Source organism: Schistocerca cancellata, chromosome 5 (assembly GCF_023864275.1).
Source record: "Schistocerca cancellata isolate TAMUIC-IGC-003103 chromosome 5, iqSchCanc2.1, whole genome shotgun sequence".
NCBI lineage: Eukaryota > Metazoa > Arthropoda > Insecta > Orthoptera > Acrididae > Schistocerca > Schistocerca cancellata.
The window spans coordinates 575,343,373-575,487,551 of NC_064630.1; the positions used below are offsets into that span (position 1 = coordinate 575,343,373).

At 43.9% G+C, this 144,179-nt stretch overlaps 1 protein-coding gene across 1 annotated transcript; it reads right to left on the reverse strand.

The window, feature by feature from the left end:
- Positions 1 to 5,967: 5,967 nt before the first annotated feature.
- LOC126188018 (facilitated trehalose transporter Tret1-like) lies at positions 5,968 to 118,083 on the reverse strand. Its single transcript, XM_049929434.1, has 6 exons — positions 117,882 to 118,083; positions 58,249 to 58,305; positions 35,679 to 35,917; positions 19,216 to 19,624; positions 16,385 to 16,779; positions 5,968 to 7,113 (listed from the first exon to the last, which is right to left on the reverse strand). Exons 2-6 carry the CDS (start codon positions 58,298 to 58,300, stop codon positions 6,808 to 6,810), a joined length of 1,401 nt encoding a protein of 466 aa, XP_049785391.1. The 5' UTR covers positions 58,301 to 58,305; positions 117,882 to 118,083; the 3' UTR covers positions 5,968 to 6,807.
- Between the last annotated feature and the right edge of the window lie 26,096 nt (positions 118,084 to 144,179).

Here is a 144,179-nt window from a genome sequence, read left to right on the forward strand (position 1 = left end):
ACTATTTGCTGTCATTGCACGCACACCATCCATTTCCGGACACATGTTCATAGGACCTTTTTTCCTCAAATTCCAGTCAAGAATCCGTCCATGCAGTTTGTCAGTTTTATCCATGTTTATCCTGTAGAAAGCAAATACTCAAATATGCAATGCCTGACTCATTCTTCTCCTGTAATTCTCTGTCACATTTCATACATGACATTTCATGGTGTAGAGCTAGAACTCGTCCACTGCCTCCGTGTTGGTTGGTTTTAATGAAACTCGTTGCAGCGTAAGAGCACTATGCAAAGCAAAAACTCTGCCGGGCAAGAGCACGCTAAAGTAATTCTTGAATAATGTTATCGGTTGTATTTCTCTTGTGTCGAGTGCTGACTGACTTGCAGATCTGCGATACATTGGACAGATAACCGAGTTTTTAACACAACATTTCGTCGCATATGAGAACTGAACAACATACATCACACACAAGGTGGTCATAAACAGTCTGAAAACCGTGAAGAGTGTTGCGAGGTGGTTTGTGCTGAAAAGTAATTCGATACGTAATTTGATTCGTTGCGCCAAGTTAGCATTGAAGTTAGCCATTCACGCCGTTGTGCTAGCAAATTCAAGGGACCCGCCAGATTTGATTGATTGATTGATTTTAACAGGAGAGTTAAAACACCTTAGGTCTAACCCGCCACTGCCCGCTCCGAAACTAGGTTTATTGTGCGGTATCGCTCCCTGTATATCTAGTAAAGCCAACCAGTGCCCTTAAATAGTGCAAGGTGTCACTCTACCAGTTGTTTGTTAGACACAATTTATTCAGGTCTAGTTGTCCCGAAGATTCTGTATCTTTTACTCTCCAATGCCATGCATTCAAAGATTAGGTGTGATGCAGTTTCTTCACCCTCATCACAGATCCTACATTTAGGGTCCTTTTCCATTATACCCATTGTGTGTAAGTGTTTTTTGAAGTTCCTATCATAAAAGAAGGTTGTATACCTGGAAGAATCCTGGAGATACTAAAAGGTATCAGATAGATTATATAATGGTAAGACAGAGATTTAGGAACCAGGTTTTAAATTGTAAGACATTTCCTGGGGCAGATGTGGATTCTGACCACAATCTATTGGTTATGAACTGCAGATTGAAACTGAAGAAACTGCAAAAAGGTGGGAATTTAAGGAGATGGGACCTGGATAAACTGAAAGAACCAGAGGTTGTAGAGAGTTTCAGGGAGAGCATAAGGGAACAATTGACAGGAATGGGGGAAAGAAATACAGTAGAAGAAGAATGGGTAGCTCTGAGGGATGAAGTAGTGAAGGCAGCAGAGGATCAAGTAGGTAAAAAGACGAGGGCTAATAGAAATCCTTGGGTAACAGAAGAAATATTGAATTTAATTGATGAAAGGAGAAAATATAAAAATGCAGTAAATGAAGCAGGCAAAAAGGAATACAAACGTCTCAAAAATGATATCGACAGGAAGTGCAAAATGGCTAAGCAGGGATGGCTAGAGGACAAATGTAAGGATGTAGAGGCTTGTCTCACTAGGGGTAAGATAGATACTGCCTACAGGAAAATTAAAGAGACCTTTGGAGAGAAGAGAACCACTTGTATGAATGTCAAGAGCTCAGATGGCAACCCAGTTCTAAGCAAAGAAGGGAAGGCAGAAAGGTGGAAGGAGTATATAGAGGGTTTATACAAGGGCGATGTACTTGAGGAATATTATGGAAATGGAAGAGGATGTAGATGAAGACGAAATGGGAGATACGATACTGCGTGAAGAGTTTGACAGAGCACTGAAAGGCCTGAGTCGAAACAAGGCCCCGGGAGTAGACAACATTCCATTTGAACTACTGATGGCCTCGGGAGAGCCAGTCATGACAAAACTCTACCATCTGGTGAGCACGATGTATGAGACAGGCGAAATACCCTCAGACTTCAAGAAGAATATAATAATTCCAATCCCAAAGAAAGCAGGTGTTGACAGATGTGAAAATTACCGAACTATCAGTTTAATAAGTCACAGCTGCAAAATACTAACGCGAATTCTTTACAGACGAATGGAAAAACTGGTAGAAGCCGACCTCGGGGAAGATCAGTTTGGATTCCGTAGAAATGTTGGAACACGTGAGGCAATACTGACCTTACGACTTATCTTAGAAGAAAGATTAAGGAAAGGCAAACCTACGTTTCTAGCATTTGTAGACTTAGAGAAAGCTTTTGACAATGTTAACTGGAATAATCTCTTTCAAATTCTGAAGGTGGCAGGGGTAAAATACAGGGAGCGAAAGGCTATTTACAGTTTGTACAGAAACCAGATGGCAGTTATAAGAGTCGAGGGGCATGAAAGGGAAGCAGTGGTTGGGAAGGGAGTGAGACAGGGTTGTAGCCTCTCCCCGATGTTATTCAATCTGTATATTGAGCAAGCAGTAAAGGAAACAAAAGAAAAATTCGGAGTAGGTATTAAAATTCATGGAGAAGAAGTAAAAACTTTGAGGTTTGCCGATGACATTGTAATTCTGTCAGAGACAGCAAAGGACTTGGAAGAGCAGTTGAACGGAATCGACAGTGTCTTGAAAGGAGGATATAAGATGAACATCAACAAAAGCAAAACGAGGATAATGGAATGTAGTCAAATTAAGTCGGGTGATGCTGAGGGAATTAGATTAGGAAATGAGAAACTTAAAGTAGTAAAGGAGTTTTGCTATTTAGGGAGTAAAATAACCGATGATGGTCGAAGTAGAGAGGATATAAAATGTAGACTGGCAATGGCAAGGAAAGCGTTTCTCAAGAAGAGGAATTTGTTAACATCGAGTATAGATTTAAGTGTCAGGAAGTCGTTTCTGAAAGTATTTGTATGGAGTGTAGCCATGTATGGAAGTGAAACATGGACGATAACTAGTTTGGACAAGAAGAGAATAGAAGCTTTCGAAATGTGGTGCTACAGAAGAATGCTGAAGATAAGGTGGGTAGATCATGTAACTAATGAGGAGGTATTGAATAGGATTACCCCTGCCACCTTCAGAATTTGAAAGAGATTATTCCAGTTAACATTGTCAAAAGCTTTCTCTAAGTCTACAAATGCTAGAAACGTAGGTTTGCCTTTCCTTAATCTTTCTTCTAAGATAAGTCGTAAGGTCAGTATTGCCTCACGTGTTCCAACATTTCTACGGAATCCAAACTGATCTTCCCCGAGGTCGGCTTCTACCAGTTTTTCCATTCGTCTGTAAAGAATTCGCGTTAGTATTTTGCAGCTGTGACTTATTAAACTGATAGTTCGGTAATTTTCACAACTTGACTAGAAGAAGGGATCGGTTGGTAGGACATGTTTTGAGGCATCAAGGGATCACAAATTTAGCATTGGAGGGCAGTGTGGAGGGTAAAAATCGTAGGGGGAGACCAAGAGATGAATACACTAAGCAGATTCAGAAGGATGTAGGTTGCAGTAGATACTGGGAGATGAAGAAGCTTGCACAGGATAGAGTAGCATGGAGAGCTGCACCAAACCAGTCTCAGGATTGAAGACCACAACAACAACATGGGCGGTCATCAATCCAGTCATGAGTTCGATCTCTTTCCTGTTCAATCCCAGGATTACAGAGCTTCTTTTAAAACATGGCTTTAGCATCATTACCATACCATGTTTTTGTTTATAGACCTTGGTCCCATATCCTACGTGCTGTTTCCTAAGCCAGTTCCGTAGTTCTAATTTGATCATAGCCTTGGTGATTGTCAAGACATGTTCCGGTCCAATAAATGGAGTTGTTGCTCCCATCCTTGTTCATTGCCACAGATCCCTGAGTGGCCAGGGACCCACACTAGGTACACCCTATTGCTTGCCCCTAGCTCCACCAGAGCCTTGAGGCAATCTGCGACAATCTTAGATGTTGTTGCAGGACCCGCCGGATACAAGAATTGAGTCAGTTGTTCTTATAGCGTAGAATGTAGATGATAGCGCACGAGAGGGCTCCATCTATGGCTCGGATTCGATCCCTACTACTTTCCCATGCCTAGTTTTTAGATCGTGTTGTTTGGTTTTAGGAAACCAACCGAAGACGAAGTTTGACGACACCGTCTCTGATGGGCCGTTTGAACTTGCTCGTGCAACGGCCTGAGCGGCTAGCTTCAATGCCAGTCAATTTGGAAACGGAGCAATGTATCGGGTTATTTTCTTAATAGTTATTTCTCAGGACAACCTGTCATGCAACACCCTTACAAGCTTTCTAGATTGCTTCTGACATTCCTGTATATGCACAGACCTACATTATGTACAAATATCAGATTCAGAAATTTTTTTGAAAGTTTATTAAATAAATTTAAACATGTTTTAAAAGTACATTAAGGCGGTAATAGATATAGAAAACGAAAGTGTTGTTATTGATTAAATGAAAACTTTTTATAAAATAAAATAGCAGAAAGGGTATTAACAAATTCATAAGCATATGTATGTTATTTCCAGACAAGTACGTGGAAGGAGCACTATATAATTTCTACAGGCAGTTTGCTAGACTACATCAAAGAACGGAAGAGCAACAGAACCGGATTCAAAAGGGGGACCAGAAGCATTGACAGAAATGTAACGAAGATTCACTGGTCCCATCCTCTGTGAAGTGAGATAGTTGTATAGGATCTGTTAAATTGGATGAAGAGTCGGCTGGGCATAGAAAACGGTTCGAAAGTAAACCAAAGCAAGATGAAAATGTTGAGGAGCAGAGTAAATGTGGTTAGGCAAAAACTTCCCAATGACCTCGTGATCGAAAGAAAGTTAAACCCTAATCTGTAATCTTTCTCGTGAGAAAGTCGACCTCAGAATTGGAGCCACTTAGCAGAGGAACTGAAAGAGTTCTCGTACCTTGGAAGCAAATAAACCTGTGGCAGACATAGCACGGAGGATGCAAGAAGTGTAGCTCCAGAAAAGAAAATATTAGTCGTCAGAAGAAAGCTGCTAGTATCACACACAGGTCTTAACCTGAAACGGTTACTATCATTTACTTAAGGAAACAGTGGAAGTGAATCGCAGATGTTAGAAAAATCGGAGGGTAACAGAAATGAAGCGTTTGAGGGAATGAAGATGTAGGGGACTGATAAATACTCCACTGTCGCCCACCTTCTGCTCAACTGTAAAGATAAGATTACACGTTTAGAACAGGAAGGAATTTATGGGATTTCCTGCAATCTGTATAGCAAATTATGTATCAGGTAGGGCTGTAACTACTAGACTGACTGACTGACTGAGTGTGAAAGGAGTTGGAGACTGAAAAAGAAAGATTTAACATTTGCTACACATGCTCTGAATTAATATCGTTCATGTGATACGACATGTGATGTTCACCATAGAGGAACTAAAGGCAGAAAACCAAAATTACTCGAAATTCTGGCGGTAAATAATGGAAATGCCGTGTGGCTAGGGCCTCCCGTCGGGTAGACGGTTCGCCTGGTGCAAGTCTTTCGAGTTGACGCCACTTCGGCGATTTGCGTGTCGATGATAAGGACAACACAACACCCAGTTCCTGAGCGGAGAAAACCTCCGACCCAGCCGGGAATCGAACCCGGGCCGTTAGGTATGACATTCCGTCACGCTGACCGCTCAGCTACCAGGGGCTGACATTCTGGTGGTTAATAAACGCAAATTAAGGAATCCTGATCTGGTCTGTAATGACCAAATACAGTTCCATTACTCACCCTCACTAAAGTAGCAGCAGCCACTTATTATTTCTCTCACAGTTAGATAATAAGCTTTTATAACTGTTTCACACCAATATACCATACATTTCTTCCCGCCACCCCCTTCCCCCTCTTTTTTCGGCCTGTTAATGACGTTTACCAGTTTGTCCATATGACATAGTAAGCTATGGTGTTACTGACTGGTACAACATATTATTTGGCTTATACATTCATATAGTTTTAATATTTGAACATACTGTAAAATAAGATTTATTTATCCAGAGTATCCTTGGGTATTACATTATACTTGTGTTTTGTATCAATATAGTCATACAATGTTACATATATTTGTACAACAATCTTTATACAGATGTTCAGTGCTAAGTTATCTGACGATGGCCTACAGTCCTGAAAACCGGTTCATAACGAACTATTAAATAAATATTTTTGTGGAACTTTAATACTGAGGATTCAAATTATTAATACGTCAGTAGTCCGCCAAGAAGTGACAGAATATTCCATAAATATTAATGATGAGGCACTGTAGAGAATAATCGGCAAGAAAAGAAATATATGGAAAACACTAACTGGGAGAAGGATAGAACGAAAGGACATGCAGAATACCCTTCTTGCATAAGTGGAACGGTATACGAGAAGAAAGAAGACTGGGGCGTAGCATTCTGTAGACGACGAAGCACAAGGTCGGAATGAAAAAGGACGGAGAAGGAAATTAGCTGTATTCTTTCAAAGAAAACCTCCCGGCATTCTCCTTAAGCAACGGGGTTTGAGCCGCCATCATCCCGAACCCGATTCCCGTGTCTTACCTTTGCGCCAAGCTCTGTAGTAGCAACAGAGAGCAAGAACTGCAGGGGAAGACAGGGATTGGAATATACCTAGCAAATAATTGAGGACGTTGCGGGTGGGTGCTACTCAAGGATGAAGAGGATGGTACAGAAAGGAAGTAAAGGTGGGTTGCATCAAACCAATCACAAGACATAAAAAGCTTCCACTTTATATCGATGTGGAGGTTAATGAACAACTTTTGTATGTTTGTTGATTCTTAATGCAAAGAATACCTTGCAGTTTAAATATTAAATTACAGTCACACTCGTACAAACTGGAGTGCTTTTCTGAGCCTTTCCCAGAGAGCCAAAAAAATGGCTACTTTGACTCTTCATGTTCTTCACCCTCGAAGTGCCGCGTGATCTCGACGAAGGTGCGGCCCTTTGTCTCTGGCAGAAAGAAGAAGGTGAAGACGAGGCCGACGAAGGCGCTGGCAGTGAAGAGGAAGAAGACAGAGTAGATGCCCGCGGCGTCGCTCATCACCTGGAAGAGCTTGCCCATCAGTGTGAAGGTGACCGCCTGCACCACCGACACGACCGCCGTGGCCACGCCCTTCACGTCCGAGGGGAACACCTCACCGACGATGGCCCACGGCAGCGGGCCCACCCCCAGGATGTTGAACACCTGTGCAAGCAAAGCCACCCGTCAGTCACAACCGTGCGGTACCGCAGAAATTTATGCAAGACGGAACAAGTTTCTAAAGTTGCCGTTTTTTATACAACTGATTTGGTGTGTTTGAGAACATGTCGTACCACAGGTAGTACAGAAAATGTATTGAATGACGAAAAATAGCTAAAACTCAGTATTTTTTGTTGCATAAAAGATACGAGGGGGGACCCAAAAATAACCGGAATTTCTTTCTAGAAAGCATATACTTTATTGGTTTCAAATACAACCTTAATCTCCTTCAAAGTACTCTCTGTAAGCATTAATACACTTGCCCAAACGAGTTCACTGCATTAGGCTGCTGTTTGGAGGAACCATCTCCACTTACTGTTTTTCGTTGAGCTCCCAAAACGGTAAAAGCAATACATTGGTCAGCACAACCTCCCCAAGAGAATGTTTGTGTATAATTTAAAAAGTAGCCAATGAGGCGGTTCACTGCAGCTGTCGTAGTCAGTGTGTGACGTGCCTAATGAACGAGCTCCTGTTCTGCTTGCACTGGCCAGAGGACGTGGGATGTAGCTTTGCAATGCGCTTCCCTCTCATGTCTCTTTTCATCCTCGGGAATAGGAAGAAGTCCGAGGGTGCTAAATCCGGCGAATAGGGCGCTTGGGTCAAGGTAGTCGTCTTCGTTGAGGCCAAAAACTGGCGAACGCTGAGAGCCGTGTGCGCGGGAGCGTTGTCGTGATGCAGGAACCACACGCCAGAATCCCACAAAGTCGGACATATTCGCGACAAACTTCTGCGAAGCCATTTCATAACCTCCAAATAGAATTGTTGGTTTACTGTCTGGCTTTCAGGAGCAAATTCAGAGTGTACAATCCCTTTGATGTCAAAAAAACAGATCAACATCGTTTTCACATTCGATTTCACTTGGCGAACTTTTCTTGGTCGAGGTGAGTCAGGTGACTTCCATTGTGATGACTGTTGTTTACTTTCTGGATCGTACCCATAGCACCATGACTCATCACCTGTAACGATTTTGTTGAAAAAAATGTGGATCATCTTTGAACGCGTCCTTCATTTCGAGACGGGCTTGAACGCGATGATCCCTTTGATCTCCGGTAAGAAGCTTCGGCACGAATTTTGCTGCCACTCTTTGCATCCCCAAATCCATGGTCAAGGTGCGCTGAATTGAGCTCCAGGACAATCCAGACAAATTCTCGAGGTGGTCGATTGTCCTGCGTCGATCTTCACTGGTGAGATCACGGATTTTGTCTATGTTATCTTTGCTTCGAGCAGTTGAAGGTCGACCGGAACGGCGCTGATCTTCAACCACCATTTCTCCCTTTCTAAACCCAGAAAACCTTTCGTACACTTGCGTTTTACTAAGAGCATGGTCTTTGTAGGCTGTCTGAATCATTGCAACAGTTTCTGCTGCGTTCTTGCCGAGCAAGAAACAAAACTTCACTGCCACACGTTGTTCGTAAGAACTAGCCATTTCCTCATGTCACGTGTGCACTGTATGCACACTCAAAGAACTGCCAACGAAACCACACTTCTCACTGTTGGGTGACGCCGATGGCAGAATGACTCAGCAGAGCTCCTACTACAACCCTCTGGCGGCGCAACCTGCTACTACAAGTACACGATGTGCAGCATTACGATTCCGGTTACTTTTGGGTCCCCCCTCATATACTTAATTAGTATATGCAGATATGTCTTTTTGTGACTTTCAGGCTTCCTTGGTGGATTTGTTCAGTATATGGCTATCAGGACTGCTACCAGAACTTGTCTTTTAAATCTCAGAATATTTATTGGAAACAGCATCGCCTCCTTCATTGCACAGTGCCAGAAAGAAAAAGAAAACCTAAGGATATATCTTCTCGCACATCATGCAGTGTCCTCTACTCAGGCAGCGTTCTGCTATTGCATGTTTCTGTGGTTGACCTGGACGTGTATGAAGATGTGTGTTCATCACATCAGTTGTGCATCGTATGACTTGTATGGCCCATATATGGCATTCCACGCTCACATGGAATCTCTTATACGCCTTTTCCCATGATGTCAAGGAAACTGCGATAAAGGGTGCCTCCGTTTCTTTCATTTTGACTCCTCAGCAGGTATTCTCGATGAATTTGTCCCTCAGAATAACCACTCTGGGCAAACTATCCGAACGTGTTGAGGCTCACCTGGTAGGCTTCCAGAACTGAACACGACGTTTGCTCTGTGGATCAGAGTGTGCAGTACACTTTCACATTGTACGGCGTGTTGCCGCCGGCCAGTCAAGGCAGATACTTGCCAAATGCTCCAGTTTGTGGCATAGGAAGTGACGTCGTTGACGCCTTGAGACGCAATCTGGACATAACTTGACCGCAATAATATTCCTAGGGCTCTTTGACAACGCTGTGGAGAAAACTTACATATGAGCATCCGCTCGCTTCCGGACACGCTGATTGGAAACAAAGCGCTTCTGCTTGTGTGGATTTACCAATGACGATGATGGTGGTGGACTGCTAACTACTGGTCTGACTACTGAATCCTAACTTGATGGACAACTGGACGATGAGTTGCTCGGAAAATCGGATAGTGACATATCTGATTGTCATCAGTTGATTGTAGAACACGATGACGTCTACTACTACTACTACTATGAAATGTGACACCAAAAGTACCTTGAAACTGAGCTTGCATTGAAGCTGTTACTTCGTGAGCTCTGGCAATTTCTAGCACATCGCTCAAGAGTTGGATCAGATGGCTCTAAAGCCTTCTCACTAACTTCTCGATCAGGAGCTAAGTTGCTTACTGGAAAAATCACACTCGTGTGCTAAGACTGGAAAGTCAGCAGCTCATACAGCATATATTTTTCTACATTGCTTAACACACTGATTAAGTCTGAGACTATATGCAACTACATAGCTTTGGCGACCGTAATAATCAGCCAACAAACCACAAACACCAGAAAAGCTTAGACTGCTGACGTCCGAAGGCGTCTGTAGTTTTTTTGCGCTAATTTCATACATTTCGTTACCGGAAGACAATAAGAGTGCAATGTGACATTCGTGATTAATAATTTGGCGTGCCTCGTAATAAGGTACAAAAAAACAGTAGTTCCTGCTGTTGCTGTTACTGTTGTGACCATTGGAATTCCCACTGCTTTTGTTACTATTGCTGTTTCTGCAGTTGTTGTTGTGATCCAGCTGCAATTGTGGCTGCCCTCAGAGTGAATAGGCGCCCGGTGAGGAAGTCCTTGTCGCCACTTTTCTATCCTACATAGGATGAACACAACTGGTGACACTCCCCCAGGTAGTGACGTAGAGACCAGGAACAAACAGGTGGTTCCTGTGGTCAATGACGGTGGAGTTCACGAAGTGAACAGCTAACCTGAAGCAAGGATAAGAGCGTAGAGTAGGTTATCGTTCAAGTGAGTGTTAACAGTTCAGGGAGTGATTTGCATCTGAAAACCTACACAATACGGGCGAGTTCAGTTATTTTACTATAAATGGCGCGTGTCGAAGGCTTCAGAGAACAGTGAGAACTGCTGTAGAAGTGTAGCGTCGCAATTATTATATAATCTGTCGCATCGGTGTACGCTCAAAAGTGACATGCCCGGGGCAACGGTGGTGCCCTCCACGGAAGCAAGTTGGGGCCGTTGTAAAAAAAAAAAATACATGTATATCTGATCTTTCTTCCATGTCAGTAGTTGGGCTGGTCAGGAAATCTGAGTCACCATCACATACTAAAACAAAACTATTTTAAAACATTGTACAGAGTGGGCAAAGGTTATCAAATGAATGTATTTAAAGAACTAGAAATATTCATAAATGGCTAAACGTATGGAAATATGTTACTGAATGACAAGCTAAAAACCAATAACGTAAGTTTTTTAAAAATTTTCCACAGTTGACGTCGGTTTCAGTAACTGCATAAACACCTATTGGTTCCCTGAGCCTTTCCTTAAAAAAAAAATAACTGTGTTGTAACATACACTGACGAACCAAACATTACCACCACCTGCTTAATGGCGTGTTGGATCATCTTTGTAACGCAATATATCACCGATTCTGCGTATCATCGGTTATAGAGGTCTTCGATAGGCTTGTGGAGCTATGTGGCATCAAGTGTCATGCAATTCCCGTAAATAAATGGCAGCTGATTTGTGTACGCGACGATGGTACTCGATAGCAACCCAGTTGGGAACCATCAGAATCACGTCAGGCGAATTTTGTGGATAATGATTTCACTATCATACTCCTCGAACCATTGTAGCACGATTCTGGCTTCGAGACACGGTCATTTGGGCTGCCGAAAGATGACATCGCGTTAGTGAAGACATCAAGCATGAAGGGATGCCGGCGGTCCGCAGCTGACAGTGTCTTCGATTACTACCACAGGCCCCATGGAAGAGCAGTAGAATGTATATCATAACATAATACTGCTCCCACCAGCCTATGTCTGTGGTGCGCAGCACGTTTCTAGCAGCCGTTCGCCTTGATGACAGCGTTTGAAGAAACGACCGTCAATCTGGTGTACCAAAAACGTGATTCATCCGACGAGTTGACACGTCTCCAGTGATACACGGTCCAATCTCGACGATTTCGAGCCCACTACAATCACAACTGACGATGTCGTTGGGCCAACATGTGAACACGCAGGGTCGTCCGCTGCGGAGCCCCTTGTTTAACAATGTGCGCTGAATGACGTGCTTCGAAACACATTTGCGTCCACCGGCATTGTGGTCTTTCACAAGAGGTGTCATAGATTACCATCTATCCTACTTTACAGAGCGGACAACCGTCCAAATCTCACGTTCTGTGAAGAGTCGTGAGAGTCCAACCGCTTTGAGCCTAGTGGTAGTGTCATTGCCCTCCTACCACTTTCTGTAGATGCTCCCGACAATATCAAATGAAGATTCGACCAGCTTCGCCGTTTTAGAGATAGTCGTTCATAGTTTCAGCTTAATAATAACCTGCCCTTTGACAAAATCTCTTACTGCAATGAATTTCTCCATTTGCAAGGAATATCTTCGCTAGGGTAAACCCCCATCCGTCTGTGCTCAGCTTACATACAGGGTGTTTCAAAAATGACCGGTATATTTGAAACGGCAATAAAAACTAAACGAGCAGCGATAGAAATACACCGTTTGTTGCAATATGCTTGCGACAACAGTACATTTTCAGGCAGACAAACTTTCGAAATTACAGTAGTTGCAATTTGCAACAACAGATGGCGCTGCGGTCTGGGAAACTCTATAGTACGATATTTTCCACATATCAACCATGCGTAGCAATAATATGGCGTAGTCTCTGAATGAAATTACCCGAAACCTTTGACAACGTGTCTGGCGGAATGGCTTCACATGCAGATGAGATGTACTGCTTCAGCTGTTCAATTGTTTCTGGATTCTGGCGGTACACCTGGTCTTTCAAGTGTCCCCACAGCAAGAAGTCACAGGGGTTCATGTCTGGCGAATAGGGAGGCCAATCCACGCCGCCTCCTGTATGTTTCGGATAGCCCAAAGCAATCACACGATCATCGAAATATTCATTCAGGAAATTAAAGACGTCGGCCGTGCGATGTGGCCGGGCACCATCTTGCATAAACCACGAGGTGTTCGCAGTGTCGTCTAAGGCAGTTTGTACCGCCACAAATTCACTAATAATGTCCAGATAGCGTGATGCAGTAATCGTTTCGGATCTGAAAAATGGGCCAATGATTCCTTTGGAAGAAATGGCGGCCCAGACCAGCACTTTTTGAGGATGCAGGGACGATGGGACTGCAACATGGGGCTTTTCGGTTCCCCATATGCGCCAGTTCTGTTTATTGACGAAGCCGTCCAGGTGAAAATAGGCTTCGTCAGTAAACCAAATACTGCCCACATGCATATCGCCGGCATCAATCCTGTGCACTATATCGTTAGCGAATGTCTCTCGTGCAGCAATGGTAGCGGCGCTGAGGGGTTGCCGCGTTTGAATTTTGTATGGATAGAGGTGTAAACTCTGGCGCATGAGACGATACGTGGACGTTGGCGTCATTTGGACCGCAGCTGCAACACGGTGAACGGAAACCCGAGGCCGCTGTTGGATCACCTGCAGCACTAGCTGTGCGTTGCCCTCTGTGGTTGCCGTACGCGGTCGCCCTGCCTTTCCAGCACGTTCATCCGTCACGTTCCCAGTCCATTGAAATTTTTCAAACAGATCCTTTATTGTATCGCTTTTCGGTCCTTTGGTTACATTAAACCTCCGTTGAAAACGTCGTCTTGTTGCAACAACACTGTGTTCTAGGCGGTGGAATTCCAACACCAGAAAAATCCTCTGTTCTAAGGAATAAACCATATTGTCTACAGCACACTTGCACGTTGTGAACAGCACACGCTTACAGCAGAAAGACGACGTACAGAATGGCGCACCCACAGACTGCGTTGTCTTCTATATCTTTCACATCACTTGCAGCGCCATCTGTTGTTGAAAATTGTAACTACTGTAATTTCGGAAGTTTGTACGCCTGAAAATGTACTGTTGTCCCAAGCATATTGCAACAAACGGTGTATTTCTATCGCTGCTCGTTTAGTTTTTATTGCCGTTTCAAATATACCGGTCATTTTTGAAACACCCTGTACTTTTCTCACTGTGTCACGTCCCCACAACGCCACCAGGAGGAATACAATCTTCCAGTGGGCAGTGGTCACAATGTTTTAGCTGATCAGTGTATGTACACTACTGGACATTAAAATTGCTACACCACGAAGATGGAGTGCTACACACGCGAAATTTAACCGACAGGAAGAAGATGCTGTGATATGCAAATGACTAGCGTTTCAGAGCATTCACACAAGGTTGGCGCCGGTGGCGACACCTACAACGTGCTGACATGAGTAAAGTTTCCAATCGATTTCTCATACACAAACAGCAGTTGACCGGCGTTGCCTGGTGAAACGTTGTTGTGATACCTCGTGTAAGGAGGAGGAATGCGAACCATCACGTTTCCGACTTTGATAAAGGTCGGATTGTAGCCTATCGCGATTGCGGTTTATCGTATCACGACATTGCTGCTCGTGTTGCTCGAGATCCAATGCCTGTTGGCAGAATATGGAATCGGTGGATTCAAGAGAGTAATACGGAACGCCGTGCTGGATCCCAACGGCCTCATATCACTAGCAGCGAGATGACAGGCATCTTATCCGCATGGCTGTAACGGATCGTGCAGCCACGTCTCGATCCCTGAGTCATCAGATGGGGACGTTTGCAAGACTACAACCATCTGCATGAACAGTTTGACGACGTTTGCAGCAGCATGGACTATCTGCTCAGAGACCGTGGCTGCGGTTACCCTTGACGCTGCATCACAGACAGGAGCGCCTGGGATGGTGTACTCAACGACGAACCTGGGTGCACGAATGGCAAAACGTCATTTTTTCGTATGAATCCAGGTTCTGTTTACAGCATCATGATGGTCGCATCCGTGTTTGGCGACATCTCGGTGAACGCACATTGGAAGCGTGTATTCGTCATCGCCATACTGGCGTATCACCTGGCCTGATGGTATGGGGTGCCATTGGCTACACGTCTCCGCCACCTCTTGTTTGCATTGACGGCACTTTGAACAGTGGACGTTACATTTCAGATGTGTTACGACCCGTGGCTCTACCCTTCGTTCGATCAATGCGAAACCCTACATTTCAGCAGGATAATGCACGACCGCATGTTGTAGGTCCTGTACGGGCCTTTCTGGATACAGAAAATGTTCGACTGCTGTCCTGGCCAGCACATTCTCCAGATCTCTCACCAATTGAAAACGTCTGGTGAACGGTGGCCGAGCAACTGGCTCGTCACAATACTCCAGTCACTACTCTTGATGAAGTGTGGTATCGTGTTGAAGCTGCATGGGCAGCTGTACCTGTACACGCCATCCAAGCTCTGTTAGACTCAATGCCCAGGCGTATCAAGGCCGTTATTAGGGCCAGAAGTGGTTGTTCTGGGTACTGATTTCTCAGGATCTATGTACCCAAATTGCGTGAAAATGTAATCACATGTCAGTTCTAGTATAATATATTTGTCCAATGAATACCCGTTTTTTATCTGCATCTCTTCTTGGTGTAGCAATTTTAATGGCCAGTCGTGTGTTACAGTCTGTGGTTGTCATTAAAAAACACTCAGTCTTTGATAATAGTTGTTTTATAGTTCAGATACTGTTTACAATGGCAATAGCGTACCATTCTAGTATAAACTGTGGAACTGTAAGCAATATTGTTGTTTTTGTTTACAGTAGATGGAATGTGTATTCACCACATACGCAAGTAACAGGCTATTTCTCTACATATTGCCATGTTAAATGTCCTAAATAGCAAAAATATATTAGAAATACAAATTTTCGATTAGGTCCCATCTAATTGGACTGAAATTTCACCTGTGGCCCACTTAACAAGAAATGCCAATGCCATATTACTTCAGCACATTACATGTAACTACTTTCTCTACTCTTTTATCTGTTAAAGAAGGGGTTCCATGTGTCAGTCACAGTTTTGGATGAAATGTTGCACTCATCTTTCCATTGAGTTGCGAATTACTTCAAACTTCTCTGGATCATTTCGTTAATCATGACTCACTAAATAATTCGATGTTATCAATGGGAGTGCTGTACATTTCGCTTCTGAGATGACTCCACGTAGAAAAATGCAGAGGATTGAAGTCTGGTGATCTTAGAGATATCGGTACAGACCCTTCTCAATCTGTCCGTCCTAAGACCACCCTGGAACATTGGGTGACTTCTTTCAGCAGCATTGATATATGTTTGTGCCTCATTATGCATGTACCGCATTTCCTCACCACGTGTAACCTAACGTTTTAAATTTGATGGGAATTTAATAAAAAATTTTACATTTCTAACACATGTGTACTAACTACAAAAATGTTGCATACTAAAATCCCTGGTGTCTCATAACCATACATTCACAAATACATCTTGCGAAAAGCTCATTGCACACCGATATTTACTGGAAAATTTTTTCTTCTTCTATCATATATTTTCACCCATTTTAGTTTTTCCTATGAATTATTATATACCCTGTAAACAACATGAAAAGCAAGAGTCCCGACACACTTTCCTGTCACATGCATGAAGTTTATTCTACAAGATGACATGGTGTATCTCCCTAAAGTCAATGAATGCAGTACTAAACTAGATCCCATTGTGTATGATCACCTTGATCTCATGGGTGAACAGAGGATGATTTTATCATTGCTCTAGTCTGGAATATTATGGCACATGAAGTACATACTGAGACGACACTCACAGGAAAAGCAATCATGGCGGCGAGTGGCAGCCACTGCACAGCAGTGAGATCTGTGTGCACCACATCCTTGAGGTAGAAGAGGATGCTGAGTGTAGCCATGGTGAGGACGCAGCCAGCAAACGAGAGTAGCATCAGTGGCCGGCGGCCAGCTCGGTCCGCCAACAGAGACGTGGCAACACTGCTTGCTGTTTGCACTGCTGCCACGATGATGGCGCACACATCTGCATCCAGTGCCACACCCGATTGTTGAAAGGTGTCAGTGGTGTAGCCCGTGAGCACGGAAAGCCCCGTGAACACCTGTGTCAGGATCAGCACCACACACACCACCAGCGCCCGCCGGCTGCCACGCCTTCGCACCAGCTGGCCCATTAGTTCCAGCTGTGACCGCTGGGCCTCTGTCATAACAATGCATAGTCAGCTTCTGTTCCTCTGCTGCTGCACTGCTGTATCACGTTATTTTAATCAACTCCTTAATACGACATCTAATGATCATCATTTCCATATCCCTCCACCTTACTGTGTAGGAACCCCAACGATCCCTCCCACTGCACATTAATCATGTTACATCTTGATATAACAAATGGTTCCTCAAGATAAACCCTTCAAATACTCCAGCAATACTTATGTAATGAAATGCACACAACTTCTGTCATTAAGTCACACACCTATCCAACTATGACACTAACACACTTCAATCTAGTACTTGACTGGCAACTAATATAGAATCCCTCATCTTATGATGATCCAACAGAAAGTCATCAGCAGGTTAAAACAACTAACTGACTGAATATGGAAATCACACCCTATGCTATTGTTGTCTGGATAGCTGTACCACCAAAGTTCTATCAGTTCCTCTAAAACGTTTAGCACAGTGTTGTCTGTCTTACATTCTTTATCCATTTATCTTTCCCCATTTTTATCCTTTACCATCCAATCAAATTTCCACTGGTCGTCACTCACATGAAAGGCATCAGAAAGTCTGACACTATCCACAAACTCGACTGGAACAATACCATTGTTTCCCTTTTAACAACTGATGCTGATTTCTTGCTGCTCCAGTAACAAAACATCTACACATACTATCTACACCCTGCCCCAACTTTAACTAAGTCTATTTCCTATACAATGAAACCTCTCCTAACATTTATTCATCTGCCACCTCTAACTCATCTCTCCCTATCGTATCCCATATCAGGTCTATCTCCATCTCTATCTTTCACTGCTCCTTTTCTCTTCATATCATAGACAGGCCCATAGCCCAGTTCCTTCTCCATTTCTGTCTCTTACCATCAGTTCCACAGTTACCGTCATTTCTACATTTATACCTACATACATCCTAAAACACCATATAACATGTAACCTTCCCTGTTTAACTAGCACTTCGCTGTGGAGGTCCTTGAGACATCAGTGAATATGTTGTGATTCTATTTAAGACCGTCATATTTCTGCACCAGCTTATTATTTTTATTGTATTTTATTATACATCTTTTAAATAATAAAATGAAAATGTGAACAATTTATTTTAATATCATACATGACAGTCATCTTTTAATAATTTTAAAAGCGTTTGTGAAATAACCTCATTTCAAATTATATCCTATCGAATTTATGTATTTTAATACTTCTTTTAACTAAAGAGAGAGTGGTTGTGCTGCAGGTCCCATCTCCTCCTCCCCTTCCACCCCCAACACATGTAAAGTAAGGGAGGTGAAATAACATTAAGAAACGTTTGTTGTCTATAACCATTAGTTAATGACATGTCACATGAGTGTTGGAAAACTACTTAGTTGCAAAAGAGATTATCATAGCTTCTTAATATAAGAGGATTCTATTTACAAAAGAACAAGTTTCAAAAATTGTTCACATGTCTCTGTAGCCAAAGTTTATCTTGAGCTGGAACGACTGTTCATCGCATGAATTCGAAACTCAAATATATCTCACTGACGTCGGTTTTCTGTAGATAATGGTACATATTTGTGTCTTGCTTATAATAACTTTTTTGGAGACTCATTTCTGGTGTCTCCAAAGTTTGCACTAGATTATAGACAGTGTTGGTGATAATTCTGAGGAAGTGAATCGGAAGAGTTAACTACAGATAATAAACAGCATATATCTGTGACTGCTGTCCTGGGATACAATATCATGCAGACAGCATAAAAGACACGAGTCACTGGATGGCAGCACATTAGCCTGGCACCATCTGGTAGTAATATGCGTTAAGGTATCTGAGGAAAAGTCAATTCATTTCAACATAGTGTGTCATACCCAACAAAGCAACCTTGAAGTTCTCATTAGCAAAATGGACATATTGTTGTAAAAACTTACTCTGTGATATAAATATATATTAGTACTTTTCATTTAAAGGCTTCAGAGGATGTTATTAATTACTTTTGTAAAGATTAATTACCATCAGCTCAGGTGTGGTCCAGAAGAGATAAATTTTGTAGAAATAAAAGCCGTTATGATGTACTTGCAGTTGAAATACCTAATGCCATATTGAATACTGATTTCAGATAGAGTACTTAAAACATCAGTTATAATTATCAATGTAAATTAATCTTAATAACCTGACAACAAGAACAAAATCCATCACTGAATAAAATAGCCTCTCAACATGGAGCTAAATCTTCATTGCAATTTTTCTCACCAGGTCATGCAGCATTCGTAATTTACAGTGTGCTATCTTTTGATGGGGCGGACTACTTGCTTTCTCTGTAATCTTCATTGCATATTTAATCAATGGTGCCACACAGTTTTGTAATAATATGAAAAACATCTGTAATAAATACAGCTGTCTGACGTGAGATCCAAAGTGAGGCAGGACCACTCACCTCGCTGCTCCTCGACGTATTTCTGTACAATGCCGAGCTCCTCCTGGATGGCTTCCTCAGACACGGCACCTCGCAGCCGCCTCAAGGCACTCTTGGCTTCCTCGTCCCTGCCGCGCAGCGCCAGGAAGTACGGCGACTCGGGCATCCAGAGGAAGCCCAGCATGAAGAGGACTGGCACGGCAGCCGACACGATGGCCACTGCCGAGTAGGACATGTAGGGGCCCATGCAGTAGGAGGCGAGCGAGCCCAGGCACATGGCGAACTGGAAGACGGTGGCCAGCGTGCCCCGCACTTTGGCCTCCGCCACTTCCCCCACGTACATCGGTACCAGGCACACGCTGGCGCCGATGCTCAGACCAGCCACCACTCGCGACGCTATCAGCATTCCCGCCGAGTCTGCAAACAGCACCTGTCAACCAAGAACACTGGTCACTATATTTCTGTTACCTCTTGTCAGATTCGCTCCTGTTTCCGGCAAGTCTGAAGAACGATCGCTGCCAGACGTTAGGTGGTCCAGATGATTGTTGCCTGATGAGTTCTTCCTGTTACAGATACAGAATTTCAGAGAGTATGTTTTATGATATTCCACAGTACTTTCAAGAACTTGTCTCCCACATGCTGTCTACTTTACAGTCGAGTCTAGTTACCAGGTATATTTTCCCTTCTTTGGACCAGTACGTGACCTTAACGATTAGTCATTTCGCTGAAGATTCAAGTAATGGCAATCACACTGATTACTAACTAATTTAACTACAACTTGCGCTACCCATGTATATCGCTGCTAGACTTTAACCTCAATGTTACTGAGGCACTCTTAGCAGTTGACGATCAATAATACTATGGTGGTGATTCCTCTTGCCATTTTATTTCCATCTGGAAATGCATATGCGAGGGCTATTCCGAAAGTAAGGAACAATCGGTCGTGAAATGGAAACCATGATGAAAAACCGATGAAACTTTGCATAGATGTGTCGGGAAGCATCTCTAGTAAGCCTGTGGATAGCATCACGTCGCTCTTCTTAGTTCTGAGCGCACAGAGAGCGTGTAAAGACCTCTAGAAAATAATCTATCCCGCCAAGTGTGAGTGTCCCCCGAGTAGCACTTTATAGGGATATGTAATGGAATGATCACATAGGTTCAGTCGCGGGTAAAGCAGGTGGTAGCCTTCGGTTTATTGGTAGAATACTTGGGAAATGCAGTCAGCCTACCAAAGAGATTGCTTACAAATCATTGGTGCGACCAGTTCTAGAATATTGCTCAAGTGTGTGGGACCTTCACTAGATAGTACTAACAGGGGATATTGAATGTATACAGAGAATGGTACCACGAATGGCCACAGATTTGTTTAATCTGTGGGAGAATGTCGCAGAAATGCATAAATTATCCCGAGAAAGTCTGTTAACAAAGTTTCAAGAACCGGAATGAGGTTTTCACTCTGCAGCGGAGTGTGCGCTGATATGAAACTTCCTGGGAGATTAAAACTGTGTGCCCGACCGAGACTCGAACTCGGGACCTTTGCCTTTCGCAGGCAAGTGCTCTACCAACTGAGCTACCCAAGCACGACTCACGCCCGGTACTCACAGATTTACTTCTGCCAGTACCTCGTCTCCTACCTTCCAAACTTTACAGAAGCTCTCCTGCGAACCTTGCAGAACTAGCACTCCTGAAAGAAAGGATATTGCGGAGACATGGCTTAGCCACAGCCTGGGGGATGTTTCCAGAATGAGGTTTTCACTCTGCAGCGGAGTGTGCGCTGATATGAAACTTCCTGGCAGATTAAAACTGTGTGCCCGACCGAGACTCGAACTCGGGACCTTTGCCTATCGCGGGCAAGTGCTCTACCAAGCAGTAGAGCACTTGCCCGCGAAAGGCAAAGGTCCCGAGTTCGAGTCTCGGTCGGGCACACAGTTTTAATCTGCCAGGAAGTTTCATTTCAAGAACCGGCTTTAAATGATTATTCTAGGAATATACTACAACCCCCTACGTACCCCTCACATATGAATCGTGAGGATAAGATCAGAAGAAATACTGCGCGAACAAAGGCATTCCAACAATCATTCTTCCCCGCGCTCTACACGAGAATGGAACATGAAGAAACCCTAATAATTGGTACAACGGGACGTACCCTCTGCCATGCACTTCACTGTGGTTTGCAGAGTATACAAATAGATGTAGATTTAGATTTCGCCTGATGTTATGCAACGTCACATAACTTATCTGTCATGCAGTTCCTTCTTCATGAAAGTTTTGGGCCGCACACTGCAGGGGGCAATGAAGACGTCCATGCAACGTTTTCGTTGGGAAATGTTTGGTCACCCATCATACAGCGCGGCCCCTGCTCTCTCCAAATTCCATCTCTGCTCAAACGGGCCGCTGGATATGAAGACAACATTTTGGCACGGAGAACGAGCTGCAGTACAGCGCAGAAATTTGCCGAAAAACACAGGAGGCTACCTTCTATGACAAGGGTGTTGAAAAGTTGGTAGAACGCCACGACAGATGTCTATGTGTGAGCGGCGACTATGCAGATAAGTAGCTGGAAAGTTTAGCTAACTGTGGGAGAAAAACAGTTTGGATTTTTACTGTAATTTCCATTTTGCTACCGATCGTTCCGTACTTTCCGAATAGCCCTCGTATGAAGGACGTTCAATGAGTAATACAACACTTTTTTTTCTGGAAGCAGGTTGGTTTTATTCAGGATTACAGTGCACCGTATTATTCCCCACTCTTTTGGCTACAAAACTCTAGTTTTCAACATATTCTCCTTTCATTGCAATGGGTCTTACGCCACCTTACTGGGAGGGCCTGTATGCCCGCATGGTACTACACTATTGGTCGACGTCAGAGTCTTGCTGCATCAGTAGCCTCCCCATCATCCAGATACTGCTTCCCATGGAGTGGATCCTTCATGGGGCCAAACAGATGGAAGGTTGAGATCCTAGCTGTGGGGTGGTTGAGGAAGACAAGTCCAGTGACGTTTTGTGAGCTCCTCTCAGGTGCGCAGACTTGAGTGAGGCCTTGAACTGTCACTGAGAAGGAAAAGTTCGTTTGCTTGTTTGTGGCGAAGAACACGCTGAAGTTGTTTCTTCATTTTAACAGCTGTGTGAGGCCAGATGGCACGTGGGAGATCGAAAAGGTTTGTGCGACCTTGTTGCGATGATGACAGAAGCCTCGCCCAACGACTCTCTGTGCTTTTGTTCATTGCCAGGTCTCCGTAGACCTTCTGCAAGCACCTATGAATATCTGAGATGCTCTAGTTTTCCACCAAAAGAAACAATAATGATTCTCTGCTTGTAGCGCAACTCCGTTACAGACGCCACTTTCAAGGCTACAAATAGCGCTGGAACTTACTAGAGGAGCTGAAGCAGGAATATTCCACGGTTCCCGCAACAAAGTCCTCATTTTTCAACCGAAATTGGCAGTGAATAAATGTGGTGCATTATTTATTAAACGCCCTTCGTATTATTCAACCACTCCGCAAATGTATATACACTCCTGGAAATGGAAAAAAGAACACATTGACACCGGTGTGTCAGACCCACCATACTTGCTCTGGACACTGCGAGAGGGCTGTACAAGCAATGATCACACGCACGGCACAGCGGACACACCAGGAACCGCGGTGTTGGCCGTCGAATGGCGCTAGCTGCGCAGCATTTGTGCACCGCCGCCGTCAGTGTCAGCCAGTTTGCCGTGGCATACGGAGCTCCATCGCAGTCTTTAACACTGGTAGCATGCCGCGACAGCGTGGACGTGAACCGTATGTGCAGTTGACGGACTTTGAGCGAGGGCGTATAGTGGGCATGCGGGAGGCCGGGTGGACGTACCGCCAAATTGCTCAACACGTGGGGCGTGAGGTCTCCACAGTACATCGATGTTGTCGCCAGTGGTCGGCGGAAGGTGCACGTGCCCGTCGACCTGGGACCGGACCGCAGCGACGCACGGATGCACGCCAAGACCGTAGGATCCTACGCAGTGCCGTAGGGGACCACACCGCCACTTCCCAGCAAATTAGGGACACTGTTGCTCCTGGGGTATCGGCGAGGACCATTCGCAACCGTCTCCATGAAGCTGGGCTACGGTCCCGCACACCGTTAGGCCGTCTTCCGCTCATGCCCCAACATCGTGCAGCCCGCCTCCAGTAGTGTCGCGACAGGCGTGAATGGAGGGACGAATGGAGACGTGTCGTCTTCAGCGGTGAGAGTCGCTTCTGCCTTGGTGCCAATGATGGTCGTATGCGTGTTTGGCGCCGTGCAGGTGAGCGCCACAATCAGGACTGCATACGACCGAGGCACACAGGACCAACACCCGGCATCATGGTGTGGGGAGCGATCTCCTACACTGGCCGTACACCACTGGTGATCGTCGAGGGGACACTGAATAGTGCACGGTACATCCAAAGTGTCATCGAACCCATCGTTCTACCATTCCTAGACCGGCAAGGGAACTTGCTGTTCCAACAGGACAATGCACGTCCGCATGTATCCCGTGCCACCCAACGTGCTCTAGAAGGTGTAAGTCAACTACCCTGGCCCAGCAAGATCTCCGGATCTGTCCCCCATTGAGCATGTTTGGGACTGGATGAAGCGTCGTCTCACGCGGTCTGCACGTCCAGCACGAACGCTGGTCCAACTGAGGCGCCAGTTGGAAATGGCATGGCAAGCCGTTCCACAGGACTACATCCAGCATCTCTACGATCGTCTCCATGGGAGAATAGCAGCCTGCATTGCTGCGAAAGGTGGATATACACTGTACTAGTGCCGACATTGTGCATGCTCTGTTGCCTGTGTCTATGTGCCTGTGGTTCTGTCAGTGTGATTATGTGATGTATCTGACCCCAGGAATGTGTCAATAAAGTTTCCCCTTCCTGGGACAATGAATTCACGGTGTTCTTATTTCAATTTCCAGGAGTGTATTTCAAACTAACGTCAGGCTCTGATACTAGTGATACAAAGAGTATGTAGTAGTGCTAAGAGAAAATTATCATTCTATTTCACCTGTAAATGAGACTTTCTTCTAATTTCCTGTGATTATTTCGAAAGGTACTTCATCATTTTTTAAATATTCCTTCTGTGCTACGATTATACAGATTTTAATCCATGAAAGAAAGGATATTTCTAAATTCTTTTATACTTAAGTATTTTTATAACTTGAATTAGCAGAACAGAAACATAAATTTGGAAGAAAGAATTTAATATTTTACTTTCCGATTTCGAAGATGCAAGCAAAAAAAACTGTGCTGTATTTATATTAAAGTAACTCCATATATTTTTACAGTATAGCAAAAAACAAATCTTGACATTTTCACACGCTAAATGGAATCTTTTCTAAAACAAATAATTCACTAGTCTACTACGTGAGACAGCTATTGAAAGTACACGCTTCTTGAACAGAAATTCATATCTCATACGAGCCCATAAATAATTTTAATATTTTAAAACGAAGGAACTGTTGTAGATGTTAACCACACATTGCCACTGCTTACTGTACTACAAGAGGTGGAGAAAAATATGGAAACACGAGAAGCCCAACACCTTACCATACCTAACTAATATGTTGTAGGAAACATTTACGGGGGCATTTGAAAGCTCTTGACTACGGAACCCCGGTACCAAATGTAGAGACTCTTCGTGCTCGTATTGCGGACGGCTGTGATACAATACGCCATTCTCCAGGGCTGCATCAGCGCAACAGGGATTTCATGCGACGGGGGGTGGATGCATGTATCCTCGCTAACGGAGGACATTTTGAACATTTCCTGTAACAAAGTGTTTGAAGTCATGCTGTTACATTCTGTTGCTGTGTGTTTCCATTCCATGATTAATGTGATTTGAAGAGAAGTAATAAAATGAGCTCTAACATGGAAAGTAAGCGTTTCCGAACACATGTCCACATAACATATTTTCTTTCTTTGTGTGTGAGGAATGTTTCCTGAAATTTTGCCCGTACCTTTTTGTAACACCCTGTATACATATTTTACGGTTTTTATTGGCACTTTATTTCTTCTGATCCATCAAGTTGAAATGTGTCAGGCTAGAGCCAACCCATCTGTTTCTTTTTTAATTATAATTACTAGTTACCTAATTATGTGCTAGCGATATTTTTAGTCTTTTCGTGTTCCGTGTAATGGAGGTTATAATGTTCAAATGAAACGTACAAAATAATTTCAGAAGTTAGTGCTTTCCTCTAGTATGATATTTTCCTTTGATTCATGTACTGGGTTTCCCTGTGGTATCTGGCTGGTGTACATGCTGACTGGCGGCGAAGACATCAGACTGAGCCTTTCCTGTTGTGGGTAGAAGTCCTGGGAAGCAGTTAGCTGGAATCTATCATCTCAGGGGTGATGTGCAGCCCCCGACTCACACCCCCTGTGGGGCACTCCCGTAGGTTACTGACCACCTGTGCAGTATCGCGCAAGGTGCCGCTTTGGCGAGTGAAGAGAATATTCCGGAGAATATGGGCAGTCATGTGGGCAGGTAAGATCATGCGTGCGACAGGGGAATGCAGTCACGCATGCATTAGGATCGTTCTGAGAGTTTCACCACATCTCACATGGCGCCGTTTTGGTGAGTGAAGAGGACGCTTATTGAAAATCGGGGCAGTCCTTTGGGCTGCAAATCTTGCGGATGACGTGGGTGCGCAATGACGCATAAATTAGGCCTGCTTTGGAATTTCACGACTATGCCACACTGTCGCCAAGATTGTTGACCCGAGCTATGGTGCAGGAAACAGAGTACATGTTTGATTGGATGGTGTCTAAAAAATAAGCCAGAATGGGAAAATAAATGTTGTCTTTCGTAGAGGAGGAAGCGCGAGTTTTCTCGCACTGGTCCGAGCTACCACTTGTTTCCAGCGTGAGGGCCTTCTACCAAATTGTTGCATATTTGTTTAAAGAGAAATTTAAGAGATTGGTTCAAGTAATAATAAACGTTTTGGAAAAGAGAGGGCAATGTTCGCTATGTGGCCTCTGTTTGCTGGTATTTCTAACTTTCCATTCGAGTGGACAACCAACAACTTTTGGCAGTTTCCCCACAGAGAAGCCAGAGGAACGTTATTCTTAACTTTAGTCCTCATCTGGATGGTGACTGATGCATATCAGATACTTTTCATACAGGCAAGGACTGGGGTGGAACAGAGTTGCATTGCTCTTCTGGTCGGGGACCGGCGTGCAAGAGATGCAACATCTGTGCAGGTCTGTAGGTGACACTTGCAGTCAGACCTTTCTGCAGCCACCGAGGTGGCAGCCCATTTCTTCGCAACTCAGTGTCTTAAGTTCAGGCAGCCCCACGAGGCGAGATGTTAGAAATGCTGCAGGAGTAGGCTTGTTTTCATTTTAAAGTACTCAGGGTTCTTGTCTGCACCTTCCCGTTGGCAGTTGATGTCTTACTCATGAGTCACTTACTTGCGTTTCCCACATGTAACTTCCTACACCTCACTAGATCGACGTAATCATCGTGACCGATGCAATACCACGGACTTGATTCATTTCAATACACCGCAAGTTAGTTAACCGGTTATTTTCTTTGCTTCCCCGCCGACTTTCTCGTTAGTCCCTGTTCATTGTGTTATTTATATGGATTTTGAAATTCCGACTAGCACTCATCGTTGTATGAGAGAGTCAACCATTACATTTGTTTATCGTGTGCTGTTTCCCCTGATGAATGTTTTATAGCAAACATCTTTAAGTTCAGTATATAGTGATGAACCCTTTATCTCCATTATCACTATCAATTTCAACAAGGTCCACACCCGCGACATACTTGTCAAGGCCAATACCTTACAGTCTGTTTCCATTACGTGCAATTTATCCAAAACGTCTTAGTCGGAGGGGGCCGACCTCCATATCGAGATGGTTCATTCGATTCAGATCAAAGACACTGTGTTTGTTTAGCCATAAACCACTGGCGCATTGCACCACATTGCCGAACCTACTAACTATTCTTTCCGACAGTAAATGTTCCGATCGAGTCCCAGTAGTTATAATCAGTTGTTATTCAGTTAGCAATTTCATCGTGCTGGTGGACCCTCAAAGATTTTTGGCCATGAAGTTAAATCCGATCGTGCTTAACAAATTGGTGTATAATTAATTTTCTGCTTTTATGATCTCTTTGTACTTTTGCCATCGCCAAATTGATGATTATATCTGCGATAAGTTTGTTTTTGGCGATGTCTTTTGCACCTATCATGCAAGGTAGGGAGAAATTTAGTGCCAAAGTTATTGTTAAAGGTTAAGTGTGAATGCTTAACGTTTTTGTATGGAGGTGAGAAATACTTTAAGTCGTTGCTCATTTTACTTAATTAGAAGCGTCTTCCTTTCAGCATTCGTCAATTTTTGGGGTTAATATGTGTCTGTTCCACATGATTTTATTCGCTGTTGATATAGCACTGCAAAATTTTGGAAGCTGTGGCATGCAATGTGTTTCTTAAATAGTGTTGAGAGGGCGTCCATATTGAACTGGGGATGTGAACGTCAGTTTAGTACATGATAAAAGAGTGAACTTATGCGAAATTGAAGTTACGAAGGAATAAAGATGTCTCAGCCTCAGGGATTGAATGTCAGATCTATCGACTAATGGCTTGCGCCAGATATATGCAAATCAGACATTTAGGGAAGCTTTTCGTTTATCAGCTTGAGTACTTTGTGTAGTCGACAGTTGGACCACGTGTAGTGACTGTACAAAGGAAGTAGACATTTGGGCAACGCCTATGGCAATGAACCGTTTCTCAGTTTGTAGGGATAATTATTCTGAGTGAACGCGCTTCGCGCGACTTCGCTATTTATAGCGGTTTTTGCATTAATAGAATTAAAAGTTCTGAATGTTGGTGTCTGTTTACTATTTTTGGGTAACGTGTATCACTGTTCAAACTATATTGCACGAGGGTAAAAATCATTACAAAAGTTTTTGGTTATCCAAATCATGTGTAGCATTCGAGTTATTGCACGTTCTGTATCAGGATTTTAATTGGTTTTCTTACTGATAGTGCACCGTCCGCCCCCCCCCCCCCCGCCCAGAAAATCCGCTAACATTCACAATACGAGTAGTGCAATAAGGTCCTCTTTCGAGGTCATTAATTGATCATATACAATAGCAGGAAGTGTCCAAACTCGCGGTTTTCGTGCACGTAAAATTTTTTCAGTAAACTAGAACTTTCTTCTTGTTGAAGTGGTAGTGCCCCTCTGCCCACGTGTTGTAGCATTGCACGTCGTAGCGTTACAATGTGGTATTTGTTCCGAATGACCCAATGAATGTTTTTGCGAATGCTCGACTTTTACACTGTCCAGTCACATTAATGTGGTCACCTTCACAGGCCTGAATAACCACGTTTTGCAGCGCTGATCGCTGCCAGATGTACAGGACGAGAGTCAGCGAGGTTCTGGAAGGAACCGACAGCGATGGGGAGCCATAACGACTCCAGTGCTGTGGACAGCTGCTCTAGGTTTAGGATCCAGGCGCGAAGAGCCCGATCGAAATGATCCCATAGACTTACGATTGGGTTTAAACCCGGCGATTCGCTGGCCGGGGAAGTACGTAAAGTCATCCTGGTGTTCTTAGAACGAAGCACGTTCACTGCGAGCTGTGTGGCACCTTGCACTGTCCTGCTAGCAGATGCCATCGTGCCGAGGAGAGCCTTCCCAAGTGGCCGTGCTGTTCTAGGCGCTGCAGTCTGGAACCGCGAGACCGCTACGGTCGCAGGTTCGAATCCTGCCTCTGGCATGGATGTGTGTGATGTCCTTAGGTTAGTTAGGTTTAAGTAGTTCTAAGGGACTAATGACCTCAGAAGTTAAGACCCATAGTGCTCAGAGCCATTTGAACCATTTTTTTGCCGAGGAGAAACAAAATGTATGTAGGGGTGGACACGTTCCCCAAGGGTAGACGCGTATTTGTGTTGATCCGTTGTTCCGAGATCAGCCAGGGAATGCCAGGGAATGCCACGAAAACATTCCGCAGACCACAAGGCATTCAGGTTCTTTGCTTCCAGACGTTTCACGACGTACACGCCAACAGCCATCTGTCCGATGGATCATAAAACGTGATTCTTCTGAAAAAAGCCACCTGTTGCCACTTAGAGGACACGTCCAGTTGCGGTACTGGCATGAAAATTCCAGGCTCCGTCGCCGTTAAGCAACAGTCAGAATGGCTGCCGCAATCAGGCGCCTGCTGCGGGGGCCCACGCGGATCAAAGTTCGCTGAACGGTCGTTGAGGAGACTCTGTTGGTAGGCCCCCGGTTAATCTGGGCTGTCAGTTGCTGAACAGCTGCACGTCTAATCGCCGGTACCCATCTCCGCAGCCGTCGTTCACCTGTTCCATCAACGGCCTGTGACGCACAACATCTCACTCGGCGCCTGTTTTGGATAGCGCCATTTTTGCCATCCACGGTATGCTTTCACCGCGGATAGTTTAAAAATTTAGTAGTTTCGGAAATGGTTCCACCCTTGGCCCGAAAGCGAACGATCACACTCTTTCTGACGTCAGATAAATCCGTTTACGATAGCGAAGGCACTGTTTTACTCTTCCCCCTCCCCCGCCCCCCACCTCCCACCCCTCGCGACACACTTTATAAACTCCCCACTGCTGCTATTGCCACGTCCCAACTATGAGTGGATATTGCACGTCGATCTCGAACATAGGCGGCGCTCACATTAATGTGATAGGATTGTGTATATTTGCTCCTCGTCCCAGACGCCCAGTAATTCTCATAGTATTCTCCATGCTTGTGTACAGAAACCATGGGCTGGTTCAAATGGCTCTGAGCACTATGGGACTTAACATCTGTGGTCATCAGTCCCCTAGAACTTAGAACTACTTAAACCTAACGAACCTAAGGACATCACACACATCCACGTCCGAGGCAGCATTCGAACCTGCGACCGTAACGGTCACGCGGTTCCAGACTGAAGCACCTAGAACCGCACGGCTACACCGGCCGGCTCAGAAGCCATTCAGTGGCAGTATGTTCCTCTCCGTTACACAAGTCGTGTTAGAGTAAATTAATAGCTAGAACTAGTCTTGTTTTCTTTCGTATGTGTTTTTAATCATTCTTTATATCGTGCCAGTTTAGGATTGAATAAACCACCTGTGTTTGTGTGAGATAACTTTTGAGCTTCAATTCACGATTCTCTAATCCAATAACGTTCCTAATAGGTTAATTTGAATATTGTATCGCATGTTATTTAAATATATGTGATACTGGTGTAGTGAAGTTGTTTTATGCAAATTGATGGTCTTACAGACAATCAGTCATTTTCGGAGGCTAAGAGGATTTAGAAACGTTGTTTCCCGGGCAGACCACTAAGCAAACCCACAGCCTCGATAGTTTTTACTAATATCGTGCATTTCTTATTTAGAAGTGTGTAATTTTGATGAAACTGAAATTAAAGTGTAGCCACGATGCATCCCCCTCTTATTCATGGCAATGTGTTCTGCCTGTCGACCCTTTTCTTTATAGTATAACTTACACAAAACGTTCCCTCCAACAACAGTACATATAGGTTGCACGTCATCTCACTGTACTATCACAACCTTCATCCCATCCCCAAATAAAGCAGGTAGTTTACACGTTGTGATCGTTTGTTGTATAAATCGTCAACAGTGTGTCAATAAAATTTCCCTCTGCTGGGTCGAGCAATTCATGTCGTTCTTTTTTCATTTTGTAGTTGGGTATCATCATAGCTTGTAACTAATTAACGTCTTTTGTTACATGTAGCTACACAGGAATGCCAATATCAAGCCACCGTCGGCTTCAACCACCCCCCTCCCCCTCTCGACGCATACACATACACATAGACACACACACACACACACACACACACACACACACACACACACACACACACACAAGCTACAAGATTCCTTCAAAACAGTGCCTGTATGTTGTTATTAGGTTGAAAAGGCTTCCTTCTTAAATGACGGCAAGGTGCCGGAATATGAAAGCAGTGAAACCTGTTTCTATTCATGTGACAAAAAATACTAATTGTTAAGAGGCGGCAAAGTACTGAAATAAAGTAATATCAGTAATTGACGAGAAACGTGGATGGCAAATAGTTGATACAGTTATGATTCTGTATTATGTGTAATTGTTAGAATTATAGTGGATAGCCCTTTCATTAAGAGTATGTCTACTGTCTGAAGTTGATTCAATTTCAAACTGGTTAAATAACTGATTATGTTCGAGAGTTGATGAGCAGAGGTTGAGAGATACTGACTGAGATAAAAATGAGAAATATATACATGCACGTTTTAGTTAATTTAGGAAAAATATTCCTGGATGCTAAAAAATATTTTTTTCTGATTTTTTCATGTTGGTATTTATGTAGAATCACCATAGTTTAATTTAGTTTTAAATGGGAAATATGATGAACCATCGGTCAATGTAAGCAGTTTTGAGTGAAGGCGTGCTACTGAAGTTTGACAATGGAGGTTCTGGCTTGGTTCATTCTTCTTCAAAAGTTTTCAGTTGTACCTGAGAATTTCCAGTCTTGAATAAAATTTAAGGGGAAGAATGTGTCGCGTTTATGGCTAACTGGCACGATGTGAACCTTGACGATGTGTAATATGCCTTAAGCCCTAATACTGCTTATCTTATTGTGTCACGGTAGTGAGCACGTGGAGGCAGCGACTCCGCATCTCACTGGTTGATTGAAGCTTGGCCTATATGATAGCGTTGCTTTTTCTGGTCGCTGACTGGTCAAAAGCAAAAGACAGTGATTTGTTTGCGCCTTGACAGCACAGTTGGGTGGCCTCTTTCGACGAAAGCGGTCGTGTGTGGGAAGTCACTGGTATCGGAAGCTCATAGTATGTAGTATGTTCACTGCTCAGAGTAAAATAAAGTGTTACTAAGCATTATTTGAATTACTATAAAAGACTTGGGTAGCGTTTGTAGCCGAGAATGGTCGTGAGTTAGATGTCACTACCTATTGCCTGAGCGAAAGTATATTTGTTGCTCAGGGCATTTATCAAATATGAGATATAATTAAAGTATAATCTGCGTTGCGATTAACGAGTTTAAGTTCGCGACATGCATTTCGATTATAGGGGCGAATGAAGCTGTCATTTGCAAGGATATATGACCTTGTGTAATCATTTGGATATGTGTAGCATGAGGTAATGGCGACTGTATTGTGACAAGTGTTGGGACACGAATGGCACTAGAGGAATAAATTTACGGCATCACTCAAAAAATTTTGTGTGTTCATTACTGGAAAGTGAACATGCATTTTTCCCAAACAATTTCGGGACAAAATTAAAAATGGAACAACGACTGTGCATAATCTTCTGCGACAGGGACTTCAGCTTCAGAAGACTCGAGGTGAGCAGTTAGAATGCTAGTGACGTTTGCCTGAGGTCAAGAGAAGCAACATTTCTAAATCCTCTTAGCTTCCGAAAATGACTCTCACGTGAACTGCCAGGCTGTTAATACTAGCCGTATTGTCACGTCAGTAATAGAGGTGCACATTTCAGCTTACAATAAAATGTCGCAGAAAGTTCATCGCTTTATAACATGGAATGATGTAAAATACGCTGAGGTGACAAGTCATGGAAGAGCGATAGGCGCATACACAGATGGCGGTGGTATCGCGTACGCAAGGTGTAACACGGCAATGCATTGTCGGAGCCGTCGTTTCTACTCACGTGATTCATGTGAAAAGGTTCCGAAGTGATTACGGTCGCACGAGGGGAATTAACAGGCTTTGAACGCGGATTGCTAGTTGGAGCTAGACTCGTGGGACATTGTCAAGAGTGTGCTGGGGGTACCATATTTCAGGCATTACGTCTCACTACGGACAACACAGTGGCCAACGGCCTTCGCTTAACGGCTGAAAACAGCGGAGTTTGCGCAGAGTTGTCAGTGCTAACAGACAACCAAGACTGAGTGAAATAACAGCGGAAATTAATGTGAGACGTATGATGAACGTATCCGTTAGGACGGGTAAATTGTAGTAAAGGGCTATGGCAGCAGACGACCGAAGCGAGTGCCTTCGCTAAGAGCACGACATCGCCTGCAGCGACTCTCCTGGGCTCGTGACCGTATCAGATTGACCCTAGACGACTGGAGAACGGTGACCTGGTCAGATGAGTTTCGATTTCAGTTGGTAAGAGCTGACGATGGCCGGCCGCGGTGGTCTAGCGGTTCTGGCGCTGCAGTCCGGAACCGCGGGACTGCTCCGGTCGCAGGTTCGAATCCTGCCTCGGGCATGGGAGTGTGTGATGTCCTTAGGTTAGTTAGGTTTAAGTAGTTCTAAGTTCTAGGGGACTTATGACCTAAGATGTTGAGTCCCATAGTGCTCAGAGCCATTTGAACCATTTTGAGCTGACGATGGGGTTCGAGTGTGGCGCAGAGCCCACGAACCCTAGGACCAAATTGTCAACAAGGCACTGTGCAAGCTGGCGTGATGGTTCCATAATGGTGTGGGCTGTGTTTACAGGGAATGGACTGGATCCTCTGGTTGAGCTTCACTGGAAATGGTTATGTTTGTTTACCCGAAGAACATGTACCCAACAAAATACAGAATTTTTATGTCTCCGGGCGACAATTGTTAGCTATTAGTTTGAAGAACATTCTGGATAGTATGAGCGAATGAGTTGGCACCCAGCTCGCCCGACGTAAGTCCCATCAAACACATGTGGCATACAATCGAGAGGTCAGTTCGTGCACAAAATCCTGCACCTCAACACTTTCGTATTTACTCGCTCTTACGAGGTGCATTCAAGTTCTAAGGCCTCCGATTTTTTTTTTTTCTCTAATTAACTACTCACCCGAAATCGATGAAACTGGCGTTACTTCTCGACGTAATCGCCCTGCAGACGTGCACATTTTCACAACGCTGACGCCATGATTGCATGGCAGCGGCGAAGGCTTCTTTAGGAGTCTGTTTTGACCACTGGAAAATCGCTGAGGCAATAGCAGCACGGCTGGTGAATGTGTGGCCACGGAGAGTGTCTTTCATTGTTGGAAAAAGCCAAAAGTCACTAGGAGCCAGGTCAGGTGAGTAGGGAGCATGAGGAATCACTTCAAAGTTGTTATCACGAAGAAACTGTTGCGTAACGTTAGCTCGATGTGCAGGTGCGTTGTCTTGGTGAAACAGCACACGCGCAGCCCTTCCCAGACGTTTTTGTTGCAGTGCAGGAAGGAATTTGTTCTTCAAAACATTTTCGTAGGATGCACCTGTTACCGTAGTGCCCTTTGGAACGCAATGGGTAAGGATTACGCCCTCACTGTCCCAGAACATGGACACCATCATTTTTTCAGCACTGGCGGTTACCCAAAATTTTTTTGGTGGCGGTGAATCTGTGTGCTTCCATTGAGCTGACTGGCGCTTTGTTTCTGGATTGAAAAATGGCATCCACGTCTCATCCATTGTCACAACCGACAAAAAGAAAGTCCCATTCATGCTGTCGTTGCGCGTCAATATTGCTTGGCAACATGCCACACTGGCAACCATGTGGTCGTCCGTCAGCATTCGTGGCACCCACCTGGATGACACTTTTCGCATTTTCAGGTCGTCATGCAGGATTGTGTGCACAGAACCCACAGAAATGCCAACTCTGGAGGCGATCTGTTCAACAGTCATTCGGCGATCCCCCAAAACAATTCTCTCCACTTTCTCGATCACGTCGTCAGACCGGCTTGTGCGAGCCCGAGGTTGTTTCGGTTTGTTGTCACACAATGTTCTGCCTTCATTGAACTGTCGCACCCACGAACGCACTTTCGACACATCCATAACTCCATCACCACATGTCTCCTTCAACTGTCCATGAATTTCAATTGGTTTCACACCACGCAAATTCAGAAAACGAATGATTGCACGCTGTTCAAGTAAGGAAAACGTCGCCATTTTAAGTATTTAAAACAGTTCTCATTCTCGCCGCTGGCGGTAAAATTCCATCTGTCATACGGTGCTGCCGTCTTTGGGACGTATTGACAATGAACGCGGCCATGCGCATCTCTTTCCGGTCCGGACAAAAAAAAATCGGAGGCCTTAGAACTTGAATGCACCTCGTATAGGCGGGCGCTTATACAGGCAGCATGGCCCAATATTCCTGCAGGGAACTTCCAACGACTTGTTGAGACCGGGTCTCGTCAATCTGCTGCATATGCCGGGCAAAAGGAGGTCCGACACGGTTTTAGGAGGAGCCCATGACTTCTGTCATCAGAGCGAATAACATGAAATGAAGGGAACTTCCAACGACTTGTTGAGACCGGGTCTCGTCAATCTGCTGCATATGCCGGGCAAAAGGAGGTCCGACAAGATTTTAGGAGGAGCCCATGACTTCTGTCATCAGAGCGAATAACATGAAATGATCCAAATTGAACTCTAAAATAATTAAGCAGTTTTTAAAATTGATCCCCCTACCCTACAATTTCACGTGCGGTTGAACTCAACAAAGAATATTTTTGTTAAAACATGAAACGCTGCTTGAGTCCAAGATAACTGAACGGAAGTTTTAAATGCAGTACAAACCATGAGCCAGGAAGCGAACGCCGGCAGCCCTGATGCGATGAGCAGCAGCTTGCGGCCGACGACGTCGACGATGAGGGGCATGGCTATGATGGGCAGCACGGACGAGATGGTGACGCACGACACGATCCAGGAGGCCTCGTCAGCCGTCAGCGGCAGCCAGGAGCCCGGCTGCTGCAGCTGTGGCAGGATGGGCGACGGCCAGCCATACACCATGCCGCTCGTCAGGCTCGTCAGCGCCGCTGTGGAAACACCCCACATTCACTCACCCACTGCTGTGTCGTAAAGTTACTTGTTTACTACAATGAGAGGTGAAACTCTGCGAGCAGGTGAATTTAACCAACGTCGGTATTCCGTAGTCAGAAGGAAGAGTAGTGTTCAGCTTGCTGCTACGACGACGCCGTTGTAGATGGAGCAAAAGCCTGATTTGGGGAAGATGGGAAGAAAATCAATCATACCCTTTCAAAGAAACCATCCCAAAATTTGGCTTGAGCGATTTAGTAGAATTGCGGGAAACTAAGTCTGGATGGCCAGATGGGGATTTTAACATGTGTCCTCCCTAATACAAATACAATGCCTTACGACGGCGCCACCTCGTCGGGTAAACTACGAGGGTTGTCCAGAAATTTAGTTTCATTACTTACTTTTAAGTAAACTTATGTAGCTAGAATCACACCACACGCGATACAGAGCGATGACGTAACAGTCGTACACTGAAGAGCCAAAGAAACTGGTACACCTTCCTAATATCGTATATTGTCCCGGACGCGAGCACGCAGAAGTGCCGCAACACGACGTGTGATGCACTCGACTAATGTCTGAAGTGCTGGAGGGAATTGACACCATGAATCCTGCAGGGCTGTCCATAAATCCGTAAGAGTACGAGGGGGTGGAGATCTCTTCTGAAAGTACGTTGCAATCATCCCAGATTTGCTCAATAATGTTCACGTCTGGGGAGTTTGGTGGCCAGCGGAAGTGTTTAAACTCAGAAGAGTGTTCCTGGAGCCACTCAGTAGCAGTTGTGTGCTGTCGCATTGTCCCGCTGTCATTGTCCAAGTCCGTCGGACTGCACAATGGTCATGAATGGATGCAGGTGGAAATTTGTGGCATGGTCTTAAGGGACCAAACTGCGAAGGTCATCGGTCCCTAAGCCTACACACTACTTAATCTAACTTACGCTATGGACAACACACACACCCAGGCCCGAGAGAGCACTCGAACTTCCGGTGGGGGGGGGGGGGGGGGGGGACCCGCACAGACCGTGACAAGACGCCTTAAACTGCGCGGCTAGAATACAGGTGATCAGACAGGATGCCTACGTACGTGTCACCTGTCAGAGTCGTATCTAGACGTATCAGGGGCCCATATTACTCCAACTGCACACGCCCCACACCATTGTGGGGCCTCCACCAGCTTCAACAATCCCCTGCTGACATGGAGGGTCCATGGATTCATGAGGTTGTCTCTCTACCCATACACGTCCACCCGCTCGATACAATTTGAAACGAGACTCGTCCGACCAGGCAACATGTTTCCAGTTATCAACAGTCCAATTTCAGTGTTGATGGGCTCAGGCGAAGGTAAGCTTTGTATCGTGCAGTCATCAAGGGTATACGAGTGGGTCTTCGGCTACGAAAGCCCATATCGATGATGTTTCGTTGAATTGTTCGCATGCTGACACTTGTTGATGGCCCAGCATTGAAATCTGCACTAATCTGTGTAAAGATTGCACTTCCGTTATGTTGAATGATTTTCTTCAGTCGTCGTTGGTCCCATTGTTGCAGGATCTTTTCCCGGCCACAGCGGTCGGAGATTTGATATTTTATCGAATTCCTCATACTCACAGTACACTCGTGAAATGTTCGTACGCGAAATCCCCACTTCATCCTTATCTCGGAGATGCTGTGCTCCATCCTCGTGCGGCGACTGTACCACCACTTAAATGTTGATAACCTACCACTGTATTAGCAGTAACCGATCTAACAACTGCGCCAGACACTTGTTATATTATATAGGCGTTGCCAACCTTAGCGCCGTATTCTGCCTGTTTACATATCTCTGTACTTGAATACGCATGCCTATTCCAGGTTCTTTGGCGCTTCAGTGTATGGTGGACGGACAAGTTTCGACTGTTGCCAGTAGCAACGCAGCACTGACCGAAAATGGTGGCTCGTTTTCTTTCTCCCATGTCTGTAAAGTTCAGTCTGTACTAAAATTTCCTAATGAACAAAACATAGCACCGATCGAAATTCTGTGTCAATGTACGAGCTGAAGACCATGAGCAAGTAGATGGTGGGTCAATGGTTTCGGCAATACTGAAGAGTGCCATGTGCGACAGCTTTCACTAATCACGATCTTGTGGAGCTGGCAGAGCCGCGCATTATGGGATCTTGGAAGATCGTCGCTCCATAGTTACAGATCTCAGCAGCCATTCTCCGCACATATTGCGATTCATGTTGCACGAAACTGTTACTAAGCACGTAGTGTTTAAGGAAACGGGTGCCATTCACTCATGATTGCTTCTACTTTTGTCTGCGAAGCTTAACCCTGTGGGAAAGTAAAGTCCGATTAAAATTACTTAATAGGTGATGTCTGCCAGTAGCCGCTACAGTGTTCCCTCATCAGCTGCCAGCTACCACTGTGTTATAGGTGAAACACAAACACGACGGTCACTTCGCAAATGCTGTTAATGTGTAACGCGTAACGACGTTGAAAGTGGCCGCCGCGAGGTCTGTCGGAAATGCGAGATGCTCTGTCGACAACTACTTTTAAAATGACCAATGACTGAACTGCGGCAGGCGACGCGTTTTGTAGTCCTAAATTTGAACTCATGTGTTAGGGTGACCACAACCTCGTGACGTGCAATGTATCCGAGAAAACGACGGTCAACAATCTATAGCGGAACTAAAATCACTCTCACTTTGTTCATGACGATTAAAGCTAATATTCACGAGCAAACTCAAGACAGAAAAAAATCAGATTCAGCGCTAAAAGCAACTGTAATTTCTCGCTATCATTGATTACCTGTCCCCTAGAACTTAGAACTACTTAAACCTAACTAACCTAAGGACATCACACAACACCCAGTCATCACGAGGCAGAGAAAATCCCTGACTCCGCCGGGAACGGAACCCGGGAACCCGGGCGTGGGAAGCGAGAACGCTACCGTACGACCACGAGCTGCGGACTATCCTCACACTGTCACACGAACTACCGCGTTACCAGCCGATGTGCAATTCTCGTTGGCACTTAGCTGCGGATTATAGGCGACGCAAGCAGATTCCAAACAAAAGAAGAGTGGTAGGAAGAAAAATAAGAGCAGATAGAAACGTCAATAATACTATGAAAACCATGCGGGAAAGAATCTGAAATAAAAGAAATTACATTTAAACCAATTAACTGAATAAAAATAGTAATACTTTTTTATTTACATTTATAAATAAAAAATTTCTATTAATTTGGCGACATTCGAACCGACGACCTTGTACATGTCAAGTTTATGCGTTAACTATTGCATTATGCCACTACACTGGGCTGAATAGTTATATTTATGACAGTGGTGGCCCAGTCTCAACAATGAAGCCTTCAAAAATTCGGCTTCAGACGGTGTCACACGAAACTTACCTAATGTAAGCCGATCCCTGTGATTATGATAACTGTTTATGAGACGCTGAATTGCGTCTTGTGCGGGAGACTCCAGTAGTGTTTGGTTGGTGCTGTTAATGAAACATGTGTACTTTGTTAGCATCGTTGTGTGTGTGTGTGTGTGTGTGTGTGTGTGTGTGTGTGTGTGTGTGTTGTTTTTGGTGAGGTCATCATATTTGCTTAAATACGAAATAAAAGTGCCACACCCATGATAAGGGTTCCAAATACACCAAGAAAGAATGCCAGACGAGGAACTGCAACTGAACTGAGCAATTTTTGTGACAGTTTGGCAAAGTCGAACGGTTCAGACGTGACCTTGAGTGCTATGATCGAAGGAAAACCGTGTGAATTATGAAGTAATTTTAATCGAACTAATAGATGCTTCAGAGCTGGAGAAGGATAAGTACTTACTCCTAAGCCATCTGATTCACTTGAGAATATGTATCAGACTGAATAGGGGGACGAAACGAAAGCACTCGCCCAACCGAAGATGTGAACTGATCTGTGCCAATAGGTGCATAGCATGTGCATGATGTGCCGTGGGCGGAGCATCAGGAATATCGGGCGACCTCTCTGAGCAATTAGCCTTACAATAGCCTGGGGCGCCACTGGTTTGGACGGATATATGAGTTACTAACGGGGGACCAAGAATGGATAACACAGAACTAAACAAAAAAACTGAGGGAATCGATGTTCAGTATACATAAATAGTCAAACAGTGGGCACTGAGCGAATGGAAGCTGTTTCTGCAACTGTATCATTGGAGGGACCAGTCCCCGGAGTTGAAAATGTTACTGAGAAGCTGGATGTGATTAGGATTAACGCCTTCTCTGAAGCACACAGGCGGACACATCATAGAGAACAAAGAGAAACAGAAGCTCAGGAACGTCCTCCTAAGAACAAACAGAGGGCACTAAAAGGTCTTGAACCTAAGACATCCAAGAAAAGAGTGGCTCATAGTGAGGGGGTAAACAAGCCCCTTCTACACTCCTGGAAATTGAAATAAGAACACCGTGAATTCATTGTCCCAGGAAGGGGAAACTTTATTGACACATTCCTGGGGTCAGATACATCACATGATCACATTGACAGAACCACAGGCACATAGACACAGGCAACAGAGCATGCACAATGTCGGCACTAGTACAGTGTATATCCACCTTTCGCAGCAATGCAGGCTGCTATTCTCCCATGGAGACGATCGTAGAGACGCTGGATGTAGTCCTGTGGAACGGCTTGCCATGCCATTTCCACCTTGCGCCTCTGTTGGACCAACGTTCGTGCTGGACGTGCAGACCGCGTGAGACGACGCTTCATCCAGTCCCAAACATGCTCAATGGGGGACAGATCCGGAGATCTTGCTGGCCAGGGTAGTTGACTTACACCTTCTAGAGCACGTTGGGTGGCACGGGATACATGCGGACGTGCATTGTCCTGTTGGAACAGCAAGTTCCCTTGCCGGTCTAGGAATGGTAGAACGGTGGGTTCGATGACGGTTTGGATGTACCGTGCACTATTCAGTGTCCCCTCGACGATCACCAGTGATGTACGGCCAGTGTAGGAGATCGCTCCCCACACCATGATGCCGGGTGTTGGCCCTGTGTGCCTCAGTCGTATGCAGTCCTGATTGTGGCGCTCACCTGCACGGCACCAAACACGCATACGACCATCATTGGCACCAAGGCAGAAGCGACTCTCATCGCTGAAGACGACACGTCTCCATTCGTCCCTCCATTCACGCCTGTCGCGACACCACTGGAGGCGGGCTGCACGATGTTGGGGCGTGAGCGGAAGACGGCCTAACGGTGTGCGGGACCGTAGCCCAGCTTCATGGAGACGGTTGCGAATGGTCCTCGCCGATACCCCAGGAGCAACAGTGTCCCTAATTTGCTGGGAAGTGGCGGTGCGGTCCCCTACGGCACTGCGTAGGATCCTACGGTCTTGGCGTGCATCCGTGCGTCGCTGCGGTCCGGTCCCAGGTCGACGGGCACGTGCACCTTCCGCCGACCACTGGCGACAACATCGATGTACTGTGGAGACCTCACGCCCCACGTGTTGAGCAATTCGGCGGTACGTCCACCCGGCCTCCCGCATGCCCACTATATGCCCTCGCTCAAAGTCCGTCAACTGCACATACGGTTCACGTCCACGCTGTCGTGGCATGCTACCAGTGTTTAAGACTGCGATGGAGCCCCGTATGCCACGGCAAACTGGCTGATACTGACGGCGGCGGTGCACAAATGCTGCGCAGCTAGCGCCATTCGACGGCCAACACCGCGGTTCCTGGTGTGTCCGCTGTGCCGTGCGTGTGATCATTGCTTGTACAGCCCTCTCGCAGTGTCCGGAGCAAGTATGGTGGGTCTGACACACCGGTGTCAATGTGTTCTTTTTTCCATTTCCAGGAGTGTATTTTTAAAGCAAGTAGTAAGAAAGGAGCGAGGAGTCTGTTACTCGCAGTTCACAGGCCAAACGCAGCCAGAAAAAGCCAAGGAAGGAAAAAGTGAAGCAGACCTGTAGTACTGAAGCCTCCTTTTTTAAAATATGAGTTCTCTAAAAGACTTTCATCTTATTAGAATCGCCTCACAGCAGGAGGAGCTAGTGGAGACGACCCCCTCTGGAAAAACTGGAGCGGACACAAATCAAGGCTCCAAATTCAGCAAGATCTTTCAGAATACAGGTGCTCTGATCTTTCTTTGTTAGGGGATGGGGACAGTGGGTCGACTGAAGGCGGTGGTGCCAAAATATTTTCATACAATGAAGCAAAGTTGGTCAGGAAAGCAGTGGTGTTATTCAAGACCGTTAAAATCTCAATCTGGGTTCCAAAACTACAGAAGGATTGTCCCCCAGAGACTCTGTTAGAGAAGAACCTCAAAGTCTCGGCAGAGAACTGGAGGATCATTGACCAAAAGGTAGGAACTGACAGCCAACGTCTTGTGAAGGAAGTTGGGGAAACATCCCTTAAGGCAACAACAATGCAAGACTTAAACCTGTATTTAGGGTTCTCGTTGGTTTCAGGGAAGAAAGGAAGTGAACGTGGCCTTGATCCAAGACTCCAACGTGTATAAAGGTGGCATATCAGGCCTTGGAGAGGGTGGAGGTGAGAAAATGCATTTATCTTAAAAATGGAATTTCGTTCATGCCGATCGCGAACTATTGTTTTATGAGTGTAGTGATCATCAAAATGAAGCAGTGTGAGGAAGGGAGAGCGAGGAAAGTGATATTGGCTTCAGTATGCCTTTATTACAAGGACGGTATTACTCCATCCTAGGACGAAAGCAGACTGATAGACAATTGCTTACAGCTGAACGAACAACTGCTCGCTAGTTGTGATACCAGTGCCCACAACCTGGCATGACGAATCAGTGACACCAACAACAGAGATGAGTACCTACTTGAATACCTGTTGGGGAGTAGCCTACAGATCTTGAATGTGGCTAATAAACCTACCTTCAGGAATAGAACAAATGAAGAAGTAATTCACATAACTTTCGGGAACATCTTCATGAGTCGTTATGCGAAACAATGGCATGTTGCAGAGGAACCCTCCTTGTCTGACCACAGTTATATTTAATTTATGGTAGAAATTGGTGTTAAAACAGACCATGGGTTATAATAATCCAAGGAAGACATCTACAAAAAATCTAAATCGTCTATATCTGAAGTTAAAACTTCGATATGAAGTGCAGTTGACTTACAGAAAATGGCAGATGAAGTAACGGATGGCATCATGACGTCATATTTAAAAAAAACTCTGCAGTCACCAAGAATTGCACGAAAGTGAACGATGGAATAATAGTCTTTAATTGCAAAGAAAGCAAGTAAGAAGGTTGTTTAACTTTGCAAGAAGAAAAGGACAATGATCACAATATCGGGAGTTCTTTTCTAAATACAACCTTGTAAGCGGAACACTCATTCTGGAAAACAGTTGCCAGAGGTAGATTTCACAAAACACTCACTACGATACCAACAAGTCCAGGAGGCCTACTAAGTAGGGCGGATCCTGAATATACTTGGTTAACACATGAAATGCAGGAAGTGCTCCTCAAGACTCACTTCCCCTAGTCCACATTGGCGGATGATTCAGATCAAGATTCAAGCCCTGTGAGGTACTTGTTTCACGGGTAACCAATGGAAGAGTTGGGAATCTACCAAGGAATGTGTAGAGTTCAGGAGCAACCATTCAAGTCACCACGTCCAGTTGGTATCTTTATGGCTCCGTTGCAACAAGCAGTAGAGGTGTTGATCAAACTCCTATGGCGACTCTTCAGAGTGAGTTTCAAATGGCTCTAGGCACTATGGGACTTAACATCTGAGGTCATCAGTCCCCTAGACTTAGAACTACTTAAACCTGATTAACATAAGGACATCACACACATCCATGCCCGAGGCAGGATTCGAACCTGCTACCGTAGCAGCAGCGCGGTTCCGGCTGAAGGGCCTAGAACCGCTCGGCCACACCGGCCGGCGATCTAGGGATCACACTGGATGCAAAACGAATGTGGACCTCTCATAGAAAGCACATTTCTTCCAAGGCAAAAGAAGTTTTACGTATGTGTACTAGGTGGGACGGCGGGCAAATTGGGATCTTAGTCCCAAGACTTCTGTAATTAGATGAATGATGGGGCTACAGTAAGGCGGAATAAAGCAGAACGGGAGGTGCTTGCAAAGGAGCTCGAGGTGGTGCATAGGCGGCAGCGGCAGGGGCATACAGGTTAAATACTGGAAACTACTGGAGATATTTAGTAAATCCAGAATACCACACTAATATAATTAAATACTGGAAACTACTGGAGATATTTAGTATATCCAGAATACCACACTAATATAATGGATGTGAAAAATATAGGGTTAGTCCAGGGAATGTCAGCTGACGGCTGACGGTACGATTATTTCCACCTACTTCAAAAAACCTTACTATGTAATTATAGGAAGTAGACAGCAGTTGCATACAATGATTCTGGTCATACTGCAACTAAGTTTGCACATTCCATTGAATGTAACGGGGTGTTTCCATCCCATTTGTCTGTATTATGATATATGGTTCAAATGGCTCTGAGCACTATGGGACTTAACTTCTAAGGTCATCAGTCCCCTAGAACTTAGAACTACTTAAACCTAACTAACCTAAGGACATCACACACATCCATGCCCGAGGCAGGATTCGAACCTGCGACCGTAGCGGCCGCGCGGTTCCAGACTGTAGCGCCTTTAACCGCTTGGCCACCACGGCCGGCTATTATGATATATTGGATTTTATATATACTCTTTCCTTGCTGACATTGCTACCTTGATTATTTGCTTAGTTGAGCCATTTCGTCAGTGTTCAGATGTCCTGCATTCTGGTATTGTTTTTTGTTCTTTAAGGTTATATCTTTCTCATCTTGTATCTCGATGCAATATGTATACTAGTTCACCATTGTATTTCACTGCCTGAACATACCCTCTTGTTTTATATGAGGCATTTGTACTTTATTTGCGCTCTGCACAGATATTGAAAATTTTCATTGGGAGTCACTATTAACTCTCATATTTGGTTATACCTTGGCTTGTGATTAGCCTGTACTTCACTTAAGACTGTATGTACTGTGGAGGTCTCGTGGATGCATGTTTGTAATGAGTAGTTAGGTTGTTGCTACAGTGTGGATGGACTATTTTTTTTTTTACACATTCTGAGCTTGCCACCTTCTCATTACTGCCAATATCAAATACTCCAGATGTTGGTGCCAGTGGGACTGCAAAATTGTTCTTCATTGGTCGATTGTACCGAGTGCTTCTAATGACAGTGCAACTGGTTGTGCAAGTTTGTCTCAGTGTGCTTTCCAAATAATATGTATACTGTCATTGACTGTGGGACTGCAAGACGTTCCCTCAATGTGTAATATAGTTCACCTATGCACTTATGGTTGGCAGTTATTTACAAGTTTTGCTGCTATTAGGACACTTTTTTGTGCCACAACCTCGAGTGATGATAAATACTTTCTTTGCACTTCGGACACTACTATGTGCAGTGCATATATTATTCTATCGGTTCTCTGTACTAAGAGTCGACTCATGTAATGTAGTGTGCACTACAGTGACTTGTAACAAAATGTTTATGTCAAGAAATGATTTGTACCTATTTTCAGTTATGCAACTGTTTATGCCAAGCAATGATTTGTACTTATTTTCAGTTACGCAACTGTTTATGTCCAGTAATAATTTGTACTTATTTTCTATCATGTATAGTTTTATCATTACTTGTGTACTCGTATTGTATCTTTAAACTTTTGTATTCACCTTTCTACATCTTTCTATCAGAATATTGTTTTTGTAAAGTAAAAATTCCCAGTCTCAGCAATGTCACTGACATCATCTCGGCTGTGAAATTTTGGTCCACCGGACTGCGGGGTAATGATACGTGTCATGTATTATTTTGTTATACGAATTTTTGGTACCTGAATCGATTGTGAGCAAGCAGCGATGTTGTAAGCTGCATCGCAGAAGTTAAGTATCTCTGAACTGCGCGAGGGCGCAAGGGAGCAGACAATGTCTATATAGCTTTGGCAGAGAGAGAGTCGAAGTTCAGGTGTATTACAGTTAGGTTGATAATGTTAACTAGCGTCAGTGACTAAGCTATGATTCATATTTAATGTCTGAGTTTACCATTTTGTTCAGTCAACATGATTGTGAAACTGATTTGTGAAGGAAGAAATCTAATAGAATGCCAGGTAAATACAATAATGATGTATCCAAGGTTCTCGGGTGTCCAGCCGGATCCGATCGTCGAAGTTCCACGATATTTCGGCGAATAACCGTTCCGCCATCATCAGGTGGTGCTGGAAGTTCGACGATCGGATACTGCTGGACACTCGAGAATCTTGGATACAGCACATTCGCCGGGAAAGCCTCAGATCATATACAATAATGACGTTATTTTTTTCACTATTGATGCGCCATCGAACGAACTTAGTTATTGTATTGAAATTTGTTAGATTTGAGAGATAGGAAAGTGTATTGTTTGGATGTTGAGAAGTTAATTAAATTTAAAGTCTGTCTTGAGCACATTTTCTCAGTATAAAAAAAAATTTTCCTAAAAACCTTTCTCTTGCCATTCTTTTTAATGGATGATCCAACCAAGTATGCTCGATTTGCAATCAACAGAGAACTCATTGCACCTCTCGAGTGTCTCTGAGTAGATACAGTAATCTCCAGCTTTGGCATAGCGGCGCGCAAGACAGAGCAGTACTACAACGGGTTATCCAGATTTGCGCAGAATAGAGGTGAGGAGAAAAGATTACGATTTTTTTGTTTATTCAATCAGGGCCAACTCAAGTTATTCAGAGACAGTTTTTGTGACAAATTTTGCAAAGCCAATTACTCTAGGTTTCATGTCCAAGTGAATTATTTAGGCAGCTTATACTGTTCAAAATTCTTGCAGTGAGATTGCTAACTTCTTCCCTTTTCATTGCGACAGTTAATTAGTATTACAGTACAGCTTTGCTTTCACGATACGTCAGTTGATTTATTATCACAGCTCAGGCGTAACAATCAGAAGCAGAGTACTTCAGGTTATATTTTTATTTATTTAGATAACTTTCACCCTGTAAGTGGATTTTAATATGTGGTGCGTCAGCCCTTTGTCTTTGAAATGCCTTGAAATATGATGATATCTGGATATCTTTAGACGAATAGCAGGCCATTCTCATGCAAGAGCCGAAACCAAAAAAAGTAGTGATGTTCAACGCTGGAAGCAAGCTTGCATTGTAATTCATCCCAAAGGTCTTCCACTGGATCCAGTTTGGGACCCTGGCAGGTAAATCCATTTCAGGAATTTTATTGTCCACAAACCATAGCCTCACAGATGCTGCTTTATGATAGTGTGGAATGTCAAGTTGATACAAATTATCTCCAAACTGTTTCTCTACTGTACGTAGTACACAAGCCTGTAAAATGTGTTCATACCCTTCCGCATTTAGCGGTTTCTTAAACTCAATAAGGCGACCACACCCGAACCTCGGAAAGCACCCCCATACCGTAACACCATCTCCTCTGTACTTCTCTGTTGGTACAACACATAATGGCAGGTAATGTTCTACAGGCATTCGCCAAACCCAAACTCTTCCATCGGATTGCCTCACAGCCTAGTGTGATTCGCCGCTTCAAATCACTCATTTCCAGCCATTTGTTGTGTGGTGATTGATTATGACACTCGACTTGATCATCCCCCAGAAACAAAGTACCATCATAAAGTAGCCTCAAATGCCGGCCAATCAAGAAATATAGAGAATACCATCATAAACTAGTTTAAAGTGCGTTTTTGCGTGATCATACTTTATGACAGAATGCTCATATAATTTTCCAAGACTTTTACCAGGTGCCTGTGCTGTTGATGGCTTGGTTTGGTCTCTTAAGATGGCATCAAAGTGGCGGACAAGAAGGCAAGATAAGTATTAGCGCGAGTGCGAAGATAATGCACTTCTTATAACTCAACGGTACAGGCATAGATATCCATTTGTGGTAATTACTAATGTAGGTTTTCCCCTGCAGGGGACCTTCTTGTATACGACAGAGATATGTTTGTATAAAATGCGAAAATGTGCAAGTTTCTTCGAACACTTACATCTTGTCACTCGGCAGAAAAAAAGTGTAATCTACGAAATACTCGCCCTGTCATTATCAAACGTAAAATATTGCCAATTCCTAAATATTCTAAAAGTAATAATAAATAAGGACGTGCATATGAACTGTAAACTTATATCTTCAGCAAACTCCGAAAGTAATGTTAGATACCTATCGGCGGCCTCTAAGTAACACAGCTACATTGAGGTGCCGGACACTTGAGCTTTGCCATTATCCGTCATACCAACGACGAGCGAAACACTGTCAGCCCTTTTCCCAGTAACATTGTCAGCCCTGTTCCCAAAGGTGACAGTTTCTAAATCAGTCGGGCTAGAATTACCATAGTTATCTGTTAGGCTATAAATAAGATTGGGGATTAGTTAAAACAAACGTACTCGAGAGAGCTTAGAAATACAGCTTTATATTACTTCTGTATATAATCACCATACATATAAATATTGATCATTTCTCTTAACGAGTTGAAAAAGTCCCGTTGCATAAAATTTTGACCCACAAAGTTGCAGATAGCCAGCGTCATGATTTCGAAGGAGTCAAAGGGTTAGGAATTAAGCGCAAAGTGTGGGCTGTAGAGTGAATGTTCAAAAGGTCCCATTTGAACCGACAAGATAATTCTTGTGTTTGCGGGGCAGAGCATGGCCAGGCATTGTTGTGCAGAAATGTAACACCAGTAGGCAAAGGATTGGATCGCTTGTTATGAATGGTTATTTTAGCTTTCTTAATGTCTCAGAGTGTAAGGGACAAGAAACGATCTTCTAGGCCCCGACATGTAGGCTGCCCTGCATGGCAGGCGAGTTGTGTTGGAATAGTATAGACGTGCTTTATATATCTGCTTTGCATACGGCCTGTGCATCAGAGGCAAATAAATCGTTTTCAAGTCACTGATGTGTTGCCTGCTCTACATGACAGGCATGTTGTGGGAGTAGTATCACCTTTTTTTCATTGAACTGTAAAGCAAGTGTTACAAATGCCACTGAGAATTGCGAACACATTGCGATAGGTAGAAGAGGGGATGGACAGAAAGAGGGAAGAGAAAATGGACAGAGAGATGGGAGGATGCAAGAGGCAGGTGGAAGGTGTAGAGGGGTAGTGAGCGGGTGGAAAAGGAACAGGGGATGGCAGAGACTGAAAGACAGAGGGTAGGAAGAAGGAAGATATGGTCCAGGAGAGAAGGCGGAGGAAATCGACCAAGAGAGGGCGAGGAGGAAACGAAGAGAGACAGAGAAGTGGGGAGGAGGATAGATACAGATATAGTGGGGAGGAAGAGGTGGACAAACAGAGTGGCAGGAGGAGGTGTGCTCATATGATGAACGCATACGTGGCTGAACCATGGGGAAAGGGCTGGTAACAATTTAACCTGCTGTACACCTAAGCTTGTTATTCTCACTGCGAAAATATTATCATTGTGCATGATGTGTTATTATTTAGAGAGGGTAACGAGCTATACACTTGGTCGTCTTGTGTGATTACAGATTTGCTTATTGTCTAGGGAGAGTTGTGTCGATTTCACCTAGAATTAAAAGTTTGCTGTGTGTTGTTTAACGAAAATTTGGCTAACGACATTGCACTATTCAGATATAATAAGCAACAGTATTTTGGTAGCAGTGTCGTATCATTATGCACGTATAGGACACACTGCCCACACAACAAATCGACACACAACTTTAAAGTTTTAATCAAATGACGCCATTGATTTACATCATCTTCATCCGTGAGATTCAGTCTGCATGTAGCAGAAATTTTTCGATTAATGTCAATAGTGGGGTTGCCTGCTCTCCCATATTTCACTGGGTCTCCAGTATTTTATCAGCATTTTTTGCTGTTTTCCGTATTTTCGACAAGTCTAGCTTATTTCAGCGGCTTTCCCATCTTTTACCTATCTCACGTATTTTGTAATGTTTTCTCTTGTGTTTCATAAAGATTTATTTATTTATTAATGCTCACATTTCCGTATCATTCGAAGATTGTCGTTTCCAAACCAAACACAGACCATTTTCCATGTAAGCAGGAGATCCTGGGTTCCAGTCCCGGTCGGGGCACACATTTCTAACTGTCCCCGTTGATTTATTTATTTATTAATGCTCACATTTCCGTATCATTCGAAGATTGTCGTTTCCAAACCAAACATAGAACGTTTTCCACGTAAGCAGGAGATCCTGGGATCCAGTCCCGGTCGGGGCACACATTTTCAACTGTCCCCGTTGATATTTATCAACGCCTGTAAGCAGCTAATGGTCTGGATTTCACTGTAATTTCATTCTTCGAGAGCTGCAAGGTCACCAATGGCATCTGTTCTTTCGGACATGTCTGAAAGAACAGATACTATCTTTATACAAATATTTCCAGTTTATCGTATCTGAATTCTCTATTTTTCATGTTAGTAAGCTTGAAGCTTTCGTTGCGTGCTTCGGTAGAGTGTAGACAAGCACCTCAATGTCAGTTCAGTGTGCAGTTTGTATTGTGATTAGTACCGGTACATCTGTTTCACCACGAGCAGGGAAAGTGAAGACGAGGATCACTCGAAGAGACTACCAAAGAAGAAGACTCACTACATGTCCTTGTATCTGCCCTACTAGCAGTAAAAAATGACTAAAGCTTTTTGTTCTTTGTGCAGAAGCGAATTCAGCATAGCCCTTGGAGGGGCAATAGATGGTTTGTAGCGTGCATTAACAAGAGGCAAAGTAATATTTATTACACTGTAGAGCGAAAGAAGACTGGTGCACGTGCCTAAAATCGTGTAGGGTCCCCCGCGAGCACGCAGAAGTGCCGCAACCGACGTGGCATGGACTCGACTAATGTCTGAAGTAGTGCGGGAGGGGACTAACACCATGAATTCTGCAGGTCTGTCCATAAATCCGTATGAAAACGAGGGGGTGGAGATCTCCTCCGAACAGCACGTTGCAAACATCCCAGATATGCTCAATAATGTTCATGACAGGGAAGTTTGGTGGCCAGCGGAAGTGTTTAAACGCAGAAGAATGTTTCTGGAACAGCTCTGTAGCAATTCTGGAGGTATAGGGTGTCGTCGCATTATCCTGATGGAATTGCCCAAGTCCAGCGGAATGCACAGTGGACAAGTAGGTAATCAGTCAGGATGTTCACGTACGGCCGGCCGCGGTGGTCTCGCGGTTCTAGGCGCTCAGTCCGGAACCGCGCAACTGCTACGGTCGCAGGTTCGAATCCTGCCTCGGACATGGATGTGTGTGATGTCCTTAGGTTAGTTAGGTTTAAGTAGTTCTAAGTTCTAGGGGACTTATGACCTCAGATGTTAAGTCCCATAGTGCTCAGAGCCATTTGAACCATTTGTTCACGTACTTGCAAACTGCCAGAGTCGTGTCTATACGTATCAGGAGTCCCATATCACTCCAACTGCACATACCCACACCATTACAGGGCCTCCACCAACTTGAACCGCCCTCTGCTTATTTGTTCATCCAATTTTTTATATATTTTTTTGCTTTAAAATTTTCGCATATTGGTACTATATTTTCTGTATATGTAAAGTGTGCTATACTGGAGGTTGAAGTTCTTTGTATGTAAGTAATACATGTAAAATGCTACATAAATTGTTTATTATGTTAAATAATTTTCTGATGACATTTTGTAGTTAAAAATATTTTTCTGCATAAACTGTTCATGTTGATGCAAATTTGACTATTGTAAGAAATGGTCACCCGTAGGAACAATGTAAGAAATAGGTGTTATGTAAAAGCCAGTGTGCTATTGTTCGAAACGAAAGTGGTTCAGGGGAGTGGAAAAGGCAGCAAGGGCGAATTGGCGCGCTACCTAAAGCAAGCGCAAGAAGTAAGTCACACAGTCTGTAGGCAGCAGTGATTGTGGCAACACCCTTGTGAAGCAGGAGGTGCCTCTCCCGCAAATGTGCACAAAAATGCCTCGGATGAACGCTGCAAATAGCTTATGGCATAGTTGCGAGTTGTTGGGCTACTGTATGTGAAATTGAACTACGCCAAGAAAAGAAACTGAGTCCATACAGCAAGATACTTGTAGACCATACTATGGATAGTGTAACTGCCACATCCAAGCCTGCAGCCAACAGATAAGATTTTTTTTTATTCTACTTTTGTACAGCGTTAACCGTTAATTTAAACTGTGTTTTATTAGTGAATAATCATTCTTGAACTTTAAAGAAACTGGTTTACCCTATTATTTCATCCTAATCATACACCTATATTGGGTTTCTTCCTGGTGTTTGATTAATCCGACTACCCTGTTTTACAGACTTATGAAGTGCCAAGTTAATATAAAGTGGCACCATTTAAATTGTTTTTGTGTAAAGAGTAATAGTTTTTTAAAGTAAATTCCAGTAAGAAAGAGGTTTCCTTGACGTGAAACGTTCAATATAAAAGGCATGTGCTTCAGTATCTAAGTATTTGAATATTTAAGTTTTTTGGTTATGAAAAGTGCTTTTCTATAGGTTCCCGCCCTGGCCAATTTTTTAGCTTGCTTGACGTTATCTACTTGGATTTTTCTCATTTAATAACGTAATGCATAATGGTGTAGTAGTCAAAAAAGAAATCCCAGTGTCTGCACCAACATTGTTTCCGTGGAGTAGTATTTACTTGAAGAAGCAACTTAAATACTAGCAAGAAAGTAGGCAAAATTCATACTTCTGCTTATCCAATACTTCACTGTTTCATTGCCTAGATAGGCTGGCGACCGTTAGTCCAGGCTTTAAACCACTATATGAACTTGGAACTGAGTTGTTCTAGCTTCAATATAATACTATTCATAAGGCATTTCTTTCTAACCGCTGGGTAAGATCTTAGGAAAAGAACTGAATAGTCTGATTTACTTACCTATTAGACAGAACAAACGGTCAAATCCAGTAAAAGGGGTAACTCTATTGATTAGCATTTTCCTATTAACAGGACTATCCCCCCCCCCCCCATAGTATACTTTATTTGCAAACTGAACTAAATTTGGTGAGAGGGTTATACGTGGCAACATAGAAACAGGTTTTCTGTTGTTTAGTTAAAAGCATACTAAATTACAATAGTAGTGGTAGGGGTATATGCTGACATGCAGAGTCCGTGAATTCATGAGGTTGTCTCCATACCCATACACATCCATCCGCTCGATACAACATGAAACGAGACTCGTCAGACCAAGCAGCATGTTTCCAGTCATCAACAGTCCAATGTCGGTGTTGGCGGGCCCAGGCAAGGTGTAAAGCTTTGTGTCGTACACTCAAAAAGTGTACACGATCCCATCTCAATACTGTTTCGTTGAATAGCTCGCATGCTGGCACTTGTTGATGGGCCAGCATTGAAATCTGCAGCAATTTACAAAAGGGTTGTCCTTCTATCACATTGAACAATTCTCTTCATTCGTTGTTGGTCCCGTTATTGCAAGATCTTTTTCCGGCAGCAACGATGTCGGAGATTTGATGTTTTAGCAGATTCCTTATATACACGGGACACACGTGAAATGGTCGTACGGGAAAATCCCCACTTCATCGCTGCCTCGGAGTTGCTGTATCCCATCGCTCGTGCGCCGACTGTAACACCACATTCAAACTCACTTAGATCTTGATAACCTACCATTGTAGTAGCAATAACCGATCTAACAACTGCATCAGACACTTGTTGTCTTATGTAGGCGTTGCCGGCCGCAGCGCCGTATTCTGCCTCTTCACACACCTATGTATTTCAATACACATGCACTTTAGTGTATATTGGTAGACTGGTAAAACACAACAATTATATTAATTTTTAGTTAAAGTTAAAGAATTTATGAAAGCCTGTAAGATAAAGCAAGTTAATAATATTAAGTCCTAAACTTTTGTGGTCATAGAAACTAAGACCGAGATTCAACGAGAAGCAGTAATGTCAACAAATTTTTGAATACTGGCAGCACGTCACCATTAAGTGTTAAAATCATGGCTGCTGAAGAAACTACAATTTATCATACTGTGAAGTATGATGTAAGCTATTACAGCACAGACTGTGAAAATAAACTGTTTAAAGAAGTACTCAACCGTTCTGATGTAGCTTGTGAAGTGGGATGTGGTCTTATGAAACCAAAGGATTTTGTAAACATTCTTAGAGGTCCATTTACGTTATAAGCATTCTTTTCCGTAGCATCAGATGCTTGAAATCGCAAAAACCGCATAATGTTCCCCATTGTGGTAAGATATTTTGAACCTTTGGAAGAAGTTCAAAATAAACTTTTGGATTTCTTTTAACAAAGGGATGAGACTGCAAATAGTATATATAATCTACTTAAGCGTTCAGTTCAAGGGAGTTTTGGTAAAGTATCCCCATTTTGTGCAGATAATGTCAATGTTGATTACAGTAAACATAATTCAGTAATGAAACTCTTTAGTAACAACAATGCTAGCATATTAAAAGCAAACTGCTAAAATAACATTTTAAATAAATACATACATCATACAGGTGCATTGGATGTGCATACTGGATTAAGAATTTTAAAGCAAAATAGTTACTTTGCATATTCAGCGGAAATACAGATGTAATACAGACTTTTTTTTACGTTTGTTGATTTAGAGTGGCCTGAAATATTGAGACATGTACCCCCAAGATAGGTCACTCCACATGAAGTAGATTGAGTTTCATCTGACTGAGAAGCCACTGAAAGTTATTTGAGAAGTGTTAAAGATTGTCCTAAGGGTCTACAGACATAATTCAATGGTGATGACCTTGAAAAAGATTTGAATCTTACAGTTTATTTCATCATTTTGTCTCATATTGATAAATAACATTCGCCTCCAGACTTCTAAGGTGATAGAAAACTCTGATTTATCATGGAAACTGTCAGCGCACTAATGGCTCTCCTTGATAAAATATGCTAAAGAATGGATGATAAATTTTGAAACTACAACATACATGGCTATGAATATGTTACGTAGTAACATTAAGAAAGTGACAGAAAATAATTTCATTTGAATTCTATAACACATTTGCACTCTTACTTAAATCAGAATTTCATAATTAAGCAAAATATGCCTATTAATAATTTTCCGCCTCTTTCCTTAACAAAGAAATTAAATTCAGTGACTTATAGGGTATTTTGAACATGTTTTAAGGTTAAGTGTATCAGAGAAATTTTGCATTATGAAGTTAATCTTGTTGGTAATGTTTGCCAGAAGTGTGTGTTTTTTGTGCACGTAAGAACAAAGGAATGGATGTGACAAATTTGAAAAAAGTATTGCGTGATGTAATAAGCACTCTGGGATCCAAATCCCAACTGAAATGGCGTTTTCAGTGACGAGTAACAAATGGACTGATGTAAGAAACAGAAGTTCTTTCGGAATTATTAAGACTGAATTTCTTATAGAGAATTTTTTAAACATGTATAGTGCTATAATTTTATGAAAGTAGTTTTAATTAAATATTTTTAAGCACCATGTACAGTGACGAATTCTGATTAATTTTCGTTTTGTTTTGTAAAAGAAGTTTCAATGCGTAAACGCTTCGGGAAAAACTCATTACTTCTGTATAGTTTGGATGTAAGAGTCTACTGAAGGTAAAACATGCCAATAATGCCACGATGGGATTATTTTTTCATCATTTCAAAAATTCCCGTCTTTTTCAGTTTGAGAACTTGGCAACCCTAGTCAACAGCCTTGAGATTTCACGTATTATGGAATATATTCCATAGTTGGCATTTTTAATTTTTTTTTATTTTCTATAGCAATGCCTTTTTGAACTGTTACTGTAGACGAACAAGAAGCAATGTCGTTCTCTCGCTACAGCATCTCTTAGCACATTGACCTACTGCGAGACTCAATGTGTCTGTTCCCCCAATCGTCCTCCAGCGTCTACTGCTTACCATCTACTGCCAACCCACCTTCTTCCCATGAATCATGAAAACAGAAGTTACTTACTGGATAGTACTATTCTGACTGCTTAGCTTGAGTTCTATTCCACTGAAATCACAAGCTTGATCTGGTGACTAAAATCGTGGAGCCGACACAAAGCGCCAGAGACGAGATAAGTGCATCTGTCCGCCCTACAGCAGTTGCCTTGGCAAATGTTGTTACACAGTGTTGTCTCTAACATCAGCAATGTCGTACGACTACCTCGGTAAACTGCATCGGTTACTGAGGTTTGAGGAATTACTTCAGCCTGTTAGGATGAACTAGACTATATTTTCACGGCGACTTATTTTTGTTGTTCACTACTGTTGGTAAAATGTGAAACTCTCAGAAGTAACGGTCTCAACAGCCCACGGTCAGGAAACGTGTAGACAGCGTAACCATAAAGGGTGATTTAAATGACAGAGAGGGGTGATGTGCATATAGACCCAACAACGTCCTCTTTTTTGTGACTGCACTTCAGTGTTACGCAACGCTCAGTCGGTGCGGGGCCGTCACACGAAGTGGAAACGTGTAACCAAGCGCCACTGGGGCAGAATGATTGGTCTGCAGGAGGGAGGTCTGTCGTTCCGTGTGTGTGTGTGTGTGTGTGTGTGTGTGTGTGTGTGTGTGTGTGTGTGTGTGAATTCCTAAGGGATCAAACTGAAACTGCTGAGGTCATCGGTCCCTAGTCGTTCCGTGACACTGATGCCTGTAGAGGGCACGCTGTTTTAACAGTGAGACGTATGGAGAACCAGTGGAGAGAGTAAGGCCGTACACAGCATCGACAGGGTACTGGACGACACAAGGTAACCACAGCGCGAGATGACCGCCATGTTGTTGCACCGAACAGCTTCGTACACGGTGTTAGCCCAACGTTGGAGCAATCTTACGTGTGTGGTCATGTCCGCGTTGATGGGTTTGATGCCGTCTTCTGCAGAAGCACGCATGCGATTGCGTCGTCTTCCACTAAATAGAATCCAACAACGTAGCAGACTGCAATGGCCACGTGAACGCCGACGCTGGCTTGCTGAGTGGCAAAATGTAGTGTTTTTGTTGTGGATTGGCAAGAGAGCCAACCCACTATGAGAGGAAGCCGAAAGGCACGCGTTTTAGCTCACGCAGGCTGGCGTGAGGTCTGGAACAGGACAAGGAAGTTAGACTTTAGCAAAAAAGGACGTAGCTGTTGGAATAAAAAATGGCTCTGAGCACTATGGGACTTAACATCTATGGTCATCAGTCCCCTAGAACTTAGAACTACTTAAACCTAACTAACCTAAGGACAGCACACAACACCCACCCATCACGAGGCAGAGAAAATCCCTGACCCCGCCGGGAATCGAACCCGGGAACCCGGGCGTGGGAAGCGAGAACGCTACCGCACGACCACGAGATGCGGGCGCTGTTGGAATACTTAACTTTAATCCATAAATGGTGAACATTGCTCTTGACGGTACATGTAACTGGTAATGGCGCCTTGCTAGGTCGTAGCAAATGACGTAGCTGAAGGCTATGCTAACTATCGTCTCGGCAAATGAGAGCGTAATTTGTCAGTGAACCATCGCTAGCGAAGTCGGCTGTGCAACTGAGGCGAGTGCTAGGAAGTCTCTCTAGACCTGCCGTGTGGCGGAGCTCGGTCTGCAATCACTGATAGTGGCGACACGCGGGTCCGACGTATGCTAACGGACCGCGGCCGATTTAAAGGCTACCACCTAGCAAGTGTGGTGTCTGGCGGTGACACCACAGTTTTCGCACGAGTCCCGCTTCAGCTTGTCCTACAGTGATCGCCGCATACTCGTTCGACGCCACCACAGTGTACTGTTGAGCAGCATAGCGGTCAAACGCCATGTGTGGTGTTTTGGGGCATCATTGCCCATAACATGCGATCTCGCCTCTTGAGAGCAATATGAACTGCTACCGCTACATCGGGGAGGTTTTGCAGCCTGAGGCAGTGCCCTCTTGCAGGCCGTGCCACATACCGTATTTCAGCAGGATAACGCTAAGCTGCTTGCGGCGAGGAAAGTGCGAGCCTTTTTCGGACAGCGGGAGCCACTGCTTCCCTGTTCTGCCCATTTGCCTGACAGATCACCTGTCGAACATGTCTGGGATACGGTCGGTGGGCAACTTGTACGGTAAGACGCGCCTACAACCGAGTGGCAGAGTAGTCTCCAGCAGCATATCCAGGCGCTCTTTGATTTCATGCCACGACGTCAGTGACTCTGGTAGCAGCACGTCGTAGCGCTACTCCGAACTGAATTTCCACAATTTCAGCGCCTTTACACGTCCGTAGTGCTAAAAAAAATCATTTGTGTAGTCTCATGTCCCTAATCGGTGGAATAAATTTCATTGCAATAACATCTCTCGGTCTTGGTGTTTCACTTGCTCCAAACAATAGTGTTGCTGTAACTTGCGATTATAAACTTAACATTCCGTGTAGCCATACTTGCAGAAGAAGATTAAAAGTGGTAAACTCACCCCAGAAGGCAGCGAGGTACTGCAGGTTTGTGGTGACGAACAGTATCCGCATCTTTCCTGTTGAGAAAAAGCGGAATTGAGACACAGTGCAAGAAGAAAGTAACAAGAACAAGCTTAACAACACTCTAAATGAGTTCCTCTGATCTTGCAGGATTCGTGGTGGGCGTTGTGAAGATTGTAGTTCTTCAAAACAATATGTTTTTGAAACTGTGACTGTAAACATTATTATTGCACATAACAAGACGGAAGCATTTTAGGTGCCCTCCTTAAATGAAGGGAGTGGAAGGAGACTTGACATTCACTACCAATTCAGCTGCGTAAAGATGTGTCACCGTTTGTTCAACATAATTACCACCAAAAGATTTTCGGTGTTGACTGAAATGTGGTATGTTTTCTTTTTGCTTTGGGGTGAAATAGTTCGATAAAAAGGAAGGATGTTCGTAGACCATGAAATACCAGATTATAGTAAAAACAACGCTAATGGCCGGTACGGAAAAGCGATTTGTTTTACTCTTTCTGGCGCTATACAGTTTACTTAACTCATGAGGCCCTGCGTTTGCTAATCTGTTAACTGTTCTGTGTACTTTCTTTTAACCTATTCACAATCAAGGAACAGCCTCTGCAACTGTCTTACAAATGCCCTTTGAAACACTGGAAATAATAAAGAAAATATGGCGTACCCTTAAACGACTTGTGAATCCCTTGCAGTGATCGACGGTGCGGGGTGAAAAGATTATATTTGAAGCTCTTAGAAGGATAAAGCAGAGTTAGTATGATATTTGTGACCTTATTTCGCTGTCAGGCAGTTAACGTGTAGATATACAGGGTGTTACAAAAAGGTAAGGCCAAACTTTCAGGAAACATTCCTCACACACAAATAAAGAAAAGATGTTGTGTGGACATGTGTCCGGAAACGCTTAATTTCCATGTTAGAGCTCATTTTAGTTTATTCTTCCACCTACGCTCAGTGGAGCACGTTATCATGATTTCATACGGGATACTCTACCTGTGCTGCTAGAACATGTGCCTTTACAAGTACGACACAACATGTGGTTCATGCACTATGGAGCTCCTGCACATTTCAGTCGAAGTGTTCGTACGCTTCTCAACAACAGATTCGCTGACCGATGGATTGGTCGAGGCGGACCAATTCCATGGCCTCCACGCTCTCCTGACCTCAACCCTCTTGACTATCATTTATGGGGGCATTTGAAAGCTCTTGTCTACGCAACCCCGGTACCAAATGTAAAGACTCTTCGTGCTCGTATTGTGGACGGCTGTGATACAATACCCCATTCTCCAGGGCTGCATCAGCGCATCGGGGATTCCATGCGACGGAGGGTGGATGCATGTATCCTCGCTAATGGAGGACATGTTGAACAAAGTGTTTGAAGTCACGCTGGTACGTTCTGTTGCTGTGTGTTTTCATTCCATGATTAATGTGATTTGAAGAGAAGTAATAAACTGAGCTCTAACATGGAAAGTTAGCGTTTCCGGATACATGTCCACATAACATATTTTCTTTCTTTGTGTGTGAGGAATGTTCCCTGAAAGTTTGGCCGTACCTTTTTGTAACACCCTGTATATGAATACCTTCTATATCATTTTAGAAGTTTTTATGTAATAAGGTTGTCGTTCTAGTCTTCAATCCAAAGACTGATTTGATGCAACTTCTCCATGCTACCTTATCCTGAACAAGGGTGTCCATCTCTGATTAACTACTGCAACCTATATCCATCTGAATCCGCTTACTGTATTCATCTTTTGGTCTCCCTCTACATTTTTAACCCTTACACTGCTTCCAAAACTAAATTGACGATGCCTTGATGTCTCAACATGTGGCCTATCAGCCGATATCGTCTCATAGTCAGGTTATACCACAAATTCCTTTTCTCCACAGTGGTATCCTGTGCCTCCTCGTTAGTTACATGATACACTCTTCTAATCTTCAGCATTCTTTTGTAGCACCACATTTCAAAAGTTTCTATTCTCTTCTTGTGTAAACTGTTTATCGTCCATGTTTCACTTTCATACATGGCTAAACTCCATACAAATACTTTCAGAGAAGACCTCCTGACACTTAAATCTACACTAGATGTTACCAAATTTATCTTCTTCGCAAATGCTTTTCTTGGCATTGCTCGTCTAAAATCTCTATATCCTCTCTACTTCGGCATCTTCAGTTATTTTGCTGCCCAAATAACAAATCTCGAACTACTTCTTTAAGTGTTTCATTTACTAGGCTAATTCCCTAAGAATCGTCTGATTTAATTAGACTACAGATCATTATCCTTGTTTTACTTTTGTTGATCTTCATCTTGTATCCTCCATACAAGACACTGTCCGTACAGTTCTACTGCTCTTCCAAGTCTGTTGCTGTCTCTGGGAGACTTACAATGTCATCGGCAAATTATTTCTTTTCCCGGAACTGTAATTCTTACCCCAATTTTTTTATCTTTACTACAAGCTCAGTGTATAGATTGAACAGCAACAGGGATAGGGTATAAACCGGTCTCACTCCCTTCTGAACCACTGTATACCTTTCATTCCTTTAGACTTATATAACTACCATGTGGTTTCTGTACAGTTTGTAGATTTTCTTTTGCTCCCTGTATTTTATCGCCGCCAACTTCATGACGCAAGAGAAAAAAATATCCTGAAGCGAAAGTACAACGCTGCTGACAGTTTCTGTAAACCAGAGTCATCCGGCATCATCAGTTACGAGGAGAACAGCGATAAACGATGAAATTGTAAAATTTTTTTGGTGACAAATGGCTTTGGCTACTGGTTCATATCTGTTACGTACTCTGGTTTTCTTCGAACAAATGCTGAATTTATACGTCTGTCTGTCTTGCGAGATGGGTTGTGTATTCAATTTGCGAAGATCATTATAGTTCTTTTTCAGGGAGAGGGTGTTCCCCCAATAAAAATGCAACGAGAACACATATCAACGTTAAGATCCGTAAACGACGTCATGCTCCTTCTGGCCAAAAATAAATATTATTCGGGAGCTCTACTCATTAAGAAGTAACGTGACGGAAGGGATCCTAATAGCTCATGACGTTTCTAAGAGCAAACAGTTCCAAAACGATCTTCTTCAAGAACAAACCTGCTCCCACCAATAATTCGACAGTTATAATCTCTAAATGAGGGACATTGACGGAAAAGGACGACAGAGGGAGAAAACTTTGATAGTTTGCACTGAAATGCACTGTCGTGGAGCTACAGCATAAAACGACGAGATCACAGAAGTTTGCAAGACAAGCGAACGTTTTTTGGTATATCTAGGAGCGATGTTTTCTCCAACTGAGCTGCTGTTGTGTGAATTTGTAGTTTTTTGTTGTGCACTATACTCGTTAGAATAAAAATTAATTCATGTTCTCTGCACATTAGTAAAAATCGATGTACGTGGCCTTTAGATTACATCATTACTTACGAGGGGAGTTCAGTAAAATAGTGGTTCAAATGGCTCTGAGCACTATGGGACTTAACTGCTGTGGTCATCAGTCCCCTAGAACTTAGAACTACTTAAACCTAACTAACCTAAGGACAGCACACACATCCATGCCGGAGGCAGGATTCGAACCTGCGACCGTAGCGGTCGCGCGGTTCCAGATTGCAGCGCCTAGAACCGCTTGGCCACTTCGGCCGGCGGAGTTCAGTAAGTAATGCGACGTAATGCGACACATTTTTTTCTGAAAGCAGGTTCGTTTTATTTAGAATTCCAATAGACCGTATTATTCCCCAGTATTCTGGTCACAAAACTCTATTTCTCAATACACATCCCGTTGATCGCGACAGGGCTTACGCCACCTTACTTGTAGGATCTCTATGCCCTCGTGGTACCACACTGCTGGTCGACGTCGGAGCTGACGTTTTCCTGAATCAATGAGCTCACCATCATCCATGTACCGCTTCCTACGGAGTGCATCCATCATTGGGCCAAGGTCACCAAGTCAGAAGGTGTGAGATCTGGGCTGTAGGGTGGATCAGGAAGAACATTCCAACAAATATTTGTGAGCTCATCTTCCGTGCTCCTAATTGTGTGACGTCTTGCGTTGTCATTGATAAGGGGAAGTTCGTTTGCATTTTTGTGGCAACGAACAGGCTGAAGTCATTTCATCAATTTCCTGAGGATAGAACAATGTTCTTCAGAGTTTGTCGTTGCACCGTGAGGGAGGACGGAACAGAACAACGCCTTCAGATTCCCAGAAGACTGTCGCCATGACTTTACCGTCTGAGGGCGCGGCTTTTACCTCTTTCTTCGGAGGAGAGGTGGTGTGGCACCACTGCATGGATTGCCCTTTTGTTTCCGATTCGAAGTGATGAACCCATGTTTCATCGCCTATGACGCTGTTTGACAAAAAATTGTCGCGATCGGCCTCGTAACGCGCAAGCAGTTTCGCACCGACGGTCCTTCGTTGATTCTTACGGCTAGGAACCCAGCAGCACACATCTTGGAGGACCCCAACTGGTGGACGGGTGTGTCAGCAGTACCAACAGAGACGTCCAGTTGTGTAGCGAGGTGTTTTATTGTGTAGCGAGGTGTTTTATTGTGATCCATGTATCACCTCGATTGTGGTGTCCGCACATTCTAATAATGCAGGTGCGACGATGACAGAGTCACTCAGACAGGTCATAAAGAGAGGTACTATGAGTGGGGAGCATTGTCCTACTGAAGAATGGCACCACAATGCTGTCGTACGAAAGGTAATACAAGGGACGCAGGATATGCCTGACATGCCGTTGTGCCGTCAGGGTGCCCGCAGTCGCTAGCAGCCATGACCAGAAGCCATAACCACGTGGTCCTCCATAACAATGGAAGAATGGGACTTCTCCCCAGGTCGCCTCCATACTCGCCGACGATTGTCTCCCGGAGTAGCGCAAAACCGCGAGTCACTGCCGAACAAAATGCGTTGCTATTCATCAGCAGATCATGTCCCCGGTCATGGCACCACTCCAGACACAGTCGGTAGTTTGAGGCTTTAACGGCAGCGTACGCATGGGACAGTAATTCTCTAGTCAGGCTGCTTCTAGTCTCCGATCAATGACGCGGGATGACGCAGTTTAATGGAGGGAGTCCGTCACTTGTTCTCGGGTTGCAGGTGCATAGGTGAAGGGGTACTATGTGCTTCTCGCGATCTCTCCTGATGGTAGTCAACCCTGGTCGACTGGAAGCTTGACAAAGAGTAAGCCTGCCCTCTAGCAGTCCAATATCGGGTCGCCGTCATATGAGAATGCCCCACAAATCTAGATACTACACGATTCGAATAACCAGCAGAGTGCAGACCCAGAATGAGGCTACTTTCAAACTAAGTCAGGTCCTAATAACGCTGTCTCCCACGAGCACGAGACATCTCCGTGTCCTTCACAGTGATCACTCAACATGTGACGCTGTGCAAGCCCCTCATATAGGCTGCCAGGCCTAGTAAGGGCACTAAAAGTGAACAACATAAATGCACTCTTGAGGCCGTTCTACCTGACACATAGAATTTCACTCTAATCATTTACATATCTGCGGGATGTATGTACGTGCACGAAGTACCATTGATATCCGAACATGTGGTCTGGGTGCTTTACTTTGTAAGGCAGTGTGATAATCAAGCTTTACATCACAGAAAATCCGAGTCTAACGTAACCAGCCACGGGTAGGATTTTGAAACTGGCCTAGTTTTGACTGTTGAGTTGAAACCATTATCTTCAGATGATTTAAATAGCAATACAGTCTTTAGCACAACATATTGTACATGGGGGCAGCATAGCTGAAACGCACACCTCCGCGCGCGCTCGCCAATGAATGGCTGTCGTTTGGTGGCCGTATATCAACAACGATGCGTTTTCGACGTGCTATGGTTATCTGATGGAAAATTTTGCACCGCCCTTTGCTCATTATCGGGCCCCGTATATTAGGTGTACAAATTTATAAACGAGAAAGGAACAGTTTACAAAAACACCTCTTGCTGGCTCTTCTGTTTAAAGAAAAATACCACATTTCTAAGTCTGATAAAAATCACGATTCTGCACAACACTGAGTATGGATGTAAAGGAAAACGTACAAATGTGTAACTACACTCTTCACAGCTAAGTGCTCTATCCTAAATGAACGACGTTAATTCAGAAACTAAATCTTCCAGCGAAGAAGATGGTTTGCAGATAACCCTTGTGCAAATACTTCTATCTGAGTCCCTGATTCCGAGAATTATATGTTATGCGAGGGGCTTTATTGGTGGCGGGGAGTGTTCACCCAGGAGGAACTTCGGCCACCGAGCTGCAAGGCTTTTCGGGTAAGTACTCGTAAGTGTCGTGTGACTAGGGCCTCCCGTCGGGTAGACCGTTCGCCTGGAGCTAGTCTTTCCATTTTACGCCACTTCGGCGACTTGCGCGTCGACGGGGATGAAATGATGATGATGAGAACAACACAACACCCAGTCCCTGAGCGGAGAAAACCTCCGACCCAGCCGGGAATCAAACCCGGGCTCTTAGGATTGACATTCTGTCGCGCTGACCACACAGCTACCGGGGACGGACGGCTCTCCAGGTGATGCCACATTGCGTGACTTGCGCGTCGATACGATGAAATCATGATGAGGACAATACAACGACCAGACCACAAACGGAGAAAATCTACGACCTTCCCGGGAGCCGGCCGGAGTGGCCGAGCAGTTCTAGGCACTGCTGTCTGGAACCGCGCGACCGCTACGGTCGCAGGTTCGAATCCTGCCTCGGGCATGGATGTGTGTGATGTCCTTAGGTTAGTTAGGTTTAAGTAGTTCTAAGTTCTAGGGGACTGATGGCCTGAGAAGTTAAGTCCCATAGTGCTCAGAGCCATTTGAACCATTTTGAACCTTCCCGGGAATCGCACCTGGGCCCACTGACTACTCAGTGCCAGCTGAGGGAGCGGACAATATTGTGGGTGTAGCACAACAATGAACGCCAGTGATGTCAACTTCGTTCATCATGCCACTGCTGACGGCAATCATCTGTCCCAAAAACAGGAGATTCTTGACCACACACCACAGTTATGAATATCTGTTGCTTTGACTCCTTGATTCCACAAAAACCATGTGCTCCATCTCTGTCCACGATAACCGTCTTTCTTTTTGTCCATAGCTTTCTCTACTTAACAAAAAACAAACTTTGCTTTTCCACTATAGACAGCCTTCACAGTTCCCATCTAGAGTCTGCGTAGTGTACCAGAAGCAGTTCATCGTCCTACGAGATCACGTGCCGTAGTTTCAGCGACTGTTAAGTCGTTTCCGAACGCCCTCCTACATTCTGAACTAAATTGCCTGTAATGCGCTACGACCTTCTTAAAGAAACGAAGGAACTTAAAGTCTAATTGTCGTCTCTGCAAAAATTTTGCACAAAATAATGTTTTCAGCTCTAATGTAATACCCTATTGTAGCTGGTATCTCTCGCCCAGCGCAAAGTCACAAGCGACTGGAAAATAGCGTAGATGACTCCTGTATACAAGAGGCGTAGAAGAGCGGACAATCAGAATTACTGACCAATATCCGTATCGTCGGTTTCCTGCAGAATACTTGAACACATTCTCAGTTAGAATATGATAAATTTCATTGAGACCTAAAAGCTTATGTCCACGAATCAGCACGGTTTAGGAAAGAATCGCTCGAGCGAAACTCAGCTTGCGTTTTTCTCACATGATGTATCGCGAACTATTGATAAAGGGCAAAAGGCAGATTCCATACTTCTAGATTTTGACACGGAGCCATGCTGCAGGTTGGCAAAGAATGTATGAGAACACACACACATCAAAAAAAGTTTTGCATCACCTCGCTTCCGAGAGTTCTGGAACCTGTACAGAAAACTGGAACAATATAAACATCATTTCCGCCCTTGTTACTGCTCATGGAAACCACATACTGCATGTTGTACACCATACAGCGATCCCTTCGGAGGTGGTTGTCCAGATACACACCGGCACCTCTAATACCTTGTAGCACGTCCTCTTGCATTGATACATGCCTGTATTCGTCGTGCGATGCTATCCACAAGTTCATTAAGGCACTGTTGGTCCAGATTGTCCCACTACTCGACGGCGATTCGGTGTAGATCCCTCACAGTGGTTCGTGGGTCACGTCGACCATAAACAGCTCTTTTCAACCTATACTAGGCATGTTCTATAGGGTTCGTGTCTGGAGAACATGCTGACGAGCGTTGTCATTATCCTGGAGGAAGTCATTCACAAGATGTGCACGATGGGAGGCGCATTGTCATCCATGAAGACGAATGCCTCGCCAATAGGCTGCCGATATGGTTGCACTATCGGAGGATGGCAATCACTTATCGCACAGCCGTTACGGCGCCTTCGATGACCACCAGCGGCGTACGTCGGCCCCACATAATGCCATCCCAAAATAGCAGGGAAGCTCCACCTTGCTGCACTCGCTGGACAGTGTGTCTAAGGCGTTCAGTCTGACCGGGTTGCCTCCAAACACGTCTCCGACGATTGTCTGGTTGAATGTATATGCGACACTCATCGGTGAAGAGAACGTGACGTCAGTCCTGAGCGGACCATTCGACATGTTGTTGGGCCCATTTGTACCGCGCTGCACGGTGTCGTGGTTGCAAATATGGACTCGCCATGGACATCGGGAGTAAAGTTGTGCATCATGCAGCCTATTGCGCACAGTTTGAGACGTAACATGACGTCATGCGGCTGCACGAAAAGAATTATTCAATGTGGTGGCGTTGCTGTCAGGGTTCCTCCGAGCCATAATCCGTAGGTAGCGCTCATCCACTGCAGTAGTAGCCCTTGGGCGGCCTGAGCGAGGCATGTCATCGACAGTTCCTGTCTCTCTGTATCTCCTGCATGTCCGAATAACATCGCTTTGGTTCACTCCGAGATGCCTGGACACTTCCCTTGTTGAGAGCCCTTCCTGGTACAAAGAAATAATACGGGTGTGGTTGAACAGCGGTATTTGCGGGTTAGGCGTAGTTGAACTACAGATAACACGAGCCGTGTACCTCCTTCCTGGAGGAATGACTGGAACTCATCGGCTGTCGGACCCCCTCCTGCTCATGCATGGTTGTTTACATCTTTGGGCGGGTTTAGTGACATCTCTGAACAGTCAAAAGGACTGTGTCTGTGGTAAAATTTCCACAGTGAACGTCTATCTTCAGGAGTTTTGGGAACCGGGGTGATTTCAGGTGTGCAGCAGGGGAGTGTCATAGGACCGTTGCTATTCACAATATACATAAATGACCTGGTGGATGACATCGGAAGTTCACTGAGGCTTTTTGCAGATGATGCTGTGGTGTATCGAGAGGTTGTAACAATGGAAAATTGTACTGAAATGCAGGAGGATCTGCAGCGAATTGACGCATGGTGCAGGGAATGGCAATTGAATCTCAATATAGACAAGTGTAATGTGCTGCGAATACACAGAAAGATAGATTCTTTATCATTTAGCTACAAAATAGCAGGTCAGCAACTGGAAGGGGTTAATACCATAAATTATCTGGGAGTACGCATTAGGAGTGATTTAAAATGGAATGATCATATAATGTTGATCGTCGGTAAAGCAGATGCCAGACTGAGATTCATTGGAAGAATCCTAAAGAAATGCAATCCGAAAACAAAGGAAGTAGGTTACAGTACGCTTGTTCGCCCACTGCTTGAATACTGCTCAGCAGTGTGGGATCCGTACCAGATAGGGTTGATAGAAGATATAGAGAAGATCCAACGGAGAGCAGCGCTCTTCGTTACAGGATCATTTAGTAATCGCGAAAGCGTTACGGAGATGATAGATAAACTCCAGTGGAACACTCTGCAGGAGAGACGCTCAGTAGCTCGGTACGGGCTTTTGTCAGAGTTTCGAGAACATACCTTCACCGAAGAGTCAAGCAATATATTGCTCCCTCCTACGTATATCTCGCGAAGAGACCATGAGGATAAAATCAGAGAGATTAGAGCCCACACAGAGGCATACCGACAATCCTTCTTTCCACGAACAATACGAGACTGGCATAGAAGGGAGAACCGATAGAGGTACTCAAGGTACCCTCCGCCACACACCGTCAGGTGGCTTGCGGAGTATGGATGTAGATGTAGATGTAGATGCAAAACTTTTTTTAAGTGTGTATAGTAGGTTCCCAGATATGTAAGTCACTCGAAGATCTCTGAAGTAATAGAACTAAGTATGTTGTCCTCGACGGCTAGTGTTCATCAGAAACGTGGATATCATTAGGTGTGCCCCAGAGAAGTGTGATAGGACCGCTCTTATTCTTATTTACATAAATGATCTGGTGGGCAGGGCAAGCAGCAATCTGCGGCTGTTCGCTGATGACTCTGTGGTGTACGGGAAAGTGTGGAATAAGTGACCTTAGGAGGACACAAGATGACTTAGACCAAATTTCTAGTTGATATGATGAATGGCAGCTAGTGCTAAATCTAGAAAAATGAAAGTTAATGCGCATTAGTAGGAAAAGCAAATCAGTAATGTCCTACTTGACACAGTCTTCTGCCGTGACACTGCAAAGCAGTAGGAGGTGGGACGAGCAAGTGAGGACTGTGGTAGGGAAGGCGAATGGGCGACATCAGTTTATTGGGAGAATTTTGGGAAAGGGTGGTTCATCTGTAAAAGAGACCGAATATGCGACACTAGTGCGACTTATACCGGGTGATCAAAAAGTGAGTATAAATTTGAAAACTTAATAAACCACGGAATAATGTAGATAGAGTGGTAAAAATTGACATACATGCTTGGAATGACATGGGGTTTTATTAGAACAAAAAAAAACAAAGTTCACAAAATGTCCGACAGATGGCGCTGGACAGCAAAACGTCAGTGACTGTGCATGAAAATCGTGTATAAAAGGAGCCGTAATGAGAGAGAGACTCAGATGCGCCAGCAGTCGCATCATGTTGACGTTACCTGAAAAGGCGCTTTTAGTGAAGCTGTATTATAAGAACGGGGAATGTGCTAGTTCAGCGTTACGACCCTATCACCATAGGAATGGGATTCGAACGGGTAAAGGTCCGTTACAAATGCAGCCATGGGTTGTTTAGACGATAGACCCCGTAGTGGCCGACCGAGCACAAGGCGTAATGCTGCTGAGACCAGGAAGAAATGGAGACTGTAGCGGGTTCGTCTATGCACGGGGAAGTCAGCGCTCGTGTAGTCGCACGTCGCACCGGCATTCCATACTCTACTGTTTGGATGGAACTTAGGCGTACCCTCCGATGCTATCCGTACAAAATCCATCGGTATCATGAACTGTTACCTGGCGATTTAGTGAAGCGGAAGGCATTAGCGGTGTGGGCGTTTCAAAAGATGGCGGAAGCTGACGATTGGTTGAGAAACGTGTTGTGGACCGACGAAGCTCATTTCACGCTCCGAGGGTCTGTCAACGCCCACAAGTGCAGACTTCGGGCTACCGAAAATCCTAGAACTGTTGTGGAAACTTCATTGCACAACGAGAAAGTCACGGAAAGGGTTGGCTTTACCACATCTACCGTTATCGGGCCATTTTTTCTTTTTTTTTTGAGGAAAGGCGTGATTCTGGTTTTGTAACTGCTACCGTGACGTGTGAGAGGTACGCCGATATGTTACAGAATCGCATCATCCCCAGCCTGGCTGATAAACACCTGCTGGAACGTACGATGTTTATGCACGATGGCGCTCCACCCCATTTTGCTAGACGCGTGAAAGATCTCTTGCGCGCGTCGTTTGGTGATGATCGTCTGCTCAGCCGTCACTTTCGTCATGCTTGGCCTCCCAGGTCCCCAGACCTCAGTCCGTGCGATTATTGGCTTTTGGGTTACCTCAAGTCGCAAGTGTATCGTGATCGACCGACATCTCTAGGGATGCTGAAAGACAACATCCGACGCCAATGCCTCACCATAACTCCAGACATGCTGTACAGTGCAGTTCACAACATTATTCCTCGACTAGAGCTATTGTTGAGGAATAATGGTGGACACACTGAGCATTTCCTGTAAAGAATATCATCTTTGCTTTGTCTTACTTTGTTATGCTAATTATTGCTATTCTGATCAGATGAAGCGCCATCTGTCGGACATTTTTTGAACTTTTGTATTTTTTTGGTTCTAATAAAACCCCATGTCATTCCACGCATGTGTGTCAATTTGTACCTCTATATCTACATTATTCCGTGATTTATTCAGTTTTCAAATTTATTTTTGATCACCCGGTATTTTAGTACCGCTCGAGTGTTTGGAACCCGCACCAGGTCGGATTAAAGGAAGACATCGAATCAATTCAGAGGCGGGCTGCTAGATTTGCTACCAGTAGGTTCATATAAGACGCAAGTATTATGGAGATGCTTTGGGAACTCAAATTGGAATCGAATGAAAGTATGGTTCCAGAGACATTTTCAAGTCTCAAACTTCTGTGATGTTCACATACAGGCTGAAGCGAAGGATAAAAATTTGCACCAAGGCCGGGATTCGCACCTGGTTCTCATGCTTGCTAGGCAGATTAGCTAATCACTGTGTCACCTTGGCACAGTGGCTTTTCATAACTGCACGGACTGCCCTTTTATGCCTACCTTCTCAGCCTTAATTCCCATTTTCGTCTCAGACCACTTGGTATTCTCCCTAAACACGAAGAGCATTGCAGAGGTTGCAGAGGTTCTCTATTGGAATAGCACCTCAGCATCGAACGAAGTGGGTGGAGGAGGGGGGACGCTGCCTAAAGCCCCAGCATAAGTGGTTCAATGCAATGAAAGAATGGTTTCAGAGGCCTTTTCAAGTCTTAAACGTCTATGATGTATATACGCAGACTGAACATACGAATGCAAATGCCTGGTGAGCAGAATATGTGGGTTTGAATCCCAGGCTTGGTAAAAATTTTCGTTCATTGCTGAAGTCTGCATATAAAAGTCACAGTTCGAGACTTGAAAAAGTCTCTGGAACCATAGTTTCATTTGATTGAAGCACCTATACCTGCATTTCAGGTAGGATCCACCGTCTCGTTTGACCCTGAGGTGCTTTTCCAATACAGTTGGTGAGCTCCTGGAAAGCTGTTCGAGTTTAGAGGTAATACCAAGTCGACTGAAGCGTGAATGTGACTTTGGATTGAGGAGGGAGACGTGCTAGGGTAGTCTGCGCAGTTGTGCAAAGCCACTGTGCCAGAGTGTCGTAGTGGTTAGCGCATCTACCTAGTGAGCAGGAGACGCAGTTCGAATCCCGGCCTTGGTACAAATTTTCATTCGTCCCTTCAGTCTGTGGAGAGAACGCGACTTTCTTTTTGAGGAACACTATTGAGAAAATTTAGAGAAGCGGCATTCGGGGCTGATGGCAGAAAGATTATACTGCAGCCAACATACATTTCGCGTAAGGACCATAAAGATAACATAGCAGAAATTAGGGTTCTTACAAAGGAATACAGATAGTCGTTTTACCGTCGCTCTATTTGCGATGGCACAGGGAAGTAAATAATAGAAGTGATACACGGTACCTTCCGCCATGCACCGTACGGTGGTTTGCGGAATAGGTACGTAGATGTAAACGTAGAACCATAATGCAAAGTTTATAGTCAACAGTACTTTGGGAGAAGAGATTGTATCAAGGGTTAGTGTCCAATGACAGTAACAAATACGCATGACATTCCTGTGGCTATGGTTTGTTACCAAGTGAAGTGTTTCAGTTTGTTCAAGTTATAAAAAAGTTATCTAATATTTTGGGTGTATTGTAGTATCAACTCGGCCTCCTCCAGAAGCAAATCTAATAACTAACCACAGTTATTCGTCCGGCACAATAATTGCTTCTCCGATAACATAGAAATTCTAAATTGTTCATATGTATGTACTTGCCACTTCCATTTCCATACCTTTGTTAGTAACTCTGAATGTTAATCGGAACTATTTTATTTCTAATATATGTCTTGGAAACTTCACAATGTCTAGTTCACTGTCTGGTAGTAGAGTATCGTACAGTCGGCACATTTGTTCAGTTACAATGATAACTATTACCAAGACTTCCTCAGTTCATCCTGAAATTGCTATCAGGCCATTCTAAGACAGAACTCAAAGAACATGCTCTTATCATATTAGAATGACACAATGAGATCAAAACCCTATGTTATCCATTAATTACTGTATAACACAATGCATTCCAAATAATTTGGTAGCCTTAATTCTACATACTATTGAAAATATGAAAACAATATTTCGGAAATCTTATAGCACCCAAGTGAGCGGATATTTTACTCCCTCATTACAACTAGTAGCTATTTTATGAAAGTACAGAGTGAAGGAAGGATTTTTTCGTGACATTCGGTAGTTTACTAAGCGAGGTTGTTTCTGCTACAGTGAAATGTTTCGCAAAAAGATAAGTGTAACATACGTACTGAATATGGCACCATAGTCTGCTGTCACGTAACAGATCCATTCTTAATACTTTATCTAATTACAAACTTCTGACAGACATTTCTGTACACAAAGATTTTAATAACCATCCGCCCAACAAACAGAAATAGTTTATTAATCCTACTCCGAACTCATCTATTTGATCTTCCAAAGGTCCGTGGATCTACAAATGCTTTCCCAAGTTGATAATTGCAACACTCCATCAGTTTGTACGAAACGTGTGAGAAAGTAATGAGACTGTTTTTCATTTACCAGAGTTTTTTTTTCAAATAATAATTTTGTCCCCTACAAAGCGGTTCCCTTCGGCAGCTATACGCTGGTGGGGTCGTTGTTCCCAGTCTTGGTAGCAGCGTTGAAAGGCTTCAACTGGTAGGGCCTTTAACAAGTAAGTCACATTCTTTTGAATGTTCTCCAGAGCCCCAAAATGACGCCTTTTTAAGACATTTTTCAATTTCGAAAAAAGAAAAAAGTCGAAAGTCCTCTGATAAGCTGAACAGAGGTGCTGTGGAATAACAGGAATGCCTTTTGAGGTCAAAAGCCGGCCGTGGTGGCCGAGCGGTTCTAGGCGCTTCAGTCCGGAACTGCGCGACTGCTACGGTCGCAGGTTCGAATCCTGCCTCGGGCGTGGATGTGTGTGATGCCCTTAGGTTAGTTAGGTTTGAGTAGTTCTAAGTCTAGAACCTTAGATGCTAAGTCCCGCATTTCATCCTTTTACTGAGCCTTTCAAGGACAGCTTTGTAAAACATTTGGCTGACAGTTTGTCCTGGAGTAACAAATTCTTTATGCACTATACCCCTACTGTCGAAAAAGAAAAGTCAGCATATTTTGATTTTTGATTTGCTCGTTCAAGCTTTTTTCGGCGGAAGAAATGTCTCAGTGTGCTACTCTTCACTTTGCTGCTTTTCCTCAGAATCGCACACAGAATTCCATGATTCATCACCTGTGATTACATGACTGTAACATTCGTGGTCATTGGCAGTTCTCTCAAGAATATCAATGCACACGTTTCTTCGAATGTCCACTTGCTCAGTTGTGAAGTTTTTCGGCGTCATTTTGTTATGAACCTTTTGCGTATGCAAATCTTCGGTCAAAATTTGATGTAAGGTGAAAGTGTTTAAGTTTAACAGGTCACCCATCATCCATATTGTTAGACATCGGTCTGATTTCACAAGAGCACGCACGCTTTCGGCGTTTCTGTCGGTTTTGAAAGTTGAAGGTCTCCCCAAGCGAGGTTATATTCAACGGGTTCTTGGCCTTCCAAAAATGATTTGTGCCAGAGAAAAACTGGTGCTCTTGATAAAGAATGTCCCCCTTAGCCAGTTTCAATCTTCCAAAGATCAAGTTCGTGGATTCCCAAGCTTAACACAAAACTTAACGGCATAACGTAGCTGTAAATTCCGCTGTTCCATTTTCAATACACACAACAAAAACACAAGTTCATTGATGGCGCAGTCAAAACTCACTTGATGGCTGTACGGAGATGGAACTCGGACTCAGCATCTGGAAGAGACAAAAAACACTGGTCTACAAAAGAAGAAAATCACAGTGTTGCCAGATCGCTCGCAGTGTTGTCAGTCTCATTACTTTTCTCAGACAATTCGTATATCAAAAAACTAAGCTCTTCCATTCTCCGCCAGCAGTACAAATAGACTGAAACTAAGCGCATTTGCCTAAACCACTGTGTCATAATGGTGAACACTTTTGGTGGTTACAGTGAAGAACAGCACTCAAATCCCATTCCAGACCAACATTGTTTAGGTTCTCTGTGGTTTCTTAAATTACTTCAGCCGAACACTGGTCTGATAATTCCACTCACTGCGGTACCTTTCGTGTCCCATCGTTTCCAGTGCCTATTTCTGATGATCTCGATGTCGACGCTAAACTTCAGAATTATTTCTTTCTTTCTTTCTTTCTTTTTTCGTGCCGCTCACGTTTCGCTCATACCAACGGCAGTTGTTTGCGCATTGCAATTCATACGCTTGTAAATGCATCCAGAGACTTCCGTCCGGAACGAGCTGACTTCAAATCCTGTGTAGGATTTTATTGTGCCTTCCCTGCATACAAGAACTTCAGCTGAATTCTGGAACCGTGTTTTTATAAGTCACTGACGATGTCCTCAGCCATGTTTATCCGCCTGAGCCTTCTGTAATTATTGCAACGTCGGCACCCTTCTTTCAGAGATTTCCGCAGTTCAGTCCATACCACACCACAGCTCTCGCACCGAGCGAGTTCTCTGAGTGGCAAGACACTGGCCTCGAATTCAGGAGGACAGTGATTTCAATTTCCGTTGTGCTACGCAGATTTGGTTTTCCCGTGATTTCCGTAAATACACTCCTGGAAATTGAAATAAGAACACCGTGAATTCATTGTTCCAGGAAGGGGAAACTTTATTGACACATTCCTGGGGTCAGATACATCACATTATCACACTGACAGAACCACAGGCACATAGACACAGGCAACAGAGCATGCACAATGTCGGCACTAGTACAGTGTATATCCACCTTTCGCAGCAATGCAGGCTGCTATTCTCCCATGGAGACGATCGTAGAGATGCTGGATGTAGTCCTGTGGAACGGCTTGCCATCCCATTTCCACCTGGCGCCTCAGTTGGACCAGCGTTCGTGCTGGACGTGCAGACCGCGTGAGACGACGCTTCATCCAGTCCCAAACATGCTCAATGGGGGACAGATCCGGAGATCTTGCTGGCCAGGGTAGTTGACTTACACCTTCTAGAGCACGTTCGGTGGCACGGGATACATGCGGACGTGCATTGTCCTGTTGGAACAGCAAGTTCCCTTGCCGGTCTAGGAATGGTAGAACGATGGGTTCGATGACGGTTTGGATGTACCGTGCACTATTCAGTGTCCCCTCGACGATCACCAGTGGTGTACGGCCAGTGTAGGAGATCGCTCCCCACACCATGATGCCGGGTGTTGGCCCTGTGTGCCTCGGTCGTATGCAGTCCTGATTGTGGCGCTCACCTGCACGGCGCCAAACACGCATACGACCATCATTGGCACCAAGGCAGAAGCGACTCTCATCGCTGAAGACGACACGTCTCCATTCGTCCCTCCATTCACGCCTGTCGCGACACCACTGGAGGCGGGCTGCACGATGTTGGGGCGTGAGCGGAAGACGGCCTAACGGTGTGCGGGACCGTAGCCCAGCTTCATGGAGACGGTTGCGAATGGTCCTCGCCGATACCCCAGGAGCAACAGTGTCCCTAATTTGCTGGGAAGTGGCGGTGCGGTCCCCTACGGCACTGCGTAGGATCCTACGGTCTTGGCGTGCATCCGTGCGTCGCTGCGGTCCGGTCCCAGGTCGACGGGCACGTGCACCTTCCGCCGACCACTGGCGACAACATCGATGTACTGTGGAGACCTCACGCCCCACGTGTTGAGCAATTCGGCGGTACGTCCACCCGGCCTCCCGCATGCCCACTATACGCCCTCGCTCAAAGTCCGTCAACTGCACATACGGTTCACGTCCACGCTGTCGCGGCATGCTACCAGTGTTAAAGACTGCGATGGAGCTCCGTATGCCACGGCAAACTGGCTGACACTGACGGCAGCGTGCACAAATGCTGCGCAGCTACCGCCATTCGACGGCCAACATCGCGGTTCCTGGTGTGTCCGCTGTGCCGTGCGTGTGATCATTGCTCGTACAGCCCTCTCGCAGTGTCCGGAGCAAGTATGGTGGGTCTGACACACCGGTGTCAATGTGTTCTTTTTTCCATTTCCAGGAGTGTAGCTTAAGGTGAATGGTGGGGTAGTTCCTCTGGAAGGGCACAGGCGATTGTATTCCCTATCCTTACCCAATCTGAGGCTGGACTCATCTCTAAGGACATTGCAATCGACAGGAAGTTAGAGTGTAATATTCCTTTTCAGCTCTCTCATTGTTTTTCGAATATAATGCTCGTTTCCCACGGTCAGAAAGACAGTCAGCCAGCGCCTCAGAAATATGTGATTCTTCTGCTGGACTCTGCTTCCTGAGCGTATAAACCGATCACTCAAGACATTATGACCACCGACCTACTACCAATATAATCCCGCCCAAGCGATAGCAGTACCACCTGGCGAGGAATGACCGCTAGTCAGTCACAAGTACGGTTCATGAAGTACCCGTGAGTGTGCTGTCCGTGTGTAGATGGAGTTCTATCTGATACTGATCGAGGCAGACTGTAATAGCCCAGAGGTTCAGCACGAGCATTTCGGAAACTGCGTCACTTGCCTGGTATTCGAGGAATACTGTAGTGATTGTCTTCAACACGTGGCGAAACCGCGGTGAAACGACACCCAGACGTTGTGTCGTTAGGTGGCCTTCCTTACATATGTCGGACGTCGTAGGCTAAGCAGGCGGCGAACTGTGGCGGAACTAACATTAGACTTTAATGGTGGGCAGAGTACTGCTGTGTCTGAACACACAGTGCACCGAACACTGCTAACGGTGGGCCTCTGCAGCCGACGACCCACGCATGTGCCAATCTTAACGCCACGACAATGCCAACTGCGACTGCAGTGAAGACGAGGCCATCGGAGTGGCAGAGCATTGCATGATCTGCTGAATCCCTACATCTTCTTCATAATGTAGATGGGAGGGCGCGAATCCTACGTCTTCCAGGGAAACAGCTCCTTGACACCTGAACTGCAGTACGGAGAGAAGCTGTCGGTGGCTCTTTATGCTCTGGGGAACATTCACGTGCCCATACATGTGTCCAGTGGAGTTCGTGCAAGGCACCATGAAAGCCAAGAAGCATCGTACACTGGTTGCAAACCACGTACACCCCTTCACAGCGATCATGTTTTTCGATGACAGTGGTATTTTTCATCAAGATAATGCTCCATGTCACAGGGCCAGGAGTGTAATGGAGTGGTTCGAGGAACACAGTGGCGAGTTCCAGTAGATGTGCTGGACCCACAAGGCTCCAGATCTGAACCCGATCCAACACATCTGGTATGCAACTCAGAGCTCATTGTCGCCCTACCCGAAATTTAAGGGCATTAAGTGGCTTCAAGAATGAGATTTTCACTCTACAGCGAAGTGTGCGCTGATATGAAACTTACTGGCAGATTAAAACTGTGTGCCGGACCGAGACTCGAACTCGGGACCTTTGCCTTTTGCGGGCAAGTACTCAACCCAAGCACGACTCACGCCTCGTCCTCACAGCTTTACTTCTGCCAGTACCTCGTCTCCTACCTTCCAAACTTTACAGAAGCTCTCCTGCGACCCATACAGAATTATCACTCCTGAAAGAAAGGATATTGCGGAGACATGGCTTAGCCACAGCCTGGGGGATGTTTCCAGAATGAGATTTTCACTCTGCAGAGGAGTGTGCGCTGATATGAAATTTCCTGGCAGATTAAAACTGTGTGCCGGACCGAGACTCGAACTCGGGACCTTTGCCTTTTGCGGGCAAGTACTCTACCAACTGATCTACCCAAGCACGACTCACGCCCCGTCCTCACAGCTTTACTTCTGCCAGTACCTCGTCTCCTACCTTCCAAACTTTACAGAAGCTCTCCTGCGAACCATACAGAACTAGCACTCCCGAAAGAAAGGATATTGCGGAGACATGGCTTAGCCACAGCCTGGGGGATGTTTCCAGAATGAGATTTTCACTCTGCAGAGGAGTGTGCGCTGATATGAAACTTCCTGGCAGCTTAAAACTGTGTGCCGGACCGAGACTCGAACTCGGGACCTTTGCCTTTCGCGGGCAAGTGCTCTACCAACTGATCTACCCAAGCACGACTCACGCCTCGTCCTCACAGCTTTACTTCTGCCAGTACCTCGTCTCCTACCTTCCAAACTTTACAGAAGCTCTCCTGCGAACCTTGCAGAACTAGCACTCCCGAAAGAAAGGATATTGCGGAGACATGGCTTAGCCACAGCCTGGGGGATGTTTCCAGAATGAGATTTTCACTCTGCAGCGGAGTGTGCGCTGATATGAAACTTCCTGACAGATTAAAACTGTGTGCCGGACCGAGACTCGAACTCGGGACCTTTGCCTTTTGCGGGCAAGTACTCTACCAACTGATCTACCCAAGCACGACTCACGCCCCGTCCTCACAGCTTTACTTCTGCCAGTACCTCGTCTCCTACCTTCCAAACTTTACAGAAGCTCTCCTGCGAACCATACAGAACTAGCACTCCTGAAAGAAAGGATATTGCGGAGACATGGCTTAGCCACAGCCTGGGGGATGTTTCCAGAATGATATTTTCACTCTGCAGCGGAGTGTGCGCTGATATGAAACTTCCTGGCAGATTAAAACTGTGTGCCGGACCGAGACTCGAACTCTGGACCTTTGCCTTTCGCGGGCAAGTGCTCTACCATCTGAGCTACCGAAGCACGACTCACGTCCGGTCCTCACAGCTTTACTTCTGCCAGTACTTCGTCTCCTACCTTCAGGTGGTAGAGCACTTGCCCGCGAAAGGTAAGGGTCCTGAGTTCGAGTCTCGGTCCGGCCCACAGTTTTAATCTGCCAGGAAGTTTCATTAAGTGGCTTGTTTGTGCAGATGTTGTACCAGCTCCCTCCAGCGACCTACCAAGGCCTCATTGCTTCCATGCCAAGACGCTTCGCCGCTGTTATCCGTGCTAATTGTGGTCATACCCGCTATTAGGTACGTAGCCACAATGTTGTGGCTGATCAGTATATAAGCTTATTCTGTGGTTTAGGGAATTCATCGGCGTCATATCGTATTCTGTCACTGGAAAAACTCTTGTTATGGCTGGCTATAAAATACGCTGTATCAAGAAAACAAACATAGATGAACACTCTAATAGTTTTCCTCTCTATCCCTTAGCTGCGCATGTACCAGTATCCAAAAGGGACTTACACTTTACACTGGGACGTCTTTTTACAGCTGTTCCTATGCTCAGCTTATTTGTAAGCTGTTTTGATGTTCCTTGAATATAAGTCAACCAAATGTTAATCGGTAATTTATTTTCGTTAGCCCATCGATTTTAATCAATAGTTTTAGAATGACTCCATTACTGTCTGCCAACCTCACTAATTCGTTAGTGTAAAGTGATTCTTGTTCTTTTGAAAGCGACGTATGTCGCTTTGTGATCTATCTACTTTACTATACTACCTTAGCAACATGTACGGATGCAATAATTGACAATGGCAGACAGAATTTTATATTAGTCTTCTGTATTCATATCCAGGTTAATCATAGTATATTTTCATATCAGTCCACAAAAATATTGATTTCTATCATGCCATTTATTGTGTTTTCTCAACTTATTTACTACGGCTAGGCTATAGAGAATAAATACAGTTATTTTTTGGAAAAGCTCCTATCCTACACAGTTCATTGGCAAAAAGATTTACATTAAATTTCTGGACCACATTATTACATTTTTTCCACTAATCATGTACTAACATTTACTATCAGGAACGGACAGTGGTGCGTCACTGAGCATACATACGGAAAACTTTCTGAAATCAGCATCAGTGTTTTCTTACCTACGATGTCGTTTTACAGGTGACAACCGTGCATGTCATAAATAAGGCACTTTCATAGTTGGGGACAGGAGGCCCAGCACCCACGGTGCTGAGACAGTTTTGCTTATTTCGCTGATATGAGCTGTTATGTCGACACAACCAGGGCCATAGAGCAGGAGGCGAAGAGCGCCCCCCCCCCCCCCTGTCGACACAACCAGGGCCATAGAGCAGGAGGCGAAGAGCGCCCCCCCCCCTCCGCCCTTTCCCAACGAGCCCACTCGGCAGCCAATTGCATGCCACCCTTCTAGTAATGTTTTTTACACACATCAAAAAAAGTTTTGCATCACCTCGGTTCCGCGAGTTCCGAAACCTGTACAAAAAATTGGAATAGAGATCAACATAAACATCATTTCCGCCCTTTTTACTGGTCATGAAAACCACACATTGCATTTTGTACCACCATACAGCGAGACCTTCAGAGGTGACGGTCCAGACTGGTGTAAACACCAGTACCTCTAATACCCAGTAGCATATCCTCTTGCATTAATGCATTCCTGTATTCGTCGTGGCATAAAGTGGTTCAAATGGCTCTGAGCACTATGGGACTTAACATTTGTGGTCATCAGTCCCCTAGAACTTAGAACTACTTAAACCTAACTAACCTAAGGACAACACACACATCCATGCCCGAGGGAGGATTCGAACCTGCGACCGTAGCGGTCACGCGGTTCCAGACTGAAGCGCCTAGAACTGCACGGCCACACCAGCCGGCGTCGTGGCATACTATCCACATGTTCATCAAGCACTGTTGGTTCAGATAGTCCCACTCCTCAACGGCGTAGATCCCTCAAAGTGGTTGGTGGGTCACGTCGTCAATAAACTTCCCTTTTCTATCTAAGGCATTTTCGATAGGGTTCATGTCTGGAGAACATGCTGGCTACTCTAGTCGAGCGATGGCGTTATCCTGAAAGGAGTCATTCACACGATGTGCACGATGGGGGCGCGAATTGTCGTCCATGAAGACCAATGCCTCGCCAATATGATGCCGATATGGTTGCACTGTCGGTCGGAGGATAGCATTCACCTATCGTACAGCCGTTACGGCGTCTTCCATTACCACCAGCGGCGTACGTCGGCCCCACATAATGCCACCTCAAAACAGCAGGAAACCTCCACTTTGCTGCACTCGCTGGACAGTATGTCTAAGGCGTTCAGCCTGACCGGGTTGCCTCCAAACACGTCTCCGACGATTGTCTGGTTGAATGTATATGCGACACTCATCGGTGAAGAGAACGTGATGCCAATCCTGAGCGGACCATTCGGCATGTTGTTGGGCCCATCTGTACCGCGTTGCACGGTGTCGTGGTTGAAAAGATGGACCTCGTCATGGAGGTCGGACGTGCGCATCATGCAGCCTACTGCTCACAGTTTGAGTCGTAACACGACGTCCTGTGGCTGCACGAAAAGCATTATTCAACATGGTGGAGTTGCTGTCAGGGTTCCTTCGAGCCATAATCCACAGGTAGCGGTCATCCACTGCAGTAGTAGCCCTTGGGCGGCCTGAGCGAGGCATGTTGTCGACAGTTCCTGGCTCAAAAATGGTTCAAATGGCTCTGAGCACTATGGGACTCAACTGCTGAGGTCATTAGTCCCCTAGAACTTAGAACTAGTTAAACCTAACTAACCTAAGGACATCACAAACATCCATGCCCGAGGCAGGATTCGAACCTGCGACGGTAGCGGTCTTGCGGTTCCAGACTGCAGCGCCTTTAACCGCACGGCCACTTCGGCCGGCGACAGTTCCCGTCTTTCTGTATCTCCTCCATGTCCGAACAACATCGCTTTGGTTCACTCCGTCACGCCTGGACACTTCCCTTGTTGAGAGCCTTCCTGGCACAAAGTAACAATGCGGCTGCGATCGAACCGCGGTATTGACAGTCTAGACATGGTTGAACTGTAGACAACACGAGCCGTGTACCTCCTTCTTGGTGGAATGACGAACTGATCGGCTGTCGGACGCCCTCCATCCAATAGGAGCTGCTAATGCATGGTTGTTTACATCTTTTGGCGGATTTAGTGACATCTGTGAACAGTCAAAGGGATGTGTCTGTGATACAGTATTCACAGTCAACGTGTATCTTCAGGAGTTCTGAGAACCGGGGTGATGCAAAACTTTTTTGGTGTGTGTATAATAATTCGCCTGTGTGTGCGCCATCATTTGCTGTCCAGCATGAAGCGGTGCCAGCATCAGCTATCACCTGGGTAGAAGAAGCTTATATAGTAATCGTTTTGCAAGCTATCTCTAATCATTTATTACAATTTCAGAAAAATTATGTGATTTATTCAAGAGAAAGAGATTCACAAATCGAGCAAGTCAACAAGGGATTGGTCCTCTTATAGCTCTTATGCCAGCAATTATTCCGTTTGGGATTGATTGACAGAGTTGTTAGATGCCCCCCTGAGGGACACCACGCCAAGTAGAAAGGTAGTAGGAACTCGCCGTGTGCAGGCGGACATTTGTCTTGCTGGAATGTAAGCCCGGAATGGCTTACCAAGCAGGGCAACAAAACGGTGTGTACAATATCGTTGACGTACTATGTGCTGACAACCAAAGGAGTCCTGCTATGAAAAGAAATAGCACCCCAGGCCATCATTCCTGGTTGTCGGGCCGTACAGCAAGCGACATTCAGGTTGGCACCCCACAACTATTTGGGGCGTCTCCAGACACATCTTTGCTTGTCACTGGGGCTCAGTTCGAAGCGCGACTCATCACTGAAGACAATTCTACTTCAGTCAAGTACTCCAGACCAAAGATGTGTCTGGAGACGCCCCAGACAGCGGTGGGACACCAGCTTGAGTGTCGTCTGCCTTACGGCCTGACAACTAGGAGTGATGGTCTAGGATGCCATTCTTTTCATAGCAAGACTCCTTCGGTTATCATCCGCTTCACCCCTACAACACATGGTATATCAACGATATTCTACACCCCGTTTTGTTGCCCTGTCTGTCAAGCCACTCGTGGCTTATATTTCATCAAGATAATGGCCACCTTCACAGGGCGAGTTTCTACTGCTTGTATACTTGTGTGCCAAACACTACCTGAGCCAGGAAGGTCGCTGGATCTCTCCCCAACTGAGGATATTTGGAGCATTATGGGCAGGGCTCTCCACCCATCTAGGGGTTTGGACGATCTAACCTGCAAGGTGACAGAATTTGGCTCGATAAAAAAGTTGTATAAAAATGTTCATATTAGCTGCCTTCCTACAGTAACATTAATGGTGAAAGCATGAAATAATGATGGAACAGATATAGCAAATTAACTCTTGGTTTATTATCAGTAACACTACTTTCTTTTCAAAAAAGAGATTGCTTATGTGCAGAATGATATTATACATACACATAACCGCAACTGATCAACTGCTGTGGATTTTTTTTTATATACAACATTTACAACATCACAGACTACATTACATTAAGAGAGGAGGAGAATGATTTTTATTTACACAATGCAGCTGTTCAACTACTATAGAGTATAAAATATTTGCAGTGTGCAGGGAATAGCAGTATGAAGTGAAGAACCACACATACACGTACATTTCATGGCCCCACAACCGAAAGACTACTTGCTGCACCATATGAGGAAATTCATCATCACCTAGCAGACCCTGTGAGGCTGCATGATGCACGAAATTATCCCATCTCTGGGTGGCACCCTCATCTACATGGTATGTATAAGTCTTAAAACCGAGTCCTACAAGCTCCACAATCTAAGACCAATTTGACTCGTCTTTCATCAGGCTGATAACCTTGTTCTGCGGTGTTATGGCGTCAGGATTATCGGCCGCACAACCACATATGTCGAATTCCTCAGGGTTGTACCTAATTGCTTCATATATGCTGCAGCCTTTCTCCTTGTGAATGAAACTGACTATAACTATGCAAAGTAATTTAATATCATCAATGTTTGATTTTGCAGACTTGTAGTGCAATGGGCATATGTTGAGGTTGGAGAGGTTCAGAACACATGTGCTGATATAGACAAGCTTCGTGAACTTTACTGAAACCTTAGCCATCTCCACAGCAATAAGACCTTCATTGAGATTGTAGCCAACTAAAAATTTAGCCTTGTGACGTAATCTCTTGAATTCTCCATGGTTTTACAGAAAAGTGGGTTATTTAATAACTTATAAAAATCTTTTTCAAAATCACACATAGCAAAAGTCCTCTGTAACATCAATGTATCAGGGATGCTGGTCGAAGGAGATGCTGCAGGTGATTCTAAGCAGTCGCATCCCCAATCTAGGACACTGCTGGAGATTTATATAGTGTAGAATGTGAATCTTCTTATTCTTCAGCATTTTGTCATCATCGGCTTGAGGATGGAAGCATTGCGTGGGATTAGGAGCTCAGGACACAATGGGAAGTCACTGTGTTCATCACGCAATAATTCAGTGGGATATTCCAGGTTTGCCTGCAGACCATATCCCCTAGCAGCATCAGCAGGCACATGGTGGATCTTATCCTTCAATCCGACGATTTCATCATTGGGCGGTCATCAGAACCCTCCAAACAGCATAGTCTGTTCCGTAGCATGCCCATAGAGATTGTTTACATCCAAGTAAAGGATGTAACTCAAATTGTTAGATGGCCTGTACTCCTCACCCTGTCAAGGGTTATTCACCTTGGCATACCTGTGGACGCACTGGCAAAGTCTCCCTCAAATCCCATGGTTGAAAGCAAAGCATCACATCAATAAGAGTCAGCAGTTTGATGTTGATATGTGTCTTTTTAGTATCATTTCCCACGAAAGCCCTGGCGATGTGTCATAGAAGCAAGATCCAGAGTGTATGTGCATATACTCTAAAATTTCTCAAGAATGTCTGTGAGCAAGCACACATCAGTCTCCATGTACAGCATAGCATATGCATCTAAATGAGAGATGCTGAACTCCTACCAAGCATTCACCACATGCTACACTCCACATCCGTTATAGCAGTGGCTGTGAATTTGCTGGCAAATGCTGTTATATTGGACAGTGTGGCCTCATGGAGTCTCTCCATCTAATCCAGGCATTCGTGTGGGAAGACCCGCTTCTTCATTACAAAGTGAAAATTCGCGTCATGGGGAATGCAGCTCGGGTGATAACCATATCCTCCCAACGCAATGTCTCTGCAAGTTTCTGAAGAGGTGCCTCCTTATCTCATAGCGAATCCAGGAAGCGGCGCGCTATTCTTGGCATGATTCTCTTGGGGAATGAAATTTATTTGTCTACGTTGTCAGATACAATACTAGCTCTATCATTCTTCAATCTGTAACCACCCAAGTGCTCAGCAAAGAAGTGGGCATCGTAACCGCTCAAATTACGGAAAAAGACAGGTATATGTCATGGCACTTTGTACTTTAATTTGTATGCATTGTGAGCTGCACTATGGAACTTTCTGGTTAGATGACAATGGTCTCTACATGGAGGTTTTGCTCTTCTATCCATAGGCAACCCACAAATATGTCATTTAACTGTCATTCTCCTGAAAGTTGGTCATTGAAATGTTCTTGCTATAAAGCTCATCAACATCCTGCACAAGTTTTTCGAGCTCAGAGAGAAAACATCTCCCTGGATTACAACTGGAATCATATGTTCATAAGAGTACACGATAAGCTGTCACATAGGTATGTTTCATACTGAGAGTGTTGAAAGAAGTATTGGCATCACTTTCACAAAATGCCATGGGCAACCTCCTATATTAAAAAAAATGGTTCAAATGGCTCTGAGCACTACGGGACTTAACGTCTGAGGTCATCAGTCCCCTAGAACTTAGAACTACTTAAACCTAATTAAACTAAGGACAGCACACACATTCATGCCCGAGGCAGGATTCGATCCTGCGACCGTAGCGGTCGCTCGGTTCCAGACTGTAGCGCCTAGAACCGCTCGGCCACCCCGGCCGGCTCTTATCCTCAGGGGGAATTTCCACATCTACATTTTTCTGCATGTACCAGTTCCTGGCTCGACCAATTAGCCAGATGTCTTTCTGTAAATGGCGCACAGTAAAAGTGTTGAGAAATCTATGGCTAAAATGCCTTGCTCCATGATGCTACGACATTTGGGGGGAAAGTAGGTGGGACATGGTGCTGATCCAGATGTAGTGATCCTTTTCGCCTTTGTCGAATAGCAGTAAATCTACGTGTTTAGAGCGCTCACTGGCCACTTTGGAAAAGTAAAGGAGTCCAGGTACTTTATGCTTCACATCGGCTGGCCTACGTCTCTTCTAATTTACACGCAGGCCATAGATACAAACCGAATGATTAGGATTCTGTCCGCCCCGGTAGCTGAGTGGTCCAAACGAATAGTGTGAATGGTCCTATTAAAGTGGGCACCAGAAACTGCTGCTTTTGGCAGTCTCCGGAGAATGCCGACGTGAAATACTTAGTTCTTGTGATGTAATTTCTACCCCTGATAAAGACACTCGCGATTGTCGGCGGCGGCGGCGGCGGCGGCGCCGCCGCCGCTTTGGTAATAGCGGCAACTCGCCATTGTATCACATAGGGTGAGGTACCTTCTGCAAGCGACTGAGATGGCACTAAGCGATTGAAGCTGATTTGCAACTTCTTGTTGGATCAGCGTCATAACGGCTTGAATGTAACTTACGATGGGACACAGCAAGAAGTAGCGTCGTATTTTTAGTACTGAAATTTGAGATGGAGAACTGCGTCAAAGATGGGAAATTAAAAAAAATAAAAAAAAAGTGGTCAGCGTGACAGACTGTCAATCCTAAGGGCCCGGGTTCGATTCCCGGCTGGGTCGGAAATTTTCTCCTCTCAGGGACTGGGTGTTGTGTTGTCCTAATCATCATCATTTCATCCCCATCGACGCGCAGGTCGCCGAAGTGGCGTCAAATTGAAAGACCTGCACCAGGCGAACGGTCTACCCGACGGGAGGCCCTAGCCACACGACATTTCCATATTTATTAGGATTCTGCCTTCAGAATTTTGGCAGATCTGAGACTGTGACAGGCAATGAGATGCTTTCAACTGGTTCAACTGGCTCTGAGCACTATGGGACTCAACATCTTAGGTCATAAGTCCCCTAGAACTTAGAACTACTTAAACCTAACTAACCTAAGGACATCACACACACCCATGCCCGAGGCAGGATTCGAACCTGCGACCGTAGCAGTCCCGCGGTTCCGGACTGCAGCGCCAGAACCGCTAGACCACCGCGGCCGGCTGAGATGCTTTCGAAGTTTTAATGCTCAGAGACATTAGATGTCTTGTATGTATCTGTATATAGGCATCTTTTGGGCAGTTTCTATAGCAAGCCAGAAGCGACTATGGAAAGCAGTATTCATCTTTCTGATCTAGATTCTGGGCACTAATATATGTCTTTTCAGCTGCAATATCTGGATGCCCTCCACACAAACTGGACCAAAAACATGAAATATACTTCAAGATGGAGTACTGGCCGTGGTCCTTACCAGCCCCCTTCGCTTCCTATGTAAAAACGCCACAGTATGGTGCTCTCAGTAAAAGTTCCATATTACTATGCAATCGACTCATTCCGCAGTATCAGACCATCATTCCCCAAAAGTCTGACGATGCTATTCTCTGTAGCATCATTACTGCCGTCTTTAGGGGGATGCGTCAGCTCACAGCATAGAACTGCCTTGTAACTGAAGGCGTGATACAGCTGCATATTGATGATTTCAAGGAGCTCTCTTTCCAACACTACCTGACATAAACGAAATCCAGCACTGATGTTATCTATGGGAGAATGCAAGATCCTTTCCGTGACCACATTGTAGTCTACGGCGGCTGTGTGTTTAACCTGATGTTGGAGGACAACTCAGGCCGTTGGGCTGCTGCTGCTAGACTGGGAAAAGGTGACACAGACGTCGACATGCCTGCACCGCTATCGCTAGATGGAGGGCAGTAACAAGATGGACCCTGACAAGGCGCTGCAGGCAGTTATGGAACTGCCCTGCTATTGTTAGCTCAGCGGCAGTAGCAATACAGAGCAGACAATGTGTCACAAGTCTAAACAAAGTTACCTATAACAGAAGTAGAATTCATAATACTTGCATTTACAGTTCGGGACAAGCTGAACAAAAACACAAGAACTTTGGGTTGAGAATTGTGAATCCCAACTGCGTATTACAGAATCTAGTCACAACCACTTTCCCATAAATCGACTAAGAGGGAAGCCATGATCCAATCATCAATGAACGGTGATGTTACGCTCGGAACCAAATCGTCAACCGACAAACCACCACCATCAGCTTGTGCACATCATTCCGTGGCTGATGCTGATCAGACTGAAATGAGTAGCAGCTGTTCAGCGCTGATTATATTTATTTATGTACTCTGCGGCGGGCAGGATGCGTGCGCATCCGGTTGCAGGTACATGGGTACCGAGAAAAGTTATTTCATAGTCGTCATCATCAGGCAAGCTGTGGCATCTGCGGAAATCACTGCGCATGTGTCACTGGAAAAGAAATGTGGAGATGGTATGTCGGGGCTCCAGCAGAACCTGAGAACAGTAGAGAAAGCAGGTTTCAACTGCAGCGTGTGTGATGTAATCTGAGAATGGTTACGTCTGCAAGATCTCAACCAAGTGCACTGCATCTACTCGGACATGGACGGACATGGACGTCAGCAAGAGAGTTCACTTTCCAGACGCTGTGTGCGCATCAGTTCATGTACTGGACGATTAGGATTTTACTACATACAGAGAGGCTTGCAAGGGCCCTAGATGTAAGTAGCAATTGACCGCCGGCATTTCGATCGCCGTACTGACAATGTCTCGAAAATTATTGCTCCTAATTTCAAATGGAGCACATTCAGTGTGTGGCGGATAATAGAAAGTAAATAAATACTAAGTTTTTAAAGAAATAATTTATTTATTAGTAAACCAAATCAATAGTAGTATTACATTTTATGAAGTGGTGATTAAACTACGCTGTTTCTATAGTTACACATTTGGAGCAATGACACCATATCTTCATACGCCACTCCACTATCACTCCAGCGATTTGCGTGGTAAAATCCTGTCAACCACACTTCTGCTTTTCGAGTTTTAGCATACAGACGGTTTGGGTGAAGCAATGATTGTGGAATACCCCGTTAGTACTTGTCCGGCGACAATGCGATGAATGCAGCATCTTTAAACACGAAGTGTCCGCACTCATTGTAAAAACACTTCTGTGGCTGCAATGCATCATTGCATCATTGTAGAATGTTGTGCAATACCTCTGCATTTATACTGCATATTGTACAATTCCTGTTAATGGCAAGTAGTCTACTAGACTGTCGTATAGTAATAATGCGTAGGCTGCAGTGCCCACAGGGAAGTTTTGCGACGATTCAAATTCAGTAAGTATGTCCACAGTTCCAATCTTCACCACCTCACGCTGCTCTGAACAATCTGTCGCCACTGTAGGTTATAATTCCTTATACTTCTGTGGGCTGAGTGTACATCCAAACCGGTCGTCAATCTCATAGTAAGATAGGTAAACCCTTGCGTACATTCCGTACAATAGTCAATATACAATTCTGTCCCAGTCAACCTCTAAGTTGTTATATGGGAAAAACAGGAAGTTTAGGTAAACTCTAGCATTGGTTAGTTTGCAGTTGTCAAATACACCCGAGTTCTTTGTGAGATTCGACTTTTTGCCTGTTTGCAGCACAATAATAATAAAGCGAGCCATTTCAGGCTCAACAGAAGTCTTATGACGATATGACTGTAGAAGGATTAGATATGCAAACAGTTCTCATGAACGGAAAGTTTGTGGGAGCTGAACTCCTGAATTCAGTACACGTAATAGTTTCCGATTGTCTTCGTCTGACAGAATAATACGCGGTACTTTCGTATCAATTTATCCAGCATTATTTTTTGCTCTTCCCCATCTCCTACACTGTACGAGTTGCTAATAGTAGCACTTGGAACTAGAATCAACTCTTGTTTAGCGCTCAAAACAACATTATTATTGTCTTTAAAGAAGCCCATTAACATTCTGAGTGGAATGCATACTCTAAAGTATTTATCTGTCGATTAATCTATGAAACAGCTTTTTGTAAGGCACTCAGAACCAGTATCGATGCAGAGACGTATGTCTTGAGTGTAGATGTGATCCTCGCGTTTCCCTGCAGTCAATTTGAACGCCATTAAGCTCATATCTCATTTGTAAAAAAAAAAAGGTGACTGCATTACGTATAATGTGCAATGTCACACCTGCTGCAGTGTTCTTAGGTGTCAGTTCCCCTTCCAAATAAAGGAAGTTCTTGCTTGGAATCTTGAATTCGAATAATAATTCGTATCTCAACATTATCAAACACTGCCAAGACAAATGATTTGTGGGAAAAATATTCGTGACTAATGATATGCTCGACATATTGAACAGGAGTTGTTACACTGAGTGACTTCGTTGCGAGACTTCTGTCCTCTGTATTTAAGAAAATCTTAATTCTCCCATTTATCACATTCTGCTTCCGTCGCACAACAGTCTTCTGGTGGCTGTATACGGTGTATTTACACTTTATACCCGTAACGCTACTTCAGATGAAGATGTACTATAATTTCCTCGCTGCAAAAATTCACGTTTTGATTTATGTTATTCAGCTCGAGATGGTCAAATACCTGAACAGTCACTAAGAGGTACACTGAAGCGCCAAAGAAACTAGTATAGGCATGCGTATTCAAATACAGAGACATGTAAACAGGCAGAATACGGCGCTGTGGTCGGAAACGTTTATATAAGATAACAAGTGTCTAGTGCAGTTGTTAGATCGGTTACTACTGCTACAATGGCGGGTTATCAAGATTTAAGTGAGTTTGAACGTGGTGTTACAGTCGCCGCACGACGGGTGGGACAGAGCATCTCCGAGGTAGCGATGAATTGGGGACTTTCCCGTACGACCATTTCACGAGTGTACCGTAAATACGAAAGAAGGTTGTATACATGGAAGAATCCTGGAGATACTAAAAGGTATCAGATTGTACAATGGTAAGACAGAGATTTAGGAACCAGGTTTTAAATTGTAAGACATTTCCAGGGGCAGATGTGGATTCTGAACACAATCTATTGGTTATGAACTGCAGATTAAAACTGAAGAAACTGCAAAAAGGTGGGAATTTAAGGAGATGGGACCTGGATAAACTGAAAGAACCAGAGATTGTACAAAGTTTCATGGAGAGCTTAAGGGAACAATTGACAGGAATGGGGGAAAGAAATACAGTAGAAGAAGAATGGGTAGCTTTGAGGGATGAAGTAGTGAAGGCAGAAGATGATCAAATAGGTAAAAAGACGAGGGCTAGTAGAAATCCTTGGGTAACAGAAGAGATACTGAATTTAATTGATGAAAAGAGAAAATACAAAAATGCAGTAAGTGAAGCAGGCAAAAAGGAATACAAACGTCTCAAAAATGAGATCGACAGGAAGTGCAAACTGGCTAAGCAGGGATGGCTGGAGGACAAATGTAAGGATGTAGAGGCTAATCTCACGAGGGGTAAGATAGATACTGCCTACAGGAAAATTAAAGAGACCTTTGGAGAAAAGAGAACCACTTGCATGAATATCAAGAGCTCAGATGGAAACCCAGTTCTAAGCAAAGAAGGGAAAGCAGAAAGGTGGAAGGAGTATATAGAGGGTCTATACAGGGGCGATGTTCTTGAGGAAAATATCATGGAAATGGAAGAGGATGTAGATGAAGATGAAATGGGAGATATGATACTGCGTGAAGAGTTTGACAGAGCACTGAAAGACATAAGTCGAAACAAGGCCCTGGGAGTATACAACTTTCCATTAGAACTACTGACAGCCTTGGGAGATCCAGTCCTGACAAAACTCTACCATCTACTGAGCAAGATGTATGAGACAGGCGAAATACCCTCAGACTTCAAGAAGAATATAATAATTCCAATCCAAAAGAAAGCAGGTGTTGACAGATGTGAAAATCACCGAACTATCAGTTTAATAAGTGACAGCTGCAAAATACTAACGAGAATTCTTTACAGACGAATGGAAAAACTGGTAGAAGCCGATATAGCGTCCCCAGTGCCATATTACGAAAAGACTTAAAAACAATATTTATAAAGAAGAGACATTCATAAATTGAATAATATATTTTTATCATGTAGCCGTAAAATAATAACTTCTCTGTGTAGGTTTGGATTGCAAAGAAATAATTTATAACAAAGTGATCTGAAGAGACGACACGATACGCTCTTTTGTTAATTTTTTTAGTCGTCTTTACTTCTTCTCTAGTCTTTATTGTGTATCGACGGACATCTTTCGAGTGCTGGCAAATGTAAGCATATTTGTATGAGTTAAGCATATAATATAATGATTTAATATTATTGTGCACTTTTAATTTGTAAGAGGTGATCCCGATTTCATGTCCGCCTTCCTTGAATTAACCTGCATTCAAGTAATTTACAGCTCAACAATCGCAGCGGCCGATGCAGCCAACGACGCCATTACGTGGCGATATTAACTTATGGAAAATTAGCGGAAGTGGAAAACTCGCCCGCTATTAACATAATATTAATTTTTCTCCACAGCCGCCCGACGTTGCAGAAAATACTTAGCTTTAAGATTCTTATTTTCAGTACCATAGCCGAGACCCAGAGCCAGGACTCCGACTACAATACAATGGTTAACGGAGGTAAGAAAAAATACTCTCGCGCGTGTGTGGGCCGCAATTGTAATTAATAACTAAAGATCTTTTGCTTTAAAGTGAATTGACCAGCCGAGGAAATTAATATGAAAAGTTTATTAAATTGTTCAGCTTGTATGCTCATGTTTTAAGATGCCGCGAGTCTAACATTCATTAACGTAACAAATAATTCGAGATTAATATTGTTAAAAAGGAGAACTTCAGGAAGCATTTAATCGTAAAATCAAAATTAAATGGAATATCATTTTTATTAAGGCCCACCACGTAAGTCGGCAACAATCAAATAATAATAATAACAATAGTAATATATTAAATTACGACGGCCGACGGACGCGAGATAAGGGAAAGCAGAAAGGTGGAAGGAGTATATAGAGGGTCTATACAGGGGCGATGTTCTTGAGGACAATATCATGGAAATGGAAGAGGATGTAGATGAAGATGAAATGGGAGATATGATACTGCGTGAAGAATTTGACAGAGCACTGAAAGACATAAGTCGAAACAAGGCCCTGGGAGTATACAACTTTCCATTAGAACTACTGACAGCCTTGGGAGATCCAGTCCTGACAAAACTCTACCATCTAGTGAGCAAGATGTATGAGACAGGCGAAATACCCTCACACTTCAAGAAGAATATAATAATTCCAATCCCAAAGAAAGCAGGTGTTGACAGATGTGAAAATCACCGAACTATCAGCTTAATAAGTGACAGCGCGAATTCTTTACAGACGAATGGAAAAACTGGTAGAAGCCGACCTCGGGGAAGATCGGTTTGGATTCCGTAGAAATGTTGGAACGCGTGAGGCAATACTGACCCTATGACATATCTTAGAAAATAGATTAAGGAAAGGCAAACCTACGTTTTGTAGACTTAGAGACAATGTTGACTGGAATACACTCTTTCAACTTCTGAAGGTGGCAGGGGTAAAATACAGGGAGCGAAAGGCTATTTACAATTTGTACAGAAACCAGATGGCAGTTATAAGAGTCGAGGGACATGAAAGGGAAGCAGTGGTTGGGAAGGGAGTGAGACAGGGTTGTAGCATCTCCCTGATGCTATTCAATCTGTATATTGAGCAAGCAATAAAGGAAACAAAAGTTCGGAGTAGGTATTAAAATCCATGGAGAAGAAATAAAAACTTTGAGGTTCGCCGATGACATTGTAATTCTGTCTGTCAGCAAAGGACTTGGAAGAGCAGTTGAATGGAATGGAGAGTGTCTTGAAAGGAGGATATAAGATGAACATTAACAAAAGCAAAACGAGGATAATGGAATGTAGTCGAATTAAGTCGGGTGATGCTGAAGGAATTAGATTAGGAAATGAGACACTTAAAGTAGTAAAGGAGTGTTGCTATTTGGGGAGCAAAATAACTGATGATGGTCGAAATAGCGAAGATACAAAATGTAGATTGGCAATGGGAAGGAAAGCGTTTCTGAAGAAGAGAAATTTGTTAACATCGAGTATTGATTTAAGTGTTAGGAAGTCGTTTCTGAAAGTATTTGTATGGAGTGTAGCCATATATGGAAGTGAAACGTGGACGATAAATAGTTTAGACAAGAAGAGAATAGAAGCTTTCGAAATGTGGTGCTACAGAAGAATGCTGAAGATTATATGGATAGATCACGTAACTAATGAGGAGGTATTGAATAGAATTGGGGAGAAGAGGAGCTTGTGGCACAACTTGACTAGAAGAAGGGATCGGTTTGTAGAACATGTTCTGAGGCATCAATGGATCACCAATTTAGTACTGGAGGGCAGCATGGAGGGTAAAAATCGTAGAGACCAAGAGATGAGTACACTAAGCAGATTCAGAAGGATGTAGGCTGCAGTAAGTACTGGGAGATGAAGAAGCTTGCACAGGATAGAGTAGCATGGAGAGCTGCATCAAACCAGTCTCAGGAATGAAGACCACAACAACAACACCGTAAATATCAGGAATAAGGTAAAACATCAAATCTCCGACATTTCTACGGCCGGAAAAAGATCCTGTAAGAACAGGACCAACGACGACTGAAGAGAATCGTTCAACGTGACAGAAGTGCAACCCTTCCGCAAATTGCTGCATATTTTAATGTATGGCCATGAAAAAGTGTCAGCGTGTGAACCACTCAACGAAACATCATCGATATGGGCTTTCGGAGCCGAAGGCCCACTCGTGTACCGTTGATGATTGCACGACACAAAGTTTTACGCCTCGCCTGGGCCCTCATGAATCCAACGACTCTGCGTGTCAACGGGGGACTGTTCAACCTGGTGGAGGCTCTGTAATGGTGTGGGGCATGTGCAGTTGCAGTGATATATGACCCCGATACGTCTAGATACGACTCTGACGGGTGACACGTACGTACGCATCCTGTCTGATCATCTGTATGCCTTCATGTCCATTTGGCATTCCTACGGACATGGGCAATTCCAGAAGGAAAATGCGAGACCCACACTTCTAGAATTGTTACAGAGCGGCTTAGGAACGCTCTTCTGAATTGAAACACTTCCGCTGGCCACCAAACTCCTCAGACATGAATATTATTGAGCATATCTGGGATGCTTTGCAACTTGCTGTTCAGAAGAGATTTCTACGCCCTCGTACCCTTACGGATTTATGGACAGCCCTACGGATTCATGGTGTCAGTTCACTCCAGCATTACTTGGGACCTTATTCGAGTCCATGACACGTCGTGGTGCGGCACTTCTGCGTGCTCGCGTGGGCAGAACTCGGTATTAGGCAGGTGTGCCAGTCTCTTTGGCTCTTCAGTGTATATTGAATCCTAAGAACCTCCGCTATTTTCTAACCTGGACGCAGTGTATGAAAAAATGCGTATACGGTATGGACTAATCTCTCGTTAGGACAGGAATTTATCGCGATATTTCACTCAACGCCAATTGTACCGACTGTCAGTACATCCACTTGCTGATTCGAGTCATAAATTTTATCAGTATTATACTCCAGCACTTGGCCGCTCGAGAAACCTAGTAATGATACTATTGAACCTCCGTCGTTGTAGTCCAGTGCCTCCTCTTGTTTTTATCTCTGTTTCAAATGACTTAACTTTTTCACATAACGCAGATCCTTTTGCAGATAGTTTTATACGCGCATTTTAATAGTCTGTGCCGTAGGAGCTAAGAGGTATTACCACAACTTTGACACTTTCTAGATGTAGTTTATTGTTTGCGTCGGCGACATTAGGCATGATAATACGAGTACATGTTTCCAGACCTATCAGTGCAATCCTCCACTCTCCTTGCTTAGAGCTACTGGAGGAAAGTAGTCTATTTATAATGTACATGAACGTCCTTTCACGGTTAGAGTGTATGACGTTGCATTGTAAGTAGGCTGTTTATGTTTTTATATTGGTAACGCCACATAGCGCTCTGTATGAAAATCACTGGTTGTGCTGTGTGCAGTCTGTGACTGGTTGCCATTGTTGCAATATTCGCTATTGTAGTGTTGGGCAGTTGGATGTGAACAGCGCGTAGCGTTGCGCAGTTGGAGGTGAGCCGCCAGTAGTGGTGGATGTGGGGAGAGAGATGGCAGAATTTTGAGAGCGGACGATCTGGACGTGTGTCCATCAGAAAGAGTAAATTTGTAATATTGGATATCATGAACTGAGATATATTTATGAAGACTTTTGAACATTAAGGTAAATACATTGTTTGTTCTCTATCAAAATCTTTCATTTGCTAACTATGCCTATCAGTAGTTAGTGACTTCAGTAGTTAGAATCTTTTATTTAGCTGGCAGTATTGGCGCTCGCTGTATTGCAGTAGTTCGAATAACGAAGATTTTTGTGAGGTAAGTGATTCATAAAAGGTATAAGTTATTGTTAGTCAGGGCCATTCTTTTGTAGGGATTATTGAAAGTCAGATTGCGTTGCGCTAAAAATATTGTGTGTCTGTTTAGTGAATGTCTGAGTACGTTCAGTTTTGCTCAGCTGTTTGAAAATCAAATAACGTAAGGGGTTTATCAGCACAATCATTCATACATTTTTCTAAGGGGAGGTTTCAGCATCTAGACCTCAACTGTTGCAGTGAAATGCAGACTGCTTGTCTTTAGGCATTCATCAGGAGAAATATAAACCGTGGATGACTGCAGATGTAGTGAAGTAATGACAAAATTCTTCTAGTGGTCTCAAATCGCCATATGAATCAAGGTGGTGGATGGTATTCTGGTTTTCTTTGTAATATACGTGAACCAGTGAGTTCCATATCCCATACAACATCTAAACTGACAACCCACATTCTTTAGATTTCCACATCGTCTTTGGCCACGTATCCCACATAAGCACACCACAATATCATGGGAGTTTGATTTTTCTGACGAGTTTAAGCAAATCTATCTTTGTAAATGGTCTGTCTGATACCGTTACTACGAGCTTTTTTATAACAGTTTTTGTAGTAACCACAACGAACAGCGGGAAAGCCTTGGGCTGCGGATCGGAGCCGCCAGGCGGGGAAGCCGCCGGCGGTGGAGCACGCACCACCGGGTAAACACAGGACGAATTGGACGACAGACCACCGACAACTGACAACAACCGACCACGACCGACTCAACAAGGAAGAGATAAACAACGGAGGCTTGTGGAAACCACAACACCAAACGTAAATCCACTTGGAACCAGAGCCAGGCAAATGTCAACAACGAGCAACGACCAGAACGCAGTACCGCCGAGATAGAGACGAAATCCAGAGCGAGTACCAGACTGGCTGGACTAGGTTTTTTTTTCTTTATTGTGATTTTAAACACCTTATACAAAGGCGGGCTGTCAGCAGCACAATACGCCGCTCTTCAGCCTTGAGTTTGACAACAAGTAGTACATAAAGGTGGCACAGAGAAGACAGTAAAAACGGTGGGCAAAAAATGTAGACACTAAAAATCGAAAAAACATGGAGCCGTTCACGGTGGACGAGAAACATCACTAACACTAGGCGACACATAACATGGATGATGGCGGCGGCATGTGAACGGTGGTGGCGTGACGGCGAACAACACTACACACAAACGAAGGCACACACACGAAACACTGACGGCGATGATCTCCGGCGCGCGAGTGTTCACTGAGCGTGTACGAGTCCGGGGACCTGCCAAGAGAGGAGGAGGAGGAGGAGGAGGAGGAGGAAGGAGGAGGGGAATGGGAGAGGGGAGAGCAGAGATGCCATGGGCAGTGGAGAGAGGGGGAGGGAGGAAGGGGGAGGGGAAGCCCGAGGGGAGGAGGGAGGGGGGAAAGAAAATAGAAGGGAGGGAGGGAGGGTGCCTAAAGGAAAGGACACAGGAAGTGGGGGGGGAGGATCAAAGTTGATAGGAGGGGTAGATGGAGGGGAGGAGGACATCATCAGGGAGGGGGAGCTGGCGGAAGCCACCTTGGGAGAGGGTAAGGAGGGTGGAGAGATGGAGACCGGGTGGGACGTGGGGATACAAGCGCGGCAGCGGGCGGGGGTGGGAGAGGATCGAGGAGACTAGCAGGTGAGAAGGATCGAGTTTACAGGAGGTGTACAGGATCCGTATCCTTTCAAGGAAAAGGAGGAGGTGGGGGAAGGGGATGAGATCGTACAGGATCCACATGGGGGAGGGGAGACGGATGCGATAGGCGAGGTGGAGAGCATGGCGTTCAAGGATTTGGAGAGATTTGTAAAAGGTAGGGGGGGGCGGAGATCCAAGCCGGATGGGCATAACAAAGGATAGGGCGGATGAGGGATTTATAGGTGTGGAGGATGGTGGAGGGGTCCAGACCCCATGTACAGCCGGAGAGGAGCTTGAAGAGACTGAGTCGGGAGCGTGCCTTGGCTTGGATTGTCCGGAGGTGGGGAGTCCAGGAGAGGTGACGGTCGAGGGTGACGCCAAGGTACTTAAGGGTGGGAGTGAGGGCGATAGGATGGCCATAGATGGTGAGATAGAAATCAAGGAGGCGGAAGGAAGGGGTGGTTTTGCCCACAATGATCGCCTGGGTTTTGGAGGGATTGACCTTGAGCAACCACTGGTTGCACCAAGCGGTGAACCGGTCAAGATGGGATTGGAGAAGGTGTTGGGAGCGCTGCAGGGTGGAGGCAAGGGCAAGGAAGGCGGTGTCATCGGCAAACTGGAGAAGGTGGACGGGGGGTGACGGCGGCGGCATGTCCGCTGTGTACAAAAGGTACAGAAGGGGGGAGAGGACGGAGCCTTGGGGCACACCGGCGGAGGGGAAAAAGGTGTAGGAATCTGTGTTATGGATGGTGACATAGGAAGGACGGCGGGAGAGAAAGGAGCCGATCAGACGGACGTGGTTAATGGGAAGGGCGAAGGTTTGGTGCTTGAAGAGGAGACTGGAATGCCATACGCGGTCATAAGCACGTTCGAGGTCCAGGGAGAGGAAGAGTGCGGAGCGACGGGAATTAAGCTGGTCGGAAAGGAGATGAGTGAGGTGAAGGAGAAGGTCGTCGGAAGAGAAGGACGGCCGAAAGCCACACTGGATAACGGGAAGGAGGCGGTGCTGGCGGAGATGCTGGTGGATGCGTCGGGTGAGGATAGATTCGAGGACCTTGCTGAAGACCGAGCTGGACTAGGACAGAGCGGGTCCCTATATACGAAACCGGAGGGAGCGGCTATTGGCCGCTGTCTGCACGTGGCTTAGCGGTGGCGCCCTCGCTGCGCGAGAGCCGCTGCGCGGAATAGCCGCCGCAGACGCGGAGCCCTCTATATGGGCTGACCACGTCCATTTGTTCTGCCGCGTGTTCGACTTCCGCGGCGGAAGGTACTAGAGTTTTTAATATAGTCCTTTGTCGATAGCGACGGCCTTCATTGCGATATTATATTTTTTGGCCTCCTGCAGTTGCTTCTCTGCTTTTCACGCATTCTTTACTATGGCAGTGGCTCCTCCTGCTAACTAACCAATGACCAGCTGCCTAGAAATTGCAGAGATCAGAAACGAAGTTATTCCGTGAGATGTATTAGGTATTGGCAGAATCCTAGGCATCATAATATATCTTTTTCTTCCTCGTTTCTGCCCCGAAGGCATCTTTTGCCATTGCCACCAGTGATTGGATTCAATTTTTAAAACATCCTGTAGGTTTTTCCTTCTTCTTTAATGCACGACAAGCTGCAATCATACTTTGCCTGGAAGTTATTCCAGCTCCTAACTGAAGTTTGGCACACATTGCCTTATCGACCACGAATGCACCAATATGTTGTCCTACAGCAATGTCCTTTCTTAAATGTATCTTCTATTTTAACTGCTAATATTCAGTCTGCAATGTGACGACCTTTATTTGTAGCGTAAACGATATTGTGCTCCTTTTATGTGTCGCCTAGTATGTTAATTCCCTTATTGCCGCAAGCTAGACGCTTTTTCAACTTTTTTCCAGGCCCACAAAAATTGTATCCAGGGATATGAAGTTCAACTAGTAGGTTGTCGAAAATACCACTCCCATCTCCAACGATGCTTTTCCTAGCATTTATGTCTTACTACTGTGTGGTTAGAGGTTTGCATGTCCTGTTACATTGCAAACTGCGAGCGTTCACCCAGCTGTTGTGCTTTGATGGGAAGGTTAGCCATTTCACTAATGCCTTGCTCCCTTGATGTTTTAGGATTTGCTCTATGAGGAAAGCGTCTGGTTCAGAGCTTTTCTGTAATTCATCTGTGTAAGAACTCCCTGCAGTTTCTTCACCATCACTGTCCTTTAAGATAAAAGTTCTCAAGTTTGTGTGCTGCACTTTGGAAATTGAATAGGCCTACATCTATTCACCATTTCGGTAGATAGAACTTCTCAAATGCAATTTTATATTTCGAAATAAGTATCAAATCACGTGTCTTGAGGTGATAAATATATTATATTTATAAGCGTATTATCATGAACATGAATAAATCTCGTCTTAATTGTATGATGGTTGGTGTGATTACACTCGCCAATGATTTGTGGTAGAATGTTAAGCCATTTGAACAACCATTGAAGATTAAATTGCATCCACATCCAGTTTTTGATCATCTTGTTCAATCATTCACCAGTTCTAGTGGTTTATCAAATATCATTCCGTTAGTGCTATGAGATGCATATTGTAAAATTCATCGCTATGGTCGGTTTAAAAATTGTAAAGACACTGATTCTCTCAACTCTGCAGCAGTTGTTCAAAAACCTCTGTAACCTCATTCCCTGTCTTCAGCTTCATTGGCAGAGCAAAAGCAAATTTGGAATACGTATCTACGATCAGTAGCATGTACTTGAAACCTTTATTAATTTGTGAATATTCTTGCATATCTACGAGATCAGCTTGGCATAAATAACCCAGTCCTCATATCATCAAACGTCTGCATGGCAGTGTTCAGCGGTTTGGTCTGTGGAGCTCATGAACACCCATCTCCATAATTACTTGATGATGCGTCTTTCTCGAAGGTCTAATATGACTGATATAATTTTGTTCACGTGACCTGTATTACCTGCAACAGTTAGTACCGTAAGTAGTCCTAATCGTCCTATGATTTTATTCATGTCATTGTAATGTACTGTATATACTCTACAGGTAGACTGTTCAGTCTTTTATTCTGACATCAACGCCTTTGCCTATGCTATGTGAAGCTGCTAATGCTGGTGTAATCATATTCTTGCCACTCTGAGGCTTTCATTCATCCTTTTACGGTGTTCCCCTTCCTATGCGTGTTAGTCATGTGTAATATTTTACCATATGCTTTTACTGCAACAATCCCTGCATATGGTAATGAATTCATTGACTGAGATGTTGATTCCTACAAGCTCTTGGTAAACATGCTTTAAATTCAGACAGTCTCGTCTGAAAGCAATAATAGTGTTTGCATTATCACAGACCAACTGCTTCATGAACACTGAGTACGTCTGCCTCAAATAAAATATATTGACTTGCATATGGTGACCAAAGCAGAAATATCTCCAAATCTAATCCTGATTTTCCACTGCAACGTCATCAAATACGAATATACTCTTTGGGTTTACATCTTCAGGCGATGGATTATCGCTGCTTTTGATGAATGGGTGGTATGGTAGTCCTTCATTACGGTGCAAAATCTCCTGCAATAGCTGATATTTTGACTGGAACAGGGATTTTGAAAAATATATACATACTCAAAACGGATTAACTCAGGATATGTTAACGGTGTTAGAACAAGATTAGACTTCCCACAAACGGAAGGCATGTATGTTATTGGAAAATAATGGTCCAGATGTCTTCTTCTTCTGGTTTCCCGCATCATCATTGCAAGACTGGTCACTTACTACAAGGCCTCGTTTTGGGGTTCTTTTATCCACTCAGCCTTGGTGGTAACTGCTAGTTTACGTAAGGATACAGGAGGTTTTATTGAGAAATAAATAACATATTTGGTTCTTCAACTTTATGATCTCTTACATATAGCTGGGTGTAGAAATTAATTTAAGTAAAATCGTAGTTCTGTGTTAAATGTGCTGTTACATGTCAGTTTTTTCCTAAACTTCCCATTGTCTGTTTAATAACCCAAGGTGCATATCCATTTAGTAAATCAAATTAAGTCACTAACACCACATGAAAACTGCAAGCAATTATAACAACTACCAATGATTCCAGTTCTAATTAACTTTATCTCTTTCCGTTTGACAAAGTGAGGGAGTCTCATAATGTGCAGCAGCCTGGGGCTTTTAGTTCGCTGGCGATACGTAAAAGTCTCTGTGTTACCAGCACAGGTCATAAAAAATGTCACGGGAAGGAAACACAGGGAAGAGCCAACCGTATGCAGCAGGAGCGACTAGTGAGAGTGGACAGCCCTTTATAAAGCTTCATTGTATGTGAAACCAAAATAATACCTTCCAGCTAAGATAAAGAACTGAGAGAGGAGAAAACAACACTGCTAGCGTGGCTCCAGGTGTTAGGCCTGAAGAAGGCCAGTAGGAAAGTTTGTTCATAATTTTGTAAGCAGATCTCTGAGTGGCTCAGAGTAATTATTGTGGTAGTGGGTGAGAATCCTGCATTTGTGCACATGTACATCTTCTCACTGACTATAACTATAAATATGTTAGATAGTGGGGGATATTTTCTGTCTTCTAGCCCACTGTAGGGACACAAATATACTCTATTGATTGACCACTGCAAAATCCAAAAGAGTAGGGAATTTGTTAGCTTGAGTATTAAATTATCATGTGTCAAAACTCACAAAATCTGTTGCAGTTGGCAGGTGAAATTCTGATGATGACAGAACCAGTTCAGGTTTGTAAAAGAGAGTAAGGAACGGACTTGCTCTGAGGGCACTGAAGAGAACACTTCTTCTTGGGACTTCATAGAGCTGCAGAGCGATATATCGCCAATTTGGAGCAGAACTGAGTTGCTGGGGCTAAACATGGAATTCTCAGACATTACTGCGACCATCTTCTGCTCTCGTACAACATGACAGTGGTAATCATGGGCTGTAATCATACTGACCTAGATTAGGTGAGCGTGAAGGCATTTATCTTGCATCAGGATTTCGTTTTGCTGGTTTTATTTCGCATAAGATAGATACACCCACAATGCATTTAGGAGGGAGAATTTGTGTTCGTTAATGCCTTTTCAGCTCTTTTCTTGAACTCATTAACTTATTTTTCAATTATTAGTAATATTCGATTAAGTGGGAGAAACGTTCTTGATGTCTTTTAGCAATAAATGAGATTGTTACGGTGACACTTAGTTCCTTTTTATAGTTTGTTGGATCGTATTCTTCATACATCTGTTCAAACTGTGGCACTGATATTTTCATCCTCAGTTGGGCCAGCCCTGGAAATTAATTAGAGAAGCGATTATCCATTGCATCACCTTGTTAACTTTTATTTTGCATGATCTTATGGCGAGTTATCTATCACTGTAGTTAACTGGAGACAGATTCTGTAGCACCTCACTGGTTGCTCACATAGGAATTTGCCTGGGATAAATTTTCGAAAACCTGTCATTCTCTGATTTACGCTTTCATAGGTCTAGAATTAGGAATTTGTCGCGTACAAATGTAATAATTTGTTCACTGATTAAATTTTTTACTGAAAAAATACATGGAAACACCACAAGAATAACGAACTTCAAGCAAATAAATTAGACTTAAGTTGCATGTGCTGTACTAACTTGTGCTTCTCTTACAGCAAGAAGATGGCAGGTGAGTGAAGTCAGTCGTTACACTTTTGGGGGAAATTTTTTTGGGGGTCTGTGCCTTTAGAAGGTTTGTGGTGTGTGTAAGTTACTGTTTCTGTAATGGCGGGAAATTCTTTACTTGTACCAGTACCAGGGTAAGTTGAGGTTGAGCCATGGTCTTGCAGTTAGTTTGATAATATGAGCAAAACTGAAAGGGAGTTAGCCAGTCCATCAGTAACTGCTGACAGAAGTTCGGGAATACCCAAAAAAAATAATTTGGAACGTTCAGTTGTAATAGATAGTGAATAAAATAATATGCATATTAGTAGGGAACAGTCCGAAGTTGTGTCGTGAGAGGAGAATGGGACGACGTCACGGACTACAGAAAACTCCGCAGTCGTAGGAAGTCACAAAGAGAGTTACGAATGGTGCGCCATTTCCTCCATCATCGCCACGTTTCGGTCTCCAATCCTTTGTGACTGAAATGGCGTTGTAAAATAAGGAACTGCACGATAGACAGCTCAGAAGATCGGGAGAGCAGTGCAAAAAGCCAGAAGAGCATTTCAAACAGGTGGAAGAGAGTTTCACAGGACTCGCATTTATCAATAAGCAACAAAATGAGAAGTACGAGGTGCGCTACAAAAAGACAGAAGAGCATTTCCTAGAAAATGGACAATATATCGTGAAGACAGAACGACAGCTAGCGGTTCACGTAAAAAGGTGTGACGAAAAGATAGTAGAGATGGAAAAGAAGACTAGGTTCCAAAATGACTCTAAGCACTATGAGACTTAACATCTGAGATTATCAGTCCCCTACAGTTAGAACTACTTAAATCTAACGAACCCAAGGACATCACACACACCCATGCCCGAGGCAGGATTCAAACCTGCGACCATAGCAGCAGCGCGGTTCCGGACTGAAGCGCCTAGAAGCGCTCGGCCGCAGCAGCCGTCGGAAAGAAGACTGGGGATGGAATCTGAAAGTCTGAGGACAAAACGAATCAAATGACTGATGAACAAGGGAGCAGTTGCGTCAATAAGCTAGATGTGTTGTCTCAATAAGTGGAGGGCGTGACTAATGGACTGTGCAAGGACGTAGATATTATCAAGGAATGGAAGAACGAAGTAATGGACGATGTAACGCAGGTGAAGAAACAAGTAGAGTAGTAGTCATTACGAAACGACACGGCTTTGGATAGGAGTGCACCAATGACCGTGAGAGATCAGGAAGAAATAAGGATGTTATTCCGATCCAAGGAAATACAGGTGGACGTCAACTGTCGTAACCGAGAAACATTAGTAGAATTATTCAAGGAAAGAGAACGAAGTAGTGGTTCTGGGAATGCCACAACTTTGAAATATAGAAAGTTCTTGATTGCGTAATTCTATGCTCTGGGACAGCATTTGAAAACGAAGAAGCGTGGCTTGTTGCCGATAACTGAATGACTTGAGATTTTGCACGTCGCCCCTCATAGTCGTCTGTTAGACAATTTGGAAGCGTGTGACATATATACACATCGAATCTGTCAGTAGCATCGGTCACTTAATGAGGAGATTTTCAGGGGGAACTATTTCTTAGATTTATTTGACGATTATACGAAATGTATCTGGGATTTGACCCAGCTGTTATACGATTTCTTAGATTCAACCATTATAACTGAATGTACGTTAGTATCTTCCGCCCTGTCAGATGCTGCCACCATTTTCACGGGCCGATCTGATGTGGCTGTCTTGCAAGTCTTTTCCTATAGATTCACTCCACCCCAAGAGATAGAGCCATCGCTAAGATTAATACTTCGTGCTATTCATTTCACTTACTTTACATTTTTACCGCAACAGACACTTCCGTCCTCGCCATGCATTCCATGCTAGGGGCATGGTAGATATAACTTCTCATACTGCATGTACTTACATTACATGTACGTTACATTGTGGTTAACATTACAGTGTGGTTAACATTACGAAAGTTAAACGTCTGAATTTCGCTTGCCATTTACAAGAGCTTATTTTGTTAGATATATTTCTGCATTTCCATACTGTTACACACACTTGCATTGCATTCCGTATAACTACATGTCCAAACGGAATCCATTAATTCTGAAGCAGTGTGACCACTATTCGATCATTACGATTGCCCAGGCATCACTTTTCGTCGAATAATCATCCTAAATCTACATCCTTAACTAGAGTATGGTAATATCTTTTTTGGGTTATCCACATGCAAGTACTTCAAGTTAAGCTGTTATACATTCTGACATTATAATTTTATGCTTTTTAATATAAAACCCCCAGAACCATGGACCCTGCCGTTGGTGGGGAGGCTTGCGTGCCTCAACGATACAGATAGCCGTACCGTAGGTGCAACCACAATGGAGGGGTATCTGTTGAGAGACCAGACAAACGTGTGATTCCTAAAGATGGGCAGCAGCCTTTTCAGTAGTTGCAGGAACAACAGTCTGGATGATTGACTGATCTGGCCTTGTAACACTAACCAAAACGGCCTTGCTGTTCTGGTACTGCGAACGGCTGAAAGCGAGGGGAAACTACAGCCACAATTTTTCCCGAGGGCATGCAGCTTTACTGTATGATTAAATGATGATGGCGTCCTCTTGGGTAATATATTCCGGAGGTAAAATAGTCCCCCATTCGGATCTCCGGGTGGGGACTACTCAAGAGGACGTCATTATCAGGAGAAAGAAAACTGGCATTCTACGGATCGGAAGGTGGAATGTCAGATACCTTAATCGGGCAGGTAGGTTAGAAAATTTAAAAAGGGAAACGGATAGGTTACAGTTAGATATAGTGGGAATTACTGAAGTTCCGTGGCAGGAGGAACAAGACTTTTGGTCAGGTGAACACAGGATTATAAATACAAAATCAAATAGGGGTAATGCAGGAGTAGGTTTAATAATGAATAAAAAAAATAGGAGTACGGGTAAGCTACTACAAACAGCATAGTGAATGCATTATTGTGGCCAAGATAGACACGAAGCCCACACCTACTACAGTACAAGGTGCATTCAAGTTGTAAGGCCTCCGATTTTTTTTTCCGGACTGGAAAGAGATAGAAACATGCGCACTGTTTTAAAATGAGGCCGCGTTCATTGTCAATATGCCCCACAGATGGCAGCACCGTACGGCAGATGGAATTTTACCGCCAGCGGTGAGAATGAGAACTGTTTTAAATACTTAAAATGGCGACGTTTTCCTTACTTCAAAAACGTGCAATCATTTGTTTTCTAAATTTGCGTGGTGTGAAACCAATTGAAATTCATCGACAGTTGAAGGAGACATGTGGTGATGGAGTTATGGATGTGTCGAAAGTGCGTTCGGGGGTGCGACAGTTTAATGAAGGCAGAACATCGTGTGACAACAAACTGAAACAACCTTGGGCTCGCACAAGCCGGTCTGACGACATGATCGAGAAAGTGGAGAGAATTGTTTTGGGGGATCGCCAAATGACTGTTGAACAGATCACCTCCAGAGTTGGCATTTCTGTGGGTTCTGTGCGCATAATCCTGCATGACGACCTGAAAATGCGAAAAGTGTCATCCAGGTGGGTGCCACGAATGCTGACGGACGACCACATGGCTGCCCGTGTGGCATGTTGCCAAGCAATGTTGACGCGCAATGACAGCATGAACGGGACTTTCTTTTCGTCGGTTGTGACAATGGATGAGACGTGGAAGCCATTTTTCAATCCAGAAACAAAGTGCCAGTCAGCTCAATGGAAGCACACAGATTCACCGGCACCAAAAAAATTTCGGATAACCGCCAGTGCTGAAAAAATGATGGTGTCCATGTTCTGGACCAGCGAGGGCGTAATCCTTACCCATTGCGTTCCAAAGGGCACTACGGTAACAGGTGCATCCTACGAAATTGTTTTGAAGAACAAATTCCTTCCTGCACTGCAACAAAAACGTCCGGGAAGGGCTGCGCGTGTGCTGTTTCACCAAGACAACGCACTCGCACATAGAGCTAACGTTACGCAACAGTTTCTTCGTGATAACAACTTTGAAGTGATTCCTCATGCTCCCTACTCACCTGACCTGGCTCCCAGTGACTTTTGGCTTTTTCCAACAATGAAAGACACTCTCCGTGGCCGCACATTCACCAGCCGTACTGCTATTGCCTCAGCGATTTTCCAGTGGTCAAAACAGACTCCTAAAGAAGCCTTCGCCGCTGCCATGGAATCATGGCGTCAGCGTTGTGAAAAATGTGTACGTCTGCAGGGCGATTACGTCGAGAAGTAACGCCAGTTTCATCGATTTCGGGTGAGTAGCTAATTAGAAAAAAAATCGGAGGCCTTAGAATTTGAATTCACCTCGTAATACAAGTTTATATGCCAACTAGCTCTGCAGATGATGAAGAAACTGATGAAATGTATGATAAGATAAAAGAAATTATTCAGGTAGTGAAGGGAGACGAAAATTTAATAGTCATGGGTGACTGGAACTCGATAGCAGGAAAAGGGAGAGAAGGAAACATAGTAGGTGAATATGGATTGGGGCTAAGAAATGAAAGAATGTGCCGCCTGGTAGAATTATCAGTTTAATAAGTCACAGCTGCAAAATACTAACGCGAATTCTTTACAGACAAAGGGAAAAACTGGTAGAAGCCGACCTCGGGGAAGATCAGTTTGGATTCCCTAGAAATGTTGGAACACGTGAGGCAATACTGACCCTACGGCTTATCTTAGAAGAAAGATTAAGGAAAGGCAAACCTACGTTTCTAGCATTTGTAGACTTAGAGAGAGCTTTTGACAATGTTGATTGGAATACTCTCTTTCAAATTCTGAAGGTGGTAGGGGTAAAATACAGGGAGCGGAAGGCTATTTACAATTTGTACAGAAAGCACATGGCAGTTATAAGAGTCGAGGGGTATGAAAGGGAAGCAGCGGTTGGGAAGGGAGTGAGACACGGTTGTATCCTATCCCCAATGTTATTCAATCTGTATATTGAGCAAGCAATAAAGGAAACAAAAGAAAAGTACGGAGTAGGCATTATAATCCATGGAGAAGAAATAAAAACTTTGAGGTTCGCTGATGACATTGTAATTCTGTCAGAGGCAGCAAGGGACTTGGAAGAGCAGTTGAACGGAATGGACAGTGTCTTGAAATGAGGGTATAAGATGAACATCAACAAAAGCAAAACGAGGATAATGGAATGTAGTCGAATTAAGTCGGGTGATGCTGAGGGAATTAAGATTAGGAAATGAGGCACTTAAAGTAGTAAAGGGGTTTTGCTATTTGGGGAGCAAAATAACTGATGGTGGTCGAAGTAAAGAGGATGTAAAATGTAGTCTGGCAATGGCAAGGAAAGCGTTTCTGAAGAAGATCAATTTGTTAACATCGAGTATAGATTTAAATGTCAGGAAGTCGTTTATGAAAGTATTTGTATGGGGTGTAGCCATCTATGGAAGTGAAACGTGGACGATAAATAGTTTAGACAAGAAGAGAATAGAAGCTTTCGAAATGTGGTGCTACAGTAGAATGCTGAAGATTAGATGGGTAGATCACATAACTAATGAGGAGGTATTGAATAGAACTGGGGAGAAGAGGAGCTTGTGGCACAACTTGACTAGAAGAAGGGATCGGTTGGTAGGACATGTTCTGAGACATCGAGGGATCACCAATTTAGTATTGGGGGGCAGCGTGGAGGGTAAAAATCGTAGAGGGAGACCAAGAGATGAATACACTAAGCAGATTCAGAAAGATGTAGGCTGCAGTAGGTACTGGGAGATGAAGAAGTTGGCACAGCATAGAGTAGCTTGGAGAGCTGCATCAAACCAGTCTCAGGACTGAATACCACAACAACAACAACAATATAAAATAAAGAAAAAGAGGAAAAAAGAGAGAAAAAAGAAAACAATTGTAAAACTAGCTTCTGTTTTGTTTCAAATTGTTGCCACTGATCTAGGCTTACCAAATGGTTATACTGTGCGTCATCCATTACTTGTTTGAGTATTGTAATATGGCTACACTTGGTCACACTCTTAACATTTCATTGTGTGAGCATTGTAAATTGATAACAGCTCAACTGTTATACGACCTAATATTTACGCTAATTTTTTTTAATTACTAAAATCCCTTTATTGTAATAATAGTTCCTTTTTATTTTAAGTTAATGCCGCCAATCTAGGCTCACCTAAATGATTCTGTTGTATGTTGTTTATTATGTGTTTGTATATTGTAATATGACTACATTTGGTGATACTTAAGTGACATTTTATTTAATGGTGGTTGTAAACTTATTCTTCCACAACTTATATGTTATTTCTGACTTGTATTGGCTTTATGTTTAGATTGTACCACGCCAGTTATTGGTTACAACTATGTCTTCTGTTTTGATTATTGACAAACAGCTATCTCTGTAAGGTTGTTCACAATGCTGTCTAACGATGCACATTTCATGCTGTCAATACATAAGTTTCTCCTCCATAAAAGTAGCATAACTGTATCTTTGTCAGGTGGCGACGATGTTCTGACATGCAGTTAATCACAATGCATACTTCTTTCTAGAGTTACCCTTTGACTTCATTTCTGTGAGCAATTCTAGCGCCACCTACCAGTCTTCATTTACTTCTTTGATAGCTTAATCGCCACAGTCGATTTGGCATTGGTTGTCTTTGAATAGACAATGTCACTGTCAAATATGCCTACATGACATTAGATCTGTATTATATTCAGTCTATGTGCTCACTTTCATGGGTTTTTTTACTAAAGTTTGTTTTAAATGTAAGTATGATTTAGAAATTTCTGTTTATGGAATACTAAGACACGTACTTATGTTATTATGTATATATTTGCTATCGTTAATTTTCTCGTACATTTTATTCCACAGCTTCAGTTTGACGATGAAATTTTTAAACGTGTAATGCTTAATGAGGAATTGTGCGATCAGGACCTTTCTATATTTGAAAGTTGTGCAAATCTAATGTTCGCTTCTAGAATCAGAAAAACAGTAATGAGCAAAGAAGGTAGGCAGAAGGAAGAAGAAGAGTTATGTCAGTTAACTGAATGACTCTGCTGTATACACGGTGGTCTAGAACAATTATCTACAAATGTACAGTCAGCAGGAATAGGTTACCAAGAAGTCTAAGAGAATGAAGCACGGAAACACACTGTATCATACAGGAATATGCGATATTCCTGGACCGACTGAATAATCTGCATCCAAAGATTTGGATCGACCATTCCAAGATGGATTTCTGAAATCCTGGTCTGCAAGGTACAAAGTAAATTTCGTACTGTCTGCACACATCTCCAAGAAGAAGCTGAAGCTAAATCACAGCCACGTCAAGAACTTGTAAAGAATTCAAAAAGGCATTTTTACATGAGTATTTGACTTAATAAAAACAGTAGTGCATGGAACTGGGAATGTCAAAGATGGAGTCTTATGCTAAATCATTGGTGAGTGCGATCTCCACCCCACAAGAACAGGACTAAATGGCGTAAGAACAACCATCATGGATCATGGATGCCACTGCATCAAACAGACGATAGACAGAATAACGGAGAATGTAACGACTAGGAACGACAGAGCACTGAAGTTGTAGAGGTACGCGGACACTATCAGTGAAGAAATTAGTGAGACAGTGATCCAAGTAGAAATCCTAGGACTGATTGATTAGCATCCAAGGCTCAAATATCGCCATTAAATGGTATACAACTTCCCAGAGCCTTATTTGTATATTTTGATGAATTAAAAAGGGAACTGTCAGAAAATGTCGCAAAGTTCGATAACTAAACAGCGGATACTGCACATTCTGTGTCTGATGCAATGTCGGGTGGCATAATAGTGACACATATTCTGGACTCAGTGAGTCAAGTCGTGGTACTAGATAAGGAATGCTACGAAATGTGTAGTAAAGAAAAGAAATGGCCAATGTTGAGAATGCAAGGAATGGGAGAATGTGATGTAGTACACTGGTAGTGCATGGACGTTAAGGAACAGGTCAGGGCCATCTTCATTTGTCAGTCACACACCCTTAGTGATAATTTTCTAGTTATGTGTAACCTGACAGTGAAGACAATTCTAGAACTCGACTTTTTGAAATTATACGGAGTAGTGCTATATCTGAAGTGGAGATACACATTGCTACATGTGAACAAGAGGAAAATTAAACTAATCTTCAGGGACAATTTCGACAGTTTGACTGACAAGAACACTGAAATATTAGGAGTCATACTAAGGGAGAGTATTACCAGGAAACTAGGACGAATTATTAGTGGAAATAGATGAGGAGATATTAGGCAAAGAAGAAGGAGAGAGTGAGCAACTCTTTTTGTCAGATGTTGTGAGAAACAGAGGCAACAACAGGATTAGTCAAGGAAGAAATGCATCAGGTATAATAGAATGTTGCAAACATGATGAATATGAAGATGTCTGGACCAGTGGCTCTGAAGAAAAGAAGGTAAATTATCAATACTTAGAATGCAATATTTTAGCAGAAGCTGGCAAAACTTTTAATATATTTCTCCATGGAAGAGAGTGCATGGATGCAACGTTAAATTGCCCAGAGGAAGGTGATGGTTCGAGCAGTGATGACTTTGAATGCATGAACGGAGAACTGGTGATAAAATCTTGGGAGAAGAGATGTGTTATGGACACAGATAGTCCGACAGTTCAGGGGGAAAGAATAGGGAAGAAAGTAGATAGAACACTGCACAGAGAGGACGAGGACGAACTGTTCGGCATGTTATTCAGTTGAACAGATGAGCACAGTCAGTAAATACTGGAAGTAGGGTAACATATATTACAAGTTAATTAGTGATGGACGTTAAGGAACAGTTCAGCCGCAACTTCGTTTGTCAGTTTGCATGTGTAAGAGATACAGTAGGGTGATACACTAAGTAATGAAGAGGGGAAGGTAGAACATAGACATCCCATTTCACTCAAATGTGCAAGTTAAATGTATGTTTTGTGTTGAGTAACAAAAGCGCAGTTAGTCAAATTCAGTTTGTTGTAGGCGATAAGAATCCACTAAAGATGAGGAAAAGAGCATGGAAGAGCAAGTTTGTGAGCCATAAGGTTTTCTAAATCTATTGTGAAGCTTACCAAATTAGGAAATAATATATGAGAACATAGTATAATTCGAGACCCTCAACAGACACAAATCAAAGGTATGGCAACGTATTTCACACCACAATAGATTTATTGGGTACATAATGTCAGATTACCCAGCAAGTTTCACACCTATGGATGTGTCCACACTGAAGGAACAGGGAGAATGATCTAGATGAATTTTTGTAGTTCACATTTGGACTATTTCCTGTACAGGTTAAAGCCATGCTAAAGTATGCAAGATGACAAATATGATAGCATCAGACGAGATATTGGACGAGTTTGCCCAATCAGAATTATTTTTGTGTTGTTGTTTTTTATTATGAGCAGTAATAGGAAGCACTGGCAAGGGCCTTGGCGCAGAGGTTACACCGGTTCCCGTGAGATTATCGAAGTTCAAGCGCTGTCGGACGTGGTCGATACTTGGATGGGTGACCATCCACACTCAGCCTCGTGATGCCAATTGAGGAGCTACTCGACCGAATAGTAGCGGCTTCGGTCAAGAATACCATCATAACGACCGGGAGAGCGGTGTGCTGACCCCAAGCCCCTCCTAACCTCATCCTCCACTGAGGATGACACGGCGGTCGGATGATCCCGGTAGGCCACTCGTGGCCTGAAGACAAAGTGCTTTTTTTAAAATAGGAAGCCCTAAGGTGTGATCGCTGGTAACATCGTAGCACTGAGCCCTTGATGATTTGCCAGTTGCGATGGTGCGCCATGAGCGTGAGGATTTTTTAAAATATGCTTAAGAGAGACAGTAGCGTGATGCTCTGAGGAAAGAAGAGGGGAAGATAGAATATAGACATCCCAAATAACGCAAATGTATGAGAGTCCTATTAACAGATTAACAGATGGTGCAGGTTTTTTTGTGTTTTGATTTTACTGTTCACAAAGGATGCGACTGTCATTGGCCACCTGCAGGAAGTCCTTATTTGTAACAATGAATATCATGGAGAAATTAAGGTACAGCCCGAGCAGGAAACGAATAAGTACAGACTAATATTGTCATCTTGAGGTTGAAGCTCTTCTATCCGTGTTCTCTCACAAATAGATTTGTTTCTGGAGGCGTCCGCCTTCAGTAAACCACAATTCTATCTTTACGCCTATTTCCCAGAAATGTTTCGTAGAAGTTTAAGCATCATCAGTAAGCTTTTATTTTCTTTCTGTTAAACAGGAAAAATGCTCTTTACTGCTAGTACATATATAAATTTGCGTTTTTAAGACAGTATTAACAAATTTGAAAATCAGAAAAAGTTTTGTGTTTATACCTTGTTACCACGTGCCTGTGGTTTCCTAGGTCATAATGTTCCTTATTGAGCTTTTTCCTTTCACAGTTCGTCATATGCAACCAAAACGTAATGCAGACAAGTTATTCACATCGAAATTCCACGACTGGGAATGTTACTGTTACGCCTAACATTACTTAATTCTGTGTGGAAGATTTTGTGTGTGTTTGCAATATACACTCCTGGAAATGGAAAAAAGAACACATTGACACCGGTGTGTCAGACCCACCATACTTGCTCCGGACACTGCGAGAGGGCTGTACAAGCAATGATCACACGCACGGCACAGCGGACACACCAGGAACCGCGGTGTTGGCCGTCGAATGGCGCTAGCTGCGCAGCATTTGTGCACCGCCGCCGTCAGTGTCAGCCAGTTTGCCGTGGCATACGGAGCTCCATCGCAGTCTTTAACACTGGTAGCATGCCGCGACAGCGCGGACGTGAACCGTATATGCAGTTGACGGACTTTGAGCGAGGGCGTATAGTGGGCATGCGGGAGGCCGGGTGGACGTACCGCCGAATTGCTCAACACGTGGGGCGTGAGGTCTCCACAGTACATCGATGTTGTCGCCAGTGGTCGGCGGAAGGTGCACGTGCCCGTCGACCTGGGACCGGACCGCAGCGACGCACGGATGCACGCCAAGACCGTAGGATCCTACGCAGTGCCGTAGGGGACCGCACCGCCACTTCCCAGCAAATTAGGGACACTGTTGCTCCTGGGGTATCGGCGAGGACCATTCGCAACCGTCTCCATGAAGCTGGGCTACGGGCCCGCACACCGTTAGGCCGTCTTCCACTCACGCCCCAACATCGTGCAGCCCGCCTCCAGTGGTGTCGCGACAGGCGTGAATGGAGGGACGAATGGAGACGTGTCGTCTTCAGCGATGAGAGTCGCTTCTGCCTTGGTGCCAATGATGGTCGTATGCGTGTTTGGCGCCGTGCAGGTGAGCGCCACAATCAGGACTGCATACGACCGAGGCACACAGGGCCAACACACGGCATCATGGTGTGGGGAGCGATCTCCTACACTGGCCGTACACCACTGGTGATCGTCGAGGGGACACTGAATAGTGCACGGTACATCCAAACCGTCATCGAACCCATCGTTCTACCATTCCTAGACCGGCAAGGGAACTTGCTGTTCCAACAGGACAATGCACGTCCGCATGTATCCCGTGCCACCCAACGTGCTCTAGAAGGTGTAAGTCAACTACCCTGGCCAGCAAGATCTCCGGATCTGTCCCCCATTGAGCATGTTTGGGACTGGATGAAGCGTCGTCTCACGCGGTCTGCACGTCCAGCACGAACGCTGGTCCAACTGAGGCGCCAGGTGGAAATGGCATGGCAAGCCGTTCCACAGGACTACATCCAGCATCTCTACGATCGTCTCCATGGGAGAATAGCAGCCTGCATTGCTGCGAAAGGTGGATATACACTGTACTAGTGCCGACATTGTGCATGCTCTGTTGCCTGTGTCTATGTGCCTGTGGTTCTGTCAGTGTGATCATGTGATGTATCTGACCCCAGGAATGTGTCAATAAAGTTTCCCCTTCCTGGGACAATGAATTCACGGTGTTCTTATTTCAATTTCCAGGAGTGTATTTCAATTTTCTGGTTTCCCCATTATCTTCACTGTGACGAGCCGTACTATGTAACCTACACTGTGACGGTTGATAAACTATGAAAAGAAGTTAGTTGAATAGTTGTATGTGTTCTGAGCAGGTGTTTTGAATCTTTGTGAGAGGGATTTGCCATTTTGTGTGTGTATGTGTGTGTGTGTGTGTGTGTGTGTGTGTGTGTGTGTGTGTGTGCGTGTGTGTGTGTAAGTAATTGAAAGTTTGCGAAGTTTGTTCTATTACTTAGTTTTGTATGTGAAACAAAAACTCACAAACCTTTAGCTACTTTTCACGCGCGCGCACACACAGACACACAAACACACACACACACACACACACACACAATCTTCCACATAAAATTAGTTAAGGTTAGGTCTAACCACAGTATTTACAGTCATAAAGTCCAAAGTAAATATCTTTTCTACTTTATGTTCTGGTTGCAGAAGACAAAATGTGAAAGAAAACAAGTGCAATAAAGCAACTTAAAAACTAGGAAAACTACAGCATGTGGTAATATGGTATATAAAAACCAGGAAAACTACAGCGTGTGATAACATGGTACATAGACTAAACATGGTTTTTCATATTTTAACCAAGTATTGCAATCTACTGCCCGTGTAATGCCCTTATAACAGAGATTTCTGATCATCTATAGATCTCTTCAGATAAGGTGACAACTTTATAATGCAGTAATAAAAAGTCATATTTAGTTTATATATTAATATGACAATGATTCCATTTGAGTTGGGGAATGAAAGAAACTACAAAAACTCGCATTATGAAATTAAGATCGGGCACGAAGGCACAACATGTAAGGACGCTTACTCCGAGATTACACCTCATAAGCTGAGGCGACAAAAGTCATGGGACACCATCTAATATCGTGCCGGCACTCATGGACTCAACAAGTCTTTGGAAGTCCCCTGCAGAAGTATTGAGCCATGTTACCTCTATAGCCGTTCATTATTGAGAAAGTTTTGCAGGTAAACGATTTTGTGCACAAACTGATCTCTCGATTATGTACAATAAATATTGGAGGGGACTCATGTCGGGTGGTCTGTCTTGCCAAATCATTTGCTCGTATCGCCCAGAACCACCTTCAAACCAATTGCGAACAACAGCGGCCTGGTGACATGTCACACTGTCATCCAGAAAAATTCCATCGTTCTTTGGGAATATGAAGTCAATGAATGGCTGCAAATGGTCTCCAACCAACCGAACGTAACCATTTCTGGTCAATGATAGGTTCAGTTGGACCAGAAGATCTAGTCCATTCTATGTAAACACACCCCACACCATTTGGAGCCACCACCAAACTGCACAGTGCCTTATTGAAAACCTAGGTCAGGTCTTTGTGGGGTCTGCGCCACACGCAAACCCTACCATCAGCTCTTAACAACTGGAATTGAGTCTTATCTGACCAGGCTACGGTTTTCCAGTCGTCTGAGGTCCAACTGATATGGTCACGAACGCTGGAGAGGCGCTGCAGACGATGTCGTGCTGTTGCCAGAGACTCTCACGTCCCTCGTCTGTTGCCATAGCCCTTTTAACTCTAAATTTCGTCCTACTGTCCAAACGGATATATTCATTGTACGTCCCACATTGATTTCTGCGGTTATTTCACACATTGTTGCTTGTCTGTTAGCACTGACAACTCTAGGCAGATCTGCTGCTCACGGTCGTTAAGGGAAAGCCGCCGGTCACTACGTTGTCCATGGTGAGACGTAATGCCTGAAATTTTGTGTTCTCGGCACACGCTTTACCCGTGGATCTCGGAGTACTGAATTCCCTAAAGATTCCGAAATAGAATGTCCCATGCATCTAGCTCCAACGACCATTCCGCCTTCAAAGTCTGTTAATTCCCATCGTCTGTTTACAATCACATCGAAAACTTTTCACGTGGATCACATGAGTGCAAATGACAGTACCACCAGTGCACTACCCTTTTGTACTTGTGTAGACGACACTACCGCCATCTGTGTATGTCTGCATAGCTATCCCATGATTTTTGTCACCCCGGCGTATAAAAACTAATATCGGTTAATTACAACGCACTGTGGACACATGGGACGAAAATGATTCAGTCGACTTACCTCGCATCAGTGTGCTGCGACGAAAGCAAAGAACCCACCGGAATAAATATTCCGTAAATCAGAAATGCATCTGAGAATTCAGATCATCAACTCCAAAACCATCACCAGCTCCTCATTTGATTTAGTTGTAACAGAATTACCAGGCCATTACGTGACCGGTAGCGAAAAGTCTTATTGATGCTTCTTCCGGGTCAACACGCCCGGCACCTAGCGGTTGACAGCAGTATACATCTGATATGACGCTAGGCATACGTAGCACTGGCCACTGCGTCGTGTTTACCACTACGGCCCCGTTCACACCACTGCACTGCCAAACACCTTGTTATCTTCACTTAAGGCCCCTACACACGCACCAATTTATCGTTCGACCGACCGACCGACCGACCAATTTCGTGGCAGCCTACGCACATCCCGACCGACTGCATGCACTCAGCGGTTACAGCGCAGCCCTGTTGTTGTGATTTGGTTTTCTTAAGATCATTGTGTTTATGCTCTATTAGATCCCGCTTGGTTTTATACAGAAACAAAAACGAGGGTTTGCCTTCACTGTTTTAGAGGTTAAAAAAACAAAAAAAAACAGAGAAAGCTCTGAGCAAAGAGGTGGCTCATCCAAGGAAAGAAATTCACATACTTTCTGTTACTTAAGCAGCTGGGAGCCAATTACTTTCGTAATTATCTAAGAATTGGTGAATAATGCATATCGTAGCTACTGAACATCAACAAACGATTCTTAACGAAAAAGCATACAGCCACGACAGAGACTGCAAGCTACGAAGGAGAGGCTATTAGCTACTTTAAGATTTCTAGCCACTGGCAGAACTCAAGAGGACTTCAAATTCACTGCTGTTGTATCTCCATAATTGTATCCCCACAATTATTATCTAAAATGATTACAGAAAGTTGCATCGTGTTTTGTAGTTTACTTAGGAAATACATCGGGATAAAACAAAACAAATAAAAGAAAAGTACTTCACGTAAACCTTATTAATTTATCGTTAGTGCGTAGAAGCGCTGTAACAAATAGTGTACGAAAAGTCCGGGCTCATAATCGCGATTTGCCGGTCTTGATGGTCGGTTCCTTTTTGAGCTAGGAACACGGGGTAAAAAGTTTTTGGTTTAGTCCGAACCAGCGGCCTTTTGTGCAGCCATTCGAACATCTGTTTTACTGTAGCCATAGAAATTCTTCCAATCCATATGTGGCATACAGCAAATCGGTGCTTAACAGTATTGGTTAAAAATAGTCTTGGTTGCAATTTTAGTTTTTTATTTTTCAACTACGCGTTTCGCCTTATTTAGGCATCTACAGGTTGATCTTAATTTGGTACTCCTTAGAACGATCCTTTAGACAGTGTAACCAAAGAGCATCGTCGAATACATCAGGCCAACATCGCCTTCGTTAAACTCAGTAAAAACTTTTCTAGATGGACGCGAGTGACTCCAAGACCTGCATAACGCATCCCCGTTCACAGGAGCGAGTAACAGAATAAGATGGGGCTCTGGTAGTAAGGTTCTTTCCTCACTGCACACGTTTATGGACAAACAAAGAACACGTAGGTCAGATTTTTGGAAAACCTGAACATTAAAAATGTTGTGCGTCTGAGTTGAAAGCTGAAAATGTGACGAACAAGAAGCAGTGCCAGGAAGCAAACATGTACTGGTGTCGGAGTTCCAACTCCATTTGCTATCTATACAAATATAGTAAAACTCGAATAAAATGCATTACGAAAGCATTATTTTCACATCACATCCTTCTCTTATTGATTATTCGAAATATGTCAACAAAAACAAGTTCCATTAACAAGACCAAATGTGTCGTATTACTAGAGCAAATACGCATTCGCGAACAGAAAAACGTTCGAATGGTTCAAATGGCTCTGAGCACTATGGTACTCCACATCTGAGATCATCAGTCCCCTGGAACTTAGAAATGATTAAACCTAACTAACCTAAGGACATCACACACGTTCATGCCCAAGGCAGGATTCGAACCTGCAACCGTAGCAGTCCCGCGGTTCCGGACTGAAGCGCCTAGAATCGCTCGGCTACCCCGGCCGGCTAAAAACGTTGGAAATTGCCTTCCTTACACTATATTATTCAAGTAAGCACTGTAATTTTTACTATTTAAGACATCTGTCGCGTGCACACGACAGAAATAATGAACAAGGAGCAATCGCAAACAGTAGTCTGTTAATGTTTTGGGCTATTTAAGATGGCGGCAGCCCCCGCCCATTGTGGCTTGAAAACAAAGTACAGCGTAAGTCTATATCACAATCTCCCTTCTTTTTTTTTTATCTCCTTGCTTAAAATCATCGAAAAATCTTTGAACGTGCAAAAAGATATATGTACCGAACCAGAATTACGCCCAGCACTGTACAAAAAGATATACCGTCCGATCAAGCGTTTAAAGCTATATCGCTGACCAAACACAAAATTGAACGAACATTGTTATAAAAATACACTCCTGGAAATTGAAATAAGAACACCGTGAATTCATTGTCCCAGAAAGGGGAAACTTTATTGACACATTCCTGGGGTCAGATACATCACATGATCACACTGACAGAACCACAGGCACATAGACACAGGCAACAGAGCATGCACAATGTCGGCACTAGTACAGTGTATATCCACCTTTCGCAGCAATGCAGGCTGCTATTCTCCCATGGAGACGATCGTAGAGATGCTGCATGTAGTCCTGTGGAACGGCTTGCCATGCCATTTCCACCTGGCGCCTCAGTTGGACCAGCGTTCGTGCTGGACGTGCAGACCGCGTGAGACGACGCTTCATCCAGTCCCAAACATGCTCAATGGGGGACAGATCCGGAGATCTTGCTGGCCAGGGTAGTTGACTTACACCTTCTAGAGCACGTTGGGTGGCACGGGATACATGCGGACGTGCATTGTCCTGTTGGAACAGCAAGTTCCCTTGCCGGTCTAGGAATGGTAGAACGATGGGTTCGATGACGGTTTGGATGTACCGTGCACTATTCAGTGTCCCCTCGAAGATCACCAGTGGTGTACGGCCAGTGTAGGAGATCGCTCCCCACACCATGATGCCGGGTGTTGGCCCTGTGTGCCTCGGTCGTATGCAGTCCTGATTGTGGCGCTCACCTGCACGGCGCCAAACACGCATACGACCATCATTGGCACCAAGGCAGAAGCGACTCTCATCGCTGAAGACGACACGTCTCCATTCGTCCCTCCATTCACGCCTGTCGCGACACCACTGGAGGCGGGCTGCACGGTGTTGGGGCGTGAGCGGAAGACGGCCTAACGGTGTGCGGGACCGTAGCCCAGCTTCATGGAGACGGTTGCGAATGGTCCTCGCCGATACCCCAGGAGCAACAGTGTCCCTAATTTGCTGGGAAGTGGCGGTGCGGTCCCCTACGGCACTGCGTAGGATCCTACGGTCTTGGCGTGCATCCGTGCGTCGCTGCGGTCCGGTCCCAGGTCGACGGGCACGTGCACCTTCCGCCGACCACTGGCGACAACATCGATGTACTGTGGAGACCTCACGCCCCACGTGTTGAGCAATTCGGCGGTACGTCCACCCGGCCTCCCGCATGCCCACTATACGCCCTCGCTCAAAGTCCGTCAACTGCACATACGGTTCACGTCCACGCTGTCGCGGCATGCTACCAGTGTTAAAGACTGCGATGGAGCTCCGTATGCCACGGCAAACTGGCTGACACTGACGGCGGCGGTGCACAAATGCTGCGCAGCTAGCGCCATTCGACGGCCAACAACGCGGTTCCTGGTGTGTCCGCTGTGCCGTGCGTGTGATCATTGCTTGTACAGCCCTCTCGCAGTGTCCGGAGCAAGTATGGTGGGTCTGACACACCGGTGTCAATGTGTTCTTTTTTCCATTTCCAGGAGTGTAATTGTCAGAAAGATACTCACCTTATTTCTAACCGATTTAAAATGTTTTACTGTATTTGCCCCAAAAACAACTATCCTATCTTGTAGAAAATCTATTTCCGAACAAAACAAGCTTAAGTTCGTCAGTTCTCGCAAAGTGTTCAAAAGTTGATATCTTGTCGCCCGTACATTGTCTCGCAGTTCTTCTCCTTATTTCAGCCAGTCATACTCAGACTTAATTCGGATTGTTTGTTGCAGTATTTCGTGCGAAAATTATCCAAGTGAGTTTTTATAGCGGGGGTTTCTTAATTTTCAGTTTTATGTTATTTCGTAGTTTATATAAACAACGACAAGAATTTTAAGATAAGAGATAATAATAAAATGTATGATTTTCAGCAGTTTATTATTTGTTGCGCGAATCGTTTAGCTTGCGATATAATATGCGTTTAAATTGGCTTATCTATAATATAGGGTCGTATCGTAAGTTTATTTACCTAATATAAACTACTTACAAACATTATTCTCATAAACTTCGCACAGTACTTAATTTTTCTTTTTGTATCGTATATATGTTTTCTGTTATTTTGTGAAAAGTATTAAGTATTTATAGTCACTTTTCACAGGTTTGCGCATACAGTCTCGTGCATATATGAATAAAATGCGTCTAACTAAAAAAATAAAGAACTAAGTGTTGTGGACTGACAAGACAGCCAGTCCACAGTGACGGGTAACCGAAAGGCACGCGTTTACACACGCCGGCTGGCGTTATGTCTGAAACAGGATACGTAATGAATGCTATAAGAAAAGTACGTAGCTGCTGGAATACTTAACTTTAATCCATCATTTGTGTACAGCATTCTTGATGATACAAGTGAGACTCTCTCTCTAAAAATGGTTAATGGCGCCTTGCTAGGTCGTAGCCATGGACTTAGCTGAAGGCTATTCTAACTATCTCTCGGCTAATGAGAGAAAGGCTTCGTCTGTGTAGTCGCTAGCAAAGTCGTCGTACAACTGGGGCTAGTGCTAGTCCGTCTCTCTAGACCTGCCGTGTGGTGGCGCTCGGTCTGCAATTACTGACAGTGGCGACACGCGGGTCCGACATGTACTAATGGACCGCGGCCGATTTAAAGCTACCACCTAGCAAGTGTGGTGTCTGGCGGTGACACTACACTAAGCAAAACTTTAAACGATTAAAAAATAAAAGAAAAAATATCAAAAAATAAAAATAAGAGAAATCCACCTGGGACATGTTTATTACGTTGACTTTTTGGTGGTGAGGCTTGTATGCTCTCAGGACACAGTAGGCTATACTGGACAGGTTCAACTGTACCAGGCAGGTAATTGTACAGGAGCCATACTAATGATTCCCAAGTCAAGAACAAGTTTCGAAAGGCAATAAAAAATTCATGTGATAAATACACTTATAATAATGAAGCAAGTATATTTTATGAATTAAGATCCACCGAATGTCGATGCTTCGGTTCTTAGATTTCCATTTCCGATAGAATCGGAAGTAAAACCTAAAAACAGGAATACAAAAGGCCGACGGACTTTTATTCTCACTATGTGCCTCACGAAACCATTACGGATCCGTTAAAAAAATGAAACAGTGCTTCATTTCTTGCATCCGTATTGCTACACTCCTCGCCCGACGTGTTCCATAATCATCTGCTGTTTTTAAATTTCTCTAGAAACTCTGTCCTTAAAGTTTCGTCGGCCTCGCACCCTGTAATGTTTACTAGAACAGCATTTAATCCCGCGTGCAGTGACAAAAGACGAACTTTGTCAGGCGATTGCGATTGGCGCGAAATTTGGGGGGGGGGGGGGGGGGGGTGATGTTCGGCTGTCGTATGGTCCCACTCGCTCGACATCCCGACAAGGTAAGTTAGTCGGTCGGTCGGTGATAACACCAATATACGTCAAATATGTCGGTCGGTTAGTACTTGTGTAGGGCTCTTTTTAGGGACGAAGCCTGTAGTGCTCACCGCTCACATACTAACCGCCACGCTGCTCAGAAAACCCTACCCCCTTCCCCCACGGTTGTTGGTTGAAGGAAAACCTCCAAAGATTTTGTCTATCACATAAGGAAAACCCTAACAAACGACGATGACATATCAGTATTGATCATCACGGAGATGGGATTACCGGCACACACCAAAAATTAGACAGCAAGCATCTTCCAAAATCCTCCTTTCAGAGGCACTGGGCGGCGTCTTCTGTAATGTCAGATTATTGAAAATATTATTTTGCGCCAGGACACATAGTTACTCAGCTGTCTAGCGGCACCCCCTTTATGACGTCATTTTTCTGAGTCGATTACAAGGGTTATCCGCTTCTCTAAAAGGATCTAAGGGGCATCACTTAACTGCTATTCAGACATATAGAACACTTATTCGTTGAGTTACTAACTCGTCGATCTCACTTTCCTTAAATTCACTATTAAATATTGGTTACATTTACATTGTGTGCCGGCCTGAGTGGCCGAGCGGTTCTAGGCGCTACAGTCTGGAACCGCGCGACCACTACGGTCGCAGGTTCGAATCCTGCCTCGGGCATGGATGTGTGTGATGTCCTTAGGTTAGTTAGGTTTAAGTAGTTCTAAGTTCTAGGGGACTGATGACCTCAGAAGTTAAGTCCCATAGTGCTCAGAGCCATTTGAACCATTTTTTACATTGTGCAAAATTCCGTTCATTACCTGCTTTATAAACCTAGACTACAGATTACTAAGTGCTTAACGGAAACTAATTACCACAGGTACTGCTTTGTAATTACCACAGTTCCTGGCCGTTCCTCCTACATTTTCATCTCTACCAATTTCTCAAAAAAAAAAAAATGGTTCAAATGGCTCTGAGCACTATGGGACTTAACATCTATGGTCATCAGTCCCCTAGAACTTAGAACTACTTAAACCTAACTAAGCTAAGGACAGCACACAACACCCAGCCATCACGAGGCAGAGAAAATCCCTGACCCCGCCGGGAATCGAACCCGGGATCCCGGGCGTGGGAAGCGAGAACGCTACCGCACGACCACGAGATGCGGGCAGCACTTGTGTCATTGACCGTGTTATTTGAAACTGTAATAATGACAGAATACTTTGAAGGCATCGAACTTTGTAATTCGCGAACTAAACATTCGAGAAAACGAGTTTCTTATACCCAAACCTCCAGATGTCAGACACTCAGATCGGTACCAAACGTTGTTTGTCGATAGGGTATCAAGCAAAACATCGATTTAGTTCGTGCTGTGTCTGTCGTCAACTCCGAAAAGTCGTTTTACACGTCAGGAAAATGTTCTCCCATATAACAGGTCCACGCGCAAAAAGAAAAGAAGAAAAAGAAACTGTCATCAGTAAGTTTCGAACTCAGGACTTTTGGTAGGACGATCCGACGCTCTATCAACTCACCTATCAGTGATCTTCAGAGCAATAGCTCACAGATACTCTTTTTCTATACTTCATAGTTCTGCTGTTACTTTTAATTTCCGTTTACGCATGTTCTACTGGACGAAAGCCCACAGCACGAACTAAATCGGTGTTTTGGTTAATAGTCTATCGACACACACCGTATGATACCGATCTGAGTGTCTGACATCTGGAAGTCTGGATATTAAATATTTTGGCCGTGCAATTTGTGCCGGCCAAATGCATCTCTGTGTCATCGACATATGGCGACAGCCGCACAGGCAATCTAAAGCTCTAATGCGAAAAATGGATAAATATTTAATACAGTGATGATTAATGTTAATGAAATTACACTATTCGCCATTAAAATTGCTACACCACGAAGATGATGTGCTACAGGCGCGAAATTTAAGCGACAGGAAGAAGATGCTGTGATATGCAAATGATTAGCTTTTCAGAGCATTCACACAAGGTTGGCGCCGGTGGCGACAACTACAACGTGCTGACATGAAGAAAGTTTCCAACCGATTTCTCATACACAAACAGCGGTTGACCGGCGTTGCCTGGTGAAACGTTCTTGTGATGCCTCGTGTAAGGAGGAGAAATGCGTACCATCACGTTTCCGACTTTGACAAAGGTCGGATTGTAGCCTATCACGATTGCGGTTTATCGTATCGCGATATTGCTGCTCGCGTTGGTCGAGATCCAATGACTGTTACCAGAATATGGAATCGGTGGGTTCATGAGGGTAATACGGGACGCCATGCTGGATCCCAACGACCTCGTATCACTAGCAGTCGAGATGATAGGCATTTTATCCGCATGGCTGTAACAGATCGTGCAGCCACGTCTCGATCCCTGAGTCAACAGATATGGACGTTTGCAAGACAACAACCATCTGCACGAGCAGTTCGACGACGTTTGCAGCATCATGGATTATCACCTCGGAGACCATGGCTGCGGTTACCCTTGACGCTGCATCACAGACAGGAGCGCCTGGGATGGTGTACTCAACGACGAACCTCGGTGCACGAATAGCAAAACGTAATTTTTTCTGATGAATCCAGGTTCTGTTTACAGCATCATGATGGTCGCATCCGTGTTTGGCGACATCGCGGTGAACGCACATTGGAAGCGTATATTCGTCATACTGGCGTATCACCCGGCGTGATAGTATGGGGTGCCATTGGTTACACGTCTCGGTCAGCTCTTCTTCCCATTGACGGCACTTTGAACAGTGGACGTTACATTTCAGTTGTATGACGACCCGTGGCTCTACCCTTCATTCGATCCCTGTGAATACCTGCATTTCAGCAGGATAATGCACGACCGCATGTTGCCGGTCCTGTACGGGCCTTTCTGGATACAGGAAATGTTCGACTGCTGCCCTGGCCAGCACATTCTCCAGACCTCCCATCAATTCAAAACGTCTGATCAATGGTGGCCGAGCAACTGGCTCATCACAATACGCCAGTCACTACTCTTGATGAACTGTGATATCATGTTGAAGCTGCATGGGCAGCTGTACCTGTACACGCCATCCAAGCTTTGTTTGACTCAAGGCCGTTATTACGGCCAGAGGTGGTTGTTCTGGGTACTGATTTTCAGAATCTATGCACCCAAATTGCGTGAAAATATAATCACATGTCAGTTCTAGTATAATATATTTGTCCAATGAATACCCGTTTATCATCTGCATTTCTTCTTGGTGTAGCAATTTTAATAGAACAACTGACTGAATAAATGTATTTTACGATATCTACGTAAAATGCTATATATTACAAAATGGGTACCGCACCTGTAATGGTAAACACGTCTAATTATAGCTAGAGCTAAAAGAGAAGTGTGTCTCCTTCGCGACAGCAAGGGAGACGTAAAGCAGTTATTCATTTATTTAAATAAAACATATCACAGAGATTAGTTAATGGTTCTTAAACGCAGCTCTTCGCTGCTTTATCTATATGGGGGTGTTACACTAGCTCGCTCTGGTCGTCCACGAGACTCAGTAAATACCGGCGTACAGGTCGATGTCGCATTCCTTGATTTCCAGAGGGCGTTCAGTACAGTGCCGCACTGTCGCCTAAAGAATAAAATACGAGCATATGGAACATGAGACCAGGTTTACTGCTGCGTTGAAGAGTTCCTAGTAAACAGAACAAAGCATGTCGTTCGTAACGCAAAGAACACTTCAGATGTAAAAATAATTTCGGGCGTACTCCAAGGAAGTGTCAAAGGACCATTAATCTTCACACTATACATAAATGACTTAGTGGATGACGTCTGAAATTCCACGAGACTACTCCAGGCCGCTGCTGTCGTGTAGGCCTACAGAGAAGTCACAAAGCTAAAAAAAAAGCGTAATGCAGTAAGAGGGGACTGATAACTTCAGATGTTAAGTGCCATAGAGCTCAGAGCCATTTAAACGACTTGCAGTAAGACGTGCAAAGGACCGACACTTGGTGCAGTTGACCCTCAACATAAACAAATATGTTGAATAGGTCACAAATAGGCAAAAATATCCATTATCACATGATTACTCTATTGCAAAACGATCCTTGGAAACAGTCACAGCCACAACCTCATAAAACTAACTGCAGGTAATGCAGATGCCAGTTGAGGTTCACTGGAGGAATCCTCAGGAACTGTAGTCCACCCGTGAATCATGTAGCCTTCAAATAGCCTCGTTCGATCAATACTTGAATATTGCTCGTCAGTCTGGGATCTGTACTAGATAGGAGTGATGAAACAAATAGAGAAGATCCAAAGAAGAGCAGCGTGTTTCGTTACAGGTTTATTCAGTAAGTGCGCAAGCGCCACGGAGACGCTTAGCCAACTCCAGTGGCAGACACTGCAGGAGAGCCTTTCTGCATCATGGTGCGGTCTACTATAAAAATTCCTAGAGCATACGTATTTAGAAGTGTCAACCAATGTATTGCTTCCTTATATCTCACGAAAGTATTATGAAAGTAAAATTAGAGAAATTCTAAATCCCACAAAGATTTATCAACAATTGTTCTTCCTGCGGACCTTTCCTGACTGGAACAGGAAAGTCGGGAAATAATGGTTTTTGTGTCATCTCGTTGTCACTGTATGCTTGTACCACGAAAAGCGAGGGGAGGACGTTGTTTGGTGGCCGGTATTCAATTTCTATAAAACAACTGCTCGTGTGTATTAACAGGTTCTTTATTCATAAGAAAAAGAAGTTACTTAACTTAAGATAGTACAGGTGTTATGATACAGGCTCTTCCGCAATACTCCAGGTTAGGCACATAGCTGGTGAAGTAAAAGTCCCGCTATGTACACTACCATGGACGCTAGGTACCGACTGACTGAGCTGGAGGCTCAGCTAAGTACGACTGCGACTTCCACTGTGCTGCGACTGGTGACTCGACCCGTTGACTCACTGGATGACTGATTGGCCTTTCGGTCTGCGGCGGCGATCCAAATACGGGCGGCTGAGAGGCAGCTGGTGGCGCGTTTCCTGTGAGTCTGCCTTTGGCCTCTTTCCTTAGAGACTCGTTTGCTCAGGTGATTACTATCGATCTTCTCGCGACCTCTTTGACGCCTGGTGTGCTGGCGACAGCTTATGACAGCACAACAGTGGTACACAAGGTGCCATTCGACACACACCTCAGGGCAGCTTGTGCATTGTAGATATGGATATAATTTAACTGAAATTAATGGCGTTCTGAAAGCTTCTAAAAATACTAAAACATGGAAACTACATTTTCTACACTCCTGGAAATGGAAAAAAGAACACATTGACACCGGTGTGTCAGACCCACCATACTTGCTCCGGACACTGCGAGAGGGCTGTACAAGCAATGATCACACGCACGGCACAGCGGACACACCAGGAACCGCGTTGTTGGCCGTCGAATGGCGCTAGCTGCGCAGCATTTGTGCACCGCCGCCGTCAGTGTCAGCCAGTTTGCCGTGGCATACGGAGCTCCATCGCAGTCTTTAACACTGGTAGCATGCCGCGACAGCGTGGACGTGAACCGTATGTGCAGTTGACGGACTTTGAGCGAGGGCGTATAGTGGGCATGCGGGAGGCCGGGTGGACGTACCGCCGAATTGCTCAACACGTGGGGCGTGAGGTCTCCACAGTACATCGATGTTGTCGCCAGTGGTCGGCGGAAGGTGCACGTGCCCGTCGACCTGGGACCGGACCGCAGCGACGCACGGATGCACGCCAAGACCGTAGGATCCTACGCAGTGCCGTAGGGGACCGCACCGCCACTTCCCAGCAAATTAGGGACACTGTTGCTCCTGGGGTATCGGCGAGGACCATTCGCAACCGTCTCCATGAAGCTGGGCTACGGTCCCGCACACCGTTAGGCCGTCTTCCGCTCACGCCCCAACACCGTGCAGCCCGCCTCCAGTGGTGTCGCGACAGGCGTGAATGGAGGGACGAATGGAGACGTGTCGTCTTCAGCGATGAGAGTCGCTTCTGCCTTGGTGCCAATGATGGTCGTATGCGTGTTTGGCGCCGTGCAGGTGAGCGCCACAATCAGGACTGCATACGACCGAGGCACACAGGGCCAACACCCGGCATCATGGTGTGGGGAGCGATCTCCTACACTGGCCGTACACCACTGGTGATCGTCGAGGGGACACTGAATAGTGCACGGTACATCCAAACCGTCATCGAACCCATCGTTCTACCATTCCTAGACCGGCAAGGGAACTTGCTGTTCCAACAGGACAATGCACGTCCGTATGTATCCCGTGCCACCCAACGTGCTCTAGAAGGTGTAAGTCAACTACCCTGGCCAGCAAGATCTCCAGATCTGCCCCCATTGAGCATGTTTGGGACTGGATGAAGTGTCGTCTCACGCGGTCTGCACGTCCAGCACGAACGCTGGTCCAACTGAGGCGCCAGGTGGAAATGGCATGGCAAGCCGTTCCACAGGACTACATCCAGCATCTCTACGATCGTCTCCATGGGAGAATAGCAGCCTGCATTGTTGCGAAAGGTGGATATACACTGTACTAGTGCCGACATTGTGCATGCTCTGTTGCCTGTGTCTATGTGCCTGTGGTTCTGTCAGTGTGATCATGTGATGTATCTGACCCCAGGAATGTGTCAATAAAGTTTCCCCTTCCTGGGACAATGAATTCACGGTGTTCTTATTTCAATTTCCAGGAATGTATAAATATTTCATTTATTTTTAAAATTGTGTGACTAGTTATACATTTTATTCTTACAAGAAATAAAACTTCTACAAAACTTGCTTTCATCTAAATCCTAAATTAATACCCCAATAAAATTTTAAATACTAGCTAGTCAATCCAACTTCAGCATCAAGTGGGGGCACCAAGGTAGTCCATTTTTAAACCCTTTTGATTTTTTTTGTCTATGTGTTTGTAGTCAGAAAATCCAATATTCAGTCTGGCTGCCGATTTGTTCTGGGAAACACTATATATTCATTGGGAAACACTCTTTGCCATAACAAGTAACCTAAGTACCTTGGTGCCGCCCTTTCCTGTAAAATACATCTTGAAAATACCACTGCCAAGATAAAAACTCGTAACTATATTTTTCAAAACTTGTGTGGAATGACATGGGGAGCTGTATCAGACACCTTTCGCCCATCATCCATTGTGCTGATCTTTTTACCAGTCGAGAACTGTACCTCTGTGTGGGTAAACAGCTGCCATACCAACTTTATCGACATCCAGTTGAATCACACTATACAGTTAATAACTGGGACAGTCTGACTAACACCATTTGTTGGCTTCCTCTGCTGAGCTACATCTACGCACCCACAATACATAGAAATGAGACCTTGCTTAGGGAATATCGCAAGCTACAGGAGAACCTGAAACTACCCATATAGTAAGACATACCAAGTCTACGACGAAATTGACTCCGTTCAAGAAACCCATCATTATGGCAAGCAGACAGGTAGATGCCAGTAATATCAAGAAGAGAGATCCGTAAAATCAGAACTGTCAACTTGTTGAAAATCTTGGAGAGCATCATTGGTTCCGAAAGTATATTTATGATACTGCTGGCACCAAAGTCGATGGGACACTATGGATCAAACTGAACAGAGCTCGCACTGGGCATGCTCTATGCACAGACTCACTTTACAGATGCTGAGCTACAGAGTCTCCATTTTGTGACTGTGGGGCTCTGAACCACTCAATCAAGCACATTAGAGATGAATGCCTCTTGCATTCCTGAAAGAGTAATTGCAGCTACTTCATGAATCTCTTATATAGATTAGGAACTTAGAGACTCACATTTAGTTAGTTTTATATGCAGTTTTGCCTTTCTGTATTCCTGTCACATGCATATACTAAAGTTATATACCTGTATTTTTACACTGCATGTGAGCCATATGAATAAATAAATTAAGAAAACGAAGGTAGTGCTCAGAGCATGACTACAGAAAAGATAAGTCTTTATCTCATCAAAATACTCGTAAATTAAAGGTGGTGTCAGTAGTAGTAGTTGTACGAGGTGCATTCAAGTTCTAAGGCCACCGATTTTTTTCTCCGGATTGGAAAGAGATAGAAACATGCGCATTGTTTTAAAATGAGGCCGCGTTCATTGTCAATACATCCCAGAGATGGCAGCACCGTACAGCAGATGGAATTTTACCGCCAGCGGCGAGAATGAGAACTGTTTTAAATACTTAAAATGGCGAAGTTTTCTTTACTTGAGCAGCGTGCAATCATTCGTTTTCTGAATTTGCGTGGTGTGAAACCAATTGAAATTCATCGACAGTTGAAGGAGACATGTGGTGATGGAGTTATGGATGTGTCGAAAGTGCGTTCGTGGGTGCGACAGTTTAATGTAGGCAGAACATCGTGTGACAGCAAACCGAAACAACCTCGGGCTCGCAAAGGCCAGTCTGACAACATGATCGAGAAAGTGGAGAGAATTGTTTTGGGGTATCGCCGAATGACTGTTGAACAGATCGCCTCCAGAGTTGGCATTTCTGTGGGTTCTGTGTACACAATCCTGCATGACGACCTGAAAATGCGAAAAGTGTCATCCAGGTTGGTGCCATGAATGCTGACGGACGACCACATGGCTGCCTGTGTGGCATGTTGCCAAGCAATGTTGACGCGCAACGACAGCATGAATGGGACTTTCTTTTCGTCGGTTGTGACAATGGATGAGACGTGGATGCCATTTTTCAATCCAGAAACAAAGCGCCAGTCAGCTCAATGGAAGCACACAGATTCACCGCCACCAAAAAAATTTCGGGTAACCGCCAGTGCTGAAAAAATGATGGTGTCCATGTTCTGGGACAGCGAGGGCGTAATCCTTACCCATTGTGTTCCAAAGGGCACTACGGTAACAGGTGCATCCTACGAAAATGTTTTGAAGAACAAATTCCTTCCTGCACTGCAACAAAAACGTCCGGGAAGGGCTGCGCGTGTGCTGTTTCACCAAGACAACGCACCCGCACATCTACCTAACGTTACGCAACAGTTTCTTCGTGATAACAACTTTGAAGTGATTCCTCATGCTCCCTACTCACCTGACCTGGCTCCTAGTGACTTTTGGCTTTTTCCAACAATGAAAGACACTCTCCGTGGCCGCACATTCACCATCGTGCTGCTATTGCCTCAGCGATTTTCCAGTGGTCAAAACAGACTCCTAAAGAAGCCTTCGCCGCTGCCATGGAATCATGGCGTCAGCGTTGTGAAAAATGTGTACGTCTGCAGGGCGATTACGTCGAGAAGTAATGCCAGTTTCATCGATTTCGGGTGAGTAGTTAATTAGAAAAAAAAATCGGAGGCCTTAGAACTTGAATGCACCTTGTTATAATAATTCCTTCACAAACTGTTCGGTAGTACCTGCAGATGTTCCATCTAATGATAAACATCACGCCGATTCTCAAAGAAGCTTGTGTACTGATCAGAGCATACTAATACGTTCTCTTCAAAGCACATCTGGAATTGAATTCGAATAAACAATCGTCACCCTATAGCTTCGCGCGTTTATACTGTGTCCAAGGAGCGCTATGACACCCGCATCCGCGGACAGAGAGAGCGGGAAAATGGGTGTCAGTGCCGCCCCCCCCCCCCCCCCCGCCTCCGGCAGTATCACCAGCTTTGGACGATAAAATGAAATGAGTGTATGGCATAGTTACCTGGGAGGCGCCATCCGGGCAAGTTCGGCCGCCAAGTGCAAGTCATTTCAGTCGACGCCACAATGGACGACTTGTGCGCAAGTGATGAGGATGAAATGATGATCAGGACAACACAACACCCAGTCCCCGAGCGGAGAAACTCTCCAAACCCGGCCGAGAATCGAAGCCGGACCCAGTTGCATGGGAGACGAGGACGTTATCACCCAGCTAAGCACGCGGACAGCTTTGGATGATGGCGCGTGATTACTAGACTGCCTGGCTCGTGTTGTCTCTAATTTACGGCAGCATCAGTGGTGGCCGTCGAAGGTACCTCACAAATTAACTACCCTGCAGAACACAATACTTTGCAAAAACTGGTAAAGTAAATGCTATCTAAGAAATGCTTTCATATAGGAGATTTTTGGCGCGTGTATTTGTCTGTATCTTTCATACCACAGCAACGGAAAGTTGCTGTCGTATATTGCGACTAACAAGATGAAGCAGCTGATCTGGCCAGGCCAGTACTCCTCTCTCAATTGCTTCAGTACCTTCCTTCAATCTGATGTGACGGAGATCGCGAATACTTTTAGATGTACTCTGCTGTGGGCTGCACAAGCATTCTGTATGCGGTCATCTCTAAGTGTCATTACACTAACTAAAATTGTTTTTCTCATTTCGTATCTGTACCGTAAATAAATCTTCAATCGAGCTCCCTTTCAGTAACCACCAACATCAAACGAAGTATGCGTTTAAGAAATGAGTGATTTATAATTTTCCACACTATCTTTTAAATATTCTAGTTATAAACAATCAAAAATTAATAATGTTTAAATAGCATATGACTGGATAATTTTGTTAGTACAGTATGCAAAATATTAATCACAAAACGAATGTTTTTGTAAACAGATTGTGTAACGAAATATTTCATACTTAAACTGGCAACGATAATTTGTGGTTTGCGAGATTAATGTAGAGTGGTTGTTACTACAACTATGTTGCATCTGATCTCCATCTCGCTGAGCACGGCAGCTGATTGGCACTAATATTAATGATTAATGAGAACCAACTCATCTATATTGTTAAACATTTATTGTGCTACCACCGGTTTTGTTCTTAGAACATCTTCGTGTTGCCTGCAGTTAAACAAAACAAGAAAATTTGACTGAAGCAAAGCATCTTAACGACTAAACTAAGCAACTCAAACATCCAACAATCTTATACTAAATCCTCACCGAGTTGTGCCAAAATCATGACGTAAATGGTCTGGTTATTGTATATAATGTTAAACGCCAAATGCGGAGACAATGATCACAAACATTCTACCGACCGTCTGCCGGAAGAATGGCGCGTGCACACTAGATGGCGCAGATAAGATCGCTCCAGGAGACGGGTAAACACAGTACTTGGCCACTGTCGGGAGCGATAATGGACTGTGCGATTATAATCGCTATGAGCAAAGACGGAACCCTAAGTACAGAAATGACATTTAAGTGTAAACAACAACTTCACATTTATTCAAAACAATTCCAAAAATAGATACAAATTAAGGCAAAGAAAACAACATATCCTTCAGGCGACTGTTAACAGCATATATACGCTTGGAAAAATGCATGACACAATGCAGTCTTATAAAAGTATTTATTTACGACCGGTTACGTTCATTGGACATCCGCACGGTAGAAATATTTTACAATGGTAACGTCACATGTCATATATCTCACCATATTTGAAGGTTAACATGGTCATAATCAAACTGTGAAAGTTTTTAATATAAGTTTCCAGCATCAAAGCGATGGTTCGATCAACAGCAAACAAGATACTCATGGCAATTTTTTTCTACCGTGATGATGGTCAGTGACCGAAACTTGTAGCAAATAAAGAATTTTATAGGACACCATTGTGTGGTGTATTTTTGCAAGTTAACAAAACAACCGTGCACAATAGCAAGGGAGCAGATGACAGTGCTTCTAAAAAACTGTATCGTCAATCGACAAGTATGACAGTACATGAATTATTATAATTTACAGGACACGGTAATTACGATCTCATGGGATGTTCATGACACACGAATAAGGTATTTGCAAAAGATACATTGTCACTGAACACGTGAAAGAGCTAAACTGTTGGGTTTCGCCGTAATTACAATCAACCTACAATTATTTACAATAGAAGAGAGACAAATGCAAAGGGATACACAAAGCTGTATCGTTATTGCCTTCGAACAGGATGTCGATGAGACTATTAACTTTCTGGATTTAAAAATACATAATAGTGACGGTATGCATGGCTTCAGCATTTACAGGAAAGTGCCCACTACAGACAGTATCATTCATGCCATCTCGTGTTGTCAGTGCATTCATAAATGTACGTACTGTAGAACCACGGTATAGAGAATTCTTCGACTTCCTTTATCTGATCACGTTGTACGTGAAGAATTAAAGTCCCGAAAGTTCGATATGAGCCAAAGATAGTCGCAAAATGTACAATAGGAAAGTGCGCTGTTTAGTTTACAAGGATTACAGAGAAGTTACTTTGAAGCATATTCCACCTTACGAAAGCAAAAAGTAACCTCGCAGACCTGTGCATGGGCGAAGTATCTGAGAAAACAGCATATATCTTTCGTAAACTAAGGTTAATATTGATTTAACTTCTAATAATACATTAAATTCGCGCCTTTTCCACAAATAAGACGTAGTCATTTCATCATTCTGGCAGGCATAAGCTAAAATATAGTGATTGCCAAAGACGTTACATTGGCTAGACGAGACAAAAATTCGTTACAAGATGCAGAGAACATGTCAGTTTAAGCGAGAATAATACCCCGTCTTTTGGTGCGCACTTAGGCGAGAGTGATCATATTGTCAATAGTATATAAGATAACCTTACTGTTCTCCACAAAGCTGAAAAAAGTACATATATGAATATATTGGAAGAGCTAAAAGTATACACACTTTTAAAGAGACAACCACAAGTGTGCTAATGTATACAGGAAGTAATTTGACAACTTGAAAGGGTTCCTTAATGAATTTTAATGTGCATGTCTTGCCTTGAACTTTACACCCATTTCTTCCCTTTTTCATATATGACTTTTAGGTTTTTGCACTTTCTTCTGTGCGTTAAGATCGCGTTAGAAGACGTTGTTTTAAGGGTAGTATACTCTGATGACACAAATCATGTAATATATTTGTGAATTCTTATTTGCGATTTTGCTTGATATATTTGGTTGTTTTGTAAGTGTACCTCCAATTTATCGCTCCTCAGTGTATGATATTCTACTAAAAGTGCCGTTTCACCTTATTTATGAAGTTTATTTTTCAGCACAGTTTGTTCCCCTGATCAGAAACAAGATAAAAACTCGTCTGCTTTAGAATGTTTAGTTATAATTTTATTTCTTTGCATAATGATATGTTAAAATTGTCACTTTTATATGTCAGTTTCCTTTAGACTTTTACATCTGAGTCATGGCTGTCTCATATGACTGCTACGTACATAGTGATGCGAGCACAAGAGTATTTGTACATTTCTTAGTTGTTAAGTTTGTCTAACATGAGTCTTTCAAAAGTCTGGCTTTTTGGAGCGGGAGTCATTGAACTAATTTCCTCTGATGTGCCATTTTTTATTGTGATATGTTGTAAACAGATCTTATAGTGTTATCTACTGTATAATGGCGCCAACTCTAATGCACACACTGATAAAACAAGTTGTATGATAAGCAGTGAAACTTACAGCAGGTATGTACACAGCTGAACAGAAGTTGCAGCAGAATTAACCGGACATGTCTTGACTAAACGAAGCTCTGAGGGGTGCTTCGCAGAGTGGATGCTTGGTACAGACTGACAGCTAGTTTCTGACACTGAGCCCCCACCACACAAAACTGAGACTTATCAGAAAGTTAACTAGAAGTGATAATTCATACATTCTTCTGGATGAACTTTGGTTTCTTGACACTGGTGCGGTCCTCTCACAGACAACTGGAATGGCAATGCGATGATAAACGATTTTTAGTGACAACTGTAAGAAACACGTTAGACTGAAGAAGTCGTTTTCACATCATAGTACCAACTACGGAGTTTGCCCTCGTGATTGGTGGAACCAATGGACCCACAAACAAGAGGAATCGGTTAGCTTTCCCGTGTCTTATCTGCATAATACGCACATTACACTTGTCTATAAGTTTGCACTTATGGGTCAGTTTCGTGGAGGACCATGTGCTGCTCAGTAAACCTACTAATACTGACATTCAGTTAGTACTTAGTTTCATACGTAAACTTGTTGTGTAGAGTATATTCATTAATGTGCTTTTATAACGCTTTGTAAATGTAGAAGACTTTGTAAACTATCATTGTTTTGATCCATCTATTGATCACAGTGCGTACGCTAAAAGAATCCCCATCTCAGATTATGGTCTGGTTACAGTTCACGTTTAGAGCCTTTAGTATCCCACTTATACGAAAGAAAGATATCGTAAGTCTCTCTCAGAGATCGAGATCTATACACATGAAAATAACGGTTACACTGGAGACGTATGAAAAAATATACTCTGAAAAATATGACGCAGACTAAGTTCATTTAGATGAGTCACCGACAGGAAGCAAGAAAGGCAATGATCCTAAGCGCCGTGATTTGTGCGGAGTAGGAACCAGCATGAGGGCGTCTACCAGGCAACAACAGTATTGGTCTTGCGAAAAACTGATTTATTGTTTCCTGCAGTTGACTTCCGGAAAGCATTGGATAAACTTGAGCATTCTCGTTTAGTTCCTAACATTCCATCCCTGATGACCTAAATGCGGAAAACATCGTGTAAAGTTGACAGAAAAGTATGTGTGCTCACTGGAGATATTGATACTTCTATTTCTACTCATCTGCGCAAACTATGGTATCCACAGTACTTCTAGACTAGCTCTGAAATATTTTTATTGTTTAGTTGTTTGTTCTTTGCACCAATTACATGCTAAACGCTATCTTTGTTCACTCAGTGTTCACAAAATGTGATGGTGCATGTGGTGCAGCACGACAGGGAAAGCCTGTGACTACTGGTGGTATTTTTATTTTATTTATTTTACTGTAGGCTATCATTTATATTTTCGCTTATCGTTTCAGTAAAAGACCTCCATAAAACAGTGAGCAATTTACTGAAATAAAGTTTTGTTTTTCTCTACCAGACAGTGCCAGAAGTTACTCCAAAATATTAACATAACAGATACATGCGATATTAATCAACATAATTCCACCTGATGATGGGAGGTAAATCTCCGAACCACTTTTTGGAAACACAGAAACAGAAACTGGTAAAATCCATGAGTTTAATAAGTCATAGTTGCAAAACACTGACACCAATTTTTTTACAATTGATTGGAAAAACTGGCAGAAGTCGACCTCAAGGAAGATCAGTTTGGGTCCAGACAAATGCAGGAACACGTGAGGTAATACTCGTTCTACGATGTATCATACAAGATATGTTTATGCTATTTGTAGATTTAGAGAAAGCTTTTTACGTTGACGACTGGGCTATAGTCTTTGAGCAGGGATAAAATACAGCGAGCGGAAAGTTATTTACAACTTGTTCAGAAACCAGACTGCAGTTATAGGAGTCAAGGGACATGAAGGGGAAGCAATTGTGAAAAGAGTAAGAAGGAGTTGTAACCTATCCCCAACGTTCTTCGGTCTGTACATTGAACAAGCAGTGAACGAAATTAAGGAATAAATTTGGAAATGGAATTAAAGTTCGGGGTGAAGAAATAAAACGGTTGAGCTCTGCTGATGACGTTATAATTCTGTTAGAAACAACAAGGGACTTCGAGGAGCAGATGAATGGAAAGAATGGTGTTCTAAAAACATGTTATAAGACAAGCATCAACAATTCTGATACAAGTGTAACGGAACGCAGTCGAATTAATTAAGGTGGTGTTGAAGGAATTACATTAGGTAATGTGACACTACATGTAGAATTCTTGTCGTTTCGGTAAGATTTTCATCGTTTTCTTCACTGTTTCTCACATACTTCGGCACTCGATTCACGAAATACGAAACTAACATTTAACTTTCTAGCGACAGGAAAATGTTATTTATCTCACTTAAGAACAAATGTGAATATTTATTAAACGATATGTACTTGAACAGATCGACCCACATGGTACGAAATCCATCGTGTAAAACGCGAAAAAATTATGGTTGAAGGCGTTTTTATTGAAAATTCCTGTCTAGTAGACGAGTTGTACTATTTGGGCACTGAAATAATCGACATTGGCCGAAGAAGAGAAGATATAAAGTGCAGACTGGCTATAGCATGAAAATCGCTTCTGTAGACAATGATTTTTTTAATATTTATCAAGTTTAAATGTTAGGAAGTCTTTTCTGGAGGTATTTGTCTGGAGCATTACCTTACACGAAAGCTGTAGTGGCACAATAAACAGCTGAGACAAGTAGAGAATAGAAAATTTTGAAATGTAGTACTACAGAAAAATGCTGAAGACTGGGTGGATAGACCCGACAACTGATGAGGAGGAACTGCATCGGATTCGGGAGAAGGGAAATTTATGCCACAACTTGACTAAAAGAAGAGATCGGTTGAGAGGACACAGCCTGAGGCATCAAGGAACAGTCAGTTTGGTCATAATGTGTACGCTTTCATGGCAGGCGTCTTCATTACGGTAGTTAAAACTTCCGGGCTGAGAGGCCGTGGTCGATCTGCAAAAATTCTTCTTCCTGACGTTTCGTTGCCAACAGCGGGCAACATCTTCCGAGGTGAGTCAACGACTGGCTGCAAGGCCGTGGGGATCCCATTTATATAGAGGACTGCGAATGTTCAAAAATGGTTCAAATGGCTCTGAGCACTATGGGACTTAAATTCTGAGGTCATCAGTCCCCTAGAACTTAGAACTACGTAAACCTAACTAACCTAATGACATCACACACATCCATGCCCGAGGCAGGATTCGAACCTGCGACCGTAGTGGTCGCGCGGTTCCAGACTGTAGCGCCTAGAACCGCTCGGCCACTCGGGCCGGCGCTGCAAATGCTAGCTCTATTCAAGTGTGGAGGGAAGTGGAGGAGCCCTGTTTCCTGGGTTTATTTAAAGAATATGCAAATTGAACTGAACAATATATCAGTATGTCAGCTGACATTTATTTGGATTTTGTGTTGTGGGATCCTTCCACTCCGACAGCTCAGCACAGATTGAGTCTTTATCGACAATTGATATTCTTGAATTTAAAAAAATCACTGTTACAATTTTGGTTAAAGCCACGTTGTAAGAGAATGTCGATCGTTGATTCAATGACACACCATTCTGCAGGATCACCACTAACGAGGTTATTTCTTTTTGTAATGTCTGACTCGACTCTTAGTTTTTCGTAAAAGTCGAAATCAGGAACAATTTGCTTTTCTTCATTTTTAATTTTTGTTTCGTCTGTATTAACTTATTTTACAACAGCCGCAGTGCCAGAAATATCATCCATACTACTCGAAGTCGAACCAGCAGCATTTTTTGCGAAAAATTTATCTACTCTGCCAAGCGTTTTTAGAACTTTGGCTTCTCGTTCTCGTCTTTCCTTCGATAATTTCCGAAATGCCGCCCCAATTAATTTTGCACGTTTGCTTTTTTCACTGTTATTCATGTTGAGGCACTTACAAAATGGTCAACCAACAGTCAAAACAAAAGAAAAAATTCGTAACAGGAAAGAAAGAAAGACTGCGTCCAGTACGAATCGTACTACACCGCAAATGAGCACAAAGCTTTTTACTTTAAACACGGCACACAAGCACAAAGACTTCCTTTAAACACGGAGCGATGAACTGACCAACTGGGATTACTCGACGTAAGTGTGCTATGAAAGAACAATGCAGAATAATTTAATTTCACTGTCGCCTATTTCTCTGCTGTCAGTGAACAGTAAAGCACACCTGCCGGCTGGAATTCGTCTCGTAAAGAAAACGGGACAGTCCCTTTTTGAGCTTCTGTTTCCCGCGTCGCCGAAATTTTAGCTGGGACGCAAATATGTTCTGTCTTTCTAATTTAAAAAGCAAATAATTTTTTCAATTTCTTGCAGTGAGGCGTGCATTATCGACTCTTATCCCATTTATTCTTACAACATTTTAGCGGTTTCTGTGGGCAGAGAAGACAGACTACAAAGTTTAGGTAGTTTTGTTGGCAGTTGACGTGGTTTGTTGTCATTTGTGTGAATATTGCTGTTATGTCTACACGCAAATGCACGTTTTGTTGCAACATAAAATAAAAATAACCTTTCCTCAAAGAAAAAAAGAACAATTAAGAAGATTAATATAAAATTTGCAATGCCACTTGCTATTCGATTGCACAGACGGAACTTTGATATCGTGCAGGCTGCAGCACAATAAATGAGACAAACGAAAGTTGGTTTCTTCTACTTTTTTTCGCCAAAAAAGTAACTAGGTACGTAAATAAATAAAAATTTAAACTGTTATGAAGTGTATTTCACACATTAATAGGTATTCTGCTGATGCTCTTATCGTAAAAAATGTGTTTCAGAATGTAAAACATTCCCAGTATCAACATGTTTTGTTAAACGGGTGTCATTAAATCAAAGCTCAAATACTGAAGACCTCAGAGCTTTCACATTGATTACAGTAATGGAGGGTTGAGTTGATACTTCCCCGTAATTTCTACAAGAAATTTAAGTAGAGAAGGGTTTTACATACTGAGGCCCACTCATGTTACAGTATTTAAGGCACTGCTCATTAGTTTATCACAGCTTTACAAGGGTCCCGGTATTTTCACGGGGAAAATATGGTAGGGTTAAGTAGAAGCCGACAACATTATCGGAATAATAACGTTTCAAACATTGTATTGTAGATTGCCATCCTGACAGCTTACTTCAAAATATTTTGAACAATCATGGAGATGATACCAGACAGAAACCCAGTGTTAAATTTCCATTCAGCCACCAAGTAAACTATGTATATTTTTAAGATTCTACTGTCGAATGTTGTTATCGGGAGAAAGAAAACTAGCATTCTACGGATCGGAGCGTGGAATGTCAGATCCCTTAATCGGGCAGGTAGGTTAGAAAATTTAAAAAGGGAAATGGATAGGTTAAAGTTAGATATAGTGGAAATTAGTGAAGTTCGGTGGCAGGAGGAACAAGACTTCTGGTCAGGTGACTACATGGTTATAAACACAAAATCAAATAGGGGTAATGCTGGAGTAGGTTTAATAATGAATAGGAAAATAGGAATGCGGGTAAGCTACTACAAACAGCACAGCGAACGCATTGTTGTGGCCAAGATATATACGAATCCCACACCTACTACAGTAGTACAAGCTTATATGCCAACTAGCTCTGCAGATGACAAAGAAATTGAAGAAATTTATGATGAAATAAAAGAAATTATTCAGATAGTGAAGGGAGACGAAAATTTAATAGTCATGGGTGACTGGAATTCGAGTGTAGGAAAAAGGAGAGAAGGAAATGTAGTAGGTGAATATGGATTGGGGCTAAGAAATGAAAGAGGAAGCCGCCTGGTAGAATTTTGCACAGAGCACAACATAATCATAGCTAACACTTGGTTTAAGAATCATGAAAGAAGGTTGTATACATGGAAGAACCCTGGAGATACTAAAAGGTACCAGATAGATTATGTAATGGTAAGACAGAGATTAAGGACCAGGTTTTAAATTGTAAGACATTTCCAGGGGCAGATGTGGACCCTGACCACAATCTATTGGTTATGACCTGTACTGCCTACAGGAAATTTTAAGAGACCTTTGGAGATAAGAGAACCACTTGTATGGACATCAAGAGCTCAGATGGAAACTCAGTTCTAAGCTAAGAAGGGAAAGCAGAAAGGTGGAAGGAGTATATAGAGGGTCTATACAAGGGCAATGTACTTGAGGACAATATTATGGAAATGGAAGAGGACGTAGATGAAGATGAAATGGGAGATATGATACTGCGTGAAGAGTTTGCCAGAGCACTGAAAGACCTGAGTCGAAACAAGGCCCCCGGAGTAGACAACATTCCATTGGAACTACTGACGGCCTTGGGAGAGCCAGTCCTGTCAAACCTCTACCATCTGGTGAGCAAGATGTATGAAACAGGCGAAATACCCTCAGACTTCAAGAAGAATATAATAATTCCAATCCCAAAGAAAGCAGGTGTTGACAGATGTGAAAATTACCGAACAATCAGTTTAATAAGTCACTGCTGCAAAATACTAACGCGAATTCTTTACAGACGAATGGAAAAACTGGTAGAAGCCGACCTCGGGGAAGATCAGTTTGGATTCCACAGAAATGTTGGAACACGTGAGGCAATACTGACCCTACAACTTATCTTAGAAGAAAGATTAAGGAAAGGCAAACCTACGTTTCTAGCATTTGTAGACTTAGAGAAAGCTTTTGACAATGTTGACTGGAATACTCTCTTTCAAATTCTATAGGTGGAAGGAGTAAAATACAGGGAGTGAAAGGCTATTTACAATTTGTACAGAAACCAGATGGCAGTTATAAGAGTCGAGCGATGTGAAAGGGAAGCAGTGGTTGGGAAGGGAGTAAGACAGGGTTGTAGCCGATGTTATTCAATCTGTATATTGAGCAAGCAGTAAAGGAAACAAAAGAAAAATTCGGAGTAGGTATTAAAATCCATGGATAAGAAATAAAAACTTTGAGGTTTGCCGATGACATTGTAATTCTGTCAGAGACAGCAAAGGACTTGGAAGAGCAGTTGAATGGAATGGACAGTGTCTTGAAAGAAGGATATAAGATGAACATCAACAAAAGCAAAACGAGGATAATGGAAAGTAGTCGAATTACGTCGGGTGATGCTGAGGGAATTAGATTAGGAAATGAGACACTTAAAGTAGTAAAGGAGTTTTGCTATTTGGGGAGCAAAATAACTGATGATGGTCGAAGTAGAGAGGATATAAAATGTAGACTGGCAATGGCAAGGAAAGCGTTTCTGAAGAAGAGAAATTTGTTAACATCGAGTATAGATTTAAGTGTC

Excerpts from the sequence above, each read along its gene's own strand:
- LOC126188018 (XM_049929434.1), bottom strand. The coding sequence starts at position 58,300 with ATGCGGATACTGTTCGTCACCACAAACCTGCAGTACCTCGCTGCCTTC. Across the intron at positions 19,625-35,678 it reads CGTTCGCTTCCTGGCTCATG|GTGCTGTTTGCAGACTCGGC; the intron begins GTTTGTACTGCA and ends CTTGGTTGACAG. Across the intron at positions 16,780-19,215 it reads ATACGTCGAGGAGCAGCGAG|AGGCCCAGCGGTCACAGCTG; the intron begins GTGAGTGGTCCT and ends TTGTTATGACAG.